Source organism: Xiphophorus maculatus, chromosome 23 (genome assembly GCF_002775205.1).
Source record: "Xiphophorus maculatus strain JP 163 A chromosome 23, X_maculatus-5.0-male, whole genome shotgun sequence".
Classification (NCBI taxonomy): domain Eukaryota; kingdom Metazoa; phylum Chordata; class Actinopteri; order Cyprinodontiformes; family Poeciliidae; genus Xiphophorus; species Xiphophorus maculatus.
In genome coordinates, this window is record NC_036465.1 from 28,859,441 (window position 1) to 29,003,619 (window position 144,179).

The 144,179-nt window shown below is 40.0% G+C and overlaps 4 protein-coding genes and 1 long non-coding RNA gene across 6 annotated transcripts; 3 read left to right on the forward strand and 2 right to left on the reverse strand.

Moving 5' to 3' along the window:
- The first annotated feature begins 57,032 nt into the window (after positions 1 to 57,032).
- Positions 57,033 to 61,289, forward strand: slitrk2 (SLIT and NTRK like family member 2). Its single transcript, XM_005814864.3, has one exon. It carries the CDS (start codon positions 57,815 to 57,817, stop codon positions 60,491 to 60,493), a length of 2,679 nt encoding a protein of 892 aa, XP_005814921.1. The 5' UTR covers positions 57,033 to 57,814; the 3' UTR covers positions 60,494 to 61,289.
- A 37,993-nt stretch (positions 61,290 to 99,282) lies between these two features.
- On the forward strand, positions 99,283 to 100,403 carry LOC111607130. The gene is made up of 3 exons (XR_002752313.1): positions 99,283 to 99,558; positions 100,114 to 100,243; positions 100,316 to 100,403. It is a non-coding gene; the product is annotated as an uncharacterized LOC111607130 (long non-coding RNA).
- A 1,808-nt stretch (positions 100,404 to 102,211) lies between these two features.
- LOC111607057 (O-acetyl-ADP-ribose deacetylase 1-like) lies at positions 102,212 to 103,882 on the forward strand. Its single transcript, XM_023328891.1, has 4 exons — positions 102,212 to 102,624; positions 102,758 to 102,816; positions 102,905 to 103,017; positions 103,124 to 103,882. The coding sequence occupies exons 1-4, from the start codon at positions 102,432 to 102,434 to the stop codon at positions 103,260 to 103,262; spliced, it is 504 nt and encodes a 167-aa protein (XP_023184659.1). The 5' UTR covers positions 102,212 to 102,431; the 3' UTR covers positions 103,263 to 103,882.
- Positions 103,883 to 105,082: 1,200 nt separating this feature from the next.
- LOC111606891 lies at positions 105,083 to 108,609 on the reverse strand. 2 transcript variants are annotated; one of them, XM_023328296.1, is made up of 9 exons: positions 108,400 to 108,609; positions 108,217 to 108,270; positions 107,916 to 107,966; positions 107,683 to 107,727; positions 107,567 to 107,595; positions 106,710 to 106,721; positions 106,200 to 106,610; positions 105,864 to 106,070; positions 105,083 to 105,448 (listed from the first exon to the last, which is right to left on the reverse strand). In XM_023328296.1, exons 1-9 carry the CDS (start codon positions 108,485 to 108,487, stop codon positions 105,182 to 105,184), a joined length of 1,164 nt encoding a protein of 387 aa, XP_023184064.1. In that variant the 5' UTR covers positions 108,488 to 108,609; the 3' UTR covers positions 105,083 to 105,181. The 2 variants fall into 2 exon arrangements, with proteins under 2 accessions (XP_023184064.1, XP_023184063.1); XM_023328295.1 differs by having other exon boundaries at positions 106,710 to 106,724; positions 108,400 to 108,608.
- A 7,843-nt stretch (positions 108,610 to 116,452) lies between these two features.
- Positions 116,453 to 118,629, reverse strand: LOC102223076 (tripartite motif-containing protein 16-like). Its single transcript, XM_023328222.1, has one exon. It carries the CDS (start codon positions 118,599 to 118,601, stop codon positions 116,937 to 116,939), a length of 1,665 nt encoding a protein of 554 aa, XP_023183990.1. The 5' UTR covers positions 118,602 to 118,629; the 3' UTR covers positions 116,453 to 116,936.
- Positions 118,630 to 144,179: the final 25,550 nt, after the last annotated feature.

A 144,179-nucleotide genomic window follows, 5' to 3' on the forward strand; every position in this document is an offset into this window, starting at 1 on the left:
CTGAAATATTGACACAGATCACACTACGATTCTCTGTTATTTAATGCATTACAGTAACAATGGATGAGTCTTTTTTAAAGAGATAACAGATTGTCATTGGATAACGCCTCACACTGGGGTTATGTCGACTGAGCAGCTTGAACACTGAACACTCAACAGTTTGCTAAACTGGTGTTTTGATCAACAGGACAAGAAGACTTTTGACAAATTTGCAATAAATATGCAGAAAGGAGCTGAAAGCTGCAGACAGCTGAGAGTCAGATTTAAATAACGGACTGTGAGTGTTCTCTACATCTCTGTCTTTGGCCGAAAATGTTACAGTCCCCTAGTTTGGCAGGACAGAGTAAGAATAGAGTACATTGGCTTTTAGAGACTTCTGTCTAAATGGATCCTTCAAGTTTTCTGAAGTTGAATTCTCTTAAGGCCAGTCAATATTTTAGCTGCAGTAATCAACTTCCTTCATGTCGATGCTTTTTAAAACAGTGATTAGTTGAGGAAGGTATCGATAGAGCCAGAAGTGGATTCCATCATCCCAAAATGACTCATGTCTCAATAATCTTTAGCCTCAGGTGAATCACATCAGACTCCATAAAATCCGTGCCGGGTTGAAAACGGCTGCCTCTAGCTGTCATTGGACAGGGTCAAGGTTCACCCTGGACAGGTCCATCACAGTTACAAGCCACAGAGTCAACCATGCAATGGAATGTCAACATGCATGTTTTAAAGTGGCAATATTACATGAAATCTAATTTTTTTATTTTTTATTTTTATAGGCTCTTCTATTTTCTCTCATCGATAAGACCGATCCTCCAGAAGTAAAGGTGTATTAACAAAGACAGTCATGATACTTAACTGACCTTGTGTATGATTGGGCATTCCCATCCCCATGGTAACTGTATTAAACACGCACATGTTTGCTCTGGAGACATTCATGCACGTTCCAGGATGCGGCCCACAGCTTTCTGCTTACGCTAATTACACTGTCTTGGGGGGAATTAATAAGTATTGTCACCATGTTCAGTGTCTCCCGAGCCAAAAACTGGCAACAGCGGTTATTGACAAATATACAGAGGAGGTGGGAGTGTACTCAGAAGGCTCTTTCTCCATAGTCTGTGATTGTGTTGGCTGGCCGCCACCCTCGCTGAGCCTGAGTCACTGTTGGCAAACTGGCTGCTCACCCTGACAGCCTCGTTGAGCTGGCTTCCAACCAAGCGGTATTAATCTCCCCTTCCCTCGCTTGTGACTGCGTTTTCAGTTTCCACAGGGTGCGACCCGACGTACTAAGCAATGCCTTAGAGGTCTTTGACCCTACCGCAGTTACCAGGCAGCTAACGTCAGGCAGGGGTCATCAGAGCAGCTCCAAGATACTTACTTATACAGACGTGGAGGAAAAACAGTTGTGATAACTGGTAGGAAAGGGGCTAAGTAAGATGTTTTTAGGAAAACTTCACAGGTTAACTTCTAGAGTATGAATCATCCAATGCAGGCCCAGGGGCTCCTGGTGACAGTTGACCTCTGGCTACAAGCTAGCTAAAAGGGAAGTGTTTGTTTAGGAGGTAAATCTAAAAACATGAGGTTGGTCATAATCAAAGTAACCCTACAGAAACAGAGCTAGCTTCTGTCCAGTCCTGGGTTACTATCCTACAAAACATGCAACGTCTATCACCAGACCTGTCACCTTCCTAAAAGAGTGTCCAAAGTCATTTTTTTGCAACAACAACAAAAAAATCACCCCTTTTTTATTACCAAAAGGTAATTTAGGCTAAAAAAAATCCCTCTTGGCATAAAATGACTCAGAGTGATATTTTTAGGAAAGTGACGAAAAGGGAGGACGGCCAAGACAGGAGGAGTTTCTCCCATTTCTGCCTTGCATATTTATAGAGTCATATTCTACAACATTGACCCCCTTAAAGTTTACAGCGAAAGTCCAATCAGTAAACTCTAAGCTGTCCTCTATGAAGTCAAAGGCAGGATCAATGCTGTTAGCAGAGATGTTATTTTTATGGTCTATGATGGGTTTAAACCTTCACTCCAAACTTGGCAGAGCATAAGAATACAAACGTAAAAGACTTTTTACCACTTACAGAACTATTAGTCAGATGATTTTATGTGCTAGTTTTCCTGGAGCTTTTTTTAGATAAGCTAAAATGTTCTTATCTGCGTGAGAGGTGTTGATGACTAATGATTTCCAGCTAAACAGGAGCAGCACAGTGCCGGTTGATTCAACAGCCTAAAGTGAAAACGTAGAGCACACTGAATCAATAAGGTAATGAGATCACAGTAATTGACCTTTTATCGATGCTTGAGAACATTTTCTCTCACCTGGAATACTGATGAGCTCCGTCACGAGTCAACGCTAACTTACCGAGACCGTGCGGTAATGCTACGTAGCTTTCTAAGTAAATGGTCTATTTTCAACAATTCAAGGATTTTGGTGGGCATGTAGAAGGATTACTTCGCAAGAACAAGCAGTCGTAGAAGAGTGTAAGAGTGTTAAATTCAAAGCCAGGTTAAAACTGATGCTTACGGGGACCCAACCTGTTAAAATAAAATAAAAAAACAACCTGCTCCTTGTTCTACACTTTGCTTCGTTCAAATGGTCTGAACCCTCGGCTACTGAGAAACGATTGCCAGGCCATTATAGATTAGTGTAATTTAATGCTCACTGTTTAACTAAATAGTATGATATATAAAAATATAAAAAAGAAATATATATACAGTACAGACCAAAAGTTTGGACACACTTTCTCATTGAATTCAATGAGAAAGTGTGTCCAAACTTTTGGTCTGTACTGTATATATATATAAAGATTATTCTTCATGTCTTTTTGAAGACATTCAGATAAAATCTTTGACCGCTTTATTCTCTCCACCTTCCAGGATTGGTTGGAATCTCCTTTGTGCCTTCAGAAATGCTGCACGTGTTCACGGCCCAGATTCAGAAGAGTGAACAAGCATCCTTTGAAATACGTACATTAGTCGTACATAACAGCATCACAGACTTTGTTGCATTTAGTTAGCTCGTCAATGGAGGCAGTATTGCGTTCTGTCCCTTCCTAAAGGAGATCTGGAGACGGTGGACGTTATTGGAGCGTGTTGAACTGATTGGCACATTCCTGAGACCAATTTGAGCGTTTGTGATGTGATGACAGGACGGATTATCCTGCTGGCAGCAGCCATCAGGAGACTGGAACAGTACATTAGATGCTTTTTTTACCCAGAACGGAGAAAAACGGGCCGTTTTCTTCTGTTTATGTGGCTCAAAATAAATAAAAGCGATCAAAACTTTAAAAGGAAGAGCAGGTCAAAAAAAGTCAGTGAGAAACGCAGAATGCAGATAGACTGAGTAAATGAGAGGAAATGAAAATCCCTCAGAACTCCTGCTTCCTGTCACATTAACTGCATTTTAATATATTGATCATATATTTGCATAAATTTACATTTTGAAATGAAATTTGCTGAAAGGAAACTCACCAATTTTGTAAAAACATGTTTTTTGATAAGTTTTGATGATGGATTTTTTGGGTCATAATAAAGTTGGTTTATTTTGCAAAACTGCAATAGAAACACTTTTCCCATTATATAAGTCACATGATCAACAACCGGACGTTGCCACTGACGCAAACCACGAAGCAGGAAGTAGTTGGTCGATGACGTGGTTTTTAATGACGTCATGTGGACAAACACATTCACGTGATTTTAATTGGATTTTTTGTTTAACAGAAACACCACAATTGAGAAATAGTTTTGGTTTTTTTTTTTGGTTTACATAAGCAGAATATGAAAGTTTTGAGCACATTTGTAATGAAAACACAGCTACTGTGTCTCATACAAACTCCAACAGGAGTTTCCACACTTTCCAGCCAACAAGTGAAGTAATCACAAAGTCAAGTTGCTGAATATCTTATTACTACAATATAATAAGAGATTTTATTATGTTACTGATACTTACAGCAAGTTGGTTTCAACCATTTTTTAAATTAAAGTATTTATCAGTTTCCCCATGGCGCTGTCTGGAGAACCTTTTGTGTTGTGTCACACGAATCAAATATTTATTGAGGAATACAATCGAATGTTTTTACTGCTTGCATAAAATGCACGTAGAATACATTCATATAATAAAAGCTGAATTATTTGCATCTAGCATTTGGTCATGTTTTAGATTTGACACAGGATTTTATATTTGTGTTGATGTATTTTTCTTTCTCTGTCTCATCCACTTCTCTCCAGAATGTTTCAGTGCCAGTATCCCACCTCTAGAGACCACAGAGGGGCCAGGAGCTTCAGATCGATGACTCTCTCAGGCGGAAGGTACAGACACCTACTGGGCCAGCATAACTCTCCTTCTTTGCTGACAATTCTTTCTTTTGTGTGTTTGTCTCCCTAAACCTGTTAAACTCTCTACATCTGTTCCAACAGATTTTCATCTTACCCACATAAAGTTGTCTCAACGTTCTCCCTTCCATTTAAACCCTGCTTTCAGTGATCATGTCAATATTGTAGGAAATGTCCTCCAAACAGTAAATCAATGTTGCTTTCATGTTTACATCCATTTTTTTTTTTTAGCAACTTCACCAGTGGCTGTGGTGAAGTGGAACACTAATGAAGAGATTTCAGATGGAAAGAGCTCATGTTGCATGATGATATCAATTTCATTGGATTCCCACTGATTCAGGTGAATGTATTCCCTGCCTACTCTTTACCTTCAGAGATAGCAGTTGCTAAGTTAGCAGTGACACAGCAGGTTGGCAATAATCCATGTTACATTTAGAGGAATTTTAGTCGATGAGTGAACGTTTGGTTCCCACTCACAGATTTACTTTAAATTTCACTTGGGGAACAATTGCTGACTGTTGACCTTTGACTTTCACACTAGCAGAACTAGCTAGAGGTTTTATATATCTGAGGATGTCTTCAGCGAATTTCGTCTGTAGGTGATGATACAACAAAGGATTCTTCATAAACACAAAGAAAATTACGTTCAGCAACTTTAACAACTCTTTGAGGAAATTTGTGTTCGACAATATTTGTTTTCTCCATGTGGTTAATAAAGTATTTTTGAATTAAACTAAAGCGAACTGAGTTGACTTGATGGTTTTGTGCTCAGTACTACAGTAGACAATGCTACAAGCTGTCTGGTAAGTAATTAATGCAGTTAAATTTAGGCTAAGTCTACACAAAGGAACCTCTCCATCATAGACAGACAGGTACAAACTGTACATGAATCCTTGAAAGGTTCACTTAAAAAAAATCAAAAAAGATTTCATCAAAATCAACTGAGTCCAAACAGGACTTCACAGTTCCTGCTCCAGGGAGTGCCGTGATCTTTTGTGATGTAGAGTTGGACTTAAAGTTTAGTCAGTCGCTTCAAGATTTTTTTCTGATTCTTGTAATTCTGTTCATTCTATTGTATGTATTATTGGGGTTTTAATTATCTTATTTTTCATTGGCTCTTATTTAGTTGCTGTAGTTCCTTGAGCTCAGTGTTTCCTTTGTTTTAATTCAATTGTCACTTAGTGATTTTCCCCAGGTTCGTTCTCCTGTGTTGCTGCTGCTCAGTCAGTTTATTTGACTCACTAGTTCTTTGCTCTGGTAATCAATTCTCCTTTGTATTTATCTCTGTGGTCTTCAGTTAATCCCCTGGTTTCATTCTGTATTTATTATGGTTTCCTTTTATGTTACTGTAATTTCTGGACTTTTGTTACCTTCATGATTTAGCCAACCTCCCGCCTGTGTCAGGTCCAATTACTCCATAATCCAATCAGAATGAAGCCCAGTAATGACAGATGATTGTGCTAGAAACTGGCTCATGCTGTCTATTGATTATTGATCTACAACTAGACATGGCCTCAGCAAACTTCCTTTACTAGCTGCATTTCCGTTACAAATGTGTGCAAATCTTTGTCTGTGTTTTGTAAATGTTGAAAAACTCAATCTTGTGATTGCTGTTCTTGTTAAATAAGAAATTAATTTAAAATCACTCATCAATAGCTTGTACATGATAAGACGTTATAAATCATGACAATGACGGATGAGATATATTCATAATTTAGTGCTTATTAACCAATCAGAGGAGACGTCGGTGTCTTATTCAGGCATCGGCGTGACAAGCCCCGCCTACTTGGGAGCTGCTGTGTATGTATGATTGTAGTCGACAATTTTAACAAAGAGCTCTGGATTCAACACATTGGAATGGCACACAAACAGTCATTCTCTTACCACTTCCTGTCGTCTTCTTTGGCATTTCCTCCAGTAGTATCATCCTGCTGTTGATCATGTGACTCGCTTGATGCAAAAAATGTGTTTCCACTGCAGTTTTACAAAATACATCTATTTTTGAAAAACTACTTTGTCCTAGCGCAAAAAACTTTTCAATCAAAAAATGTGTTGTTTTTTTTTCAAAGTTGTAGCATTTTCATCAATAATTTTCATAATTTCAAGCTTTCTGGTTAATGTGAACGCAGCTAATGATCTTCAGCTTGGACAGTAGAGTCTTTTTATCCTCTAGTCCAAAAGCATGAAGGGATTTCCAGACTGAACCGGTCACATTTGTAAAGGCAGTCTCATGCTGTGCTTGTGGCTCACCCTCCCCATGCTAATCACTCTCTCTCGCTCCACCTGGCCTCTGCTTCCAGTTTATGAAAGGCCAGTGGGTGATCACTTTTCCAGCAGTTCTTCCTTGTTTGTCTTCCACTACCTGATCTCGTTTAAGTCCCCTGATCGTACCTGCCTGGCCTGTAAGCTGTGATGCATCACTACAGCTCATCTTTAAAGGGGACATATCATAAAAAATCCACTTTTTTCCCTTAAGCACATTTGTTTGTGTACTTTGAAGGCCTAGAAGTGCAAAAATGTTACATTTACTCTCTCTGTGCTGTACAGATACCTTTGTATTCTTTATGGGGTCGTATTTTTCAGTCTGTTCATTTTTCTCTGTTCGCTAAAACGTTTTCTTGTCTTTATTGTCGTCACATTTGCTGTGAAGCTGCTAAACAAGGTCATGACTTCTGGTTAATCGGTTTTGTGAATCCACCATTTTTTTCCCCTTGCAGCAATTTTCTAGTCCAAGTTGAGTTATACCGAAGCTGCAAGTAAACAAGTTAAAATGTTTGGTCCTAGCGTTTATTAATCCACAAGATTTCTTAAAACGCCCACCATCCCCTCTTTTTTTATTTTTGTGGGGAATGTACCCACATAAGAGGGAAAAGTCTGTTTATTTTTATTTGTCTGACTGAGGGTCAGTTACGTCTCTCTACTGACCAGGTACACAGCAAAGCACTAAGCTGCTAACAACACTAAAATGTCAGCAAAGCTTATTTTAAACATGAATGTTGAGTATTGATAATCACGTCCTGGACTCCAGGCCGATGGTTTGATAGCGGTAGCATTGAGCCTTCTGCCTCTGTTAGCGTTGTGTGCTAGCTTTTATCAGCCCCCTGGAGGATGTCGCTGTCCTGCATGTATTTGTTATAATTATTTGGCTTTGAGTTTGCTGGGGAACATTTGATCCAAATGCATTCAGTGACGTTCTTTTGCTCCCTTGATGCTGATCATTGTATTGCTGATCAAACTTGACCTGTTTTCGTGACTCCAGCATATAAACCCTTCTTCCCTTCACGGTCCTGTGGGTCAAACAATCCCCAGTCGACAGACAGACTCCTGTCCTCTAGTAACACTCCCACAAGGTCCGACTCTCCAAAGAGGATCTTCAATGCCGGTATTACTTCCTGTTTACACATTCCTTCCTGTCTGTGTTCCCTGCTGCTCACCTATTCGCAGTCTGACCTGAGATTCGGTCCTAAGAAAAAACTGCCTACCATCTTGCTCATTCTAATTATTGTCCATAAAAGTTATTTAACCTATCTTGGGGTTGTGGTCTGTGCTGCCTGAACACCTGGTTAATCACCTCATCAGGAGGCTGGGGAAGCAGAAGGAGCTGCAGGACCTCCGTTCCTCACCGGATGATTAACCTAGATGGTAGTTTTCGAGCCTTAAGCAACGGTAAGCCACCTGTCTGACTGTTTAACTTCCTCACTTTTACCTCAGTTTCATCAACCCTGAATAACTTTCCTCTCTCCCTTCACACGATCTGGAATCCAGACCCACTCCTGAGTGACTTCACCTCTCGTCTCCCTGGCTCTGCATGTGGCTCAGGAAATTACCACACAAGCATATTCATGTGTTAGAAATGAGAATCCATAAGGTTTTTGTTTACCCTCTCCGATCATTCAGACTGAGCTTAATCTGTTTTAAGGGACAACACACACGCAAAAAAAAAACGTCAGAAGGACTTAAGAGATAAGATAAGATACATTTTTATTGTCATTGTCACAAGAACAACGGAATTTAAAAAGTGCCATCAGTCAGTGCATATGCTTAAAAACAAAAAATAACTGTCTCACAATTCACACACAATATAAGAAATAACAAATAACCGGTAAAAAAGACCAAAACCTAATAAATAAGAACAGCCACATTCTCACATACATCATTCATGATGATTAATGGTTGTTTTTGATTGCATTTAGTTTTGTTATTGCTATCGGGTAGAAACTGTCTCTGAGACGGTTGGTTCTGGTTCTGGTTGCTCTGTATCTTCTGCCTGAAGGCAGCAGTGTGAACAGAGAATGTCCGGGGTGAGAAGTGTCCTTTGTGATGTGTTGTGCTTTTCTTAGTCAGCGGTCGCTGTGCAGGTCCTCCAGTGAGGGGAGAGGGCAGCCAATGATTTTTTGGGCTGTATTCACAACCCTTTGGAGAGCTTTCCTTTGAGCCGTAGTGCTGCTGTTATACCAGACGCAGATACAATAGGTCAGTATGCTCTCTATGGAGCACTTGTAGAAGGACACCAGCAGCTTCTCCTTGATGTTGTTCCTCCTGAGAACCCTCAGGAAGTACAGTCTTTGCTGTATTCACCATACTTAACCATAGCTAAAAACTAATCCTTGAAAAATATTGAAAAGGAAACTGAGTTTTGTCAATAAAGTGACCACAAAATGTTTTTTTCATCTTCTTCCGGTTGTAATCTAGCCCATATTCTGTAGCATATCACTGTAGCTTTAGACTACTTTGAAGCCATTTATTGCCACCTATCATCAATATGGTGTATTACAGGCTACAATTTATATTTGCTAAAATAACATGGGTTACACACAGATGTGGCGTTGCTTTGATTCTTTCATCCATATTTGAGAAATCCTTTAATCTCCATGGCAACCATTCAGCTACGCAAATCGTCTGGGTGGACCTAGCTCCGACTTCGAGACGAAGCTCCTCAGAGCTGCAGTGTCCAAGCTTCCGCCTCACAGACCAGCCCTGCCCCACTCACCCACTCAGATCCTTCAGACTAGCCAGCAGCAATTAGCAAACACCTGCTCAGCTTGTTATAGGAGCTTCTGCTCTGTGGAACGCTGGTAAAAATGTTAAAGGGTAGATATAAATCTTAAAGGGTTAATAGAGGAGCCATGTTGTGATGACTTCCTTAAGGCAGAGTTTCAGAAAGAGCAGGCGTTTTTAAAGAGACAGAGACCCAATTTCAAGGCCTTAAATTAGGACGTAAACTCTCTTTTTTGTCATATTTGATATATATGAAATATTAAAAACATCTGAAGGTGTCATAATTACTTGATTTTTGTATAAAATGGCACTATCTTCCTGGAAAACATATGATACTGCCCCCTTAAATGCTTGAATGGAGTTTTCACCCATTGCAAATCAATAGGCTATTGGATTTAAGTAACATTTGAAACCTCGGCACATTTCCACACTTTAAAATCTCATCTGAGTCAGAGCTCAGAGTAAACCCTTCAACTTTTCAGAGAAAAACACAAACAGCTGTGATTTATGACTCAGGAAAGATTTGCAGTGTTGCCACATGAACTTGTTTACCGAAGAATAAGTCTGAAATTCGAGCACAAAATCCTTATCTAGATCTGCATGGGTCAAGCATAGTCAGTACTTGTATTTCCACATGGTGTATATATGAGATCATAGCAGTGTTGTCGCGTTGCCTTATTTGTTTTGACATGAGCGCAGCCTGACACGGCGGAGTGAGGAACAGCCTTGTTAGCCACAAACAGACACATGTTTCTCTAACACGCTTCCACACAAGTGGCTCTGTTACAATGACTTTCCATCATGTAGGCAGCTATGGGCTTTGTTTGGCTGTCAGGAGCTGTTTGTCAGTCTGCCACCTGTCTGTCAACAGGTGTGAAATTACAGCCAACACCTCCCTTTGTCACATCTCTGGATATAATCTACGCTTCGGCGCAGCACTCTCTCTCCAGAACACACAGTCTTTGCTGCTTTTGTCCCTTTCTTCCACACTGTGAAAGCAGATACTTGGTTGCTTTTATGGCCTTGATCGTTTTAACATGTTACATGTTTGGTCCGTTGACCAACAGACAAACGGCACACCATCACTTTAAGATAAGATGGCACACTTTGGTGCAGGAGGCCTGCTGTTTTCTTAGGAAATAGAAAGATTTAGCCAGTGAAATCAATGTACAGAGCACAATGAGAGCAGGCTTCAACAGTTTTTCTTTTTTTTCTTTTTCACATCCTGGTTAGAGATGAGATTTTCTTCAGAGGTGAATCTTCGCTTTCTCAGCTGTTACCACTTGCTGTCATCTCTGAGAAAGGCCAGGAAAGCCAAGTTTCGATTGAGGTTCACACCTAAAATTTTAGACCTTTCAAACTTTATCTGAGTGAAAAAGCTGTAGCAACTTTCGCTGGTAATTGAAAGTTACAGGGTTTTATTCCAGTAAAGGAGTTTTTACTGTGCACAAAGGGTTTAGATCATCCCATTTCTTCTAAGCCTTTTGCTACAAACAAATACAAAAGTACCAGATTTTACAAAGTTTCATTTGATTCATGTTTTTTTAAAAAGCATATAAGACTTCAACATTTGAATAATTGGCAAATGTATAAGTCCGTTAGTCAAATGAAGCAGAATGAAATTGGTATTAAACGTGTTAAAACAAAACCACTTAGGTAAAAACACACATAAGCTTCAGTGGTGGTGCGATGCACTACAATAACTGCTTATAAATCATTTTAGAAATGATGTTTCAAAATATTTGTTAGTATGACCGCATGTAGGAACACAAACTAAATACATGTTTTTCACCTTTAAAAACCTTATTATATTTAATGGAAATTAACAAAAAAGTCAACACAGCCCCACATTTTTTTTAGTTATTGTGAGATTATTGCAAATTTTCAGCAAACATGGTGAAAAACATCTGCTTTAAGTGACTGCTAACACAAACAGTGTTTCTTACTTGTCTTCCTTACTTGATGTCGCAGTCTGTGAACGATCTGGCAAATAACAAAAAGTCTCATTTACCACCATTAACAAGCACAAACATGAAACAATACCTTCCAAGTATTTCTAAAGTAGCACCACAAAATTTCAAATGTATTTATTTGTCAAAAGACAGTTTACATGAATTGACATTGTGTGACTGTAAAATCATACATCCAGTCAGAACGTTGATATAAATAGTGGATCGGACATCATGTGACCAGCTAGTAATTATCAACACTACAATATCTAGAGAACAAGGTCCACTGGTTTCACATTTCAGAGGTCATGAAAAGGTTTTAATTTTAAAAAAAATGGGGAAAATGGGAAGTATGACAGTTATGCTAGCTTGACTTTGAGAACTGTAACATGCATATGTGTTGTGGAATTATGTGTGTTTTGGTACAATTAGCACTAAACACCTGCTCTGCTGATGATCTGTCAGAGATCAGGTGTGTGGTCAGGTCAGGTGTGTGTCATGGCAACAGGCAGGCCTGTTGCCATGACATAAAACTGATACAGCGAATGAGAAAGATCAGAATACAAGGGGTTCTAAATTTTTGTACACCTGTTTTTTAAAGTTATTTTCCCTTTGTTTTGGTGCTGTGATTTGTAAAAGTTCAATAAATGACATAAACTGAACTAATTGCCTCATTCATCCACAGATGAATGAGGCAATTCACAACAATAATCAAATAGGATGGAATATTTCATGAATTATTTAACAAACTGACTCCTACAGAGGCAATTATGTAACATGAAGTATAAAAGAGAAATTTGCTTAGTCCCCCCTTCCTTCTTAACAGAAGTGACAAAAACCAAACTGTTTATAGATTTATATCTACAGCAAATATATATTTTATATGTCCATCATCAGAGCACATTGGTATTGTTGATATGAGTCAATGAACAAGAGTGGCTGCAGGTGATTGGCGCTAGCTATAGCGGTTAATAGGAGCTATTTAATCCAGTAATACATTTTTAATTTATGACTTCATAACTTAATTAATGTTTGAATAAAAACTTTAATTTATTGAGCTTAAAATACTAAAAAAAAAATGTAAATGCCTTTTACCCTGCTCAGGTTACATATTATTCCTTAATATATTGAGTAATAGCAGCTTTGATATGAAATCCCAGTGGGAGCTAACACACACCAACCAATGAAATCCAGACCATCAATCATCAATCTGCTGCACTGTTCTTAGCCATGGTGTAAAGGTTGATGTGACGGAACAGGACTGGTGTTAGTAAAACAGTTTAACAAATTAAAGGTCTAGACTTCAACAAAAGGCAGAATGGGTTTTTATTATATTCTAGGAGTAAATGTTCAGAAAGACAAAAAGCTCTGAATGTGGGTCGGAGCAACTTTTAATGATTTCCTGGAAGCCTTCCCACCGTGGTTTGGCTCAGGTTGAAGAGATCCTTAAATGACCGGCTGATCCCAGAACTGTGCAGCAGAATCTAATTAGCTGCTGATGTTTAAGAAGCGGGAAAATGTCCTCCATGCCCTCTGCAGAGATAATATTCACCATGCAAATATATGACGAAGCCCTCTGCTCTGCGTCTTGTGCTAGTGTTAAATTCTAACCAATTCTAGAACTTATATATATATATATATATATATATATATATATATATATATATATATATATATATATATATATATATATATATATATATATATATATATATATATATACATATACGTATATATATATATATATAGAAACAGCCACATCTTACAAGCACATTTACTTCTTATACAGTATCTTAGGTGACTAGGAGTCAGTGATTACACTAACAGAAAGAAACAAAAGGTTAACAGAATGACATGAACGTTATATGACACGTTATAACATGTCATATATTTTTTTGTTTTGTGAAACAGGTGATTATTAATAGAAAATAAAGAAAGCTAATAAACTGAATAACTGGAATTATTGTATGGGGTCTTAATCATTAAATGGATAAATGTCAAAAATCAAACAGGACAAACTGCTACAGAGCAGAGCAGCATTCTTTCTCTAAATCATTTTCACAGAGTTGAACAGAAGTGAACTTTCTTTTAGGTAACTTCAAAGGTTGGAGGTAATTTCTTTTATAAAAAATGTTTACATTTGTGTAATAATATTTGGCCATAATGATAAGGTTATTAATGACATATTCCAATTTTGTGTTGTGGTGGAAAATTACTACAAGTTAACATCTGCTGATCATGTTATATGAATGATTGTGAACTCTCACCAAAAGAACTATTTGGGTTACATGTAGAAGGTTAGGAGTTGTTTTCTACAGCTGCAGCAGAACCAGACTGTCTCTCCCCTTGTTTTGATTCCTTATCCTTGGTATAAAACTCAAGTGTTGTCTCTGCCTGGCAGAGCTTTTCATCCAGACCTGCTTCATTGTTGATTATCCTACAAGCTTTCTGTATTGTGAACAAAATATAAATAAACCTGATTGAAATATAAATGCCAAATTTAATAATGTTGCAAGTTAAAGTTGAAACATTTAAATTATTAGTCAGCAACCAATTATGAAGATCCTTCCAAAATTTAGATGCATAACTACAAGAAAAGAATAAATGTTTCAAAGTTTCTACCTCAAAAGGTACAATCATTCGCCCCAATATTACATTTTAGTCTTAAGTATTCTTTACATTGATAAATATTATCTAATATTTTAAAATGAATTTTTTTTACTTCTGGGGTTAAAGGAAATTTTAAATAGCTGCATCTAATTTTTTGCATACGCTAAAAAAAAATTATTGAAGTATTTCTTGTTCTAAAGGGGGAAAGTCTTTTGGATGATGACTATTCTTAATATTTATTGTTGCAGTTTGTCTGTAAAAATGTAGTCTTGGATAAACAGTGGGTAAAACTGTGGTACTGAGGCTGGATAAAATAATGAACCTTGTATTGTGTTAATCAAAGCCTGAGGGATAGCTTCGATTACAGCTTGAAATTGTTTTTTAGTGCAGGTAAAATTATATTTATGCTGGAATTTTTCAAAGTTCAAAGTTTTCCCTCTGTCATCCATGAGATGATGAACAGACCAAATGCCTTTTGCCATCCAGTCTTCAAAATAAAAGGATTTTTTTATTTATTAATGAAGCCAGGATTAATACAGCACATGGAGCTTCAAATAAAAGGGGTTCTTTCTTTAAAAAAAAACATGTTTCTATCTGAGTTGCAAAAAAATGAAAAGAATGAGGTTCAATATATGGAAAAATGAATGACCCGTATTTTATCAGTTGAAAGCCTTAGCTTCAGTGAAATGGCGGGCTAACAACTGTTTAGCACTCAACAGAGTAGCATTATGTATCTGTACCATTTAATGGTAGCAGTACAAACAGTTTGTGTACTGAGTGGGTGGGATCAGCAGCAATACAACTGGTCTTCTTTTGCAGACTGAGGTCATAGTATAGACCAGTATGATCTCCTTGGTCTTGCTGGTGTTGAGCACTAGGTTGTTCAGTGAACACCACTGGGACATGTTCTGGATCTCCTCTTTGTACAGGCTCTCATTATTGTTTGTTGTTACACCAACTACAGTGGTATCATCTACAAACTTTAGAACTCTGTTAGAGGAGTGGATGGCTACACAGTCTTGGATGAACAGTGTAAAAAGAACCGGACTGAGCACACAGCCTTGCGGTGTGCCTGTGTTGAGAACCAGGGTGGATGTTGTTCAGCGCCCTTGTTACAGCTACTCTGGCATGATAAGTTTCCAAAATCAAAAGGTGCCAGAGTAGTTTCTAGGAGGAGGTTTTCGAATCTTCCAAAACAAAAAGCACTCGCGGAGAGTTTTCTGGTTGCAACATGTGAGCTTTCTTTACGTACAGAAATAACAGAAACACTCTCCGAGTTGACTTTCAAAAAATGTAAAAAATAAACTTTATTTGGTGGTAGAAAAACTATTTCACTCCTCACTCCTTAACCAAACAATCAGACCCACAACAGCAGCTGCTTCTGCTTGTTAATTACAGCAGGAGGCTGACTGACAAGGAGGAAGGTCTAGCAAAACAAATAAATAAACAAGTTACAATAGATATATCATTCACACAATTTTAGATATGTAACATTAATACATTAGCAAAAATAAATGAATCCAATTCTTAATAGGTTCCAATAGCCCTATTCTCACCATCTGAGTTCTGTTGGTTAGAAAGTCTCTGACTTTAACGTTGAAAGTCGCAGGTCATGGAGTTTCATTATCAGCTTCTCTGGGATGATAGTGCTGAACGTAAGTCAATGAATAGCATCCTAACATAAGTGTCAGAATGCTGCAGATGTGTCAGGGCTGTGTGTAGTGCAATGGAGTCAGCATCCTGTGTGGACTGGTTCCTTCTATGGGCAAACTGGTGCCTGTAAAAGACCAGCAGGAAGGGGATCATTGATGTGTTTTAGGATGATCATTTGAAAGTGCTTCATAATAACTGGGGTTAGTGCAATTGGGTGGTCAGTCACAGAAGATTTTTTTGGTACTGGCACAATGATGGAAAACTTAAGGCAGACAGGGACATGAAAAAGTCTAAAAAGAACCCTGCCAACTGGTCAGCACATGACCTCAAAGACCTTCCTGATACCTTGTCCTGTGGCTTTCTTGAGATGAATCCTCTTCAGACAGAAGACACCTGGTTCCGATGCATAATTAGGGATGATATTGCTCCTCTAGTTGGATGGGAGGATTGTTTTCTCTGTCACTAGTGGCATCAAATCTAGAGAAGAAACTCTTTAATGTATCAGGAAGAGAGGGCTCCTCACTCATCCACTGGCTGGTGCTCTTGTAGTCTGCCATAGTCCTGAGACCTTTCCACATATTCCATGGGTCATTGTTGATGAACTGTTCTTCAATGTGCTGCCTGTACCTAATTTGTGCCAGCTTTATTTCTTTTTTTTTCAGGTCTCTTTGGGCATTAGTGTAGGTTAACTTGTCAGATGACCTGTAGGCAGCACCACAGGTTCTGAGCAGAGACCACACAGTTCTATCCATCCACAGCTTCTGATAGGAAAAACCGTTTTAGTGGGTAGGACAGCATCCATACAGAACTTCACATAAGATAGAACAGCAGATGTATAGCTCTCTAGATTTGAAGTTTCTCAAATCTAGAGACCTCAAATCTGGCATTTGAGCATCTCTCACCAAATATGCTCAAAACAGCCCTGGAGTGACAAGACTTTCTCGGTCCGGACCTGAACAGTTTTAATGACAGGTTTTGATCTTCAGGTCAGTGGTCAGTACGCAGGAATGAGTTCAGCATCCCTGCGTACCACATCACTGATCAGCAGTGATGTGGTCAGATAGTCCCAGACGTGGAACTGATCCAGAATATTTTTGTCTCTTGTTGGAAAATCTGTGAATTTATGGAATTTGGGCAGGACAGTCTTAAGTTCTGCTTGATTAAAATTTCTTCCCACGATCATAATAATCATAGGGTGAGCTTTCATCTGTCTGCTTATCAAGCAGTAGTAGAGCTTGTCCAGAGCTATATTAGTATTTGCTTTAGGTGGAATAGAGACGGCAATGATCAGAATTGAGCAGAACTCTCTTACCAGCTGGAAGGTTCTGCAATTAACCGCCAGCTATTCCAGGTCAGGTGAACAAAAAGCTCCAATGGTTTTAACAGCTGTGCACCAGGACCTATGCACATATAGGGCCAGACCTCCGCCTTTACTCTAAGCTGAGGGTGTAGTTCTGTCTGCCTGGAACAAAGTGCGCTCCTCAAGCTCCACTGCAGCGTCGGGGATGTTGTTTTCCAGCCATGTTTCTGTGACAATCATAACGCAGTTATTTAACCTGCGGGAGGCGATGCATACTGGAGCCTCACCTTGTTTGTTGGCGAGAAACCTAGCATTGGTGATAAAAAGGCTGGGCAGAGCTGGTCCTTGTGGTTTCGCTCGTAACCAAGTGTGAATGCTGTTCCCACTTCTGCCTGCGGTATCTCCTTCGACACTTGGGTCACAGAGGGGTGATTGTAAAAACCTGATCTGATCGTTGTAGCTCTGGGATAAAATCTTTCTTTACTCCGGATGTAATGGGACACGCCTTCCTAAATTATCAAGTTTTATTTCTCTAAGAATATCATCTCAGAATATTTTCCTGAAGGTTTTTTGGACTATCAAGATGGAAAATGTAATGTGTTTTATTTTTTTCAGAAGTGTGTTTTGTCTTCAAAACTTGAACAGATGCATTTGTTTCTTTCTTATTTCTGAACCATGATCTAGAGAGACTTGTAGAGCTTTACATCAGGCTCTGGTTCTTTTGTGAACTCCTGAAAAGTCGTCACTGGGAGCATTCACTGATTCATGTTTGCTCTCTTCATAGATAATTTATCTGACTGTGTTTTGTTGGAATCTCAAACCTTAGAAATGTCTTTGTAACCATTTCCAGACTGAAGCATGATGTTGCCTTTGCTTCTCATCTGTTTTTTTAATTCCTTGTGTCTGGTCATGAAGTGTTGCTTTTTTAAATTCTTTGACCTCGAGAAGTCTTGAGGAGGCAAAAAATAATTTTGATAGCACCTCTTAGCTGTCTGGACTAGTTTAATTAGCACTATCTGTGTTAAAGGGTGAGGTTAGTCCCAGTTCAGGCATTGAACATTTCTCTTAGTGTGTCAATAACAGAGCCTTGAATGATGATGGCATTTTAACACCCAGTTATGTTATGAATCAGAAATAATCCACTTTGTCACTATGATTATTCTCATAATTTTCCTCCATTTTTAACATCAGAGACCATAAACACTTGAATATCTGGGCCAGGACTGTATGTCTTTAAATAAATTTTTTATTATTATTATTATTTAAAAAAAAAAAAAACTAACTTAATGGTAAAATGTTTGGGTTTTTTTGTAAATCTGTCAACAAGTCAGGTGACAAAAGGCTAATTCAGGAAACCTGAACCATTGATCAGATCTTAATGTGGCTCAGGTCCATTTTGTTGGATGTTCTGTGGTTCATTTCATTGTAATTCAGATCTGAACTGTGACAATGTAAAAGTGATTTTCCTACTTATGAAAATAAAAATCCAAAGAATAAGTGAAAGTTATGGTAAATTGAGATAAAGTACATTTTAAAGCAAAGTGATGAGGCTGATGCTTTAGGCTGGACAAAACCTTCTTTATGGTTCTGTTTCTGTCCTAGTCGATCCTTCAGATATGACTTACTTCTTCCTTTTCCTTTACACAGACTCAGCACACAGAAGTGCTAAACTTGATGACATCATGATGATGATGTCATCAAGTTTAGCACACAGAGGTTTGCCATCTGTACTTAGATTCCTGTGAGGAAAAAATTGATTGTCCTGTTGTTAAAATCATTTTGTTTATATTTTAGAGACAAAATTGAAACCAGACCCTAAATAATAACATCTCTGTCTAGAAGCAGAATTTCACTCAAGGTCTAAGATCTGCACTAAGAAGAGACAGGAATTTATTTGAACACTTAAATGTTGTGCCTTAAAATGTGTTAAAATACTTATTAAGTGTTACTGTAACACTTAAAATAACACTATAAACACCAAAGTGATCTCCTGAAGACTAGCGGTGGTTGATTAGCTAAACACCTGCACTTCTGATTATCTGTCAGAAAATGTGTGTAGTTCACCATATTTTGTGTTAATTGGATGGAAATATTCCGAACTGCACAGCTGCACGGTACATGTTGATAAAAGTTAAGCTAGCATAGCTAATCTACTCTCTACTCTCTTCTAGACATTTATAATTAAAGCTTTTTACTGACCTGTGAAGTGATTCCCTTTGGACCTTGTTATCTTGCTGTCAGAGCATTTTCAATCAACATGAAAACTTTGCGTCCCTTTTTCAGACTCTTTGCTTCACTGTGTAATTTTTCCGACCACCGATATTCCTGACTCCATGCAAAGCAACAGTGCATTGAGTCACATGATGTCCAATCCACTACATCACTGAGAGACTCGCCATTTACGTTTTACAAAGGAATTTTAAAAATCACTAACTAACTGTTAATGCTTTGAATACAGCGTGCAGCTGCTGCTGAGTTACTGTCTGTACATGGATGCAGGAACGTAAAGATAAAGAAAGGAGGAGGAAATATTGGTGGGGACTGTCCCCGTCAGGCCAAAGATGGTGGGGACATGTCCACCCCATTCCTTCAGGAAGTTACGCCTATGGCGCTCAGTGATCTAGTGGATTGGACATCACGTGACTTACTGTGCGCGCCGTGGCAGTGCGCCACATGCGCTGCTGCTTTGCATTGAGTCAGGAATATCGGTGGTCGGGGAAATGACACAATCAAGCAAGGAATCTGAGAAGGGGACGCAAAGTTTAGATATTAATTGTCAACACTGTGATAGCAAGATAACAAGGTCCAAAGGGATCACATTTCACAGGTCAGTAAAAAGCGTTAATTAAAACAATATATAAAGAAAGTGGAGAGCAGGGTAGTTATGCTAGCTTAACTTAGCATGTACTCCTGCTGTGCAGTTTGGAGTATTTTGGTTCAATTAACACAAAAATGACCCACATACATTTTCTGACAGATAATCAGAAGTGCAGCTGTTTAAGATGGCTAATCAACTGTTAGAATAATTATGCATTGTTATCATTCTTACATTAGTAATTTTACTAGTTTGTTTTTCATTCATAGGTTTAGTATTCACACCCCAGAGAGGAAGATTCTGTTCAATTGTAGACCTTGAAGCTGCAGCTGTTTCTAATCTAGGGATCCTCCTTAAAGGGCTTGTGTGTGTTAGTTGCTGTGTTCTCTCTTCTTGTTACTTTAGAATAGGCCGCCTTGATTTATTACCTCCACATTCCATTTTTTGTATTAAATGACTTGTTCTAATGCAGAGAGTCAGAAAGCATGGTAGACTCCTTGGACAAGTGGTTTGCTATGTTTTCTCCTTTTGCAAAAGACTTGATTGAACACTAAAACGTTGTTTGTGGTTGTCTTTTTATAAAGGTTTGAAAAATACCTATCATCAACCACCGTTAGTGTTCAGGTGATCACTTCCTAATGATCGCAAATGGAAATTCAGAAACATAAATCTGCAACAGACAGAATGTTCTGTTTGGTGTTTGTATGTCCTTTTTTGTGTGGTAAATGGTTTTGTGTTTTATTTTTTAGTGTTAATTCTTGATGCATTTGAACAAATTCTTTGCTCTGCGCTTCCGGGGCTGTTTATTGGTTGCCATGGCAACGAATCTGCATGCGCCATTAAGCTGACTGACAGAAAAAACAATGTAACCACCTGTTTTCCATATTTTTCCCCTGGACAAATTGCATCATTTGTTCGTAGAACATGGCAATATTCAGAGCAATCATCAAATAGGATGAAATATTTCATAAAACATAAAGAGCCAAAGTTTGTTCAATTTTAAACCATATTAAGTAAAAATAAATTATGGGCCATTATAAAGAGAAATTTGCTTTGTTCTGTCTTGTTTCTAGAACTGACAGAAACCAAACTATAGATTTATTAGCAGAGGGAATATATATTTATATATTACATATCCAAACATCAGTATCTCAGCTTTAAGCCACATTTTATAGAATCCAGTGATATCGATGGTCACTCTATTCACCAACTGCCCCAACCAGACCCATAAAAGGTTTTGTGTCTTTATTATTAGCTATATTAAAGACACATCATATCATAATTTATTTAATAAGACTGTCTGACATTCACATGTAAGTTTTGGCTTTATTCTTAGCACTAGAAAAGAACATTTCTTCCAGTGACTGTGGGTGCATCAGCACCCTAACCCCCTTCCCCTCTCGCTCCTTGCAACACCAAGTTACACCTTTAGCCTAAACACTTCTTTCCCCGAATAGTCAAAAAAATCGGGGCACCCAGAGAAAAGCTTTGCATCCAATTCAATCATCAATCCATCTATCCAATTATCCAGCTAATAATTGTTACCGTTCGTCATCCTGAGCAGTCAAGTAGAGAGAAACAACTCCCTTTTAACAGGAAGACACTCCAGCTTAGAGAGACTGGTCATATTCTATGACCTGTTAAAAATGAAGACAACTAAGAAGACAGAAAATACAGAAACATTAGCCATTGTATGAGGCCATGTAAGGAGTGTGTGCTAAAAAGAAACGCATTAACAATCTGAACTAGATAAGTTCCTATTCTTTGTATCTCTAACAGTCAGTGAGTGAGACACAGAGGTCAAATTAAAAGACACCAATTAATTTAATCACTTTTTTACCCGAAGGTAGGAAAAACCGGAGCACCCGGAGAAAACCTATGTATTCAGTTTGGAGACACTCCATTTAAAGAGTGTCTCCAACAGTTAGTGAGCGAGAGACAAAGGTAAATTTAAAAGAGACCAATTAGCCAAATCACTTCTTTTTTGCTACCATTAGGGATTTTCCTCCTGAATGGTAGAGAAAATCTGGCTCCAACTTGTCTTCACCCAGACGCAAAGTTCTTTGATCATAATCTAATGGTGGGTTCATGTGTGAATGGGTGGAAGAAATTTGTTTTGTTTAGTGTTGGTTTGTGTTTTTATGTTGCTGTCATCTTTAGATCTCTCATTGATGGACATTTTTCTCACCATAAACATTTGGTCTGGGACTTTAACATAATCTCGATCATTCTGGTTGTTTTTGGTCTGAGAACTAAAAGATGGATTTTCTCTCTCCATCTGTCTCCAATCAGCTCTGGGTTCAAAACCTTTTTTCTCAGCCTCAGCCTCTCTCTGTGGCTGTGAGAGCTTCCTACATTTTAGTGATGTCCTGCTTTGCTTTTTTTCCTCTGCTAATATGCCTGAACTTAATTTGTTATTTCTCTCTATGTCTTCCTGCATTGGAGTTTTTGAAACATTTCTCACAAGATTATTCTCTGCCACTGTAACAGAGTTACAAATGTGTTTCTTTGTTAAATTATTATTTCTTATTCATTTTATATTGAGAATTTGTGAATTTTATCTTATTCAGTTATTTTTATTTATTTTGTTGTTTTTGCCTGCGGGGGTCGCCCTTCTGCTCTCCGCCTCGTTTGTGTTTCCTGGGCTTCCGTAGTTTACTCCAGCCCTCATAGCTCCTCTGCCCCCCCTTTTTCCCTCAGAGCGTTGTTCTGCGCTGCTGTGGGTAAGTCAGAGGAAAGTTAGCTGCTGAGATATGTTTGTTTTTCTGTATGGATGTTGTTCATGTTGATGTCTTTACCATATGTTGTTTATTATTGTTTGTTAGTGTGTTATTTTGCAGTTTTGACCGTCATTGTAGGTTTTTTTTTATAAACAGTTTTATTATAATTTCCTTTTTTATTTTGGCGCGAACGACCGGTGCTAGTCCAGCACAGCCCGGTTGAACATTGTTTTTATTTTCACATTTTAGAGCTGGAGTGCAGGGAGAAGGAGTTGAGGAGGTTGTTCATTTGTTTTCCCTTCTTCCCCCAGGTATGTGTTTTTATTTTTAATTTATACTTTTTATCTCTGTTTATTTAACTCTGTCCCACTGTATTGTGTTGTTGTGGCCACCAGGTGGCGTTTTTCTCCTCTTGTTTTTAGTTTACGATTTTTGTGAGAAGATTTCTTTTTTTGTTAACTTTTGTTAAGTCTGAGAGAGAGAAAAAATGTTAGGAGAGCGTTGTTCTGCGCTGCTGTGGAGCTGGAGTGCAGGGAGAAGGAGTTGAGGAGGTTGTTCATTTGTTTTCCCTTCTTCCCCCAGAATAAAAAAATAAATAAAATATCTGGTTGAGACCCACCTGAACGACTTCCGAGACTCATTGATACCATCTGTTACACTGGTGCCGTGACCCGGATGGATCTACAGATCAGCTCGACGCTCTTCGCCGTGGTTGCTGTGCACCTGACCTGATCTGCAGTTCGGGATCCTTTTGTGGTCAGGTCAATAAGAGACTTGGAATTACAACACTTTCTTTTACGATCACTGAGTAAATACAAAAAAAAAAAATAAAATTTTATGGTGTGCTACTTTTTTAAAATCCAATTTAAGTGATTGTTCTGCTTTGGTATTTTTCTTTGATTGGAAACAATACTGTGGTGCCTTTTATGGTTACAGGTAACTGGTGTGTCAGAGATGGATCAGTTTACTACTCCTAAACTACCTAAAGGTCGGGGTGTGTGGTTCAGCCGTACTGCTGACAGTGGAGATGTAGGACATTCGAAACTCACATATGATGCTAGTGCAGAATCAGGGCTAGGTCAGAGCCAAAGTTGTACTGCTATTGATGGGTTCATGAGGGAGAATCCCCCTACTTCCACACCCTGCAGTGATGTTGATGCCCTCCATCACCTTACAGACATGGTTGGCCAGTTAGGTGCACAAATTGGTGAATCAATTGTTTCTAAACTAATGTCAGCTGGTGTTGTAAATATGAACAGTGAACCTCAGCCTTCTTGTGTCACTCAGAACTCACGTGGTGACAGTGACAGACATGACCCATCTCATTTGACAGTCCATGTTAGACCTGATAGGGTACTTCAGACATACAGAGGTGATCACACTGACAAATGTTCAATCCGTGACTGGATTGACTTGACTAGAATGCACCTCAGAAAACAAGACATACCTACCTGTGGTCAAGGAGAGGAGATCATGTGCCACTTAATGGGCAAGGCAAAGGATGTGGTGCAGATTGCATTGCGCAGTGATCCTTCACTTGATGTTACAAAGAATCCTGAACTGATATATGATGTTCTTCTCCATTACTTCAGTGAAACCCCATCATGCCTCCCCCTCGCCGATTTTTATGCTACTCTGCCCAGACACAGGGAGAACCCTGTTGATTATTGGATAAGACTAAACAAGGCAGCAGACTTAGCTCTTGAGGGTCAGCGTAAGCGTGGGAAACAGACGGAAAGCATGAATGATGAAGTGGCTCTCATGTTCGTCAAACACTGCCCTGACCCGGAGTTATCCTGCATTTTGAAGTGCAAACCAGCTCGTGAGTGGACTTCACGTGATGTTCAGTTAAGGATTGATGACTACCAGAGAGAGTTGAGGGCAGCTAGCAGAGCAACTGGTGTTCCACAGCTAAGAAGCCAGGTTGCTGCCATCAGCCCAGAGCTGCCTACCCCGGTGTCACCTGGTCTGGCAGCTTATGAGCCTTGTTACTCTCCTCCTAACTCATTACTTTCACCCTCCTTTCTCCAATCTCAGCATCATTCTTCGTGCCAGTCTCCAGCAGTTTCCTGTCAGGGTGGTCTCCAGGATACTAGAAGCAAAGACTCAGTGCCAGTAGTTACACAACATATTCAGCAATCAGAGGAGAGGCTTCTCACTCGAATGGTCGACATGTTTCAGCAAATGATGGAGAGAATGCAGCAACGCAATACTTTTCATCCTACCCGGGGTGGGAGGTTCCAGCGTGCGCCTCGTGAACAAAGCACCAGAGTGGCAGGTTGCAAAGTCTGTAATGACTCAAGTCACACCACTACTTCGCACTGTATGTCTGAGAGGCTGTGTTTTGTCTGTTTTGCCCCTGGCCACACCAAACTGAACTGCCCCATGAAGAATCCCTCCCAGTCCCAGTCGGAGGGAAACTAAAGGACCTGTATTCGGAGGGAGGCAGTGCAGGTCACACTAACGACTCCCAAACTGATGACATGTCAGATGCTGAGACTGTGTACACTTCAGAGAAGAACTCATGCAGTAGCTCAGGAGCTGTTATTTATCAGAATATTCACAGAGTTAGCAGCAGTAACAGTCTTTTCTACACTTCTGTGAACGTGGGTGGGACATTTAAAATGGGCGGAATGCTGGACAGTGGTTCAATGGCCTGCAGCATCAGTGAAGCAGCTGAAATGAAGCTGAAAGAAGCTGGAGTGTTAACTGACCAAAACATAACTGATGTGGATGTGGTTCTTGTTGGATGTGGCGGACTTCGTGTTAAGCCTAAATGTGCTTTTGATGTGGAGATGGAAGTGTATGGCTGTAAAATGGTGGTGCCAACACTCGTTGTTCCAGGCCAGCATGATGACTTGATACTGGGCACTAATGTCATAAAACACATCCTGCATCAATTCAAGCAGTGTGATTCCTACTGGAAGACGGTGTCCACCCCGTGTCCTTCTGGGGATCCAGAAACTGAACGTTTCCTGTCCATGCTGTCTGGTCTTAATCCATGGAAGGATGGAAATGCTCCTGATAAAATCGGTACTGTAAAGTGTAACTCAGCTACCTGCCTTGAGCCTGGACGAGAGTATCTTGTGTGGGGAAAACTACCCAGAAACACTTCTGTCTCTCCAGGCAGCACCATCATGACAGAGCCCACGTCATCCCGCTCAGCACCCCGAGGTGTTCTGGTTGCAAAGCTTGTGACCACATTGTGGGGAGACAGGTGGGTTCCATTAAAGCTCATCAATATGTCCGAAAGACCTGTGTTATTGAGACGCAACACAAAGCTAGCTGATGTCTACCCCGTTGTGGCGCTGGAAGACATGGATGATGCAGAGTGCTCAGAGGTTCGACTTGCTAGTTCTGGACAATCTATCATGCCACCTACTGCGGATGCCAGTCTGGTCACAGATGCGCTGAGATCAGTCGGGCTCGGTGATGTTGATATCGAGTCTTGTGAAGTTTCTGAGGACTGCAGAACAAGAATGGCTAACCTTGTTTTGCAGTATGAGGGTTTATTTTCCCGCCACCATCTTGATTGTGGAGAAGCAAAGAGGTTTGTGCACCGTATAAACCTCTCCGACACCCGACCTTTCCGGCTTCCATACAGGCGAGTGCCCCCTGGCCAGTATCAGAAACTGCGGCAAGTCCTGAGTGAGATGGAAGAGAAGGAAATTATCAGAAAATCCACAAGCGAGTACGCATCACCTCTAGTTCTCGTGTGGAAGAAAAATGGAGATCTCCGTATCTGCACAGACTTTCGCTGGTTGAACAAGAGAACCCTGAGAGATGCCCATCCCCTTCCCCATCAGGCAGACTGTCTGGCAGCATTGGGGGGAAACAGTCTGTTCAGTACCATGGATTTGACCTCTGGGTTTTATAATATGCCACTTCACGAGGACGACAAGAAGTATTCTGCCTTTACTACTCCTATGGGCTTATATGAATACAATCGTCTGCCACAGGGTCTCTGCAATAGTCCTGGGAGCTTTATGCGCATGATGACCAGCATATTCGGAGACCAGAACTATCTGAGTTTACTGTGCTATTTGGATGATTTGTTGGTGTTTGCGCCTGATGAGGAATCTGCCTTACGGTGCCTGGAGATGGTGTTTGCTAGGTTGCAAAGCCACAATTTGAAACTGGCTCCCAAAAAGTGTTTCTTTTTGAGGAGATCTGTTAAGTTTCTTGGCCACATTGTTGATGAACATGGTGTTTCAACGGACCCAACTAAGGTTGAGATCATCGCCAACATGACTGCGGCCCAACTTATGGAACCAGATGGCGTGACTCCATCTCAGAAGCGGATAAGATCCTTTTTGGGGATGATAAACTACTACCAACATTTCCTTCCCGGGTACTCTGCCATCGCCAAGCCACTGTTTGATCTGTTAAAGGGTGACAGGAGGAAAGGCGGACATCATCAGAATAAACTGCCATCCAGAAAGTTGAAAGCCTCTGACTGGACTATGATACAGGAACAAGCCTTCGAACAATTGAAGTCCTCACTGACGCAAAGCGTTGTGTTGGCTCACCCAGATTTCACTTGTCCTTTTGTGTTATCCACTGATGCATCTCTGGATGGCATAGGCGCTGTTCTGTCTCAGGTTCAGCAGGGTGAGACACGTGCTCGGCCCATTGCTTTTGCCAGCAAGTCTTTGTCCCGGTCACAAAAGAACTACCCAGCTCACAGGTTGGAGTTTCTGGCCTTGAAATGGTCCATCTGTGACAAGTTCAGCCACTGGTTGAAAGGCCATAAATTCACAGTCTGGACTGATAACAATCCATTGACTCATATTCTGACTAAGCCTAAACTGGACTGTTGTGAGCAGCGCTGGGTGGCTAAATTGGCGAGTTACGACTTTGACATCAAGTACATCCCAGGCCCGCAGAATATTGTCGCCGATGCACTGAGTCGTGAGCCATTTGTTCGAGAGACTGTTGGCCGCAGGCTGCTTGCTGAACCCTATGCCAATCTTCTCGCTGAAGTTAGAGATGTGTCAAACTCCTCAATCCAGACCGCCTTTCGATCATCCAGTGGTCAGAAAGAACCCTCCTCAGTGAGTGTTAACGCTCAGTCAACATGCAGCCCACTAAAACTGTTCCCCCAGTCTGTTGCAATGGAGGATGTGTCTGCTGTGTTACACTCACAGGTGGAGTGGGATGCTGGCGCGAGAACCCGTGCCATTGAAATGGTCCATCATCTGCCTCAGCTCATTCCATCTGGTCGAGAAACCTTACCTGCCTACACTGAATGTGAACTCCGTGACAGACAGTTGGAAGACAGAACTCTCTCGTGTTCTATACTATGTTGAGAGACGTAGAAGACCCTCTAGGAGAGAGAGGTTTGCAGAGTCTGTCTCTGTGACAAAGTATCTAAAGTACTGGGATAAACTAACTGTACGAAACGGTGTGCTGTACAGGCTTTCTCGGGACCAGAAAACCAAAGCGAAAAGATTCCAGTACATTGTACCTGACTCGCTCAAGACCGAGGTACTTCATGGAGTTCATGACAGAGCAGGTCATCAAGCTCAGTTCAGGAGCCTCGGCTTGACAAGGCAGAGGTTTTTCTGGCTGACTCTGGACAGAGATGTCAGAGACCATGTTCGACATTGTCAGCGATGCATTGTCAGTAAGACCACTGAGCCTGAGGGCAGGGCTCCATTGGAGTCTATAACATCAACCAGACCGCTTGAGCTTGTCTGTATTGATTTTTGGTCAGCCGAAGACTCCAGAAACAGATCTGTTGATGTCTTGGTGATTACTGATCACTTTACAAAAATGGCTCAGGCATTTCCATGTAGAGACCAGACAGCTAAACAGGTGGCGAGGGTTCTCTGGGACCGATATTTCTGTGTCTTTGGCTTTCCTGAGAGAATTCATAGTGATCAAGGAGCTAATTTTGAAAGTCAGCTAATAAGTGAGCTCCTCAGGGTCTCCGGTGTCAGAAAGACACACACAACACCATATCATCCGATGGGGAATGGAAGTGTGGAGCGGTTCAATCGCACTTTAGGTGGCATGATCCGTGCATTGTCCCCTGAAGAGAAGGCTGACTGGCCACGACGTTTACAGACACTAGCCTTCATGTATAACTGTGCGGTTCATGAGACAACAGGTTACCCCCCCTTTTACCTCATGTTTGGCCGGGTCCCTCGCCTGCCTGTCGATGTCCTCTTTCATGCTGTCCTTGATGACTCTGCTGTGGGGAACTATGACAAGTATGTGGCGTGTCTTACCAACGACCTGAAGGAGGCCATGACGATTGCTCAGGACCATGCTTCAAAAGAACAGAGAAGGCATGCTCGGTTGTACAACCGGAAAGTTAAGGGCACTGACATTGCCGTCGGTGACAGAGTGCTCTTAGCCAACAGAAAAGAGAGGGGTAAGAGGAAGCTTGCTGACCGATGGGAATCAACCATCTACACTGTGACAGATATTAATCCAACGACACATACGTACAAGATCTGTGACACAGTCACTGGACAGAAAAAGGTGGTTCACAGGAACATGCTGATGCTGGCCAGTTTCCTCCCAGTGGATGCCACATGTGAAGTATCTGATTCTGCTTCTGCCTTCTCACTCTCTGCTAATGCATCCTCAGTCCCAGAAGCAGATGACTTTGGAGGAGAGGAGGAAATGTTGCATGAGAGCTACAACAACACCATGCATGAGACAAGTGCTGGCTTTGATTGTGGCAGTGTTGGGGACTTACCTGGTGTTCTGGAAGGGGTGGTGAACCCTTCGCCTGATCCGACGCCTATGGATTCCGAGAGGAGAACCATTGAATGGATAACACAGCTGTCTGAGCCGAATTCATCAGTGGGGGAGGTAGCTGACTTACAGAGTATGACCTCCAGTCCCAAACACTGCTCAGTTTTGCCCGTGAGTTACACGACAGGTCAATCTGTGGGAGGTGACTCTGCTGCCTTGACTGCTGTGAACGTCCCGGTGGATGTAAGGGACCCAGATCCCAGCGTTGGTATTGTGGGCCATACAGATGGTGCTTCTGACATTCTGCATACTGTTGACCAGACCTCAGCTGTGCACTGTGATGACTATACTACACAGACGGAAGTTAGGTCCAGATTTGGTCGCCTAGTCAAACCTGTGAACAGGCTCATACAGACTATGTCCAGGCAGGATGTTGTTCAGAACAAGTTTGATGTTAAAGCTGTTTGCAAATCAATGCTCCAGGCCTTTCCTGATTGATTTCTTCGCCAGCTAAACTATAATCTTCTTGGGTCTGACGTTTTTTTGTTTTGTCTGGACATGATATTTTCGTTTTGTATTGTGTGATGAGCCTTTACTACACTGTGTGTTGGGGTTTTGTGGGGTGTACAAGGCACCCTGTAGGCAGTTGATGGATTGGGGGATAAGCGCTACCCTCATGCCACTTCATCCTTATGGGATACGTTAGTTGTCTGTGTTCTTAATGCTGACCCCAGGTGATCTGTGATTTATGTTATTTCCGATGATGTATACTGTGTGGTTGATGCTCCTGTTTGATAAAATTCAGTGGGGGTGAGTGTAACAGAGTTACAAATGTGTTTCTTTGTTAAATTATTATTTCTTATTCATTTTATATTGAGAATTTGTGAATTTTATCTTATTCAGTTATTTTTATTTATTTTGTTGTTTTTGCCTGCGGGGGTCGCCCTTCTGCTCTCCGCCTCGTTTGTGTTTCCTGGGCTTCCGTAGTTTACTCCAGCCCTCATAGCTCCTCTGCCCCCCCTTTTTCCCTCAGAGCGTTGTTCTGCGCTGCTGTGGGTAAGTCAGAGGAAAGTTAGCTGCTGAGATATGTTTGTTTTTCTGTATGGATGTTGTTCATGTTGATGTCTTTACCATATGTTGTTTATTATTGTTTGTTAGTGTGTTATTTTGCAGTTTTGACCGTCATTGTAGGTTTTTTTTTATAAACAGTTTTATTATAATTTCCTTTTTTATTTTGGCGCGAACGACCGGTGCTAGTCCAGCACAGCCCGGTTGAACATTGTTTTTATTTTCACATTTTAGAGCTGGAGTGCAGGGAGAAGGAGTTGAGGAGGTTGTTCATTTGTTTTCCCTTCTTCCCCCAGGTATGTGTTTTTATTTTTAATTTATACTTTTTATCTCTGTTTATTTAACTCTGTCCCACTGTATTGTGTTGTTGTGGTCACCAGGTGGCGTTTTTCTCCTCTTGTTTTTAGTTTACGATTTTTGTGAGAAGATTTCTTTTTTTGTTAACTTTTGTTAAGTCTGAGAGAGAGAAAAAATGTTAGGAGAGCGTTGTTCTGCGCTGCTGTGGAGCTGGAGTGCAGGGAGAAGGAGTTGAGGAGGTTGTTCATTTGTTTTCCCTTCTTCCCCCAGAATAAAAAAATAAATAAAATATCTGGTTGAGACCCACCTGAACGACTTCCGAGACTCATTGATACCATCTGTTACACCACCATCAACTTCTTTTCCAGAGATTTTATTTTGGCCTCAAGAAATCCGGTCTTTTCTTTTTCTTTCATAATTTCGTTATTCTTTGTGTCAATGTCGTCAATCTTTCTGGATAATTCAAACTCCAGTTTCTTCATTTCATTTTGTTGTTTTTCAACCTTTATTTTGTATGCTGTGAGATGAGACATAACTTTTCTTTTGTCCGCCAACATCTTCTCAGCCTGCAGTTTTGAGTCCTTTTCAAAGTTTTTTAAAGAGCTTTCAAGCTCTTTGGCGTTATTTTTATAGTGTTTAACCTCAGACAGCAGTTGATTCCTGTGGGAAATCAATGTCTCCATCTCTTGTTGTAACTTTGGGATTTGCTGACATTCCAGGTATTTGTTTCTCTTGAGAGACACGTTTAGCTCTTTGGTGATTGAATAATTTTTCTCAGTTAGAAGCCGAATTTGTTCATGAGCTTTTTCCAAATCCTTCTGCAGTGTGTTCTCCTTAATCAGTAATGCAGATCCATCTTTTGACCATTTTAACCAATCCAGAAGCAAAGTAACCAATTCATTTCTAGTCATTTGTTTAATTTGAGTCTTTGTTAATGAATAGGCATCTAATGGCGACATTTTGACTGTCCAACTGATCTATCAGAAAAGCTACGAAAAAATGCAACGATAAATCCAATATGGAAAAACCAACGTCTGTGCTGCTTGAGATCTGCAGGTTTGATTCAGATGCAGAATATTTAAGGCATCTGTCCCTTATGATGTCATAACACTTTGACATCATCAGATTCCATCAGTCGAATAATGTAATGTATGCAATGTTGCTAGGCAACAGCAAAGCCAGCTCACTTTCCAGCCTTTTCAATATATATATATATATATATATATATATATATATATATATATATATATATATATATATATATATATATATATATATATATATAAAACACATAAAAGTGGATTTTTTGTAGTTTGAACTAAAGTTTGAAGTTTTCTTCTTAAATTACTTGCAGTGCATTTTCTTAAATCAATCATTTTAATTCTGTCAATATTTAGTAGTTTTCTACTTCTAAAACATTTTGGCCATTTATTTTTAAGCACAACATTTTTTAGATGGCTCTGTTGGAGAATTCTGATGAGACCATTGTCTTGCTTTTTATTGAAATGAGGTAAAGCGTTACCTCTGTACCTCATTTCAATAAAATGAGGTACAGGTAACAATGATTACTCTGCATAATGATGTAGAGTAATCATTATTACTCCATTATTAAAATGGAGTGTACCTCCACTTTTTTCCTGAATGGAGGTACACTGCAAAAAACAAAAATTTACAAACATTTTTTAATCTTATTTCTAATGCAAATATCTTAGTACACTATAAAAAGACAAAACTATAGGAGTTTGTTTTAAGTCAATAAGTCCTTTATACTGATTTTAAAAAGTACAAGGTTCAGTGGCACAGTGTTTTACTTATAACACACAAACAATGTTTTATTGTAAGTGAAAAACTTTCCCAGTGGAAAATGTAACCACTTCAGATCTGGTTTTTATTTACAGAGCAAAACAGTTTTTAATTTTTACGCCCCTTCAGCATTGAAATAAAGACACAATTTTTTTTAAATATGCAGTTCAAGGAAATCTGAGAGTTTGTACTCTCAGAAATTTAAAAACATTAAAAAATAAAATAAATGAATAGAGAAAGCACAAATAATCTGGATAAAAGGCTTAGTTTGTTCTAATACAACCCCAACTCCTGAAGTCCATTGGGATGGACATTCCACTTATGATTTAATTATAGAAAATATTTTAAAAATAACTTCAAATCCTAGCACTGGAAATACTTACATCAATACTGAGAGCAAATTTATTAGCCAACCATGTGCTTAAAATGATATTTTTGATGGAAAATAGACACTCCTCTAGTTTGCCTTGTCTGATGCACAAAGTTAAGATTTACAGTTTCATTGTCATTCAACTCTTTAGAAGATATGAGCAAAAATATATTTAGAGATGACACTGCTTGTACAAAACGTGTCCAGTAAAAGTTGATGGAGTTGAAAAACGGAGCGCGAGATACAACGGCCTAACTAAATCATCGGCCTCTGGCTCCAACAGCACAGTTCACACACAGACTCACTTCATTAGGAAAACCTGGTCAAAAAGCCTCAAATGTTGGCAGAATAAAATGACTTTATTATATTCTTTTCCAAACTTACTATGAACTAGATCATGAATTAGATAAATCATTTTAAAGGGGCTGAATAATTATGCAATCACATGAGCCATGTTAAATGTTTTTATTTGTCCTTTTTTTCATTGTAGATATCAGTTTTTCATTTTGAGTTATTTTTGGTCATTTTTTATTAAAATTATTATATATGTTGATTATGACTGATTTATAAACACATGAAGGTGAATTTTTTTAGTTTAATAATAATTATGGTAAAACATCTAAGGGTGTGAATACTTTTTATAAACACTGTAAATTCTCAGCGGTTCCACAAAAACCTCAGCAGCTTCTAACATTCACACATGATAAGTGATTGGTATTGGTAAATTTACAATAAATGTACCAAACTATGAGGATGAATGGCTTTCTCAAAAATCAATCCCATCTACTAAACGTAAAAGCAGCAGCTTCTTTTCATTGGTCTTTCTGGGGAGATTTTTCTCTTTTTAATCGACTTCAGAAAAACAAAGGAACCCTGTTGTAGGAGAAAGTAAAAGACAGGAAGAGTGACAAAGATTTAAACAAATGAAGAAAAAAAATTAGAATCCCCACAACACAAAGCAGGAGGGACCCAGTTTCCACTTGAAATCAGTTATTTAGAAGACAGACTAAATCAGAAATGACATTATTGGTCGGTAACAATCTCCTGATTAACCCGGGTGTCTAAGCCGTCCTGCTGTGTTTCTGCTGCTCACTTCATTTACAGTAATGATTTCCCCACAGCCGGCCAAAGAGCCGGTCAGAGCGAGGAATCTAATCTGCTTCCTGTTGAGGGATCTATACCGCCATCCAGTCACCGCCATCACAAGCTGCTGCACCCCGACATAGTGAGCGTGATGCAGGGCCGGCAGGATGGGTGGGCTTTTGGGGGGCGTTGCCCGCCCGCAGAGTGTGCTGTGCCGTCTCCTGGACTGGAAGTTTTCTTTCTTTTACTTTTACCTCAGAGTTGCCACCTTTCTATTATTCCTATCTTGATTTCATACAGTAGGAACTCCTGCACTTCCTGTATCTGTGCCCTCTGTCGGTCAACTTTACAGCAATTAATTTCCTAGCCAACAGCTAATAGCAATTGTCCAATAGGTTGCCATTGGCAACATGAGAAAACTTTGTATTAACTGGCATAAGAAACTAAACCTGACTGCACTATTTTTTTATTTTCTTGAAAAGTGACTTGAGACGACATTTGTTATCTTACACAAAATCTTACCAGGTCATTTTTGTTTCTACTTATTACACTTGAAATAAGACAAAACTAGCTTAAAAGTAACTTTTCAGCAAGACATAAAAGCTTGTTTTAAGTAATTCCTTAATATTGATGAAAAAATACTTTTTCTTTTTTCAGACAAATTAACTTATAACATAGGAAAAATGTCTTGTTATAAGTTTTTAAAAAATCTGCCAATAGAACAAATACTTTTTAAATCAATATTAAGCAATTATTTACTTGAATCAAGCTTCTAAATCTTGCTAAAAAAGTTACTTGTAAGGTAGCTTTGTTTTATTTCAAGTGAGCTAAGATATTTGCACTAGAAACTGGACAAAAAGCACTGGGTGGGTGTTCTGTGGTGGCGCAGGGGCAAAGCACAACCCATGTATTAAGGCCTTAGTCCTCGTGACGGTGGTCACAGGTTCGATTCCCGGCTTGGCAACATTTGCCACATGTCTTCCCTCTCTCATTACCGTTTCCTGTCGAACTACTTTCAAGCCAACAAAACCTTTAAAAAAAAAGCACTGGGTAAGATTTTGTGTTTTTGCAGTGTTGCTGCTATGCAAATGAACTGAACTGCCCTTAACTGAGTCACATTGGTTGTTGGAGGCATTTAGGCGAAGGCACCAGCTGTAACTTAACAGTTGGTGAAATGCCTCTTTTTCTTTTTTAAACGAGTGTCTAAGTGAGCAGCTCAGGACCAGACTCTTTTCTACGTCTAAATATTCAGATTCAAGAATCCTTTGCCTCTCTTCACAGACTCCACAGAAAGCCTTTTGCTTTGTTCGCGCTGCACTTGATGAAGTTTCGGCCTTCTCTAATCACAAGACTTAATGTGTGCTCAAAGCGAGAAAAGGGATTTTATCCAGTTCACTTCACCGAGCCTGTGAAGTAACTTACATCGTCGCTGAAGCATGAAACCATATTTTGCAGTAATCCCCAGAAGGTCACCTGTTAATTTCTTGGCAGTCCAGCCTGTTAGAGGGCCCTGCAGCTGAATGAGGCCATGAATGACTAGTAGGCTGTTGTTTTTGTTCACTATAGAACTTCAGAGCAGAGCAGCTTAAGCATCATGACATCACACTTTCCCCCATTATCTTTTGAAAAGTGCCTATAGTCCCAGTCTGTTGAAGAAACTCTGTCTTGTCATGTGCCTGGTCTCTATTCTAAACTTTTTTTGCTTCTATTCTCTAATTTGTACTCAATATCTGAGTGTAGACATCTAGGTGGTACATATCCTAACAGCGTTTACGGTTCAGTATTAAGGTGGATTTGGGTTCTAGAGCATCTCCCTTATGTATATTGTTGCTTAACTCTTGCAAAAATAATTAAAATGAATAGCAAAACTACTAGCTGATACAATGAATGAACACAATACACTGCCCTGCAGTACAACAGTACCTTGGTAACGAGGACTTTTTTCTGTTTTTCTCCTTCAAATATAGTTAATATGAATGTACACTGAGGTGATTTCTTGGCTTTGTGTGTCTTTTTGCAGGTGCTTCTGCTTATTCCCTCAGATGTTCCTCTTTACTGTCTATGATTTTGGGACTAGTTTTCTATTTATCTTTGTATGTGTACAGTAGTATTTCCTAGTGGTATCTCATGTGCTTCTTCTGAAGACTCTTATGGGTACTAATCTCGGTCTGAGCGTATGTCTGCTCTCTCCAAACACGTATCAAGAACCGTCATCTGGAAACTTCTCAAGAAAGAAACGCTCCGGATCGAGTTTCCTCCACCTTGTCCACTTCAGCTCTGCCATCTTCAGGACCTCTCCTACCTCCCAGCTCCTCTCAGCTCCGTCCTCTCACTTCTTGGATCCAGAGACTCACCTCAAACCTACAGTCTCTTCATGAACTAAGCTCCAGTATTGCCACCTCCGTACCGGAATGCGTCTTACGTCCTCACCGTCAAGACTTTAAGCTAACTCCCACTCCCAAAACCAGTCTACATCGTAATCATCTCACAAACCTGCAGCTGGCTTTCCTCTCTTCCACCACGTGCCTCAACCTGTTTGGACAAAACAGCATTTCTGTATATTATAAATTTTGTAAAATAAACCCATTTTTAACTTGCCTTCTGCTTTCAAGTGTGACTCTGCATGTGGGTCAGGAAACAGCCAACAAAGTGTTAAGGAGGATATAAGAAAGATGAGGATAGGTTGTGGAAGGGAAGAGGTGAAAAAAGATTGAACTGTCTTGTGTTACTTACGGCTAAACAAGTAAAACCGATTGGTTTTGTTTCCAGGAGTTGCTGATGGATGGATAAAACCGGTTTCTTTGCTGTCACTCTGCCAAGTTACCCACTGCTATTGAGGGACATTCAATCCCCCTGTCCTCATGGCCTGCTTAGCTGCAAAGTCTAAGATGAGAGGAAGAAAGTCTGAGGTATTCTTGCTCCATCGTCGTGTTGCACTCGCACTGGACAAGACAATGGAGGCGCTGTGGGAGCTGCGTCCTGAGTGTAAAGCTTAGAAGACTGCAGCAGGAGAACGGGACGCCTGGAGGAAAGAAATGTCGGACAAAACTTGGCTGTGTGTGTGTGTGTGTGTGTGTGAGAGAGAGAGAGAGAGAATGAGTGTGTGAGTAAGTAGAGTAGATTGATGAAACCAAGGGCTCCTGTACATCATTCATGTTGCCCACTGCCTACTGTGGGATATCGCTCTCTCATACCCACACAAATACACAGACCCACTGTGAACCTCAGCACTTTTCTCACCGGCCACTCCCTGCAGACTATACATCACCATGGAGATATACCCCTGCAGCCCCCAGCAAGTTATAGAGCTGACACACGCACACATGCCGGCCACCATTCATCACTCCTGCTGCGGAACAATCCCAGAGACAGTTACAGCTTGACATATTGATGACAGTGATACATACCACACACAGATGTAGCTCGGAAGTCAGAGCTTCTATAGATCAACAAAGTTACCATGACCGCTGAACTCCACAACTAACCAGCTGGAGACCCAGCCTGGTAAAAACCAGCCCCTTGTTCTACGCTTTGCTTCATTCAGACGGTCTGAACCCACGGTTATGGAGAAGCAATTCTTTTCTGCAGTCACTATGGGTGGACTCTGGGTAAAATCAAATTCAGTTGTCTTAAATTTCAACAATCGCTAACATTTGGCCGTTAGCGACTGGGTAAAATTGCTAATGTTTTGTTGTTAATGACTTTAATTGTTCAATACTTCAAAGTGTGTGCCAGCCTGATTGTGGAGGAAGCTGCACTATGAAGTTTAACAAAAAACTGCGTAAGCTGCAAACGACCAGCATGGACTCCGTAGGGAGTAAGACATTCTCCCCAGAATAAAACATCCTAAACATTGTTAAGGAAAAATTCTTCTTTAATCGCTCAATATTTGGAAGAGTGGCCAACACAGACTGAACGTCTTTGTTCACTTCCTCCCTTTAAATGACCAAACTACAACCTTAGGCAGAGCACACTTCCAAAAGAGCACAGAAATCACCACAAGTCGTTGTTCACAACTCTTTCTTCCGTTCGCTGATTGGCCGGGATGAATTGCATCCTGAGAAATTCAGCTTATTGGTAGAATTCCGAGGCGGAGCATAGGAAGGCAATGGTCAGGCTGCTGCAGACGTAAAGTGTGTGTCTTTGTGTGTGAAATGTTTTTCATTATTATTATTATTGTTACTAGGCTGCAGGGTATGCATAGTTACAGTTTGAAAGCTGCCAAAAATGTCTCCCATATTGTTTTGATAATTTAATCCCTTAATGAGACGTTAAGAGAAAGTCCCATTTTCCACTGTTGTTGATTCTGGTCCAGAAGATTTGTTTGCCTGTTTTAACTGGATTGTTTTAGAAGCACTTTGCTGTTTGTGGCTTTGGCTTTATTGAAACACAAGAACATCAAAAACAAGAAAAAAGGAGAACTGTGGAAGAGTTTAATGTTTCTTCTCATTCATTTCAAAAGTCAAACTCATATTATGGAGATCCATTACACACAGAGTAAATATTTCAAGCCTTTGTTCCTTGTAATTCTGGTAATTACGGCTTACAGATAATGAAAACCCAAAATTCAGTGTCTTGGAAAATTAGAATTGGAATAAAATGAACAAAAAAGTGATATTTTAAACCAAAATCTGAGGCATCTGAGGAGTATGTTACTGCATCAGTTATAAATCTCTAAAACAAATGAATATCACTTTCTCATATGAGGAACTAGTAATACTGAACTTACTATAATGATAAATATAATGTACCAGAAGCTTATGTTATAATTCAAGTACAACCCTTTCAGCAATAGCAGCATCAATACAATAACCTGTTTATTTCCTGTTACATCCTGGTACTTCTTGCCAATTTTCACACATTTTTTGACCTGTTGTATGTCCTTTATTCAAATTAACTACCACTACTGTATTTGGGATCTACTTGAAAACAAACAAAAAACACACAAATGAATTATTTTAAAAAGAAAATAAAATTGAAAAATAAATTCAGGAAGGCAGTCTTTGAACCATATGTGTGCCAGCTCTGTTAACCAAGAGCTGCTAAAAAGAAATGTTTTTAATAAATGGGAAATTATTATTCATATTCAGCAGAGCCTGACAGCAGCATTTGTTGCTAATAAGCGTGGGTCATTATTTTAATAAGGGTTAATGAGGATGGTGGGGCCAGAATTAATTCTTTTTTTCATGACAAAGGATCGAGACTGAATGACCTACTGGAGTAGTTTTAACATATTTCCCCAAAACTTCCATTTCCATAAAAAGAATAAATAAATAATATCCCACCAATATAATCTAGTTATGCAGGAATAGCTTAAATTCTGTGCCTTGGCTAACAAGAAATTAATTTCCATTTGCTGCTCTGGATCAATTTTTACCCCCTGGGTAATTAATCCATTTACAACGTATCAACACGTTTCCATCTTGTTCGTGCCTCGTTCCATTTCATACCTGCAAACTCACCATTTCACACCTAATCTAGACCACATCACTTCATGAATGTTGCCTATATTTGATTTTCTATAACATTTGTTTTGACAGATTTTCTTGCAGCAGACAATGAGGACAGAAAATGACTTTGAATTCTTGGTTATCTGTGAATGTACACAAAGGAAATAAAAGGTAAATGGCATCAATTCAAGCAGAAAAAGTTCAGACTCTTTTGTGAAATTGCAAAACGCTGACAAGACATGTTCCGCCATTTGCAGCGAAGCCTGAAAGCTGCATTTGTTCAAAAGAAACATGGGTTCATTATTAGTAGTAAGACATAGAAAGTTTTAAAGCTGCTATGGTTACTCCGGCTGTCCAGTGACGGGAACACTTCCGTTAGCAGAGCTAATTTTTCATGTAGCTACTTAGCGTTTTTTGCTAACTTTGAAAAATATCTATCACACTTAGCTTTGCCTAAATTAAAATTTCCAGATAAATCCTAAAACATTTACTTACTTGCTGTTTTGGCAATTTTTCCCTTTTTTTATGAAAATGGTTCGTGATATCCTTCCAGAATATTCTTGTATAACAACAGTCTCAAAACAAGCACTACTCACATTCTCCACCCATTTTTTCTGTACCCAGAATGCATCACTGTGGAACTAGTGATGCATTTAAAATCCACTAATGTCCTGCATATTTTCTTACAGAAACCCTACAATTAGACAAGCTCAGCTACAGAGTTAGCAAAACTCAACAACTATAGAATGACTTCCTGTTCCAAAGAACGACTTCCTGGAAGTGAAAACCTCACAGGTAAGTGTGTAATTATAAAATTGACACTGTTGAAGTTAGCTCTTTAGCATTAGCTTTTCATGAATACCGTGTTCATTTAGTGTTAGCTGAACTAATGCTTATGCTAAGTGCTTTACTGTTAGCCACTGACACGGCTAGCTAAAACAGTGCCAGTGGTGGGCACTGTTTTAGCTAGCAGTGCCCACCACTGGCACTGCCTCTTCCTGTGTGCAGTCAGCTCTCTAAAAGAAAACTACAACACTTCAACTGGCTTAAGAAAAGAACAAATTCAACTGCCTGACTAGTCTAACTCTCCTATCATGAGTGACGATATTAAAACCGAAGGGAAACTTTCATCTCTAAAGCTGTTTTCAAAGTAAACACATTTGCTAGAAGACTAAACTTAGAAGGTGTTTATTTTAGATGTTTTATAACTTATAACATTCTCATATTGCTGAATGTTCTTTTTATGTTTTAAAAAATATCTGAACCGCTAACTCACATTGTGTCGCCTTTTTTTTTTTCTGTGTGTGTACATTTTGATAGAAACTCCACAATAAATGGAGATATTGTGTTTCTACTCCGGGTTGTCATTCAGTGAGAGTCCCATGCTGGCCCATGCCTTGCTTCACGGCATAAGTAGTTCAGTGAGCCAACGCGTTTGTGTACAAAGGGACAACATATAATCTCAAATGTAAAACTTGTCCTAACACACTTTCACAGGTTCATAAAGTCTGACGTCCCATGGCCCCTCCTCGTCTTTCCTCTCTGCAGTATTTGGATTGAATCTCCTCTTCTCTCCCACACACACACGCACACACACACGCACGCACACACACGCACACGCACACACACACACACACAGACATAAGCACTTTGCTGTCAAGCCCTATTTCACACAGATTGCCATGGGATGGGAGAGTTATTACAGTGAAGCAGCTCAAGAGAGGCTTCACGGTGACTGTGATGAGAGGCCGAAGCAAAGGCTCCCGGTGCTGCAGGTGGTGTTTACCCCTGCAGAGCCGTGTCACTGAAACTCTGTCTTTAAGTCTGTTTGGAATAAAGTGGATGGTTTTTTTTTTTTTTTGTCTCACCATTTTGGAGAAGGGAAGCTTGTGTGCAGTAAAGACTGTGGATAGCTTAGTGCTGACTGCTCATTCCTGTGATGGATCTGGTTGTTTGTTGGTGGGCAGAGCCACAGCATGCAGCCTTTCTCTGTCACACATCTGTGTTCAGAGGCTGCCTTCTTGACTGTTTAACATTTCTGTTTGGTTACAACTAAGATGACTTTATACATTTTGCTAATTTTATTTTATTTTTAAAAAATTATATCACAGTGTTGTAAATCCTTTTGTACCAGCCATATTTTGTCTCTTTTTCCTCGGTTCTGTATGGCAGCTTCATGTTGGACAACTTTAGGCTCTTACCACTCAGATCTATCAGTAACTCTGTCCCTGGTTAAACTCTGGTTTTCAGATATTTTAGAACAAGCTCCACTTTGGTGAATACCGGCTTGTCCAAGTAGCATTGACGGCCATTACATTAGAAAATTTGTTCTGATGAGGTCTGTTTGTCAGACCTCATCAGAGAAAGTACCTTTTTAAAATAACCATTAAATGGGTGTTAATACTTCTCTTTCAGCCCATTATTTTGTATTAGAAATGTTTTTTTTGGTTTTTTTGTTTGTCTGATGTATGACTCTGATTTTAAATGTCATGTTTTCATTAGCTTTAAGTGAAATATCATCACAGTTAATAGACATAAAGGTTTTCAAACATTCATTTGTGTGTAATTCATCTTTACAATGTGTTTCGCTTGGTGATAAAGTTGATTAAAAAAATGGATTTTCAGTCAGTTTATAATTCATTGAAAGGGTCTGTATAGCAATCATCATAAACAAAATAAAAACTATAACTAGAAACCTCATTGGATGAGAAACGTGATTCAGTCATTTGGTCCATTTTTTACTCTGAAGCAGAACTTTTTCACATTTAGAGTTAGATAAATTAACAGAATGCTCACCTGTAAGTCAACTGAGTTAGAAACTCAGTGAGGGGTTTTCAAAATCCATTATGGATCCCTTGTAGATTAAAAATAATGACAGGTACCAACGTATTATTGTCGGTGCAGTAAAGCTGTAACATCTCCATAAAAAAGGCTGGAATCCAAGAGCCAAGTAATAAGAGAACAATGAAATGTGATGAAGGATTTTCCAAAGGAATGCTGCAACCTTCCCATATCTGCCCTTTACAGAATATCAATCAATGAGCTTCAGCTGCAGTAAATGGCCTCACAAGGTGCTAGTAAGACGATGTTAGGAATAACACACATTCTGCCCTGAGCTGGTACTCTGTAATACTGGAGAAGTACATCTTGGACAGAGGCCTCACATAACATCAGGGCTCGGTAGCGTAAAACCTAAGAGCTGACAGCAACAACTTCACAAAGAAGACCGATATAAAAGTGGCAGCCGCCCAACACAGAATCACATTTAGGGAGAGCTGGAGAGCATAGGGGTCTCTAAGACACCATAGTGGCCAAGATGAATAAACACATGGGTCAATACCAGAGCAGAGACCAAACAGGAACTGACAGTGACACCAGAGGTGCCAAGCGTCCGCTGCTGTTTGACAAAACAATCACCAACCAGAAGACGTGAGGCACTGCCTGGATTTCAGCTTAAGGAACCATGTGATTCAGTGACAATAAAATTCCACAACAGGAACATCATGCAGAATTCAATAGGAATTCAACATGAGAATTAGCACTAACACTGTGGTGGATGCCGAATTTGAAGAGAAGCACTCATTTGTCAGCTCTTGATTGTGGATGAGATCAAGTTGAATCCCATGAGAATTTCATAAGACATTAACTTCTGTCTGAGATTATGACCCAAGGTCACCTGGACATACTGCAAGAACAAAGAAATGTTCTTTTACTGACAATGATTTGGATTTTACTCATGTCTTGGGACATGTTTTCTGTTTTACTTAACTATAAACCTTTAAAACTGAGATTTAGTATTTGTTTTCCAAAAGAAAATCTTAGAAATTTTCTGAAATTTTTCACAGCAGAAAAAATCCACCAAAAAGAATAATGCTATAAACACAAGGCAGTATCTGTTTATTTCACTGATAAAGTCAAACTGAATCAGTGCCAACCTATTTCTTCAAAAATAATTTCTTGGAACATTGATTTCCATGTTTGTTCTAGGGTTAATAAGATTAACTATCATTTTTTAAGAATAACAGTTTGTAAATTTTTTTCCTTTTGCATTGTGAATGCAAAAAAACAGGTTAAATGTATTAGGAGTCATTAATCCACCTGATGAAGACATAAAGTTACGATGCAGGAATGTCACTCAGAGTTGATTAGTGCGGATTGTTTCGTAACCGTCTTATTTTTTTATTTCCATCTTTCTGCCGCGATGTATGAAGCAGAGCTGAGTGTACTGTATGTACTAATCTACAGCTGGCTGATTTCCATTAGTCAATGTCAACAGAGAGCATTGAGAAGTGTGGGGGTTGTCATGTAGCCAAGATTTCTGGAATAGAATCAGCATAATTATTCAAAAGACTGAAATGCTGGTTGAGTAGGATCTCTCAATGCATCCATCTTCACTTTATATTTACATGCCATGGAGACTGAATAAGTTGGCAGCATCTTTGAAATGGGCACTTTGAAAAGTTACAAAGTCAAAAACCAACAATTTGGGTTAATTGGCCTGTCATAAGAGACAAAGAATGAGGGTTTAGTCTTCAAAATCATAAATGTCACAATTTCAAAGCAAATATTTATTTAACAAGCTAAATATACATAGTTGACTAAAAACTAAATGTTTAATTTCCAAATAAAATATTTAGCTCCAAACCTAATATTTAGCTAGTTCCTTTTTTTAGCTTCAGACTAAATATTTAGTTAGCATGCAAAATTTTTAGCTTGGCAGCTAAATATGAAGTTTGGAGCAAAATATTTAGTTTAATGCTAAATACATAGTTTGCTAACTAAGTATTACGCTTGGAGCTAAATATTTGGCTTGCTAGGTTAGACATTGTTAACATGTACAGTAGGTTGGAGCTAAATGTTGTTGGGCCAAATATATAGTTTTAGGGGCTCCAATGTAATATTTAGTTAGCAAACTGAACATTTAATTCCAAACCTAATATGTAGTTAGTTAAATTTTTAGCTTCAAACTAAGTATTTAGTTAGCATTCTAAATATATAGCTTGATGGCTAAATATTAAGTTTGGAGCTAGTTATTTAGGTTGCTTGCTAAATATGCTTTTAGCTAAATATTTAGTTTGCTAACTAGCTAGCTAATTAAATGAATGAATAACATGTATGACTTTGACAAATGAACCTGCATTGTTTTTTCTTAAGTCCCAAATGAATGTGGTTAATTTGTGACTGTGTAAATTTATACAGAAAATGTCTCTTTTCCACACTGGTCATAACATTCATCCATTACCTTCCACCTCCACAGGATCCTGTTGTCGGGGAAACCAAGAGGGAAACCCATGTGCCTCTTTTCTTAGTGACACTCTGCAGCTCATTAGGGGGGATCCCAAGGCATTACCTCAGGCCAGAAAGTATTTATAGTTGGTTCAGCAAGTTTTGGATCTCCTCCTATCGAGGATTGCCCGAAAAACCTCCAAGGGACGGAGGCCAGGAGAAATCCTCATCAGAAAACCGAGGCACTTCAACTGCAGAGGAGCAGAGGCTCTAATCCGAGCCTCCCGACGGAACAAAGAGCTCCTGAGCTTAGCTCTGAGGCTGAGTCCAAACTTATTTCCGTTGCTTTTATCTAGACTCTCATTCTTTTGGTCACAATCCATATATCAGGACAAAAGGTAGGGACTGACCTTTGCTTTCTTCCCCTGGACAGAGAGATAATAACATTTGAGAAACTGAGCTGCCAAGTCGGTTTGCTTTGTGAAGAACTCCAACATCGGTTGTTAATTCAATAACATCATCCGGTTTCTAGATCTTATTTGATTTTTCTATACAATTTGGGTCCTTTTTTTCACATGACTATAAAATAAAGTGGCAGTGCTGTTCCTCTGTGTTATACAAGGCTGTATGGGTGAGTAGACCATGGGTTGGCTTGACTTGGCAAAATACTCCATGCTACCAAGGGATGTGAAAAGTATTGCAGCTGTGAGCAAAGTGCAACAAGATTTTCAATGAAATATTCATCTTGTAGAAATAATTAAATTTGACAATTTATGCCATGCAAAAGAAAGAACCGTTGATATTTTCTAAAAATGCTAAATTTCCAGAACGTCTTCAGTGTTTAAAGCACATCAGCATGGTGACTCCTCAACAACGTTGTGGTAAAAGATTAGGATATTTTTCAATCATGCGGAATTTATTAAAGTCGTGATATGATTGTCAATCGGAGGCTGTCTCCTCAAAAATAATAATACTACAGTGTATAGCCTTCTCCTCGTGGCCTGATAGAGACCTAGTGTGTGATCGATAATGCAGCCTTCTTAAAATTCAGGACTTACCCAATAATGTGAGTTGTGAAGTCAATATTTGATGGATGGGGCAGATTTATTTTTCTGCTGGCATTTAACCTGCAGTGTTGGTCTGTAAGTGTGTGCAGAGGAGACTGCAAAGATTTCAGAGTGGCTCCAAAGCATTCAAATAGTGAGAAGGGGAAGCTGGTCATTACTCCAGAGAGAAAGCAAAAGTTCTAATGATCATGTACACTCAAGTGAATTATTAAAACTTGTGTTTGCAGCATTTAGGGGAAGGATTGAAAGCGCAATAAAAGGAACCATAGTGCAGCTGCAACACTTTGGATGATTGTTGCTTAGATATTATAGCATAATCATTGGCATTTACATGATGACAAGCTTAATGCAAAATTTCCTCTGTGCTCTGCTTCCCTGAGTCAGAGACATTAATCTCCAATCTGGAGTCAAAAACGAAGGGGCGCAGCATTCTCATGGCTGTTTCTAGATGACTGCATTTCAGATAAATAGTTTTTTAATACAGTTATACTGTGTCTATAAATCCAAATCAGGTCTTAAGTTCATTATCTGAGTTTGCCGCAGGGTAGCATATGCCATCATCTGCACTGGTTTGTTGATTTCAACAGTGTTTAAAGTTTAGGCCATGTGAAGATATTCGTAAGCTGTGTCCAATATAGATCCAAATGAAATGTTCATGTTTATGTTAAGCTTGTTCTTTGCCTTCCCTTCCAGAAACTTCTCCACCTTGGCCTGAACGCTCCCAACGTCTTCACTAGCAACTTTCCTCATTGGAAAAAGTGTCAAACTTTATTATACTGGGCAGTGGGATCCCTCAGGGTTGTGTGTTCAGTCCACTGCTGCTTACACTCTTAAAACACAGGAATCTGTATTTAAACATAAGAAACTCCTAATCATCAAATTTGCATATGGTACTGGTGGTACCACACTTTGAGCACACTCATGAAAATAAGGGATAAATATTCAGCAAGAAAGTCAAATAGCTGCAAGGCTGAAGCAGAGACAGAAACACAGCAATAAAACATGGGTAAAACAAAGTGAACTTCTGGAAGTTACAATGTGAACACAGAGCTGTCAGGATCAACAACCATGCAATAAAGGAAAAGAATAGGATTAAGATGCCTCAGAGTGCAAACCTCTCTAGACCTTACTTGGGTGAGAGACTCCAAAGGGACTGTAAAACAGGATCAGTAGAGAAATCTCATTTTCTAAGCAGCTCAAGTACAAATAGCTCTAAGTGCCCCATATTGTCCTATGGGGCAATTCTCCCATTGCCCCATAGGACAATGGTGAGGATCTGTTGTACAGCAGGAAAAGTGCTCTGAGGATTCTCAGACTCCTGAGATCTTCTTCACGAAAACTTGAAATGTTGCTATCAGATATAGAATCACTGATCCGCTCAAAACCTTTTGATAAAAGCTGTTAACACTAAAATACTAATTATTAAGCACTTTACCACACTGCACTCACACAATATTCTTTCATATTTGTGAGGTCATGTGATGATATTGGATGAAAAAGCCTGACTCACAGTGTTTATATCCATCCCAAAGTAGTTAACAATGGAATATTTAGCTTTTAGTACATTTAGTGGCAGGCAGTGAGCTCCTGCAAGGTAACCATTCTTTCCCGAACATCCGCAGAGGAAGTCCACATGCCTCGGTGGAGGATTTAGAACACCTGAATTCAATTATTTAAAGGCTGACCCAATACTTTTGTCCACACCTGTTTTCCTGACATCCTTTACAACAAGGTCATGCACCTGTAGCTGGTAAGGTAGTGATGAAGAGTAGATGCTGCTGGCTGACTGATGAAATAGTCATTGAGTGGAGCTGAGTTTGTGGGTCAGGAGACGTTTGGAGTCTAATTCCTGGATTTAAACCCTTCCCCTGTGCGCTTTTCCTGGTGTGAATATAAATCTGCTTGGGCTAATCCAATCATGAGTAAAGACTGGTTCACTAAAGATTTGAAAGTTTTGGGTTTTTTATGATATGTTTAATTATCTGAGTGGATTATTTGTTTATTTTGTGAGTATTTGGTATAGTGCACTCCTCATGTTGTATTTTTTTTGTAAGTTTTTATACACATTTTGATGTAAAATGGAGGTGTTTTTCTTTACTGTCTTTTCTAATTTCACTCTTGGCTTCCCTTACATTTGATGTTGTCAAGAACAAAGCAACTTGATCAAATGGAGACAATTTTACTAAGATTTTTTTTTCTGGTTCAGGAAGCAAAGTGAACATCAGAGCTGTGCCATGTAGGGTTAAGAATGGGAGCACAATGATCTTGAAAACATTCTGGCGTCTTATTCTGTGCTTTCAAGCAATATGTTATTCATATTAATCAAAATATTTGGAACAGGGTGAATCGTCATAACAAGATTAATTTAAGTGCATTAGCATTTGGTTTTGAAAAGCGTGGTTTGGGGAATCAGAGGAACAGTCAATATTTAATTCAATAATACTTTGGGCTTTTTCTTTACATGTACGAATTAATCATTTTCCCTCCAGTCTAGTCATTAGATAGGGGAGTTTTAATTATTTTTCAATTATTTCTTGCATTATTTTCTGCCTTATGTCTTTACAAGAAAGAAATCACTCATGCAGTGAAGCATTTTCTGTAACCGAAAGGTTAAGATATTGTTGACTAAAATGTTGTTGATTCTGGACTAATTGTAAATAGCAGATATATTTTTTTTTTTTTTGGAAAGAACTAAAGGCATCAATGACGTTTAACCCCAAGGACCAAATTTGGTAGCAGAACTGAAACATAGATTAATATAATTGATTAAATTGATTATGTCTTCACAGCATCAGTGCTTCCTTGGCAACAAATAGTATACTGTGGGAAAGCCTGTTTGTTCCTCTTCAAATTGTGTCATATTTGTAAAGGAAATGAATTTGTGGACTGAGTTGAGCTGAGCATATGGGTTGATAAACCTAATGTGATACGGCACACCGCTAACTGAGCTACTGAGATGAAATGAGAAGGAGGCTACTCACTTGTACTAGCTTTGGAGAGGCTGAATGGTGACTTGCATGTCTAGGCTGGTCACTCACTGGATTGCCTTCTTCCTCTGCTAGCCATTAGCACAGATAGAATTAGCTTAGCTTTGAATATGCTTGTGTTAGATATGCTAGTGTTAGCCTTGGATAGGCTGGCAACTAGCATGCCTAGACTGGTCACCCACTTGATTGCCTTCTTCCTCTGCTGGTCATTAGCACTGAGAGGCAAGTGTTAGCATCAAAGTGATGGTGTTATCTTTGGGTAGGCTAGTAATTAGCATAGCTAGGCTGGACTCATTTTGTACTTTCTTCTTTAAAGGAAACTTCATAGAGAAAAATGGTTGGCATGCGATATCTGTATCACATATTAGAGTCACTCATATGTTCTTCTGACATGTGATACTAATATTACTGTAATAATTTTTTTTTTAAAATTTGGAACCAGCCATATGCCAACTTCTTCTCCTTCTAAAACATTATGTTTCTGTCTGGTGTTATTTTGGTATAGGAAGCTGTTAAAATAACACCTTAATTTATCTGTTATATCCAAACTTTTCTTTTCTTAAAGTTTTCTTTAAAGAAGAGAGTATGAGTCATGAGTGACCACCCCAGGCTAGTTGCTAGCCTCGCCGATGCTAATTCCAGCTTATCGAAGGCTGACGCTAGCCTAGCCACGCTAATGGACAGCAGAACAGCAGGCATGCTAGTAGCCAACCTATCCAAGACTAATGCCAACATATCCAAGTCTGGTGCTAGCCTGTCCGCGCTAACGGACAGCAGACCATAAAGGCATGCTAGTCACTAGCCTCTCCAAAGCTAATGCAAGTGAGTAGTCTCTTTCTCATTTGCCAGAACAGGTTGCTCAGTTAACACTGCCAGTGTGTAATTAATCAGATCAGTAGTCAGTTTCAGAATGGATGTAGTCTCTTGTGGCAAGGAAGTAGCTACTGCTGGGTGCACAGTAGTCTCTTGAAATAGCGACATACTTAAGGGAAATTTAGAGAGATTACATAACCTACGGTACCTGAAAGGAACCCAGACATGAACGGGTAGAAGAAGCAAACTCCACACAGCAGGACCTCAGCTGGGACTCGAACACAGAATGTTTTAGAGAAAATAAAACGTGTTTGCCCCAATACTTAGATCAGTGAACACTGTTTATCTAAAATTATACCTACAAACAGAAAATCTGTGACCTTTCACTACGAGATTGTAGATTTATTGCTCCATGACTTTGCAGTAAATACAGCTCTCTGACTTGTTTCTGTGTGCACTCTGCTCCTTAAAGTTCAAGATGGCAGACCGGAGACAAACATGAAGAGATCTAAATGTTTCTGCAAAAAAGCCTCACACTGACCTTTAAAACTGGGTGTTCCAGTGCATTATATCGGAGAACAAAGCAAAATAGAATAATATTTTGTATACATCTTCATGTGCTATATTATATTAAGGGCCGTACAATGCACTTCTATTGACTGAGTCAGTGTGACAGAGATGCTAAAGATCTTATTTTATCTCTACTAAACCATGTCTTGTATTTTCATAGTGTTTTAACCAGGCTGGTTATAATATTACACACCCCAAGTATGTTTTACCACAATATAGAGACAAGAATCTTCAAACCTAAATGAAACTGGCATCTTTTCCCTTCCAGTAGTTCTTCTCCTGGGAACACGTTTTCTGTTCGTCCTCCTCATGAGCTTTCAGAAACATTTTCAATCAGTCGGCAATGAGATGAGTAATCATTGCTTAGTACACTAAGAGGACTATAAAATTCACGGTAAGGAGACGTTCTTTTTCTGCAGGGATACTTTAAAAGATGAATGAAAATGATCCATGCTGGTTTACTGTACTGTGGGGAATTGTTTTTTTTTATTATTTCATCAGACATCCTTTGTTTATATTTTGCTTCTGATGAGTCAAGGCTTTTTGTAGCTTAAGGATGATCAGGTTTTCTAAGAACCCTTTGAAAGGGAAAATAAAGCTAAAATACTGTCACCTTCCTAAATAATGGCTGAAGTCATTTTTTTTTCATCTTTTGGCCCAAAAATAAAATAAAAAAAATACTTAGGCCATTATTTTACAAAGATGACAATTCTCCAAAAACCTCTGACTAATTAATTGGAAGCAAAATACAACAGTCATGTCTAATTTTTTATTTTAAGTGCTTGTGAGATGCACAAAAATAAAAAAAAATTTGGCATGCAGTGTCATCTGTTTTGTTTGTGAATTAATTGACGTCTTAAGCCCTTTTTTTAGAGGTCGGAATTGGGAATGTAAGGCAATTTTTCTCTCTTACTAGTTTGAGAATTTGTAAGGGTCTATTCACACCTGACACATTTGGTCCACTTTAACCAGACTAGAGTTTGTTTTTCCTGTTAGTCTGGACCTTTTCTGCTGGTCTGAACACACTCAATCGAACCCTGGAGTGAACCAAGAAACCAGACTGAGACCCACTTTCTGCGGTGGTCTTGGTCCGTGTCCAAAAGAATTACTTCGGCTTTCCTCTGGTCTTTATCTGATCTCATTGAAGTAAATCTTTTATTCTCTAAAGCTGATAAGTAAGAAGGTAGAAGACTAACACAAGAACATGGACACAAAAGGCCAGTTTAACTTTGAACTTATAATTAATCATCTTCAAAAACCCCAACATACTGTATAATAATGACATGGATTATGTGGCTTATTTGCATCAACATGGCTGGTTGCCATACTGATTTTCACAATGGATTTTCACCTTAGAAAAGAAAACGACAGTAACAATTCAAAGGAGGTCTAGATTTGTAAAATATGCCCAATTTGAGATTAATATTCCTAAAATCAGTAAAAAAGTTACTCTACTCTCTCCTAACAATGTCAAAGAGTCCTGAAGTAATTCTAACAGTGAGCATTGTGTTGTGTTGAAGAATCACACAGAGCAGGGTCTGCTAAAGTGTCTGGGATCTAAATGTAGTTCCACATGGGACCTGAATGAACATTTCATTGTGTCGCCTCAGCACTCAGCCTCATTACAACATATTTGCTGGATGGTCATGTGGGAACCCAGCAGACGATTCGGCTCAGGAAGGCAATTAGTGGCTTTATCAATAGGCGAGCCTGCAGGTGAGGGGGAGTTTGATACAAATACATTTGCACTTAAGCCAGCCTCAAAGTGTGTGTACAACACTTAGATTATTAAACTTTGTGTTAATGAAAATATAAAAAAAGCCAGTCAGTTGGGTTTGCTAATCTGAAAACAATGTCTAAAGCCTAATGGCTAGTGGGCGGCTCAGTGGTCAGTTCCTTCCTTCAGAATACATGAAGTATGTTTTCATTTCAATCTACAAACATAACTTGCACGTCTTGCTATCTTCAGCATAAAAGACAACTAACAGGACTCTACAGCAATTGCCAAATTGTACCGTCTTGTTATGTTTGCATCCTGGGTGCTTTGAAAATCCACATTACTTAGATCATCCACCTCAAGGTTACTCCCTGGTTCAAGCCACTGTGCCAGCGCTTACCTGGAGAACCTACCGTCACTGATTTGAGCCACCCCACATCTAAAGATCAGGGCCCGTATTTTCAAAGGCTCTCGGTCCTCTCAGAGAGCTCTTAGTCTTAGTCCAAGCAGTCCTAGCTTAGTGATTCAGACTGATGCAGAGAGCAACTCTGAGTCAGGATACGACAGAAATCCCCATCTTAGTGAGGTAATACTGATCCTGTTGCTAGGTGTGGTTGACCTTGTTGCTAGGTGCGGTTGACCTTGATGCTAGGTGCGGTTGACCTTGCATATGTGAACGTCACATATGCAAGGTCAACCGCATATGTGGTTACATTCAAATGTGGTTCCTGCTTTTGGAAACCGCTCCAAAAGCACGAAGTGGACTAGAGCACAAGGCATTATGGGTAAATACAACATTAGAGGGGAGAAATATCTCGTGTTTTTTTTTTTACCAAAGACAAAAGAGAAATCATACAACCGCTAAAACCTCATGCCTCTGCATTTTTCTTTACATTTTGTGAAGAAGCAACTTGTGCTCACTGTCTTCTTCAGAGCTTTTCACGTTGTTCTTGATTAAGTGCCACCACTGGTGAGGAGGGGAACAGGATTTTCAAAGTGTTTGAATTCTTTGACACAGTGCAGTGAGAAAGAGAAACGCGGCAGCTGACAATTAAACAAATGTTGCAACTTTAGTCTCCAATCAAACCGAGTCTACCAGACTGTCAGGTATAGAAACACATTTAGTGTTAGATGTCTAACCCAATGAGCTTCATGTTTTAGCACAATGTGAAAACATGTGACCTAACACTCCTTATACTGATACCATTATTATTGGTTCATGAAGCTGAAGGATATTTGTGACTTTGCATTCACTACAGATGAACCTTGCTTTTGATGCTTTAACATTATTATTGATAGTAGATCATGTTCCATCGCAATCAATTGCTGAATTGTCCAAGAAGTTATTGCGATAATTGATGATGTGTTTGCTTTGAGACCATTCAATGATGATGGCATATTAACGCAGGAACACATTCTGAAAGATCAACAAACATTAAATTCTAACAAGCATTTAACACTGGAGCTTTTAAATCTCTTTAAATTAATTTTAAATCTCTAAAATAAATAAACGAAACGAGAAGAACAACAAATAAAATGAATTATGAAGTCTCTGTAAACAAAAATGTCCTTCAAAATAAGAGCTAGTTGAGACCAGAGCACCAGACTGAAGACTTTTATCTTCCAGTTGATGGAAGAAAGAGAAAAAAAAAGGATAAATCATGAAAATGGAAATGATTGGACTTGTATCAATTCATCAAGCAATTCATTAATCTGCTGTTTATTGCGAAATGGCTAGTTAGCAATTTTACCAGTTCCAATACCAACATATAGTTGGTAACTGGAATTTACAATCTATGTATGTATTGATATATCAATATGTGATTTATTCCTTTGTGATGAATGCAGTATTATTTTAACTAAACTGAAATGAATTGTAAATATTTCACATGGAAGCTGCAGCCGGCCTCCTCTGGATGTGCTTTTGAACTTTACAAAGATCCTGTGAAACATGTAATGTGTTCCAGGTGATTAAAAATGAATGAAGCAGGGGGTCCATAAATATTTCAAAAAGTTGTTATTTACTGCATTTTGCATTCGAGCGGCATCCAGAAACTTCTTCCGTTTGAAAAGTTCTGAGCGCCTTCCCGTTCTGGCCTTTACCTCCACTCCCTCGGCGTCTGCGGGCGGGGGCCGCGGTCGATGTGACAGATGCTATGGCAGTAAATACCCGGACGGTCTCTGGCGTGGGAAACCTGCAGGCTTCTCCCCCCACCCCCGGATGGCGCCGCCGACCCATCGATCACCCGCTGAAATCCAGGGGCGCCCATCGCTCTCAATAAAACAATAAACAGAGGAGCCGGGTGTCACTGTCATCACCACACGCAGCTCTCTCCATCATCATTATCCCCTCTAATGTCATTAGGATGACAACGTGAGAGCAGGTGGGCGTCGTTATGACAGCGCTCCTGTAGCCCGTCCGCTAGAAAGATGCTGCAGAGTTTTAGCAGACTCAGGATCTGGCTGGCTGCTGCTGTCAGGAAAAACACTGGGAAAAAAAAGAAAAAATATCCTCCTGACCTTTGCCCTCTAATGTCTACCCTGCTGTCAAAGCCTGCTTAGAGTTCTCATTCAGGAATTGGGAACGCTTCCGTTAACACTCCTGCTTACACTGACTTCTGCCTTCTAAAGGTTGAGCTGAGTTGCACGGTGCAAATCACGGATCAGTCACGCTGCGCTGTTGCGCGCCGTCCTGCAGCGGTAGAACCAGAGCTGCGACCCCGAGGTCAGCTGAGGACAGGCTCACTGTTCTGCTCACTTAGTTTGGAGGAGCAGCAGATGGAAAATGACTTGGACTTCCAAAATGTAGCCCTGGAAAAAAGAAGGATATGTCTTTAATGTCTCACTTTAAACAGACTTTTAGATTTAAGCTCATTTTCCTTCACACACATTTTACAAGTCCACAAACACAGTGACACAGCAGTGAGGCTTTTACTGTGGAAATCTTTAGAAGTTTACTGTGACATCTTTAAAGGGGCAGAATTTTGTAAAATCAAAGTTTTGAGGTCTATTATAATGTTATTCCCTCATCAAAAACATGCCTGGAGATTTGCTTTGATTCTTTCAAGCATGTTTGAGAAATCTTTTAATCTCCATGGCAACCATTCAGCTGTGTAAAACGCCTGGGTGGGACCTAGCTCCGCCTTCAAGGACAAAGCTCCTCCTCTCAGCTGCAGTTTCCAAGCTTTTGCCTTATGAGCAACTCCCCCACTCTGCTCCTTCAGACTAGCCAGCAGCAATCAGCAAACACCTGCTGGACCTGCATGTCTATTGAGCTCATTACTTCTCAGTGCAAAGCTAGTAAAAATGTTGATAAATGGTTGAAACAGAGTTAATAGTTGTGATGACTTCCTGAAGGCGGAGTTTCAGAAAGAGCAGGATTCTTTAAAGAGACAGAGATCCAATTCCAAGGCTAAAAATGACAAAGTCAAATTTCGTATAAGTCATATTTGATATATGTGTTTTGCACAGCCAAATGGTTGCCAGGAGAGTTTAAATGATTTCTCAAAAATGCATGAAAGAATCAGGGCAACACTGCAGGCATGTTTTGATGAGGTGATGACCTCATCAAAACATAATAACATAACATGATGTAAAGATCAAAAAAGTTGATTTTACATAATACTGCCCCTTTAAACGAAGCATTAATGCTGTGGCTTGGTTCCACCCAGAAAGGCTGACCACCTGGTGGAAAGCGGTCGGATAGCAGGTGATTGGATAATTGCATCCAGCTGTGGAGACTGCAGCAGGTTGGCCACGCCCACACAGACCAGGAACCTGAGGCAGGTCTGGAGTCCTACCTCCATGTTCAGGTGATAACATGAACAGAGATCTGGGAGACGTTTTAGAACCAGACCAGCTGTAGAAACAGTTCTCTTCGCAGGCTATCCACATGAACTCACATGGACTCAATCACTGCAATCGTCAAAGCGGACTTCCGCACAAAGGCACATTTTTACGACTGCGTACTCAGAGTCGCACAGTAAACTGCTCCGGGAAACGAGGGCCACATGGAATTGTTTTGTGCGCTGACTCTCAACTCATAATGTTGAGAGTCAGCGCAACCACTCTCAAAGACGTGTAGCACACTGCCATTCTGGATGAAGCACCGATGAATCGGGGCTAGGCGCCCAGCTAGCTCAGATGGCAAACTTTCTAGTATTCATTCATGTTGTGGGAAACGAATGAATTTGTCTCGAGAACTATAATGCTAAACTGTGACGTTTCATGGAGTACGTACAGTATGCCTGAGTATGTCGTAGTCTTTGTGTCTGCTGAGACTAATAATTTGACTGGATTATATTTCAAGGCATCAGAGGAAACGGTACTCAATACATGCATCTTTTTGAGCAGACATTTTGAAAATGTTGCTTACACTCCACAATTATACATTAGATTGTGTTAATCTGTGACATGCAATCCTAATAACCCCAACCCTTAAATATTTTCTGTCACATAATTATGTTATTTTTTCCCTAAATTTTTGACAGTGGATTGAAGGTCAGTACAGAAAAATAAAAAATGCTAAGGTTTTGTAGCATATTTGAGATACCAATAACCCATGGCAGCAGAACATAGTATCAAACATTTCATTCATTCAGCAAAGAGGAAAAATCCTGAATGGTTGACAAGATCAACAAAAACTGACAAAGGTTTAGAGACGTAAAAAAACGTCATAATAGTTTACTATAGGAATTATAATATTCCGTTCCGTCTCACTGCTTCTCATGAAACGCTTGCTGGGTACGTGTGCAGAAACAAAGGAGCATGTATCACAAACAATCTGCCTTTCTTCTTGTTTAATTAGAGCGGCGTTGGATCTGCTCGCCTCTGGCGGAGGCCTTGAGCAGGACAGAAGTGTCTTTTCCCAGCTCGATGTATGACTCTCATTCTTCTGATGATAATGGCATGTCAATAAGCTGACACGAGGCGGGGCTGCGAATGTGAGAGGGAGAGATAACGACTGGAAACAAAAAAACCAGGAGAAACAGAGAGAAATATGAGACACGTCGAGCCTTTTCTGCCGCCTAGTGGTGTCATATGGAAAATAATAATGACAATAAAAGCTGTGTGTATCTGAGCGGCAGAGAGAAGATGTGTTTAACTCTTCATCAGCCAGCTCCGTCACTTTATCCTACTGTTGAAACTTTAAAAGTTTCATTTTCAACCTAAGGAAAATCTTTTTTTCTCCTCATTCAAAATAAAAAAGAAATAAAAACAGTATTTCCGGAAACTTAGGAAGTCCGGAAGAACAGGGCCCCAACCGTCCGCGCGCCGATTCTCAGGGTGACGATTTCTCCCCAGAGTCTACGTACACGTGTGTCGGCGCGTGCGTGTTCCTGTTGACAGTGTCGGTGACGTAAGGGGCCCCTGAGCTCCTCTCTCTCTCTCTCTCTCTCTCTCTCTCTCTCTCTCTCTCTCTCTCTCTCTCTCTCTCTCTCTCTCGCTCGCTCGCTCCTTTTCACGCGCGCGCACACACTCGGACTCTCGCGCCGCGGCAGCAGCAGCAGACACTCGGTGCTCCTCTCAGTGAACGGAGCGGAGGAGGAGAAGGAAGGACTGGCGAGAGGGGGGGCACGCGCTGTAGTTTCTCTGCTTCCTCGCGGTGTCTCCGGTGTTTTTTTCCTCTCCTCTCTCTTTGACTTTTTCTTCACTTGGCTCCGGAGCTCTGGGAAAAGCAGAAGGAGAAACAGCCGCGTAGCTCGCGCGCTTTTGCGCATTCCATTGGAATCTATTTTTTTAAAAAAGTGATTTTTTTTTCCCCCTTCTTCTTTACTTGTTTATGTCTGGACTGAAATGAGGCACCGGGGTTGTGTTGGTGGAGCGGCAGAGTGGGAGGCTCTCCCAGAATGAGATGGAGGAAGGAGGGCTGCAGTGAGCTGCTGAAAATGTGCCAGCTCCACCAGCTATGAAGGATTCTCTTCATTTTTGCCTTTTCCTTCTTTTCACCTCCCAGGTCTGATTCCCCCTTTTCTTTTTTTCTTTTTTTTTTATCCCCCCCTCTCTCCTACATACACTATTTTATTTGGAGTTCTAACTGAAGGTTTGCGCCATCCCAGTGCGTCATGGTCCCCGTTTTGACACCAAATATTGCCGGTGCGCCTTTTCCCCCGTGTGTGTGAACGTGTGTGCGTGTGTCTGTGTGTGTATGAGCGCTCCTGCCTCCTTTTTCCTCCCCTCTCCCGCCTTGTGGGAATCCGCTCCCTCCCCCCATTTTTGCGCCCGATGCTCAGGCTGCGAAGTTCAACACTGGATCCATATTTTTGGCTGTAAACATGCTGAGCGGCGTCCTGTTCCTGAGCGTCCTCACCGTCACCAGCCTGACACCGTCCGAAACGCAAAGCCGCAAAACTTCACCCCTCAAAGACATCTGCAAGACGCGCTGCGACTGCGAGGAGCGGGAGAACGTTCTGAACATCAACTGTGAGAATAAGGGATTTACCACGGTCAGCCAGTTGCAGGCGCCCCCGAATAAAGTCTCGCAGCTCTTTCTGAACGCAAACTTCCTGTCAAGGCTCAGTGCCAATGAGTTTGTCAGTTATGGCAATGTCACCTCTTTACATCTGGGAAATAATGGCTTACAGGAGATTCAAACGGGGGCTTTCAACGGTCTCCGCTTCCTCAAGCGGCTCCACCTGAACAACAACAACCTGGAGGTGATTAAAGAGGACACGTTCGCAGGACTGGAGAGTTTGGAATATTTACAGGCAGACTATAATTATATCAGCACTATAGAGCCTGGCGCTTTCAGCAAGCTGAACAAGCTCAAAGTGTTGATCCTCAACGACAACCTCCTGTTGGCTCTGCCTCCCAACATCTTCCGTTTTGTTCTGCTCACCCATCTGGATTTACGTGGCAATCGGCTGAAGATGCTGCCGTTTGCCGGTGTGCTGGAGCACATCGGCGGCATCATGGAGATCCAGCTGGAGGAGAATCCCTGGAACTGCACCTGCGACCTGATCCCCCTCAAGTCCTGGCTGGACACCATCTCCGTCTTCGTGGGGGACATTGTGTGCGAGACGCCGTTCCGGCTGCACGGGAAGGACATCACTCAGCTCATAAAGCAGGACTTGTGTCCGCGCAGGAATGCTGGGGAACGGGCTCAGTCTGCCTCGGACTCTCATTTCCAAGGGGCCCCACACCCGACCTACCACGCAGGCGTCGTCACTCCCACTCGCTCCCCGAAAGCCTCCCGGCCCCCAAAGATGCGCTACAGGCCCACTCCTCGCCTCTCCAAAGACAAGCATGTCTTTGGACCCATAATGGTGTACCAAACTCGCTCTCCTGTCCCCATGCTGTGTCCCAGCGTGTGTGTTTGCACGTCGCAAAACCCCGACAGCGGCCTGAACATCAACTGTCAAGAACGGAAGCTGCAGAACATCAGTGAACTGAACCCCAAACCCACATACCCCAGGAAGCTCCACCTAACAGGGAATTACCTGCAGATGATCTACAGAACGGATCTGACGGAGTACAGCTCCCTGGAGCTGCTCCATCTGGGGAATAACAGGATTGCAGTGATTCAGGAAGGCGCATTTGAGAACCTGACGAACCTCAGGCGCCTCTACCTTAATGGGAATTACATTGAGTCGCTCTCTCAGTCCCTGTTTGCTGGTTTGCAGTCTCTGCAGTACCTGTATCTGGAATACAACATCATAAAAGAGATTCTACCACAGACATTCAACTCTCTGCACAACCTTCAGCTGCTTTTCCTCAACAACAATCTGCTGAGATCGCTCCCTGACAATGTTTTTGGGGGCACCATGCTGACCCGACTCAACCTGAGGAACAATCATTTCTCCTACCTCCCGGTTCAAGGCGTTCTGGACCAGCTGTCGGCGTTCATCCAGATCGATCTGCAGGAGAACCCCTGGGACTGCACCTGCAACATTGTGGCGTTGAAGAACTGGATGGAGCTGTCCAGTACCAGCGTGGTGGTCAACGAAATCACATGCGATTCGCCCTCGAAGCACGCCGGTCGGCTGCTTCGCTCGCTCCGCAACGAGGCTATTTGCCCTGAGCCCAGCGAGCCCCCTCCGCCTCAGCTGCCCCTTCCTACAAAAGCCCCGACGGTGATTAGTCCCAGCACCGAAGCCACCACCTCTCCGTCTCCCTCTCCTTCCCCTTCGTTCAGCTCGGTGAGCCCAACAGATTCCCACCTCCAGACACCGGAGCTGCACCCCGAGGTGCCCCTCTCGGTCCTGATCCTAGGCCTCCTCGTGGTCTTCATCTTGTCGGTCTGCTTCGGGGCAGGCCTTTTTGTTTTTGTCCTGAAGCGACGCAAAGGGGTGGAGCACGTCCCCACGGGCGCCAACAATCTAGACCTTAACTCTTTCCAAGTGCAATATGGCTCCTACACCCCGGAGCCGACGCACGACAAGAGCTCCGAGAGCCACGTTTACAACTACATCCCCCCGCCTGTGGGCTCCATGTGCCAAAACCCCATTTACATGCAGAAGGACGGCGAACAGGTGGCTTACTATCGAAACCTGAAGGAGCTCAGCTTCAGGCCGCTGGACGCAAAGAAGGAAGACATCTTGACCCGCAGCCCAGGGACCTACACCATCAGCACGGTGGATTTTATGGATAAATCACCAACATGTGGTTTGAGCAGCCCAGAGCCTCCAGAGATGCTCTACCAGAACATCGGGGAGAGGCCCAACAAGGAGCTCCCGACGGCAGCAGGCGCCCCTCCCTTCACCTACAACTTTTGCACGCTGCCTAAAAGACCCTGCATCGTGCCGCCCTACGAGGCGGCGGCGGCCCGGCGCCACCTGACCAACCCAGACAGGTTGAACAAAGCCGTGCTGTACGGCACTCCGAGGAAATACTTCGGGCCGGAGCACTTCTCCAAAAACAATGAGCACCCTTCGCTGCTGCTCCCTGGGAAGCTAAAAACGGAACCAGACTACCTGGAGGTTCTGGAGAAACAGACCGCCATGAGCCAACTGTAAGATAGCGACGGCGTTCTCCTCCAGCACCCATCATACTCACACAGTTACTGTCATTAATAGCCCTCTCTATATATCTACCTTATCTATTGGTGTTCAATCCCAACGTGAAGGACGGGAGGTGAACTGGCGCTCTTCGTCGTCTCTTTTCTCTTTTGCTTTTTTTCTCCTTTTTTTTTCCTTTCAAAATGTATAAAAGGAATATAAGAAGTATATTATTATGCAGTTCTATTTTTCCTTCTGAAAAAGTATAAATTATTTCATTTTATTTCTTAAAAAAAGAGAGAAATATTCCAAAAGACTTGGATAACGGCAGGTATGGAAAGGACAGAACTGTGTACAATTACAGCCTTTTACTTTTGGTGATTTGCTAGAGAGAGAGGTTGAGAGAGAGAGGGGGGGGGGGCATAGCCAAGTCCTTAACGTTTGCAGAAGGACGCTACAGATTGACATTCCTGTACATATGTAGCCTACGCAGACGAATGGTGAGCGTTCAGATGACAAGGAAAAAGCTTTCTCGAAAACCCAACAAGCGGCAAATCTTACTATTATCCAGAAAGTGCCTTTGCACTCATCGATTTTGTCAACAATGCTCTCTGCAAAATGAAAATGTTCCTCTTTTGTTTTTGTTTTTTTTGAAAGTGGTGTATTTTAATGAATCAAACCTTTATGTATAATAGCAGATTTATTTGTCCGTTTAAAACAAAAATGAAAGAGGGGGCAAAAAAAGACTTCCAAAGGAACTGAGGCGGGGTGTGAGAGGAGATCTGATTGGTTCTTGCTGAGTGGGAGGAGGGGGGGGGGGGGGTATTTTTGCTTTGATTATGAAGTGTCTTCGGAAATGTACCGCTGACAGAGAACATTGTATGCTGTAGAGGAGCAATACAGTGCGGCAAGATTGCGCCATTAAATTTTCACTGAAGCACTTTGTCAAGACCCCGAGCTTCCAGGTCTTTTTTTTTTTCCTGAATGTGCACGGTTGGTTGTGGATGTTGCGCTCTGTGTGTGCGTGCGTGTGTGTGTGTGTGTGTGAATGTATGTGTCATTGCTCCTGCTCCTTTCATCTCTAATGAAAGGCGATGTGGTTGTCTTCTAATTGATGCTTTTTCCTCCTTTCATTAAAGGACCAGGCATGGGCTGCTATGATAACCTCACATCTTTTATGGTATTCATAAGGATTATTAGGAATATGAGAATATTTCAAACAGAGAGGCAGCTAATAATCTTATCAGTGCACAAAAAATGAAAACAACCTGATGTTGTTTACAGCAGTTGTAATAATGTTAACGTGTGAAAGAAACATGCTGGTTTTTCAGTAGGTGGTAGCTGGTTTTTCCCAAAGGGAAACTGATTGTTGTCGTATCTAATATCTTCAGTCGTCGTGGGCAGGAAGGATCTTTGGTTTTACTGTAGACATTGTTGCTGTTTGACAACCTGATGACATGTTAACAGCTCAGAGATGATTTCCTGGATGACACCATCAGTTGTCGGCTAGCTCTGCTAATCTACCTCATTTGCTTTTGCTCTTTAGTTTCCACTTATTTCCAGATTTTCCTGAGGTTGAATAGAAAGTGTCGTAGCTGCCTGACAAACAGTGCCAACTGCAGGGACAGGGTGAAGGAAAACCTTTTTTTTCTTTTCTTTAATCACAACTGTTTAAAACCTGATATTTGCAACAAATGCAGCTTCCAGCTGTTCTTGTCCAACTGAACAGCTGGTGAAAAAGATTTTTCCAGGCTCTTTCCCATACCCGTCACATTTCTGGGTATGTTAGGATGCGTTCACACCGGCCCTGTCCGGTCCGGTTTAGACAAACTCCAGTCCGTTTGCTTAGAAAGTCGGGTTCGTTTGTGAAGGTGTGAATGAGTAATCTGACCCACCTACATACCTCGGTCTCGGTTTGGTTGAAGTGAACTCTGGTGCGGTTCCGACGCATATGAGGATGCAAGCGGACCCGAGACTGCTCCAGAAACAGGGAGTGGACTATAGAGCAGGGCATTCTGGGTAAAACAAACGAGCGACACTAGCGCTAGCGAGAGAAATGGTTCGTGGTCTTTTACTCAAGATGAAAGTCAAATCCAACCACTAAAATCTGACACCACCTCAGCTTTGTTTACATTTCATGAAGAAGGAAGTTGCGCTCTGTGTCTTCTTCAGAGGTTTGTTTCTTTCAGTAATTTTGGTGCAGTGCCCCCACAGGCAAGGAGGAAAAACGGCTTTTTCAAAGGGCAAGTTTGGTCCTAAATTGAACCGAGTCTGTCAGACTATCAGGTGTAAAAAAGAAAAACCCTCAGTGTGTCTTAAATGAAAGGAAACTCTGGCCGCTTGTTTATTTTTTGGCATTTTTCTAAAAAGGCTTTAAAAGGCCAAAGGTGATGCAAAACGTTTGGTGGTTTTTGAACCTGCAGCTATTTAAAGCCTTGCCATTACTCAACATCTGTAGCGATCCTAACGCTGAATGTTTCCTTGTCCTTACCTCTCTTCTACAATCTGCCCCTCTGCTTCCCTCAGCCTACACTCGACCAATGTCAGCGCTTTGTTTAACTCAAGTGGCTGTACTGCCAGAACGGCGGCCGATTGGCCCCAGGAGCGGCGTGAACGTGGAGGAATGTGTTTTCTTTCTAAGCTTCAGTGCTGAGGAAGTGTCATTAGCGGAGTGGTAAACATTAGCGCGCTGCACCCTGGTGGATAAGCCGAGTCTGTGAGGTCTGCAGCGGAGGCCGTCAGAGAAACGTCCTCTCCCCACCGGAAGGAGACGCGGATCAGAAAACAGAGTTTCAGGGAGCCGCCTTGACGCTGCAGTGAGGACAGTTGACACGTTAACGGTTTATGAGGACGGCCCTGTTTTCTGTCCTTCAGCTCCGGCTGACATTGGCTTGTTGTTTTCCCTGTGAATGGCCCCAACAGCAGCCAATTTCCTCTCTGACTCTCCAGCTCTCGTATTCCTCCTTCTCCCTCCTTTTTTCTCCGACTTCACATGTTCTTTCTTTTCTCTCTCTATCCACTCATTGTGTTGCTGTCCGTGGTGCTGAATTGACACCGGCAGCACCTTGCAATGTGATGTGGCGGGAGGTTTCACTTTCTTCCCCGTGGAACCATCAAACTGTTGGGCTTTTCTTTGATTATTTCCTCCCCCCCCCCCCTCTCTCTCTTCTTCTTCTCTCTCTCCTTCCTCTCTGCTTCTTAAATATTTTTGCTAGAGATCTTTTCGGGAATAATAGTGGAGCCTGAGCCCGGGGGCTTCGGGAGAGTCGTGTTTATTGCAGCCAAGCTGGTTCCATGCTGCTTTCAGCCTTTTTTTTCCCTCTCCTCCTAATCATTGCTTGATTTGTTTGCTCTGAAGGGCAATTTCAGTAGTTTGAAATTTTGCTTGCTTTTTCTGCAACTTTCAAACAGATTTCACAGCTCCCCAGTGACTGGCAAAAAAAAAAAAAAAGGCAAAAAAATAAAATCCTGGGAGAGTAAACGCATTTTAAATTGCTGAAAGGCTAGAAAGTGGTCCTTGAACTAAAAGTGCGCGGCAGAGGCCAGGATGTGGGATCAGAAATGAGTCTTTTGTGGAGCCATATTGGCTCCATCACACTTCTTTCTAAGCAAAATGGTTCCATTTAAGAAAGTTGTGGATTTGTTTGTGTGTGTGTTCTTTGAATGTATTTTTTTCAATGTTGTTCATTATGAAAGCACCTGGAGGTTTTCTATTTTATCATCACTTTTCATTTATTTGGTTATTTTCACAGACTTTCTCTGCCATGCTGCGAGATGGAGGCTTTTAAAGGGCTAGTTCAGATTGTTTCAGAGTGGGGTTCTGCTGAGAGGTTACGCGCAGCTAGTATCTTGCCGCTTCTTGAAGGCTAAACTTAACCTGAACAAATAAAACTGAATATTGTGCTTCTTTTATGAAGCTCCAAGCTTTTGTATATATAAAGATAATGATAGATGTTAATGAAAATGCAGCAAAATTTAGTTCAAATAAAAAAGACCAGATTGCTTATAATTTAAAAAGAAAAGCAGCAAATATTCTGATCGTTGATCAAATAATATGATTGATACAGTTATAATAACGCTTTCTCAGGAAGACAGACTAACCTGAATTATGACAAGATGCAAGGCGAATGTCTATCTTTGTGTATTTCCAAGAAGTTTAAATTGTTTCTTTTTTTTAATGTGTACCTATTGTCAAAATATTTTTACATGTAATTCAGGAATGTTTTTACATACAGAGTTTTCTCAGGCTTCACCGAATTAAATGCAAGTCTTTTTAAGGCCATTACCAACAGAATTTGAATCATGACAAAAAATACAAAAGAAAATCATAAATCAATAAATCGTATGGGCTGGCAACAGAAGTGAGCCAATGGCTAAAATGTGAGCCAACTGCTGATAAACTTGCACTTACTCAATAGGGAGGTAAAAAAAAAAAAAGCTAGCTACTTTTATCCTTGCTAACTAGCTAGGTCAGAGCTAGTTAACGTTGTGCAAAACTCAAAATTTTCCGTAACAGTAAAGACAAGAAAAAAATGGACACTACAAAGGAGATGATATTAAATAGTCCTGCCACAATTTAAGACCTGCGATTAATGTATTTAAGGCAAATTTATTGTTTTTTAATGACTAAAGATGTTTTAAGGCCTCCATTTTAGGTCCATACATTTCATACTTCAAGGATGTGTGACCCTCTATATTTAGTAAATTAATAAGAAATAAAACTTGATTAGCTGGTTAATTAGTCGCTCTGTTTTCTCAGCTATAGTCAGTCTGAACCGACTTTCAACTTCCTGCTTACCAACTGCAGTTTTAAAGAGTAATAGTTTCCATGACAGCACTATTTTTCTTTTTAACACAGAAATATTTCCAATCAGCTGAATTTGGAAGTTTTCTTCAAGAGATATAAAATCATAATGACATGCTGGAACATCGGACCACAAACATCAGTGTGACCAACATCTGCCTACAGTTTACAGCAGGCTGGTTTCTGTGCATTAATACATCGTTAGATGTTTATTCCTCTGTAACGTTCCCACATTCCCATTAGCCTGGCTTCCATCAGTCAAACAGGGAGCATCCTTTCTCCAAGTTTCGGTTCCTCCCCTGACCCGGTCGCAGAGCCGCGCTCGTTTTCATCCATCAGGCCGGGAACCGGGGACACTTCCATCAGCCGATTCCCAATAGAATCACAATCCCTACGTGATAGATCGTTTCAATAACCTGCGATTACCGGCCAGGAACCGCAGAGTTTTGGGATAATGTTGTTTGCAGCTAAATTGCGTTCTGTGAGCTTTGAGGCTCCAAACACCTGAAACCCCCGCCCAAAAAACTAAAAATACTGCTTTCATGCTGTTTTGCTGTTCCAGCTGCATGAAACAGCTCATTTTCTCCACATCCTGATGCCCCCCCCCCCCCCCCCCCGTTCGCTCCCTCGTTGTTTTGCCCCCTTTCCGCTGTTCCTCTGGGGGCTTGTCCGGTTCGTTGTTTCTCTCCCTCTGCTCCCCAGAAGCCGAATCGAGGCGCTTTCATCCGCGGGTCGGCGTGGAGAGACGCGCTGCTGCGGTAAGCAAAGCTGCGAATGCTGTCATGCGGCCTTCTCGCTTAACAAGCTTCGCCATTTCAGCTGCTGTGTGAATGAAGAGAGAGAGAGAAGTCTGAAGAGCTGTTCATTCCTCCCTCTTTCTCAGAATGGAGTGATTTTCCTTCCTTAGGCACAATAGGTCCTCTGTGTCTTTTTAGTGCCACTGAAGGAAAGGGAGCTCGCGCGCACACACACAAACACGCCCACATGCGCAGACACACAAAGGGGATATAAGGGAGGGTTGGAGTATGTGCAGCCTTGCACACCAATGAGGAAGCTTTTCCCCCTACAGAACACTCTCCTCTCTTATCTTTCAGCCCTGGGACTCTTGTGTATGCGTGTGTGTGTGTGTGTGTGTGTGTGTGTGTGTGTGTGTGTGTGTGTGTGTGTGCGTGCGTCGGGGTGTGTGTGAGTTGTTAAGTGAATGCTCACATTCCTATATTCACAGAGAGGCCGTCAATACCTCTGCAGAGGTGTCATCTTTTTTCCCCCTCCTTGGATGAGATTTAGATGTATAAATAGGTGTGTTGTCAGAAACACACTTCCCCCCCCTCCATCCCCCACATACCCCCTGTCTCCTGCACCCTCCCCTCCACTCCGTCTGAGTGATATGATAGAGGAGCATAAATTGGTATTCCCGTACCGTGGTTCAACGTGTGGATAAGCGATTCAGAGATGACTTTGAAGCATAAGGGCTGTTGCGTTCAGGTGATTTATAACAGGCGTTTCAGGGCCTTTCCCGGATATATACCTGCGCTTTTCTGACTTTTCTGCTTCACCGTAGGCTCTGCCCAAGTGTGGGCGTGTGCATGTGAATGTGAGTCGGCTTCACGCACACGTTTGGTTTTAATCATTTCGCGGCAGACTGCTGCCATCCATTCTCCTCTCCCCTTCGCTTGTGTTTGCCTCACTGTTCCCCTTCGCTCATTCTCCATTATGTCGGCGGCGTCCCGGAGCCGTCACTTCTCACTCTGAGATATGCCTTTTCCTCCGGAGCCGCGGTATGTTTGTGACTCCATCTGGATGCCGTCCTCCAAGCTCCTTGAACTTGGATCTGGATCGGGTGTCGCGTTTCGTTGGGAGCGGCAGGTCTGGTGTTTTTGGAAGCTTTATTTCAAGCTCTCCAGCTGTCTGTCCGAATAATCGCAGCCTAAAAAGTGTTGCTTGCTGGCAAATAAAAGCAGACTGACAGATGGCCACAACGTTACTGTTATTAGTTTTTCTGTTATTTCTAATACACTCTGCGGATTAATTTGGGATCTCTTTTTAGGATTCATAAATGTGTAGTTTTTAGCACATTCTTTGCGCTTACTTTGTGTCACACATTTTATAAAATGTCTTCATTCCTCCCCTGCTGGTGGCTTTGGAGAAAAATCAGGAGCTCTGTCTAACACTTCAGGAACCTCAACGATACACACTGATATACTTAATGTAATGACAAACAGTGTAGCACTATGACTCTTTAATAACTCAGGTTTTAACTCAGGTTTACGCTAACTACAGTTATCTGATCAGCTCAAGCTTACTCCAGTTTTAGCTAACTAGTTTAAGCTAACTTCAGTTTTGCAAAAACAACCCAACTGCAGTGGTTCTAGATATTAGTGAGTATGTCTAGCCTTTTCCTCGTTTCTCATGTAAATGTTCCAAGGCCATCTTTAACAATCTGGAAATTTACTTAGAGGACCTGCAACTGGCTCCAGTTTTGTTGTGCTTGTTCTTTACAAAAATGTACAATGACAATAACGCCTTTACATTTTTACTTCACTTAAAAGAAAACAGTTTATTGAAGACATAAACTGTTAATATGTCATCTGAAAGACACACTAACCTGCAGTTTTTGAAAAGTTTCAACCTGCTGACAGATTTGAGATCATTTCAATTTCCCATTAAAGGAGTATCCCAACCAGGTAACTATGTTACCTTCAGTTGTTATGAAAATGCTGTATATGTCAGTATTATCAGCATTAAAGTTACTTTTAGAGTTAAAAATAATCATCTCCTCCTATTCTGTCTGACACATGCCACGACAACTGCCTGGACACCGTAATACAATGCTGGTCACCATATGTCCCCAGTTACATCCAAATCTGACTATTTGTTCAGCCTGCTTAATTTAACGCCAAACTGTTTTTCTTATTGAAAGGTTCCTTGTAAAGTCCCTGTAATTCTCAGCTTTGTGAGTTTTATTGATTAGACTGAATTAAAAGCATTTGTGGTCTTTAAAGCGCGTGGGTGACGCTGGATTAAATGTACAAACAGGAGAAAGAACTTTATCAAGCCTCCAAAACGAACAGCCGTCCCTGAAGGCTCCCTTGTTTATATTCTGATCAGTATGAAAAATGTAAAAAGTTAGTAGATCCCAGCAGATATGGACAGAATGTTCCTGAATCAGAAAACCCAACTGATTCATATGAGCTGCGTTTCCATTAAAGATGTGAACAAATCTTTGTTGGTATTCTGTTAAAGTCAAACAAACACTTGTTTACAATTGCGGTGATTCTGTTAAATAAGAAATGAAATTAAAATCACACATGAATATGCTTACTCACGTGATAAGTCATTAAAACAGTTAAGTAAGATTATATTCATAATTCAGTCATGGCTGTAGCGCTCATCATCTATCAGCCAATCAGAGGAGACGTTGGTGTCTTATTCAGGTGTTGGAGCGATAAGCCCCGCCTTCTTGGGAGTTGCTACGTATGCTGCGTTTTGGCGAAATTGGCACCGGCAATTTTACAGAGGAGTTATGGATTCAACATGTTGATTGTAACATCCAGTTGTTGATCATGTGACTCGTGATGGGAAAAAAAAGTGTTTCCACTGTAGTTTTGCAAAAATACATCTATTTCTAAACAGCCGCACAACCACCTCATCCTATCGCAAAACCTTTTGATCAAAAATCGTTTCCATCAATCAAATTTCAATTTTACGGTTAATAGAAACACAGCTATAGTGCCAGAGGAATTTTAGGGCATTCTTCAAGTCTCTATTCGTATTTTGTTTCTAGTTTTTCCTGCTCAGTATTCTTTTGTAATGCTGATCATTTTCTTTTCTTCATGTCTTCCTGAGTTCATGGCAGGCTGTCTATCTGCAGAAAAAGCGGCGCTCTGTGCTGATGTGTCCCTGATGTCTCTTACCCCGTTCACTCCAACGTCTCTCTCTCTTTTTTTCCTTCACTGAAGTGACTACATTAATGTGCAGCCCAGTGGTCTGTGAATAGATAAATTTCAAATGACAGAACCTTTTATTAGCACTCAAGTGACACTAAATTAACCCGACCGGCCTTAAGCAGCTTTCCATTCAGCGGCGGGGTCGTGGGGAATCCTGCGACCCTTTCAAAGTGTTTCCATCAGGTATTTGAAACCGGGGCGTCGCGGCGGTGTGATGTGATCAGTCATTTATCCCGCATCGTCCCACAGCCGAGCGCCGTCTGTGGGGAAGAGTTATAGTTTTCTAGGGGAGGCAGCTGTGAATGTCCACAGCGGACACTAACACTCTCTGATGGCCACCACGTTAGCTAAACTGCTCCACGCCGGCGATGATTGTGGAGTTATTCGGCGCGGAGCTGAGCCGTCACGGTTAGCCGAGCGCGGAGGAGTCTGCCAGGCCCACTCCACTCCGGTGGTCACATGTAATCCAAGTGTAATTACCTCGCTCCCCTTCTAATCACCGGGCCTGCTTAAATATTAATGTAGCTATGATTGCTCTTGATTGGATTATTGATTAGGGGTTTTTTACATACAGCCAGCACACAGCTGTGCTAACGGCTGCCGGGTACGTCGTCTCTCCTTTGGTGATTGCTAACGATCTCACGCTTAAGATGTTGCGCCGATCAGTTAAAGCGGCACCATCAGTGCTTTTTTTCCCCCCTTCTTTTTTTGTGGTAATAATTCATCGCGCGATTATCTGTTGTGTCAAATCAGTCGGTTATAGAGACGCAGACACTCTGACGCCGAATAATTACCCAACTGTGCTGCCTGCTTTATCTCTACGGAGTTTTTCTGCTCCTTTCAGCTGGTTCTGCTCTGGAGGCCTCTGTTTTTGATTCAAAGCTCACACTAGATGTACATTTGTAGCTCATACATAGCTCGTAACTTTTACTATTTGTAGTCAGCTAACTGACTACAAATAGTAAAATATCGAGAATTTAAAATGTTTGCATGGCAAAAGACAAAAAAAAAAGAAAAACATGCTCGTTTTTCAGCGTCTGGTGAAATGACGAATACCTAGAAAGTTACAGAAATTTTGTAGCTTTTATATTTTAAATCTTTTTTCCCCATTTCTTAAATATTGTATTTTTTATGTAGGTACATTGTAGTTTACACAGTATATGAGGCATATCAGCATCTTTTGAGCTTAGTTGTAAAACAGGCTACAAATGTGTGAATTTCTTTGACAAAACTTCCAAAAAAACCATTGTCAAAGTGAAAATGTTTAGTCTTGGCTATTAATTTTTATTTGCCTCATTGATGACAGCGCACAACAATCTTACCGGGCCATAATTCAGAAATTCAGGTACTTAATAATGGAGAATTTCTCAAAAGATAAACTCTCTCAAACACTGCTCTTTAAGGAACTCAGCTATATATTGCTTTAGCAACTGAGTTCTTTCAAACAATATAAAGATACATCTCAGAGGTTTTATTTTAAAAATTTGCACTTAAAATGGCCAAAAATTAATAATTAACAATTACATTTGAAAAACAAATTTCAGTTGTAAGATATTTGCTGTTATACAAAATCGTTTGGACAGTTGTCTTATTTCCAATATGGCTGCTACGTGAGGAAAAAGTAGCAAGTATAAAGTATTTATCAGCATTTCTGATCTTATTAAATCACAGGCACAGATAATACTAAAAAAAAGCAGGAGTTATTGAATTGTACCCACATGGGAAGAGCAGAAAGAATCAATACTGACTTTGCTCAGCGTAAATGATTTATGAAGGTAACTGTTTTTGGTAATAGATTTGAATGTTCTCTTGTATTTGTGACCCTTAGCTCTGCTGCAGGGTGTAGATCCGCACTCCTACATGATGTCAGGCGGATATTAGAGTTGTTCTGGCGCCGCTGCTCTGTGTACCTGCTATCATCAGAGAGCGACAGCGTGCATATGACACTGAGTGGAGCGGCTGATTTCCAGAGTGATAGGAAGGTTTATCATGTCTGGTAAAAGGTTTTAAATGTCAGAGGTGCCTGAAGCAGTCAGCCAGATCCTGTTCCTCTGCAGGCTCGGGTCTCCGTTCACCTGTTAGCTAATTGCATTCCAGCAGGAACTAGCCCGCGATACTGAACTAAAGCAAACTGTATTGATTTGATTTTTCTGCATAACACAGTTCAAAGTTCTAGTACATTAGCTGGTAAAATGACTCCCTTTCTGGGAGTTAGTTTTCTTTCTGGTTGGGGTTAGAAGGTTTCGTGAGGAGATAGGCAAAGTAATCCATTATGGTTTAGGTCATTCTTGGTCAGTGAGGCTTTACTCTGATTAAGGTTCCTGTACTTTCCCCTATCAGGATACAGGCTCGGATATCCGAGATGTTGGACCAGAATGTATCCGTTTCATTCCAGTGTAGTGATCCGAAACAGCTGTTGGTTTTGGGGTGTAAGCGGTTGTCTAGCCTGTTGTCTGACTACGTCTGCAGTGTCAGGGCATGTGTTATGGCCACAAACCACCGGAGTGGGTTCCATGTTCACTACATGTATTATGTATTTACCTTGTGTTTCAATGAACTCACATCACTCAAGTCCTTTACATTTAATGCTGTACCATCCATACGAAATTCACTGGCTACTGCCGGGTTGTAAAATTGTTGGCCGATTTTCAAAACACACGGCGATAAAAAAAAAAAAAGTCAGGTAAAACAGGTTTAGTCATACAGTGTGTGGTGTCCAACAACAGGGCAGGACCAGCACACCACAACAACAGTCAGATGAGAAATCTCGCAAAACCTCTCGAGACCAAGCGTGAGTTCAAACAAACATGGCCGACTGGGAAGAAGTCGTGGCTCGTGGTCTTTTACCAAAGACCAAAGGGAAATCCTACAGCCGGTAAAATCTGACGCCACTCTGTTTTTGTTAACATTTTGTGAAGAAGGAAGTGTCTTCTTCAGAGGTCATTTTCTTCAGCTTTTTTTGGTGCAGCGCCACCACAGGCGAGGAGGGAAACAGATTTTTCAAAGGCTTTAGTCAGATACATCCAACCAGGATAATAAAGGTGTTACTCAAAGACCTTTAACTGGCTGCACTGCTCCTTTTTAGCTTGATTTCACTTGAACAGAAACTACAGAAATGGGTGAAAATACACAAGAACAGATGTTTAAATGTAACTTTTATGATTTTATTTTTTTTTACATATTTGTTAAAACTGCCGCTGTGACAGTATAGTATGAGACACCTAATCTGTGCAAAATACTTGAGCTCCTCTACCTTCTCCCACTGCAAACTGTAGAAATACACCACTCAGTCAGAAACAACCAGATAGAACCTGAAGGAGGGTCTTAGCGCTGTCAATCAAGCTGGTGTTCGCTACTTGCAGCCTCTGCCTTTTCTCTCTGCGAGGAAATAGAAGAATGCTCAAGCTAGCGATGATAGAGGGTAAACAGTTGGATATCCTTGCAACTGTTTTACCTTAACTATACAGCGATTTGGGGCGTGCTGTGGTGGCGCATGGGGTTAGCACGCCCCACGTTTGGAGGCCTTAGTCCTCGACGCGGACGTCGCGGGTTCGACTCCCGGTCCCGATGACCTTTACCGCATGTCTTCCCCCCTCTCCTCACCGTCCTTCCTGTCTGCCTACTGTCGAAAAAATACGAGCCACTAGCGCCGCAAAAACTCTTCGGAGAAAAAAAATGGAAAAAAAACAAAACAAAAAGAAACTATACAGCGATTTGCTTTAGTCTGTAACATAAATAAAATAAAAAAAAATAATGATAGAGTGTAAATACTTTTGTGGCAAATGTGCCGGATTTTTTTAAATATACCAACAGAGCCAGGCTAGGATCCGTCATATTCTACCGATTTTTGTCACCTACAGCTCTATTCGGATCGAATGTTCTTTAGCATATACAGGCTAACGCTAACAACCAGACTGAGTTTCTGTTTTACAGTCAGAACTGGAGCATTACATGACGTATCGGATGTTTCCTTTAACCAGACGGGGGCGCTAAGCTGCGGTTGGGTTAGGCGTTCTCTGTCTCCCATCTCCAGTTTGTGAGGAGGTCAAAGGAGCTCTGGCAGCAAAAATTCCTGCTGCAAGAGGAAGTAGAGAGGAGAGGAGAATCAATTACACTGAGCAAGAACTGAGGGCGGAGGGAGAGAGAATAGATTGGTTAAGATGTAGACAAGCTGCGAAAACACAGACCCAGCAGGATGGTGGAGACCAGTACTGAGGAGGAGGAGGAAGAGAAAAGGCATGAAGGAGGATCAATAGTCGGAGCTCAATAGGCCGATCGGACTCGGTTTTGCTGAGCAGGAATTCTCTTCACGTCTCCATCCTGAATGAGTGCTGCGCTGTGTGTGTGGGTTAAAGTTTCTTCCCCTGTTGTTGCTGACAGTTTCTCCTCTTCAGAGCTCCCACCTCCCGGGCCGGCTCAGTCATGAGAAACGACGTTAGCGTAGCGGCCATGCTAATCCTCGGATCACAGCAGAACCGCTGAGTGGAACCGTGTTTACACAGAAAGCTAAATGTTTGATTAGAAGCGATTATGATCTGCAATTGACCTTCTCTGTTTTGTTTTTGTGTCTTGATTGAAATGAAGCATGGTCCATTAATGGTGTGAGTAAACGGTCGTAGCCGTTAGCCTCGGTGGCTCGGATCGCTCTACGCCCTGCCGGGTCGGCCTCTTCCCATTACAGTCAACAGGTGTCGGTCTGTGTGTGAGCTGGGTATCAAAATAATGAAGCTTTAACAGAAATAGTCAGAGGTTTCCCCTCTGGCATTGAGATTAAAAGGAAAACAGGACGTTCTTTAAGCCCCTTATCGTTTAGGGTGGATATTCCCTGGTGTAATTCATTAAATTATTATAAACTACTCACCCACCAGTGAGCTAAATGTCTTTGGGGGGAGGAAGGGGATGCTCAGCATCTCTGGGCCCAGAGGTGATCACTGATTATCCTGTTAGTGAACCAGTGAGACTGTTTGGAACGGACAACATCACACATGGAGACTGTGCAGATACCATGGTAGGTAGAACTATCATCTGATTCCCTTAATGTGGTTGATGATGTATTGTTTGAGTTGTTTTTGTCTGGGATCAGTATAATAAGTAATTCTTACATTTACTTTACAAAACTTCTTCTAAAAAAATGGAAAACCAGCAAAGCCCTGTTAAGTCTAAGTCCACATGTAACTGTCTGCATATCTGGGAAACCTAATAGATTTTTATGTGATTTGGCCTCCACCCACTATTAAACTTTGCTTAATATCACTAAAAACGATTCATAATAAAAACTCCCAGCGAAGTGGAGATTTGCAAATTCTTCTTATTTGTGAATCAGGGTTATAATAGTTTTGTTTTTTTCATTATAGATTAGTTTAATTTAGTTGTGACTTTTGTCTAATTCAGTTAGTTTTTACAGTGTGTTTGCTAGTTTTTAATAGGTTAGTTAGTTAAATATTGTTCAGTTTTAGTAGTTTTTAATTACTTTTCTGTGTCTGAGCCTGTTGATGAGTAGCAAGGGCAAGTTTGTTTTCAGAGACTTTATTTTATTTGTTTTCGGTTCGTTTATTCAGTTGGATATTTAAAATGTCTTTCAGTTCCAGAGGTACATGTTCCAGAAATTACTTTAATGATCTTTGAGACGGTATGGAGGCATTATTATGCCATTTTTGTGCTATCAGTTAACAACGGTCTCAAGACGACATTATCGCAAACATTTCTGGAGACATAAAATGTAACCAAACTATCCAAAGTGTTTCCAGGTGCAGGGATGGAGGACTCAGATGCAAGACGCGCCACTACAGCCGCGTTTCCATTGACCATATAATTGCACAATTTGACATTTCGAAAATAAGTTTGCTTATCGGAAACCTGCCAATTTTGAAAAAACCTCTGGTTTGTTGAAAAACAGGTTTGGCGCTAGGATGGGTTGTGTTTTGAACATATCGAAAATGTTTTTTATTTATTTTTATTAAGCTCCAACAGAAACACTTTTTTTGCATCACACGTGTCACATGATCAACAACCGGATGTTTCCGCTAGAGCGAGCCACAAAGAAGAATTCAACAGGAAGTAGTTGGAGGATGAAACGTTTCTTAATGACTCATCGCCTCAACAAACTTACTCACGTGTGATTTTAATTGCGTTTCTTATTCAGTGGAAACACAGCAACTGGAATATTGGAATTTTTCAACATCAGTGGAATATTGATAGAGTTTTGCACACATTTGTAATGTGAAGCAGCTGGTGAGACACGACTAGAGAACATCGTGGTGGCGGAGTCTGATTATAAGAAACTAAAGCCCTGTGTCGTTTCAGAGAACTTGACAAGTTCTCTGAAACGACACAGGGCTTTAGTTCACAAAATAAAACAGGACGTTGAAAAAGAAAACTGAACCAATGCACAAAACTTAACCTGCAGGTAATGCACAAGGTCGACCCTACGCTATGACACTGTAAGAAAAGAATTCTGTAAAAGAACAAAAAATGTCGTGGAAGAAAATTACCAGTTTCCGTTAATTGTACCAACATTTCCATCAAACGAAATGGATTTTCCCTGAGATTTAGGAGTTTATCGTGTTCAATCTATTCACATTTTTGTTAATTCAAGACTGAAATTTTTCATGCTTTTACGGTACATCTCACAAACAGTGATTGATTTTTATTTAAATGGGACGGTGCATATTAACGAACGTACAATGTTGTCATAAATATACACGATTTAGCAAAATGCTTTTTTTCCCATCCGGAGTCCCATAAAACAAACAACAGGAAATAATTCACACAAGTTTATCCATAAAAATAAGAAATACAGCAAAAGTAGAGAAAAACTCTACATACTCTGGAAAACCTATTTTAAGAGGCACTGATATGAAGTAGAAAATACAGGAGAAACTCCTGGTAAAAGTCTTAACGAAAAGTTACTTCACATTTCCACAGTGCAGTTCACCCCTCAACCCCTCTTTATTTTTTACAGTGTATAACTGATGAGTTTATTTTTTGTTTAAAATAACATCTGAAATAATTCATTTGACAAAATGAAATCAAAAATACAGCAGACTGTATAAATGTAGGTTCAACTATTGCATAGAGATTGTAATCTTCTCTCAAAATGTTTTTTTTTATTATTGAGAGGTTCAATTAATGAAATGCATTTTTATTTTATTATTTTCAAATTTCAGTTTTTGAGACGCGTCCTTTGCTTGCAATCATACTGGATCAAATTTCTCTCCGTGTCTCACTGTTTTCCCCTCCTAAGGTAACAAAGCAGCTCTTGTTCTGCTGTTAGCTGCTGTCAGACAGAGTCATTAACATACTTAATTGATTACTTAGAGGAAAACAGCCTTTTCTTGCTTTTACACTAATTTCCATTTCTTTCTTCATCCTTGGACCTTCTTCTCTTTTTCATCCTTTCAGCTGAGCTTTCAGAATATCCAAAAGGTCACAGAGTGGAAGAGATGAGATAGTGATGCAGCGTCTTCTACACCTAATTAATAAGCTATGATGGCCTCAACATGAAAGGAAACATCTTTTATTCCTTTTGGCCAGACATGCTGTGCTATTTATAACTGGGGTCTTTTAATTTGATGTGGAAGCAGTGAGCTTTAATGCACAAAAGTGAACCTGATAAAAATGAGAAAAAAAAAAATATTTTCATTAGCATTCTAAAGGACAGTTGGCCCAGGTGAGTTTTAATGTACTAGAGGTAAATGGACGACTCGTAATATGAGACCAACATTTACAGAATCATCTTGTTGACACACACTTCTAATAGTGGAACAAATGTTCTCCTTTAGCGCTTTAGCTAACTTTGAAAAATGTTAGGTCCCCTCAATTAATTCTTCCAGGCAAAAACTAAAGCGCTAATTTACTTGTCTGTTCTTTCTGCTTTCAGTTGAATAAAGTTTAACATCTGTGCTGAAGTTTTGGTTATGGATTATTAAGAATTCTTCAAGTATTTTGACGTTTACATTCATGCTCTTCTTTTGAAGTGAGTGAAGGTTGTGTATGCAGCAGTTCTGTTTCCTCTCCTTCTCTGTTTTTCTTCCCAATAATTTACTTCAAACAGGAACCATACAAGAACAAATTAAAGCACGGACATTAGAGAACAAGACAAAAACATGAATACAATATCAAGGCTTTAATCTCATTATACATGTGAGAAACAATACATTCTAATTCTAAAGAGTATAATAAAATATGTAAGTTATAGTGGCAACACTGAATTGGTACTTGACGGTTGTATACTTTCAACTAGTGCTAATTTAAACTTAGCAATAGCTAAAGCACTAACTTCAATTGGAACAGAAGTTAGTGCTTTAGCACTAGCTTCCACTAAATACTGTGGAAGTATTTAGTGGTGTGTTGGTGTAGCGATTTAACATGAGCTTCTGCTAAATACTATGTTGGTGTAGCACTTAGTATTAGCAGAGCTAATGTTTATTATTAGTGCTTGAGGATTAGAGGAACTAAAGTTTTAGTTAGCAGTGCCCACTGCTGTACAGCTAACTAGCCCAGGCGTGGTTTTAGACAGCCTTCTGGCCCCAAATGCAAGATACTCTTAGGAGACAAAGATAAAATATTCAAAAGGCTTATTTTAGCAAAGAATGTGCAAATGGGGGCGCTCTTGATCCAAGTGGGCTCTTGGACTTGAGAACCAATCCTCTGTGTGTGGGCGTTTGTGTGTGTGTGTGTAGGGGTGTTTGTCATGAGTCCCTGTGTTGCCCTTTGATGAACTGGTGACCTGTCCAGGGTGTTCCCCACCTCTGGAGAGAGACGCTTCAGCTTCTCCACAAACCCTGCAGGAATAAAGGGTTACAGACAACAAATGGATGATTTTGGCTTTGAGTCAACAGAAGTCTGTGAATCCACCAATGATATTTGGAGCACTAAGTGATTCTAAACTTACCCATTTGTGTAGCAGTGAACAGGCTGTGATCACAAGCAAGCCAATCTAAACAGATTCAATCTAAATATCACACTTGTTAATTAAGGCAGGAGGAGTGTGTAAAAACACTTATCAATGATTAGCGGTGATAAGCAGTCTGAGCATGGCGCAGCATGATTACCTCCCTATGCTGAGTTCCTATTGCTTATATAGCTGAGTGAGGATACAACAGCATCTGTAAAGAGCCCTGATTTCTCCATACAAGGAGAGACTGCAGTCTAATGAGGATGATTCAAGACCCTGGTTTCCTCCCAAGGAGGGGTCCATGAGCAAGAGCATGGTATATAGGAGCGACTGAAGTCTTACATGACCTCATATCATCAGACCTTAGCTCTGATATGGGCTAACAGTGAAGAGAAAATAGTAGAAAAAGAAGAAAGAGTAAAAAGTGGTCTGAAGACAATGAGAAATGGGAGGAAAGGTTGGCAAAAAGAGACAGAGAGCCGCTGGACAACGACCTCAAGACCCTACAAGGATAAGCAGGTGTCGACCTTGGTAGGATAGATTTTAAATGGTCTTTTCTTTAGTTTTTCTTGTGTATCTAACATACAAGTTGAATTTCTTTAATATTGACTATCCAGACATTAAAATAGTTTCTCGCACAGCCATCAGTTTTGCTTCATTTTATCAGCCTTGTTCCTCGCTTCATTTGCATCCGCTGCGCTGTGGAACGGCTACATTACAAAGGGTCCGTGTGACTGAATACATCTCCTCAGATGGTTTTCATGCAGACCTCCAGTTTGTTTTTGTCCCATTTACACACAGATTGGGAGGCTTTCTCTGGCTCTGAAAACAATTCCATCGCCCATAGAGCGCACTGTTGGGGAAAGGAGCCTGTGAAAGGGGAGAGAGTTTGTTGACGACAAGAAGAAGCAAGGGAGATGTCTCTCAGTCCGTCTTTGCCACACACATCACAACTGAACTCCATTTACAGTGCATCAAAGCATCTCTCCATCTCATTTCCCCCTAATAACCTTCCATCTTTCAGAGCTTTTCATTTAGTCTCAAGTACTCCAAATGATTCCACAGAAATTAAGCGCGTGCTGCCAAAGGAGAAGGAGGGAAGATGAGATTACCAGCGCAAACTTTTTTACAATTTTCATTTTCCTCCGCGTGCCTCTCTGCTGAACTCTATTCGGATTCCATCACGGAATCTCGCCGTTTAATTTCCTTCTTAATTAGCCGCCTTTCATTCAGAGGGAGCGTGCCGTCTGCTGCCCGGTCCCGCTGCTGCAGCCTGTTGACATGGCACGGCTCAGCGTGAGAGTGTGTGAGTAGCTGTGGGTGGTCAGTCACTTGTGTTACCAGGAGACTAAATCAATAGGCGGTTAGCCGATAAGGCCGGGTGTATAAGTTCATTGCGTGCTCCAAAAAAGGGAAAGACTTAAGGCTCTGGAAAAACGCTCGTGGCAAGACTCATGTTTATTCCTGGGCTTTTACATATTCTACCAATAGCTTAAGTGAATACACACACACACACACACACGCCAACACACACACAGAGGCAGGTTGGGTACAGTTTGGTGATTCTGAACTTTGGCAAAGATCCCCAAGAGGCTTCGACTGGTCACACTGTTTATCATTTGCATTAATGAGGGCAGGTTCATGACTGTGTGTGAGTGTGTCTGGCTGTTTGGCTAAATGAGTGCACCTGCGTGCGCTTCTGTTCCCGTACGTGTGTCTGACTGCGGTGAACAGCGAGGATCTTTGTGTCAGCGCCCGTCTCTGTTCTCCTTGCGTGCACGTGTGTGTGTTTGTGGGTGTGTGAACTGCTCAAGTGTGTGACATTTAATGCTTTTGACAAGTAACCGGTACAGGCTGAACCTGTGGGAATATCACAAGTCAATATTTCAATACAACACCCACAATGCCCTGCAGCGAGAGGCAGGAAGTGCACACAGGAGGGTTAATAAGCCTGGGATTTTGTCAGAGCGTTGCACGATGCGGTAGATAACAAGGTGTGTGTCTGTGTGCCGTGTTGTGTCTGGTTTTCTGCATGCATGCCCTTCATTTCTTAGTTGTGCTGTAGCCTCGCCGCACACTAACCGTGCAACTGTTTCCACATAAAACGGCAGGTCAAGCGAGGTGTTAGCAGTGATGTTTATGAGGCCTCTTTTCTCTCAGGGTCACTGCAAGTTTCAAGGTCTGCACTTTCTCTCTCTTGCGAGAACAAAATGACATCATTCTGTTCTTGAGTCCCAAGTCTGGGAGTTCTTGCAGTTTTCATCGACACATCATCTGGGCAGAACTTTATCCTCATGTGGTGTCCAACAAGTATTGGTGTGAGTGTGGTCACTGATCTGATGTTTGGATGCCTCGGAATGTGAGAAACTCCTAGGAGTACTGCACTTCAAAAACTTTGTTCAGTTTCTTATGGAATGTCCTGACCAGAACAAACTTTGTTCTTGTTCTTTTCACTCTTGAGTATAAGAACACGATTTTCTGTTTCAGTAGGAAATGTCTTAGACCATTGGTGACCAAATCCAGTCCTCAAGAGTTACCATCCTCCAACCTTTACATATATTCCCTTCTCCAACACACCTGAATCAAATGATTGTCTCCTTACAATCAATCAATCAATCAATCAATCAATCAATCAATCAATCAATCAATCAATCAATCAATCAATCAAAGTCTATTTGTATAGCATATTTCAGCAAGAAGGCTTCAAAGTGCTTTACACTATAAAACACAAAAAATACCAGTTCTCTATAGAGTTGAATGACCAGCTGATGAGAGAATTCGACTGTTTAATTCGGGGTAATTGAGAAGAAATATTTTATATTTTAAGAAATATCGGCAAGTTGCATCATTCTTGAGGACTGGACTTAGTCCAGTGGTTGAATAGCAGACTTGCATCATGGATGTTCAGCTGACAAATCTGAAGCAACTGCCTGATAGTATCATATCAATTTGATCTTGAATCTCTGATCTAACATCTTGTTGAATCTATGTCATTAAGAACTGAAGCAGTTCTCAGTTAAAGGATGATCCAACAGAGTACTAGCAAGGTGTACCTCTATATTTTCATTTTAAAAAAAAACTACTCTTGTGCTCCAAGCCCACAGTGGGGTCTGAACCTGAACTTTGGGAGAAGCTGATATGAAATCCTCATGAAAATTATTTTTCATCTGGGATTTCATGTTACTTAGTCTTATCTGAAAATATATTTTCCTCCTTTTACATAGAGTGAAAACGTTGGGCTGGTTGCAGTGAGCTCCAACATGTTCTAACGGTTTAGAGAATAGAAGTGGAACTGACAAGCCACATGAAGTGTGGTATTAGTTTTGGACCCATGAACCATGTAAATATGCAATTGGAGCTCAAATGCTAACTCCCTCCATACAACCCACCGGAGGCACTTTCACTAGTAAGATGCGCTTTGAACTTAGCCCGGCTTTTTGAGGCGCAAACATGCAGTAAGCAACATTTGAAGGTCTAAAGCAGCTCGCGTCGTCGTCTGCTTGTTTCATTTTCCACCTTCAGACGTGACCTAAACAGATTATGGAACAACATTAATCACACAGGTTTGCAGGCTTCTCCCTGGGGCTACTCTCCTGAACTGAACCCCAGATGGCTATAACAACAAATCACTTTGTTTTTGCTCTGGACTTTCTAGATAATGCAGCAGAAGGTGAGCGGTAAGGTTAGCCAGAGGGGAAAACCAGCCGGCGCAAGGCTCTCACAATTACAGCAAAGACGTACGTGCGTGTCCGTAACCGAGCGGCGCATTTCATCCCCTGGCTTCAGGCGTCACGTCACAGGCTCATGCACTATTGGATGCTGTGGACTACAGCTGTGGAAGGCTGTGTAATGTGATGCGATTGAAGAAGACAGGAAGGTCAGTAAGAAGGGGCTGTTAAAGGAGGAAAAAGAGAATGTCTGCTTGTAGAGGTCATTTCTGGGACCTTGGCCAGATGCAGTGAGAGATGTTTCTGGTGGGCAGCGGTGTGCCAGCCTCACGGCATTTCTTTACGTATTCAGTGACCAAGCACAAGTTATAGCGTGGCTTAATCTTGTCACATGCCCCGCAGCTGGAGCATCTACCACTGACATCAGTTAATTATCTCAAACCAAAGACTCGTTTCTGAGCTGTTGCTCTTATATAAGGCCACTGCTCTTTAAATTGAAACTGTCCACAGAGACACTCATTCAGGGTCAGTTCATACGGAAGCAGTCATGGTCGATGCATGAAAACGAATTATGACGGCGTAGCCAAAATAAATGCTTTTTGATGTTCATATTTAAAAACTATATAATTTTAACATATGATAAACCAAAACATTCTGAAGTAGATAAAAAAAAGGGCAACTGAAAATGGTTTTTCATGAGGTGAAAGAAAATCATAAAATGTACTTGTTGTAAACTACAACAACAACAACAAAAAAAGTTCTTTTGTTTAAACACAATTAAACAAAATACTGTTTAATTATTTTGTACTGAAAAAACTACTCGGGTGTTTTTGGCATTTGGAGAGGAAGACATCAACAGGCAACAAGAGGAAAAAACGAGGAGCTGATCTCAAGTGACGATGGACTCATGTAATACAGGTATGTGCTGTACATAATTACCAGAATAGAAATTCATATTAATGCTCTAAATCAACAAATTGTTTGATTTCCAAAACATTTCCACTTGATTCTCATCTCCCTTCAGTGCTCCATGTGGTTTTCCTCCTGTTAAGCTTGATTTCCCCTGTAGAACTTCAACCGAGCCAATAATGTAACAGAACAAAGATGTTTCTGTACATGACTCCCTGATGGCAGGTTTCTGTGCTGTTGTAGAATTGTAGTCTGCCTGTAGTTGTAGTTGTAGTTTGGCAGTAGGAAAGGAAGTGAACAAAGCCATTCAGTCCATGTTTGTCACACTTCCAGATGTTGAGCAATTAAAGTTGCTGCAAGAGGAATATTTGACATTTCGGTACAAAGATATCTTTCGGCTTGGCACTTCCCTCTTAAAAATGGGGGCTGGTTCTTTATGGCACAGAGAATTTCTGGTTAGCTTCATAGCATAGCTTCCTTCACAGGTTAGCTGACACATTACACACATCACAGCCAAACATTGGCGCAAAATCCATTCGTTTAAATCTTCAACAGATTCCACGCCTCAGGGAAGCAATAATTTTTCAATAGCCGAGGGTCCAGACCCTTGTACGAAGCAAAGCATAGTAGTAATCTATTTTCACCATTAAACATTGAAAACGCAGACAATTATGAACTTTGACAAAAGATGATTTGACAGTATTTTCTTTTGACCTTAAATCACAAAATTTTGGCAAACATACCCACGAAGACTCAACAAATGACATTTATTATTCTACTATTTCAGTTCTTTGAATACATTTCAGGTAATTAACTTCTAACGCACCTCTTTTAAAGGTTATTTTCCTGTTGGAAATGTAATCACTTAATTTCAATTAGTTAAAAACAACAAGTTAAACAGACACCCAGTGGAATTATAAAGAACGCATAATTTCCTGGTTTAATGATTATACTGAGGCATACGTCTCAGTATAATCGTTGTAACTGTTAACCAACTAACAGCAACGACACCAAAACTAAACTCTACCAAATAAATGCAAAGCAAATGAGGAACATTCTGTGTAACTGTATAACATCAGTGAGACAAACCGACGCTGCAGTGGCGCTCCAGTCGAGCAGGGACCTACCCACTGCTGTCTGTCCCGTAAGTATCCGATTAGCCCTGCCACTTCTGTCCCATGTGAGGGACTGTTCTCACTAGCAGGGCACATTGTAAATAATAGCAGAGCTGCCTTAAGCTCTGAAAATGTGAATAGGCTAGTTTGTCTCAGCAACTGACTGGAAGAGAAGGAGAAGAAATAAGCTTGGAGGGACGGTGAGTCCAGTGGGTTTGCCAGGTTTTGTCTAGAATGTTCAAACAGTTTTAGCTCAATGTGCAAAATAACTAGTGCTAGCTAGCAGCTAGCATAGCGTGGAGTTTCAAGGAGAAACTTGTCATATGTCAATTTATGTATCTAGTTCATTTTCCTGTGGGAAATTAACCAGAAAGCATGTATACATATATATATATATATATATATATATATATATATATATATATATATATATATATATATATATATATATATATGTATATATATATATATATATATATATATATATATATATGTATATATATATATATATATATATATATATATATACATGTATATATATATATATATATATATATATATATATATATATATATATATATATATATATATATATATATATATACTGTATATATATATACTGTATATATATACACAGTATATAGCACCTTTTTTGTAAACACAAAATACATTAAATGAGAGGATTGGGATTACAAAAATATATACTTTTATTTACCCTTCAGGGCTTAGAGAAAAAAAATCTCTTGCTGTGTATTGGATGAAAAGGAAAGACAAAACTTACAAAATGAAACATCAAAAAATATTTTTTTCAAAGACAAAAATATACATTTTTCTCTCCTTTGGTGTCTTCTGTAGAAATGAAAGAAAATTTGTTCTTTATAATGAGAAAATTTAATGGAATAGCACAATCGGTTACATTTTGTACATCAAATTTTTTCTATGTTTCCCCTTCAAGAAAAAACATGTTCCACACGCAGCAGGAATATCTCTTAAGATTATTTTAAGAACCATCCAAATAACTAGGACGTCCTTAAGATTGTCCTAAGGAGAAAAAAACGCAACAAAAATTATTATAAAGTTCTTGTCATGTAAAAAAAAACAAAAAAAAAAAACAAAACCTTATTTTTAATTTTCTGTTCCAGTCTCCCTATCCTTATTACATTCCCTCCACCCATATGTGCTGCTGTTCTAGTAAACAGCTTATAGAAGCGTTTCTGAAGTATGGGAAAGAAATCTCTGTGCTCCATTTATGAGTCACGAGATCTCACACCAAAGCAAGATCCACGTTGGTAGATCAACACTTGTTAGGAAGTGTTTATTTAATCAGCAAAAGTGCCAAAGTGTCCTGGGCTCAGCAACTAATCTTGTTTTCACTCATCTTTTCTCAGTTGCGCTGCAGTTGTCTTCTGCATTCTCTCCATGCTCTCATTTCCTTCCACCTCAACAGAAGAGTCTGCTCTCCTAATTTGTAGCTGTTTTGTCCCCCCATGTTCCTTGTGTGCACCTCAGCTGGCTGTGTGTGGGTGGCTCAACTTTCTGCTGTCTCTCACCACTGCTGGACCGTCCATGTCTTCCCTGATGGATTTAGGGAGAGATCAAGACAGAAAGTTTGATTGTTTAAGGAGTCTGTTTTGTCCTGGGACCAGCTGAAACCGTGTCCCCAAGGTGTAGAACATTGTTCTTGTTCACCAGCCCACACAGAGGAATGGTGCAAAGGTGAAGGCTGGGGTATATGGAAATCATTTCTGGACGGTTACCCTATTTCTGTCTCCTGGACATGGTATAGTCAACAACTTTTTTTCTATTAGAAGCCTAAGATCAGTCAGTTTAACACATGAGTCAAAAGGATTGGTAAGTATGAATTTGTAAATAGGGTTCTTACAGGTTGGGTAGATGGTAACTGCTGGGCATCTTCATAATCTACCGTAATAAGTACTTGAAAAGCTGCAAGTACACAGTGAGAGCCCTGCTAGTTTGCTGTAAGGATACAATAATATGTTGGCTTTAACTCTGTAACCACCCATACCACATGTTGATATCATAACCAAATCTTTGCATAATTCCTCACTGTGTTTGGATAAACGTTCTGAATTAATGTCGCCTGCAGCCAAAAAATGCGGACTAGTTGAAGCGAAATATCAACAGTGTTGTCCGAGTGAATTCCTGCATAAAACACGACCACAAACTCCTGACCAATCGCACAACACTCCTCAAAGAGAATGTAATGGTGTACTGTGGCTATGCTGTAGCCAACTACGTATTAACATTGTGCTCAGGATTCATTTTACAAACCTTCCACACAACGACGCTCATGTCAAGCTCCGTCTTCCTGGGAATTCAGTAAAATCCAAACTGAGTCAAATTTTTTTGCCGTAACAAAGACGGCTCTCTTTAATTTTTGTAGTTTTCTCTTTGTTGTGGTGCTTTCAGTGCACACGTACGTTCCAGTTCCAGTCCAGGCTGCTCGGCGACATCAGAACATTCCGCGTCGTTACCATGGCAATGTAAAGAAATTAGCATGATAGCTAAATTTCATTCTTTGTTCTAAGTCAAGTCAAAACAAAACACCCGAACACATAGTTCTATTTAAAAAAAGAAGAAAAAAAAAACTAACAAAAAATGTAGCATTACCTACAAAAGAACATGCATAGCGCTTTATGTTGTCCTGTGATGGACTGACCACCCATCCTGGTTCCTCTGACCCAGTGACCTTTAGGAGAACAACCTGGTACCGGCAATGGATGGAGGAATAGATTCAAAGGCAACAAAGAGTTTTCCAGAAAATTCCAGACAGGCAGTCAGAGAAATTCACACCAACATTATCAAACGATTGCTGTAAAAGTCAATGGGAGCCTATAAATCAGTGTTTAACCTCCTCTTTATTCAACTTGGCAGGACTTTAAATGGCACGCCTCGTGTGCCTCCTTAAATGCCAGGCCGGAACGAACATCTTAAAATAAAAAGATTTTTTTAAAAAGTCTTCCAATTGGAGATGGAAAGCAATCTACACTCGGATCACGTTCTGTAGCTGAGAATCTCATCACACGGCCCCGTCTGCCTCAGACTCAGCGGCCCGCTCCAATAGTTCTAGCTTATTATTGGAGGAACTTCAGCGGTGTCACACAAGATGTGATGACTATCTTAGCAGCCTTTTTTCTTTTTTCTTTTTTAAACCTTGTTTGTATTTGTGCACACACTCGGCAGCCGTTTGATGCATGCTAAGTTGTTCGGATCGCCCTCCACATCCATGCAGATCAGAATTCCTGGACTTCGCCTGCCGCGGTTATTGCCTGGTTAGCAGCAAAAACAAGCCACTGCAGGGTACAGCTGGCAGCCAACGTGTGTACGGCAGCCTTAGAGACATGATTTATGGCAAATATTACCAGGGCCCTGAGAGGAGAAGAAGAAGGAGGAGGAAGATGAAGGAGGAGAAGATGAAAGCCAGTGAATACCAGGGGTGAGAACGGAGGACGAGTCGAAGGTGACACCAGGTTCTGGGAGAGATAGGGTGAGGGATGACGGCCTCTGCAATCTCACACATGACCAAGATCAGTGTAGCGCCTGGTCTGTGTGTGTTGGAGTGTGTGTTGTGTGATTAAATCTTTAAGCGCACACAATGTCAAACATAGTCTGGTGTGTGTGTGTGTGAATGTGTGTATTTTCAGGGGGTTTGTGAGCAAACGGGATACGACAAGCGACTGGGGAAGGTTAAGCGGAACGGCTGGCTGCCCCACCCGGCGGGCGCCGCCTCTCAGCCGCCACGCATTGATCTTAATACTGAGAGCGATGGCGGAGAGCAGGGAGAGGTCAGCAGGATGAAAGACGGCATGAACACTGCGGAGAAATGGAGGGGAACGGCGGGGGACATTAGCGACGCGTGGGAAGAGGCAGCAGCAGTTCAGGATGGATTAACATAGAAGGGGGCGTGTCAGGGTGACTTCTGGAATGATCCGCGCTCCGTCAGCCAGCCACAGCTCCTCCGCTTCTGTTTTCACGTCATGTCCCGCAGTAGCAGTACTGCGAGTTAACATTGATATGCTTGTTTTCAGCGTCGTCATGCATGAGGTTGGAAATTTGTGATCCGTTTTAAAATTATTTACAGTATTTGCATAAACTTTATTAACATTTGCTCTGCCTTGCAAGTGGAAAATTTAATCTCATTTGCTTTTTTTTAATCTTTTTCTATCTTAATAACTGCAAATGCCATCATGAAGTCATGTACAGTGGACCCCTGGTATTTGATGTGTTTAGAGACCACAGCTGCGGTCAAATGACTGAAATCTACGAATGTTTGAGACCTCCTCTATAAACACTTATATCTGCATATGTCAGAAGTCCAAACACCAAATATATTACTATCATAGTGGAAACATTTGCCCTCCCATAGAAGCTAACATTTATGGTATTCCTTATCTCAACTTTTGGGTGTACAACCAATCAACATCAAAGAACAATGCCTGGACCTCTCCGGATTGGCAGTTTTTCAAATGTCAATGTCAAGTAGCATTGCACCTACAGTATCTGTATTTGTATTGTGTTTAAGCCTGCCAAGCTCTGTTTCTTTCCATTTTTTTTCCAAAATTGTGTTTAAATGAGCAGATTTTACGTGAATAACTTAGGGTTTTGCTCAAGGAAAAAATTACAATAAGGTGGGGATCCACTGTATTTTATATATACTTGTATAGAAATGATCCTACAGTAGTACTTTGAACACAGTGGTAGATGTGTTCTTTGCATATTCGAAATGAATTGTGGTAAAATACAAAATTTTCACTATGTTTTTTTCCCCCCATACAAGCTTGTGAGGAATGTTGTTCGTTGTAAAGAAACCAACCAAATTCTAATTTTCAACTGAACAAATTTATTCTCAGCTATAAAAACAGAGTTTGGTTTCAAAACACTTGTTATCTGTGGCCAAGTAAATAAATGAAATGAAAGCTGATTTGGATGCAGCAGTGTGGGCTTTTCAGTACAAGTCTACGGATAGACGTGGTTCTACTCGCTATAAAAGCTCAGTGATAAAAAGATGAATACTTTGTGTTCACTTCATAATTTCCACTGTAAGAAAATTGAGTCAATAATAATGTTATTCTGATTAAAAATGAACAGTTTCTATCTGTATTTCAACCGGCCAAAGTTGCATCATTCTGAAACTGGAGCTGGGGGCTGCAAAACAAATCTGTCCAAGTACCACAAATGGGCCGCGCAAAATCCTTAAAATTTAAATAAAATACATTTTTAATAAAAATTTTAATAAAAGAAATAAATTTTAAGGAAGAACAGTACCGATGATCAGGTGATCATCGATACTGTAAAATTATCATATTTGCATCTAGATATCAGTGAACTTATGGTTGGTGCATCAGAAGTTGGATTTTAACAGGGAGATGAATCGTACGGCTGCCTGTCAGCAAAAAGTGTTCAGCTGACCCAGTTTGCGCCGAGCGACTGAGAAGCTGTTTAAGTTACAATAACCGGAATGAATCAGTCTGGAGTGCGCCAGCTGAACACGACTCTTCAGAACAAATTAAACCATCACCGGCACCAGAAGTTCTCAGAGAAACGTCACATAGGGACGTAGAGTGGCTGTCAAAGAAAATGTCAAGGATTTAATTCGGCAGAATTAAGTGTTGTGAATATGTAACATGATTACGGTACACTGGTAATCACCATCTTCAAAGAGAGGTGGTGAGAATGGAGGCGGTTGGGGTTTTTTTTAGTGAGTGTTGGAAACAATAATGTGCAGTTTGGTTTGTAAGGCTGACATGGGCTACATTTGGACGTGTGGAAGAAAGTGAGTCACAGGAAATGCACTTCTGATAATTACTGGGGAGTCATCCAGAAAGCAGGAAAAAAAAAATCTCACGTTTTTTTTGGATGTTACTTCTACAGGGTAGTAATTTGAGTTTATTTAGGGTGCAGCTATGTTCAAAATAATAGCTTTTATTTGTCCAAAATGCATTTGGAAATCTGCACCGTTCATACAAATTCATAACCTGTATAATTATTTACCAGATTTGTTCTCACTTCATAAAAAAGTGAGAGGAAGGGAAGGCTTTGAAACATGAGAGAAGACTTCTCCAAAAGCTGGAAATGAACTACAGCGCAGGGCATTCTGGGTAAATACAACCAAAACAAACAGGTGTGTCTAGCGTTAGCAGGAGAAATTTCTCGTGATCCTTTTGCTACTTGGCATGTAGCAAAATACAGATAAGTCACAAAAACAAAAGAGAAATCCTACAACTGCTAAAATCTGATGCCCCTCCATTTTTGTTTACGTTTAATGAAGAAGTGTCTTCTTCAGAGGTTCTTGTGCGGCTTCCTTTAGTGGCTCTTGGTGTAGCGCCCCCATAGACAAGAAGGTCAACAGCTTTTTCAAATAGTTTTGTCTCAGTGTAGTGTCAAAGTGAACCAATCCAGCTGGAAATGTAACATGTCTTCCAGGCTATTGGGTGAGAAAACACTGTAACAAAAATAGGAGCTTTTTACAAATTCAGACATGTTGTGTATAATCTGGAAATTTCTGTAAGAACATTTCCTGTTCAGCATAATGTCAGGGTTCTCTATATTTAGTGAATTAAACCTGATCTATGATACTGTGACGAGGTTCTTTATGGTTTAGTCAAAAAAGAATGACTGTTCCAAGTTGGAGATCATTTTAGAAGATTTATTCGGTTCTCACAAAGGTGGCAGGTGCAGATCACACACAAAGGACATCCAGAGCAGGCTAGAAATCAAAAATCATTAGTACCTTTGCTTGCAATAGTTCATCATCACCAGCGTGACTTCTTCTCAGTCTAACCACCGACTGACTCCTGTGGAGCAGAGCCCTGCTTTTAAAGCCACAGGCTCCGCCCACAGACAATCCAAACTAGCAAAATACTAATCATCTCTAACTCAAATCAGAAGTTTGATTCTGATTTGCATCAAACTTCAAATCAGCCTAAAGTTTATACAGTATACCAAATAATACAAAAAAAAATAAATAAATAAACTTGTAAACAAAAATACAATATTCAATTTAATATACAACACCCAATGCGCTCTGCTGACGTCACCTCCTCATGTGACTCCCTCCCGGCACGTCACAATCCGGAAACACACTACTTGAAAACAAAAACCAGGAAAACGTCCAGTGCTAAAAAAAAAGGTTACAGTAAATGTTTAACCGGAGCAGGAACACCGCGTGTGCACCCACGATGAACCGCCCCAGTCCAACCTGCAACAAAAGTAAATTAGTGATGATGTATGTGTTTGTCGGCGTGTGTGCGCAGTTATGCGGGCATGCTAACACGGACTCTAACGCCCAGCTCGTGACGGCTCCTCCGTCACACCACCCCTCTCCTCTCCAAGGTTGGCAAAATTTGGCAACCTAGAAAGAAAGTCTGCCACTTTATTAAGTCTGCCACTCCTATGACAGATGGTAAATTTGTACGGTTGCAAGGACAAATACCACCTAGTCAGACGATGGTTACTGTCCTTCATGGTGTTGATCCAGGTCAGGGCACGATGGTCTGTCTCCAAATCAAAGTCTCTGCCCATCAAATAATACTTGAGACTTTCCAGAGCCCATTTAATGGCCAGGCCTTCTTTTTCTACTACAGAATACCTCACCTCACGAGGTAACAGCTTACGGCTCAGGTAGAGTATGGGTTGCTCCTCCCCAGGATCTCCTTGAGCCAGGACAGCTCCTAAGCCAACTGTGGATGCATCCACTTGAACCAGAAATTTCTTACTGAAATCAGGACTTCGGAGGACAGGAGATGAACATAGATGATCTTTCAAAGTGTTAAAAGAAGCTTCACACTCCTTAGTCCACACCACAGGATTCTTTTGGTCTTTAGCTGTCAAACTTGTGAGTGGAGAAGCAAGTGTGGCAAAATGAGGCACAAACCTTCGATACCAACCAGCTAGTCCCAGGAACGACCGCACTTCCTTTTTGGTTCGAGGACGAGGGCACTTTTGGATCGCTTCAACTTTGTCCATCTGTGGTCGCACCTCTCCTCTCCCCAGCTGGTAACCCAGGTATCTGGTCTCCTGTTGTGCCCAAACACACTTTGATATGTTAAGTGTCAGTCCTGCACCTCCAATCTTTTCCAACACTCTTGCTAGATGTGAGACATGCTCCTCCCAGCTATTGCTGTAAATGATTACATCATCAAGATAAGCAGCGCTGTAGTCTTCACTTCCTCGCAAGACTTTGTCCATTAGCCGCTGGAAGGTGGCTGGAGCACCATGCAGGCCAAATGGCATTACAGTAAATTGGAAAAGACCAGAAGGGGTACGAAATGCTGTGTACGGTCTGCTTGAAGGCTCCAATGGAACCTGCCAGTACCCTTTACACAGGTCCAGAGTGGTAATGAACTTGGCTTTTCCAATCCTTTCCAGCAGCTCATCCACCCTGGGCATGGGATAGGCATCAAACTCTGAAACTGCATTAAGCTTTCTGAAATCAATGCAAATCCGCAGTGAGCCATCTTTCTTACACACAATGACTACTGGACTGCACCATTCAGAGTTTGAAGGTTCAATAATACCTGACGTTAGCATGGTCTCGACTTCATCTCGCAGCTGCCCCACCAACTGCTGTGGAACTCTATATGGGCGTTGACGAATTGGCTGCTTCTCTTTCAGTCGAATTGCATGCTCAATCAAGGAGGTCCGGCCTGGATTAGGAGAAAAGAGAGGAGACAGTTTCTGGAAGATCTGCTGAAGTTGTGAGGCTTGGTGTGAGGTCAAGTGGCTGAGATTGGGGGTTGACTGTTCAGCCATCACTTCAACACCAGGAACCTCTTCTTCCTCTTCCACTGGCCTCAACAGGCATGATGTTTCTGGAGCTGGACATGATAGTTCTTTCCACTCCTTTAGCAAGTTCACATGATAAGCCTGTGTAGCTTTCTTTTTGTCAGGATGGTAGACTTCATAGGTGGTGGGTCCTAGCTGTCGGCTGATGGTATAGGGCCCTTGCCACTTTGCCAAAAGCTTGCTGGTGGATGAAGGCAGGAGAAGCAGCACCTTCTGTCCAGGACTTAAGACCCTTTGCCGTGCCTGCTGGTCATACCACCTTTTTTGCTTCTGCTGAGCCTGCAGCAGGTTCTTTTCAGCTTCTTCCTGGTACTCAGCAAGCCGACCTCTCATCTGCAGCACATACTGGACCACACCTTTGGCATTGGATGAGGTCTCTGATGCATCCCAGCTTTTTCTCAGCAGGTCTAATGGTCCCTGAACATCCCACCCATACAGGAGTTCGAATGGGGAGAATCCAGTTGATGCTTGCGGCACCTCACGATAGGCAAAGAGAAGGAATGGTAACCAGCGGTCCCAATCTCTGCCAGTGTCATCCACAAACTTCTGCAGCATCCTCTTCAATGTCTGGTTGAACCTTTCGACCAGTCCATCAGTTTGCGGATGGTAAGGCGTCGTCCTGATGGCTGAGATCCCAAGCTGTTTATGAAAGAGTTTTAGGAGGTTAGAGGTGAAATTAGTTCCCTGGTCTGTCAAAATCTGATCTGGGATTCCAACTCTTGAAAATAGCTGGACCAGAACTCGAACTATTGCAGGGGCAGTAATGGTATGCAGTGGAAAAGCCTCTGGAAATCTGGTGGCATAGTCACATACTACCAGGATGTACTGATGACCACGCCCACTCTTCACTAGGGGTCCAACAATGTCCATTGCAACCTTACGAAAAGGAGTGGAGACGACTGGTAGTGGCTGGAGGAGCGCCCGATCTGATTTCTGAGCAGGACGAGTCTTCTGGCATGTGGGACAAGAAGCACACAATGCATTAATGTCATTGTACATTGACGGCCAAAAAAAACGTGAGCTGACACGCATAAATGTTTTGTGACGCCCCAAGTGCCCTGCCCATGGAATGGTGTGTGCCAAATGCATGACAAGTGCCCTACAGCAAGTTGGAACTACCAACCGCTGTTTTTCATTACAAGCATACAATACACCATCTTTTAACACAAAAGTTTCTCTTCCTCTCCACTTAGCATCAGTTTTTTCCTCCACTCGATCAAACAAAGGTTGTAAAGACACATCCTGTTTCTGTAAAGTAGCAATATTTTCAGGTATTTTCCACATGTCATCTACCGTTAAATCTGTTAACACATTCCCACTCAGCATTAACTTTTTCTCAAATTTTTTTCTGTTTTCTGGATTTTCTAGACCTCTTTGGAATTTCAAACAAACTCTCATCAAAGTCAGGTAAGGACTCAACTTGTTCTTTGGCCTGAGAACGAGTAATCACAGGTCCGGAAACATTGCTAACTTTACTCCCCTTGGTTCGTACCTCTTCCAAAAGATGAAACATCACAGGTAGATCAGTACCCAAAATTATATCAAAAGGTAGGTTTTCCACCACACCGACAGTTAGCAAATATGGTTGATCATCAATAATGACAGTCACTTCTGCTTTTGGATAAACATGACAATCTCCATGCACACACAAGATCTCAGTTTTTTTTTCATAGTTCATACATCCAACAGGTACAAGACTCTTTTTTATAAGTGATGTGGAACTACCACTGTCTATTAATGCAGTCACATGCTGTCCATTCACAGTCACAGTTTTATGAGTTCTAGTTTCAAAGTTTTTGACTCCAGCTTGATTTTCAACTCTAGGAGCATAGCAGGAACCAGTAAACTTAGTCTTCTTTATTGGGCACACAGAAGCCTTGTGGCCCAGCTGCTGGCAATAATAGCAAATCAATGTCTTACCATTAGATGGTGGATTCAGAGAACTGGTGATACCTTTAACCTCCTGTCTTGGGTCTCTGGGATACCGTTGATGTCCAGCTGGTTGAACAGGTCGCGGTCCAGGGTTGGAGAACCGTGCTGCTCCTCCTCGCCGTGCGTTCATGTACTGTAGAGCCAACTTTGCAGCAGTCAGACCATCCTCAGGTTCATGTTCCTTCACCCAGGTCCTTACATCAGAGGGCAGAATGCTCAGCAGTTGTTCCTGGATGATGAGCTCCCCGATGTCCTCCTTGGAATGCTGGTCCGGACGGATCCATCGTCGGTAGAGACCTCTAAGGCGGTGGTAGGTTTCAGTAGGAGTTTCACCAGCAGGTATACTTGTTGCTCTGAACTTCTGTCTGTATGTCTCAGGTGAGATGTCAAACTTTGTTAACAAAGCAGTTTTCAAGTCCTTGTAGCAGTGAGCACAGTCCTCATCCATGGCAGCATAGGCCTCCAGCGCTTTCCCAGAAAGGAGTGGAATGAGACGGCACGCCCATTCACACTCTGGCCACCTCCAGGTCTTGGCAATGCGCTCAAACCGCAGCAGATAGTTTTCAAGATCTTCTCCTAATTGATAAGGGGGAATTTTTGGATCAGTGGTGTAACTTACTGACTGAGGTTGATAGCTTTGATCACCGTCGTCATCATCATCATCGTCACTTTGCTCTGCACCAACTCCTAACTGAAGGTGAGGACGTGGTACTTGCTGTGGTTGCTGCAGGGACATCCTAAGATGTCGCAGTTCCTTCAGCAGCCCTTTCTCTCGCTTTTGCTGACCTGCCATAAAGCCCTTCATCAAAGTGAGAAACTCACTGCCAGATGCACTTGATCCACTGGGGCCAGGCTTTGGTTCACCTTCCTCATCTGATCCATCCGTCGTTGGCATGCTTTCCCATGCTTTGTCAGTCACCTGTTCTTCCATCTTTGATTGTGATCGAAGACCAGATCTTTGCTTCACCAAACGAGATCCTCTTCTCCGGCTCGCCATAATCCCACTCCTGACACCATGTGTGACGAGGTTCTTTATGGTTTAGTCAAAAAAGAATGACTGTTCCAAGTTGGAGATCATTTTAGAAGATTTATTCGGTTCTCACAAAGGTGGCAGGTGCAGATCACACACAAAGGACATCCAGAGCAGGCTAGAAATCAAAAATCATTAGTACCTTTGCTTGCAATAGTTCATCATCACCAGCGTGACTTCTTCTCAGTCTAACCACCGACTGACTCCTGTGGAGCAGAGCCCTGCTTTTAAAGCCACAGGCTCCGCCCACAGACAATCCAAACTAGCAAAATACTAATCATCTCTAACTCAAATCAGAAGTTTGATTCTGATTTGAATCAAACTTCAAATCAGCCTAAAGTTTATACAGTATACCAAATAATACAAAAAAAAATAAATAAATAAACTTGTAAACAAAAATACAATATTCAATTTAATATAAGAGAGACTCTATAGGCACCCTTCTGTCAAAATTTAATCGGAGTTTGATGGATGAGTAATTAAAGACCCTAATTAATTGATTGCTATTAATCCCCCCCCCCCCACCCCCCCACCCCCCACCCCCTCCCACCCCCACCCCCACCCCCCACCCACCCATCCCCCACTCCATCTGTTACGCCATCTGTTATTCCCGCTATGTGTTTTAAAAATAGTACAAGTATGAAAAAACATTGAGTTTTAAGAATAATATAATTAAAGTATGAAAAAACAGTAAGTGTTAGATAATCTAGAATAATATACAATATAGTATATTTAAATAGATTTGGGGTGTTGTAGTTACCTCCGGTTTTTCTCACTAAGCCATTTGGTGTTTGTGCGTGTGTGTCCGGCTCTCTCGTGCTGGGGGATTCTCTTGACCTGAGGGTCATCACAGATGGCCTGCAAGGAAACTCTATATCTCCGGAAAACAGATTTTCAAACCGTCATCGATTATCAGCTCGGAATCTGCGCGGGAAAAGGGTTCCTGCCAGCTGTCCGGCTCTCTCGTGCTGACTATGAGTTTGTGACATAATACCGGACAGGCCTCACCTGTCATCTGTGTGAGGCGTTGTTGTAGTTACCTCTGGTTTTAAACAGAAGTGTGAGGTGGGTTAAAAGCCCCTCAGGATGATGACCTCTGATCACCATACTGGTTGACTATCAGCTATCAGCTCTCAGGATCTGCAGCACTCCATCTGTGTGCCAGTGGCACATGTGACCACTTGTGAGCAAATGAAAAACACAGTACAATTAGAGCACAAAAAATAATAAGTGATCATCAGTATCAAGATTAATACATAGATTGTCACCTTTCCTAGATAAGTTTAGATTTATCCATGCCATCTGTGTATGTGTGTATGCGTGCGAGGTGTGTGTCGGCGTGTGGGGGTGTGTGCGTCCAGGCGCAATAATAAACACATACCTCTAAAGAAAACCTACAGTTTAACTGTTTTACTATATTATTTAGGGTAGCACGACTAGTCGGTGCTGACTATGAGTTTGTGATTTCCTTCATCGCTTAAATTTTAAACTCTTATAGATTTTCTTTTTCTGTAACACTTGCTAGTGTGAAACATTTCAGTAAATGTTCCTCATTTGTACACGTACTTCTGAAGAATATGTGACAGACAGTAAACAGGCCTACTCAAATTTAACTTATATCTTTCCGCAGTTAAAGAATTTGTCCAGACTTTTCCAGAATTTGGTCCAGCATCATTGTGAATGATTTTGTTCAATCTTTTTCTTGCTGTTGAATCAGCGCTGATCTTCCCACTGCTTCATGTTTTCTCCAAAATAGTAAATCTTGGTTTAAATACATTTAAACTCTTTTTTTCTGTAACAGTTGCTAGTGTAATACATGTCAGGAAATGTTCCTCATCTGTAAATGTATTTATGAACAATATCTGACAGGGACTAAACAGGCCACGGTCAGGTGGCTCTTATGTATCTTTCAGCTTTCCCTCCACCCATTATCTTACACACTTTAGTGTGTTCACTAACGAAATATAGTACACCTCTAATTTTTTTAATTTTTCATTATTAAAACTTTTAAATGATCAACGTGAACCATCAGTCTGTATTAAAATAATTAATATAATTCATATTATTTATTTAGATTTGATGTTTTAATGTGTGCCCTTGGATTTCGATTGATTTATTGAATGTGTAAATATTTATCATATAGTATTTATTCTTTTGGTGTTTGTTGCACAAATTTAAATATATGCCGGCTATCAACCAACAATTAAATCAGTGAATTTGTGTTTTTTTCTTAAATACTCCGTCTCACCGAGACTTACTTACATCTTCTGACAACTAGCCCCACTTATAATAACATTGACTAAGTTTGCTATTGGTACACTTTACCTAAAATTAAAAATTAAACATACTCACTACACAACCATGCTCCAAGAGTTGCTCATAACATGGTGAATTGTTTTGTTACCTTAAAAATGATCTGCAGCTTTTGTTCCTTGATGCTGTCTGTTCTCTAACAGACAGTTCAACACCTCTTGTAATTGATAAGCTTATAAATGATCAATGCGAAGCATCAGTATGCGCTAAAGAAGATCATATCAGTCAGATTAAGTAAAATATCATTATACTCAAAGCAATCAAAATTATATTTCTCTGAAAGGTCTTTTTTTCAGGGAGTTTAGACTGTATGAAAGGAATCAGTGATATATACTATGAAATATTTTATCTGCTGCATCCCGATAATAAAACTTCAATTGTGAATTGAATGATTACGTTGCATCTAGATACAAAAGAATCAACCGATAATTAGTAATCATACCGACTAACAAGATCTGAACAAACAAGAAACTTGACAACCTCAAGGGATTTCTCACATTGGAGAATAAACCGTCTGACTTTCTTTAGCCACTAAATTTAACCTTACCAAAGTTTTGCCTTGGAGCAAACAGGTACTGAGTTTGAAGCGGATCAGACGCCTTCAGCCATCTGCTAAAGCTAGACTCCGGCCTTCCTCACTGTAAAATAAAACATTAGACTTAAACAAAAAGTTCAAGCGAACATCACTTAATTATCATCGACTTGTTGTATGTACTCATCTTAAACAAGTGGCAGGAACATTTGGATATAAGAAAAAAAGCTTTATAAGTTAATCTATTTAAGTTGAGTCCATGTAACAACTAAAATCAGATAAAAAGTGAGCTATTTGAAAGTAGTGAGGATTTTGGGTGGTAAAAGTTGAACATTTTAACATGTCCAGACACCATTTCTGCTCAAGCAAACCAAAAGGTTTTAAACAGAACAACCATGTCAAATGATGAGACCGTGAATCTTTAATCTATGTAGCAAATATATTGCTGCTGCTGCTGTAAGCAGAAAATAAAAGAAGTTTTACGGAGAATAATATTCTGGATGAGTTTAAGAATATTGTTTGCCAAAATCACACGGTGTAACTACACTTGTTTTTTATATGTTGCAGTAATTGAATCTTTTTGAGGCAATTGGTTGCATAAATTAAAGTAAATACGGTCTATTTTCCTGCTCCACATACTTAGTTAGCAATGTGCCAGTTAGCTTCCCAGTCTGAACTTCTGGGCAATGTCTTGATTCAGTCAAATTGTCTATCCTGTATCTCCTGAACTCTGATATTTTGCTCGCTGGTCTTCAGCGTGCTTTGAATGCAGTATCGGGTTTCTCTTACTTTAACCCGCCCAACTTGCACCTGATTGGCATGTTAGCCTTTTGATTCCCTCCCAGCGAGGCGGTGCTTCACAAAGCAAACTGTTTGTCAAACTGTTGATCTGCCTGATGGCTGTTTTAGAAGATATGGTGACTGAGTTTTAGAGAGTACTAGCCGGCTCATGCAGCTTGTTTTTACTAGATGGCTGTCCTAAAAGTACATATCTTTAAAATATGAATAAATACGTACAATTCCATAATTATTCGATCCAACGGTTATAGAAGTTTTGTAATAATGCAATTCAGGTATTTTATATTTTCTGGACTAAAGGAGGATTTCAGTTCAACACCTGTGGTTTCTTAATGTAAGTGTTTCTGCTACTGGACAAGAAACAGGGTTAAAAGAGGATTTAGAAAGCAAAATACAAAGATGATAGTTGTTTTTACCGAGAGCAAGGCTGTGACTAGTTATCAGGATGGAATGAGACCTGTAATGAGACCTGTAAAATATTTTTGGACACAGCCATCCGCAGGAGCAAGATGAAGCAAGAACATCGCAACATCGGATGTATTTTTTCATCCTTCTATCCGTGATTTAAAACAATTTTTAATTTTGTGTCATCTTAAAGATGGAAAGAGTCAATTATTTTTTCACCCATGGAAAAGTGTAAAGTGTTTATTATGAGTAGGATTAACCAAGCTGAAGGAAAACGAAGAAAAAGGATAAATAAATATTCATCGATACAGAACCGAATCAGCAAATATGAACTTATGAAACTATTGAAACCTTGAAGAATTTTACATTGTGTAAGATATTTAAGAAAATAATATTGAATCTGCGTTCATGAATTTCTTTATTTGGTAAAATACGTTTACCTTTTGTTTTGTTGAACACCAGACATCTCATCTCTTTTCCACAGTTTTTTCCCACTTAGTTCCACTACTGCTGTGGATTTTATAGTCAATGTTTAAAGCCAACAGAGTCTGAAGCGATGGAGGAAATTTACGTCAATATGGAACCTGTTGGAAAAACTGCATCTAATCACACAGGTAAGAACAAAGTTACAGAGAAATCTAGCATGTATTGAATTCAATTTTGCTAAAGTTGAGGTTTTTGTTAAGGTTGGAGCAGCTCCAAAGAGAGGCTCTGCCTCCGTGCGGCTGTCTGTTTGGGAATCCTGAATGTTTTACTTTTGGCTGAACTCATCGCCCTCAGCGTACACAGTGAGTCTTGTTTTAGTCATCTTAAAGATGTAAAAAGAGTAAATTTTATGTTTCTGTTATATTAAAAAAAAAGTCATTGTTCCCCTTCTAAAATCAAACTGATCAAATAGCAAAGGTTTAAAACAGAATAAAGCTTGGTGACTCAAAGTTTTGCAGAGAGGTGAAACATTACACATGAGTTTGATTCATTTTCAACAATGGTTGCATTTGCAGCCATTTAGGTTAGCAGGTCTTTAATATCTTTTCTTTTTTCAAACTATTTACCCAACGATTCATTGTTCAGTGTTACCTCAGTTTAAATTCTACAGGCATAACCAAAATCATGAAACTATTTTATAAGTCTTAAGTGAAAACACGGTCTTGCCACTTCTTTTTGCAAACATGGTTGTTAATTTTTTTTTTTTTCAGCTCATGACATGACAGCAGATTTTTCTGACATCAGCAACATTCTGACCGAGCAGAACAGCAGCAGCAAGTTTCCCTCCATGATCGCTAACTTCACTGAAACGGCTCCACGAGCTGAAGACACTTTAAGGTTGGTCAAAAACTTTAAAAAATTTGGATCTCGTTAAAAATTGAATTCTACTCTGAATTCTAGAGTATAACTAATAACTTTCCTTTTTGGTCTAAATGAATATAATGTAAATGAACAACTTTTATTTTAATTTATTAAGCGCTCTATCATTTGCGTGTGCTGAAAAACAACGATGTAAAACAAACTAAACTTTGATTTTTTTCTCCTTAAAGGGAAATTGTGTCCTACAGAACGAACAAACATCAGTTGTTCCTGTTCATCCAAGGGCTGCGGAAGAAGAGAAGAGCAGATCCACTAGTGATGGACGATTAGGATCTGTGTTCACTGTGATATTATTCACCAACAATAATGTAGCTTACGGTGTTACATAAAACCCTAAAGATAAAATGTACACTTCCAACTGCTGTGACCTGCATCTAATAACACAACAATTTTACCGGTTGTACTCTGTGTTTTTCTTTCTTGTTAAAATTCTGACGTGATAAACAAACGTTTTTTTTGTTTGTTTGTTTTTTTTTTTTTTGTATTTTTGCGGAGAATCGGTTGTTGTGTTCTGATTGTGTATTAATGTGACTTTTACTACGAAACTTTATGGAGTTCCAGTTGTGTCCGGTAATATCGGATTAAGTTATATCTTGGTAAAATTATATTTCCAATTATTTACTATCATTTGTAATAAAGTGATGCCAACACCACGGATTCAACAGTGAGGAGTTTGTTCTAGTCATCTTAAAGATGGAAAGAGTCAATGTTGTGCTGATTCTGAGAAGCTGAATGAGTAACTGAATGACTTTTTATTCATGTCAGAGTTCAATCAGCGAGATTATTCATTTTGTGGTGATCCTAGTCTAAGAAAGAAAGAAACAAAGAAAGAAAGCAGCAAATGTACATGTTGGTTCCCCTGAAAATATGGATAAATTCAGTCATTGTAGGGTTAAAGTAATTTGAAGAGGGAGAAGCGTATAAACAAGTCAATGACGAGTCAGTGACATGATGCATTCTGCATTTTTTAACTCGGTTAACTTAACGTTTTGTTTTTTTTACTGACTTTAATACATTTAAATCGCTACGTTGTTTGATAAGTAGAATGGAAATGACTTTTTTTGGAAACGGTCTTGTAAATTAGCGTTTTATAAATCAACTGAATTGAATTAAGAAATTTGACCATCGGATTGGACTGAAGAGAAATGATGAGCAATGTTTTATGGGTTTTATAAAGCAAAGATTGGTATTTTTGTAACATCAAAAGTTCATTTTTCAGGCAAACAGAAAATCCAGCTTTTTGTAGTTTACTGGGACTAACAACCCCCGGACAAATTTGGAAAAAAATTCAGCTAAAGTGGGTGGTGCTTTAAGGCATAAACAGACACAGCCTAGTGTGGGGCCATATGTAGAGGGGATAAGCAGGGCTGTAGTAAGCGCCGTTACCGATTTGGTACTTTGTGGTTATAGTTTTCTCCAAGTTGCGCTTAAGAAAGTATGAACATGGGCAAAACTGAGAAACTCTATCAATCAACCAACTGGATATTAAAGTATGTCACCGGAGATTTGTTCTCCTGTCCACGCGATGAATCCTTGGCCCACTGCATCAGTGAAGACTGTCGCATGGGAGCAGGCATAGCGGTGATGTTCAAGAAGAAGTTTGGTCGAGTCTCAGAGTTAAAGAAGCAGAGTGAGTCAGACTAGTTACTAAAATCTTTGTTTTGGAAAAAATGTTTTATGTTTTTGCAGTTCATTCAAATGTCTGATTTCAACAGCAAGTGCTAAATCATATCCTGTTTTGTATTTTTTTTATGTCCTAATAGAGAAGCTGCCGGGGCAGTGTGCTGTCCTGACACATGATCAACGTTTCATCTACTATCTGGTAAACATACCACAATTATACTGCATAGGACCAAAACCTGTTTCATTATTTAATCTGGTAACTGTATCTTTCCTATTATGTGTCTCAGATCACAAAGACAAAAGCCAGCCAGAAACCCACGTATGTCAACCTAAGACAGAGTCTGGAAGACATGAAATCTCACTGCTTAGAAAATGGTGTCAATAGGATATCAGTACCCCGGTTTGTAGGAACTACTGTGAATAAATGACTATAATAAATACCCTTAAATCTTCTTCTTTATTGGGAATAATTAATCAATTTGCTTGTCTCGTATCTCCTCCCTCAGAATTGGCTGTGGCCTGGACCAGCTGCAGTGGTCAAAGGTGTCAAAGATCCTGGAACAGATCTTTAAAGAGACAAATATCTCCATCGCAGTATACAGCCTGCCCTGTGTTGGGTCAAAGCTTCAAATGCATGCCGTGTAGCACATTTTCATTGTGGGTTTTTTAGCTTTAAATCCTTTATAATCTCTTAAAATTTTGGATGAAATCAACACTCCTTAAACAGTTTTAAGGAAACAATAAATAAGGAAACAATAAAAACCAACCCATAAGATGTTTAGATACAAGACTTTTAACATCCCACTGATGTAAAAAATGATGTTTCCTGCCATTAAAGATACGAAACTTATTCCAAACACTGATGTTGCACTCTGTGAATATCATATTACATGATGCTACTACTAAATCATGCTACATAAAGTGATCCAACAAAGCCCCTGAGGCAGGTAAAATACAATAGTTATGCCTAAAATTTGTTTTTTTGTTTTTCTAAATCTATATAGTTGTTGAAAACGTAGCTTTTCCTGTGAATCTGTAAATCTAAATTGTGAAAGAGTTTGCTTCTCTAGCTTTATTTTTCTGACCCAAATTCAGGAGCAAGATTGTTGTCACAAGTTTTTTTTGTCATGAGTTTTTAGTGATTCTGATGCTTGACTTTTTTAGTATTTGTAACCTGTGAATGATGTTGTACAGAATATTAAGACTTATATCTTTGAAAATTGCTTTGTAAATAAAATTTAAGATCATAGTTTTTGACAACCTTTACCTGTTAAATCACCAGGCAACGGTATGTAGGAAAATGCCATTTGAAATTTTTATAAATTTCTTAGTTTTGCCTCAAAATGAACTTTTGATGTTACAAAAATACCAATCTTTGCTTTATAAAACCCATAAAACATTGCTCATCATTTCTCTTCAGTCCAATCCGATGGTCAAATTTCTTAATTCAATTCAGTTGATTTATAAAACGCTAATTTACAAGACCGTTTACAAAAAAAGTCATTTCCATTCTACTTATCAAACAACGTAGCGATTTAAATGTATTAAAGTCAGTAAAAAAAACAAAACGTTAAGTTAACCGAGTTAAAAAATGCAGAATGCATCATGTCATTGACTCGTCATTGACTTGTTTATACGCTTCTCCCTCTTCAAATTACTTTAACCCTACAATGACTGAATTTATCCGTATTTTCAGGGGAACCAACATGTACATTTGCTGCTTTCTTTCTTTGTTTCTTTCTTTCTTAGACTAGGATCACCACAAAATGAATAATCTCGCTGATTGAACTCTGGAATGAATGAAATCTGCTTAAAGCTGCGGCACGTAACTTAAAAAAAAAAAAGAAAATATTTTAGATATGTATTAAAACTTTCACTGTCCTAACAAAAGACAGATAATCTCTGAAAAAAATAATAAATCTCCTCCTGTGTTCTGCAGAACAAATAACCAATCAGAGCCAGCATTAATCAGCACTCACGAAAGATTGTTTATTTTGATGCAGCCTGCGTTTGACTTTGAATGAATGCATCCTTTATTACTTGTCATTATTTGATATAGGCAGATTTATTTGACTAATAATTTATGGAACTGAGAGCCTTACTGTTAAATATTATTTTACTGACTGGAGGTTTTTTCAGTTGCCCTTTTGATTGAATAGCTGCTGTATTGTGCCTGCATGAATTTAGCATTTTTTTATGCCTAAGTTAGGTAAATTTATTGCCGGATAATTTCTTAATTTTGTCAGATGGTAGCATTTACATCTAAAACAAAAAATTAACAGTCAATCCAGGTGATCGGTAAAGATTGGTCTCATTGGTGATCGGTATCGGAATCGGCAGCAGAAAACTTGATCGGAGCATCCCTAACGGTAAGTTGTTTCTCCACCAATAGCTCATTTAGGATTTTAACTTAAAAGACTCATTCTGTCGCGGCCTTCTTTGTTCCAAAAACCAAAATTTCCAGGTTGTGGGTGGTAACAGGTGGTTTATTTGCTTGCACTTCTGACTCAATTGTTTTATCATAAATGGCCACAGCACGTTCAGCTTTAAAAGCTCTGGTTCTGTTAAGTTTTGGTGGCTCTTGCAGCTTTAAGAGTCTGGATTTTGTTTTGTTTTATTTCTCCTTTGGCTGAAAACGGGATTTTCTTCACAAGTCTGTCCTTGAAGTCGTCATCCAGACTGACACCAAAAACCTTAGCCAGGAGAGAAGAATGGATGAAGAAGGATCTGGACTTGTCGTTGATCAGCACGTCCAGCTCAGACTGCTCCTTTCCCGCTTCTATGATCCCTACAATCTGCATGGTGACACTCTGGACAGCAGCAGCTTTCATCTGGACACAAACAGGGAAACAGGATCATAATGAATTAATACACATGTAACCAAACACTTGAATTATCTGAATAAAATTAGTTGACATGTTTAGATTCCCGAATGATCTTTATAATGTTCTGTAACATGCAAAGCATCGTTTTTATTCAGTTCCAATGAATCCGTGTGAGATTTTCCCCCCTCATAATGTTGTTATTCTCATGTAACAAAAGGGCAGTCGCTTCAGGCACCCATCTACCCAGGTCTTATGTTGTTTAAAGTATATTCATTCATTCATTAGTCGTTCATCTTGAATGTGGAAAAAGTAAATAAAGATGCATAATTTTAATTCCGCTTCACATTTATACGTTCTCTGTCACACAGAGACGCAACGTTCTGCACTCTGGATTTCCTGCAGTCTGAATAATAACCGGTACCTTATGAATTCTGGTGAAGTCGGTGGAGCTCAGAGACACCATTTTATTGTAAAGGTTTGTCCGCAGGTTGGTCACTCTGACCACATCTCCCACTGACATTCCTCTCAGCTGTTCTTTGCACCACAGCTTGATCCATATGGAACCGGTTTCATCTTCAAGTTGGAACTCGTGTGCATTTGCTTTGGTACCAAGTTTCTGGCATTTAATCTGAGGACCAAAAAAAAAGTGATTATAAACCAATCCTTGAAACGATCGAATGTTTTCAGTGCGGCATAATAAAACACAGAGAGCCACAAATCTCTTGCTGTGAATCTGCTATCAGCAGTAATCACTTACCTCAATCACAGTTCCTTTAACACTCGCTGCTGTTTTCTCCTTAAAGGATTGGGTCTTCTCGATGGGAAACAATGGACTCTGCAGCTCCAGAGTCTTGGGAACTTTAATGCCGTTGGTCTTTGAGATTCTGCTCTGGTTGGTCACCTTCATCACCATCTCACCATACACTACATCCACTTCCACATTAATGAAAAGGTAAAGTCGTCCCTTTTCAACTTCATTAAATAGTTCTTCTCCATATACCATGACTTTAATGCAGTCGGTCTCGTCAGCGACTGCCAGATGGAAGAACTTCTTCTCCTGCTTCTTTTTGGTTTCATACGTACACAGAGCACATTTCTGCATAACCTTTCCACCTACAGGTTTTCCATTGGTGTCTCCACTTTCCTTCAGCAGCTTGATGCTCTGTCTCTGGAAACAGGTTCAGAGAAATGATAGAAAGTCACAAAGCAAATTCCAACACGGGAACAAAATGGAATATTTCTAATAAAACCTAAGTGTCCAACTCACCCAATCAGGAACCTTCTGAAAAAAGAACAGACAATTATTGGTTAGACATATTTTCTACTTGGCTTTCATTTTCTGCAGTAAATTTATATCTAAAATATAGATGCAATGTCACTTTACAAAGTCATACAGTGCTCTGGAGCACAGTACATCAAATGCCCTCCGTAGCTCAAAAAAAACATACATTTTCACCAGGTGATGGAGAACAGAGCTGCATGGATGCTTTTTATTTTTGCTTTGGCAATGTCCCTGCGACGTTGCCTAAGAAAATTGCAGTTTGCATAGGTCAGTTTAGGAAGGATTCCTCTGAAACCTACCAGCAGAACATGTCAGGATTTATGTAAAGACTGGGACTAAAAGGAGGTTCTGCTCCCACTGTTCATCTCTAATCCGCAGATGATGGCCATGTAAGAACATAATGATGTCGAGTGTTTTGTTTAGGTGTTTGGCACGAACATGATTTGTCAATTAGCAAAAGCTAACGCTGAATGCTAGCCTATGGTAGTCCTGTAACTCAGGTTACGTTACAATATCTACACGTTTACTGTCAGAGCTGGAAGTGACAGTCTGCATTGAGAAGTCTACAAGTTGTGAAAACATGTCTGACACTCGGATATTGTCTGAATTTTTTTATTTTATTTTTTACATGCCATGCAAACCTCCTATTACAGAACCCCTTTGGTAAATTATATACATTTTTATACAACTCAAGCTGACAAACTCACCAAGTTCATCTTACATTTTCTTGGGAAAATCAGTTTAGTCATATGATTGTAACTAGTCAACAAGCTCTATAAAAAGTCATTGCAGAGCAAAGACTAGTTGGCGCAACCTCTACTGTTGGTTACTGTGATAGTTACCTTCTCAGACTGAGAACTTCCTGGATCGTCTGTAGAAGAAGAAGAAGAGTCAGGGAGTTTCTGAATAATCAGACTTTGACTTGATTCTGTCTGTGAAGTTGATTCATTAAACTCACCAGCTCGAGTTTCATCACCTGAAGAATCTGAATCAGATTCAAACCCTGTTAAACATGAAGAGCAGCGGATCATCAACAGGTCAGATTAATGATATCAGGAGAGACCTCATAAAACAATACAACCGTGTTGAGTGATTCTGATAGTGTGTAGAAGTTATTTACTCATTATCACAAGTCTATTTACATAACATGTCAGAAAAACCCAGTTTGAAGACACGGGAGTAAAAACTCACCAGTTTTAACATCATCATCATCATCATCACTCTCAGTCTTCTTCTTTAACTCTGTTAAACACAGAGAGGCGGATCAACATGAGTTAATCCGGTTCTGATCCGTAAGCCGACCCAGAACTGAGATGAATCTAGCTGCAGGTTTTTCACCAGCAGCAAAGCACATTTTGAGAAATGAATCACAGTGATTAAACTTCACTTTCTACCCAGCAGCGGGGGGTCTAAGATCAACAGGAAATGTTCATTGTTCTTAAAGGAGCAATTTTAAACCCATTTAAAGGGACAGTTCAGGTTTTTCACCAACCGGATGGAGACTCCTGCTGCTCCTCTGACTCAGGTCCAGGTTTCCTCCTCTTTCCTGTAAAACAGTTTAGACAGTCAAAGCTCTGCAGGAAAAAAAAGAAGCTGCTCAAACCTTAACAAAAACCTCAACCTTAGCAAAATTGAATTCATTACATGCTAGATTTCTCTGTAACTTTGTTCTTACCTGTGTGATTAGATGCGGTTTGTCCATCAGGTTCCATATTGACGTAAATTTCCTCCATCGCTTTAGACTCTGTGCTGGCTTTAAACATTGACTATAAAATCCACAGCAGTAGTGGAACTAAGTGGGAAAAAAACTGTGGAAAAGAGATGAGCTGGGTAGTACTGTCTAAACTCAGTCACCATATCTTCTAAAACAGCCATGAGGCAGATCAACAGTTTGACAAACAGTTTGCTTTGTGAAGCACCGCCTCGCTGGGAGGGAATCAAAAGGCTAACATGCCAATCAGGTGCAAGTTGGGCGGGTTAAAGTAAGAGAAACCCGATACTGCATTCAGAGCACGATGAAGACCAGCGAGCAAAATATCAGAGTTCAGGAGATACAGGATAGACAATTTGACTGAATCAAGACATTGCCCAGAAGTTCAGACTGGGAAGCTAACTGGCACATTGTTAGCTAAGTATGTGGAGCAGGAAAATAGACCGTATTTACTTTAATTTATACAAACCAATTGCCTCAAAAGATTCAATTACTGCTACATATAAAAGACAGTGTAGTTACACCGTGTGATTTTGGCAAACAATATTCTTAAACTCATCCAAAATATTATTCTCCGTAAAACTTATTTTATTTTCTGCCTACAGCAGCAGCAGCAATATATTTGCTACATAGATTAAAGATTCACGGTCTCATTATTTGACAGGGTTGTTCTGTTCAAAACCTTTTGGTTTGCTTGAGCAGAAATGGTGTCTGGACATGTTAAAATGTTCAACTTTTACCACCCAAAATCCTCACTACTTTCAAATAGTTCACTTTTTATTTTATTTTACTTGTTGCATGGACTCAACTTAAATAGATTAACTTATAAAGCTTTTTTTTTATATCCGAATGTTCCTGCCACTTGTTTAAGATGAGTACAAACAACAAGTCGACGATAATTAAGTGATGTTCGCTTGAACTTTTTGTTTAAGTCTAATGTTTTATTTTACAGTGAGGAAGGCCGGAGTCTAGCTTTAGCAAATGGCTGAAGGCGTCTGATCCGCTTCAAACTCAGTACCTGTTTACTCCAAGGCAAAACTTTGGTAAGGTTAAATTTAGTGGCTAAAGAAAGTCAGACGGTTTATTCTCCAATGTGAGAAAATCCCTTGAGGTAGTCAAGTTTCTTGTTTGATCAGATCTTGTTAGTCAGTATGATTACTAATTAACGGTTGATTCTTTTGTATCTAGATGCAACGTAATCATTCAATTCACAATTGAAGTTTTATTATCGGGATGCAGCAGATAAAATATTTCATAGTATATTTCACTGATTCCTTTCATACAGTCTAAGTTCCCTGAGAAAAAAATAGACCTTTCAGAGAAATATAATTTTGAGTATAATGATATTTTACTTAATCTGACTGATATGATCTTCTTTAGCGCATACTGATGCTTCACATTGATCATTTATAAGCTTATCGATCACAAGAGGTGTTGAACTGTCTGTTAGTGAACAGACAGCATCAAGGAACAAAAGCTGCAGATCATTTTTAAGGTAACAAAACAATTCACCATGTTATGAGCAACTCTTGGAGCATGGTTGTGTAGTGAGTATGTTTAATTTTTAATTTTAGGTAAAGTGTACCAATAGCAAACTTAGTCAATGTTATTATAAGTGGGGCTAGTTGTCAGAAGATGTAAGTAAGTCTCGGTGAGAGGGAGTATTTAAGAAAAAAAACACAAATTCACTGATTGAATTTTTGGCTGATAGCCGGCATATATTTGAATTTGTGCAACAAACCCCAAAAGAAAAAAACTATATGATAAATATTTACACATTCAATAAATCAATCGAAATCCAAGGGAACCTCACCGTGGCCTGTTTAGTCCCTGTCAGATATTGTTCAGAAGTACGAGTACAGATGAGGAACATTTCCTGACATGTATTACACTAGCAACTGTTACAGAAAAAAAAAATCTATAAGAGTTTAAATGTATTTAAACCAAGATTTACTATTTTGGAGAAAACATGAAGCAGTAGGAAGATCAGCGCTGATTCAACAGCAAGAAAAAGATTGAACAAAATCATTCACAATGATGCCGGACCAAATTCTGGAAAAGTCTGGACAAATTCTTTAACTGCGGAAAGATATAAGTTAAATTTGAGTAGGCCTGTTTACTGTCTGTCACATATTCTTCAGAAGTACGTGTACAAATGAGGAACATTTACTGAAATGTTTCACACTAGCAAGTGTTACAGAAAAAGAAAATCTATAAGAGTTTAAAATTTAAGCGATGAAGGAAATCACAAACTCATAGTCAGCACCGACTAGTCGTGCTACCCTAAATAATATAGTAAAACAGTTAAACTGTAGGTTTTCTTTAGAGGTATGTGTTTATTATTGCGCCTGGACGCACACACCCCCACACGCCGACACACACCTCGCACGCATACACACATACACAGATGGCATGGATAAATCTAAACTTATCTAGGAAAGGTGAAAATCTATGTATTAATCTTGATACTGATGATCACTTATTGTTTTTTGTGCTCTAATTGTACTGTGTTTTTCATTTGCTCACAAGTGGTCACATGTGCCACTGGCACACAGATGGAGTGCTGCAGATCCTGAGAGCTGATAGCTGATAGTCAACCAGTATGGTGATCAGAGGTCATCATCCTGAGGGGCTTTTAACCCACCTCACACTTCTGTTTAAAACCAGAGGTAACTACAACAACGCCTCACACAGATGGTAAGATCCCCTCTCGGGCGTAGAATCTGGGCGCTGATAGCTGATAATCAATAAGCATGGTAACTAGAGAACGAATCTGTGATGTTTTAAATTGTACCTACCGGATCTATATCCTGACTGGATATTAGTTGTCCGGAGACAGAGTATCACGCTTGCCACGTGTGGTGACCAGAGGTCATGAGAACCATCCTGAGGGGCTTTTAACCCACCTCACACAGATGGTAGGACCGTATCTCCCGCTTCACATATCAGGAAGATATTCTGTTTAAAACCAAAGGTAACTACAACACCCCAAATCTATTTAAATATACTATAATGTTATATTATTCTAGATTATCTAACACTTATTGTTTTTTCATACTTTAATTGTATTATTCTTAAAACTCAATGTTTTTTCATACTTGTACTATTTTTAAAACACATAGCGGGAATAACAGATGGCGTAACAGACGGAGTGGGGGATGGGTGGGAGGGGGGGGGGGTGGGGGGTGGGGGGGGGGGGGATTAATAGCAATCAATTAATTAGGGTCTTTAATTACTCATCCATCAAACTCTGATTAAATTTTGACAGAAGGGTGCCTATAGAGTCTCTCTAATATACAACACCCAATGCGCTCTGCTGACGTCACCTCCTCATGTGACTCCCTCCCGGCACGTCACAATCCGGAAACACACTACTTGAAAACAAAAACCAGGAAAACGTCCAGTGCTAAAAAAAAAGGTTACAGTAAATGTTTAACCGGAGCAGGAACACCGCGTGTGCACCCACGATGAACCGCCCCAGTCCAACCTGCAACAAAAGTAAATTAGTGATGATGTATGTGTTTGTCGGCGTGTGTGCGCAGTTATGCGGGCATGCTAACACGGACTCTAACGCCCAGCTCGTGACGGCTCCTCCGTCACAGATACTTAATGTTTTCTTGTTGTATGAGAAAATGTAGCTACCTCATAATTCATGCTTTTCAGTCTACTGTGGAATTACTTCAGTGTTTGGGGTTTGCCTGTCAAAATACCTGTGACTCCCCAAAGAGAACATCAGTGCTTTCATCAGTTACTAAAATGTTGCTCAACTTTTTCCTTCAGCTCCCTGTGCGTTCTGTGGTGAATTGTAGTTTCCCAGATTTTTGAAAGAAGGGAACATCTGTTGTGAAACTCGGCTCTTCCTCCCATGCTGAGCGTGTCTCACCACAACAAGCAATAAAAATGAAACAAAACAACATTTTCCGAACCTCTATAGTTACTTTGTATGTAGCAAAATACATATAAGACCCAAATTATCCATACTCCAGCAATAATAATAAATTAATCTACACATTTCTCAACAATTTTATCAACATTCTTTGAGAGATGCTTCATTTCTTAACACGATCAATTCTCTTGACTGAAAGGAATTAAAGTAAAAGCTAAATTTTCAGTTTATGAACAATTTTTGGTTTAATTGCATTTTCTCCCAAACAGGTGAATCATAACACTGTCGGACTGCCAGTATTATGAACTCTAGATTGTGAGAAATAGATTTTTTTAATACAGTCAGATATTAAACATCTCAAAGAAGACCCAGCTTCCAGACACATTGGCAACGGCCAATTAAAGGTGTTCGTTCTCGAACAGCTTTCTTCAGTTCCCACAGCAGTAAATCAGTGGAGCTGCTGTCTGGACTCTTTATGGACCTTCAGAACACCTTGATATCTTTAGTAATTTTTCAGTTATCTTTACTGCTGTCCTTGGACTGATTGTTCCCTCAGTGCAGATGCTTTTCCATGGCAGTACTCCCAGATGTCTGGCTAAGTGATTTGCTAACTGTTCTGTTGTAAAGTGAACACTGTAACTTTAAAGAAGCAGTGCTATGTAAAATTGACCTTGTTGAGCTCTACACGATGTTATAATGGTATTTCCTCGACAAAAACAAACCTGGAGTGTTGCCTTGATTCTTTCATGCATGTTTTGAGAAATCTTTTAATCTCCCAGGGCAACCATTCAGCTGTGCAAAACACCTGGGTGGACCTAGATCCACCTGCGAAATTTCCAAGCTAACAAACTTAGGCCTCACAAAGCAGCACTAACCCCACCACTTCCCCACTCAGCTCCTCCAGACTAGCCAGCAGCAATTAGCAAACATCTGGTGGAGCTGCATATCAGCTGAGCTCATTATAGGAGCTACTTCTCAGTGAAACATTGGTAAAACTTTAAGAGGTTCATAGATGTTGCAATGACTTCCTGAAGTTGTTTCAGAAAAAGCAGGAGTTTTTACAGAAACAGATTAATTAGTGTATGCTGTAGTGTCGAGTGCTTATGAAGGTTATATTTGACCAATATTAGACTATAGCTTTTCCTCCACTATTAAAACACAAGGCAAATACAAAACAGAGTAGAGGTATTACTAGGTGTAAATGTCCGTCATTTAGAGAGGTGAGAAAAGTGGAGCTTCAGGATCTGAAATCCCAAATCACCTCGAGTCTAAACAACAGGATGTAGCTGCATCTCCATTGACCAAATAATGTCGCAACTTGACATTTTGAAAATAGATGATCTTAATAAAAACAATCCAATTTCAAAAAATAAAAAAAAACCTCTTGTTAGTCCATGGAAAGTTTTGGCTATAGCATGAGATGGGGTTTTTGGCCATTGACATTGGTTTGTCTCAAAACTTTTTTTCACTTCAAACCTGTCGCTTAATCAACAACTGGCACAAACCACAAAGAAGAGAAACACAGGAAGTAGTTGGAGGATCTTGGTGACATGACTTATTGTTGTGAACAAACTTATTCCCGTATGATTTTAATTGAGCTTCTAATTTAATAGAAACACCTTAATTGTGAAATTGTGTTTGTATTGGCAAAGTTTTGCACACATATGTAGCGTTGTGTTAGACATGAGGCAGAAACTGAGTGGAGACATTTTGACTGCTTTGGTTGTAAAAGATACCAGTTAGAGACTTGATTTGTCCTTCTGGAACTCAAAATAAAACCAAACACACGATTCAAAGAGATGTTGAGGTCTTCCTTCCTTTCTCCCGGATCGGTGGAGCAGTGGTTGGATGAAGGTTCTCTGTTGTCCCCGGAACAACAGGCTCCTCCGGCACCAGCCCAGGGCCCGGCCGACTCCGTCCTACAGACACAAAGAGACAACTTCAGGGAAAACACTGCCATACGAGACCGACCCGAAGTAATAAAAAATGAATTTCAACAACATCTGATGAAAAATTAAAATGATATGCTCTTTTAGAGAAGCAGTCAAAGACATGCATTCAGTGGAAGTAAACCAGGCTTTTTAACTGTCGAAGTAGCGGCATGAATTATAGAAGAAGATACATTTCTTCTGCTTTTACTTTAAGCAACTGCTACGCGTAGATGAACGGCTGAAGTTTTATGTACTGATATATTTAAGTGGAATATTGCCATGTTGATTTCAATTTTCTGTATTTCTTGCAGAAGGAAATGTTTCTGTAGCATATTGGTACAGTGAAGTGACTTGCTGTTCTTTGTTCCTGGGTTTGCAAAGTATTCAGTAAAACTGGGCGAAGCTGAGCTAAATTTGGTCACTGAGGCACTGAACCACTCTCTTGAAAACACAGAAAACACGAGGTGCCCACTGAACACCTGGGAACAGGAAGTTCAGATGTCCAAGCCAAAAGCAGCAATCAACAAACACCTGCTGAGCTCATTATAGGAGCCACTTCTGAGTGAAGCATTGATCAAATGAAAAGTTTCTCGAGGGTTGATAGAGGAGCCATGTTGTGATGACTTCCTGGAGGCGGAGTTTCAGAAAGAATGGGAGTTTTTAAAGAGACAAAGGCCTAATTTCAATGCATTCATTTACAAAGTCAAAAAAATTTTAAGCTATGTTTTATACAGTATTTTTATTAACAACTGGAGATAACATTAATTACTTTGTTGTGCCTGAAAATACATAACGCTGACCCTATAAATGGTTTTCCAAATGTAAATGTTAGATTGTATTTTGTGCAGGTAGAACACCAAACACTTTTACGGACTTTATACAGAAATCAAGCACTTTAAAAACCTTGAAGACACCTTTAAAAAATACAAGCAGTGGTAATTTGTTTGAAGGATTTCAAGAAGTTGTATAAACTGGTACAAACTCAGTACAAAAAAAAGAAACATTAAAGAAGAAAGAGTGTTGGAGGAAAGAAGAGGAACAGAAAGGCTGCTTTCTCCGGTGATCAGAGCTAGAAATAACTCCGTCTCTGTTTCTCTGCAGAATAAGAAAACCAACTTTTTATTTTGCTCCTGGAAGTCTGAGGAGGGAGGGAAACATCTTGTCGATGTCCTGAGGGCACAGACCAGCAGGTGATTCTCAGATGCTGTGGGTTCGCTCAGCATGTGTTATTAAAAGCATTTCAACATTTCCACCAGGACTTACCGCCGTGCACAGAAACGAGCCGCCGCCGCCTCCCTCCTGGATGTGAACCTGCATATCTCATCTGTTGATGACAAAGAGAGAGACAGCCCGGTCCTTACAGGATTGGTGCAGAGCTAATTTGAAGCTCATGTGGAAGAGCACAATATGTGTGGATGACTGAAGCGAAAGGGCACCGTCTGGTCTCATCGTGGAACCTGTTGTGTTCCTCAGCAGAAGCCTTCTGGAATCAAAGGTCATCGGTCTGTCAGTGGGAGTGACTTCATGTGGTGATTTATTTCTCACTGTACAGTAAACAGGATGCACTGCTGGTGGCTGTGTTCTCCATCAGTTGTTGGGGTCAGAGAGCAAAGGTCTCTGCCTGTTACCACTGTACAGAGAATCACGATTAATCATTTAACTCCTCACATCAAACACCAGTGTCTGGTGTATTTATTCATTTTTTTTTACACTCAATAAGTTTTAACCCAGCAGAATGAGGCCATTGGCTTGAAAAGCGTTACTTTAACATGTATTAATATAAATCTAAATAAAAGTTTTATGAGCATTAGAACCAAGCTGGCAGAACATTTATTTGTTTCTTGATATTATTTTACCTTAAAGTGACGTTACGACGATGAGCTTTACAACAGTCTAGGTCAGAATCAAGACTGTTCTGACCTTTTGGGTTTGTGCCATCAAATGAATAGAAGCTGAAAATATTATGTAGAGAGACTTAAGACACAAATCTTCATTCCATCACATTTTAATCATGAAGAACACGTTTACATGTCAGCAGACTAAACAAAACCTGGTAAATCAAGCATCCAAGATTAGTACATAAAAATTGATTCATATACAGGCACATGTTCAATTTGAAAATATTGCTCCCAGTTGGAGCAATAATATATTTTATATATTCTCCCACAAGGAGAATATATAAAATGGAAAATAGAAAGAAGTTATTTCTCATTTTCAAATAAGTCTAAAAGAAAAGGTAAACTAAAGTAAAGCTTAAAAAAAATCTTTGGATGAATTTTCAGACAACAAATAGAGAAATTCAATAAATTCCCAGAATTTGATTTTTTTAATTACCAATTTCATGTCTGATTTTCTGATTTATGATCATAGCTTACATCAGTTTTTCTGAACATTAGTTCCAGCAGCATTTTTCTTCTAACAAATAATTAGTTGAGATTAATAAAGACTTCCTAAGCAGTGATAGTCTCCATGGCTGGACAGAAACAGGTAGGGGCATCACCCAGACAAACTGCAACATCAACAAAAGAACAAACCAGATGACAAAGTATCACCATAGAGACAACTGATCTCTGATCAGTGAACAAATGACCCTATAGTGAAGTCAAAGGCAAGCTGCAATGATGCAGACCAGATGGACTGAAACTAAAACACATTTTAACCACTGGACTTGAATTCACTTCTGTCTATGTCAGCTTAATGAACTCAGCTGAGTTTCCATCATTATAAAACCCAAGTCCAGCATGTAGCGGCTGGGTGAATGTGGTCTGGACTCTGTGGAGGAGAGTCATGGTTTTAGAGACGCTGTAGAAAGACAGAATACCTGCTGTGTGATCCAGGTACACTCCTAGTCTGGAGGAAACTGGACCTGAGATGTGGATTTCATCATAATAGTGATACAATATATAACTGTATGTGCCACAATATAAAGACCAAGATTTGTCACTGTATCGAAAATCACTTTCATCTCCTGATTTGCTGATATTCTTGTATGAAACTGCTACTTCAACCTCTCCTTCCCACTCCACCTCCCAGTAACAACGTCCAGTCAGACTTTCTTTACTCAGAACTTGATCCCAATGTTTGAATCTGTCTGAATGATCAAGATAAAACTGCATTTTCTTCATTTTTGTTGCTGTTCTGTTTCTCTCAGATAAAAGCAGATAACTGCATGCTGTGTTTGGATCCAGAGTGATTTTTCTAGAATATTTTAAAAAGTCAGTTTTGGTCTTTGGTTTTGGTTCTGACAGTAGAACATCCACCTCAGTGACCGTCAGTGAGACGTTTGTCCATGAGTTTCCCAGGACTTCCTGTAGTTTCTCTCTGAGCTCTGACACAGCTGTTGTCACGTCCTCAAAGTGTCTCAGAGGACGGACATTGATGCTGGATGAGCATGTAGACCTACTGAGTTCTGGCAGTGAGGGGTAGTTGAGGAGAAACTGGTTGTGATCCTCTGTGTGTGAGAGCTGCTCCAGCTCAGCGTCTTTCCTCTTCAGCTCAGTGATCTCCTGCTCCAGCTTCTCCTGAAGATCTTTGACTCGACTCACTTCAGTTTCCTGCTGGGATCTGATCTGCTGCTTCACCTCAGAGCTTCTTGTCTGGAGGAGACGGATCAGCTCAGTAAAGATCTTCTCACTGTCCTCCACTGTTTTATCAGCAGAGACATTGATGGCCTTCACCTCTTGTTGAAGCAGCTTCACATCTTTCTCTCTGTCCTGGATTCTCTGCTGGATTTGTTGTCGACTCTCCTGGAGCTTCTTCTGCTTCTCATCTCTTTCTGCTGCAGCTGGGACTGTTTCATGGCCTTTATGTTCATCCATAGTGCAGAGATAACAGATACACTGCTGATCAGTACGACAGAAGATCTTCATCACCTCATCATGACGAGAGCAGATGTTCTGCTGAAGTTTAGCAGAAGCTTCAACCAGTTTATGTTTTTTAAAAGCAGAAGACTCATAGTGAGGTTGGAGATGATTCTCACAGTAAGAAACCAGACAAACCAGACAGGACTTTGTAGCTTTCATCTTCTGCCCAGTGCAGACATCACAGGCCACATCTCCAGGTCCAGCATAGCAGTGGTCAGCTGGAGCAGCTCTGGCTCTGCTTTTCTTCAGGTCCTCCATTAACTCTGCTAACAAGGTGTGTTTCTTCAAGACAGGCCTCTGTCTGAAGGTCTCTCTACATTGAGGGCAGCTGTAGGTTCCTTTCTTTTCCTCTCCATCCCAGAAGTCTGTAATACAGTTCATACAGTAGCTGTGTCCACAAGTTGTAGTCACTGGATCCTTCAATAGATCCAAACAGATGGAACAAGAGAATCTTTCTCGGTCCTTCTGAACTCCTGTCTGCGCCATTTCTCCTCTCAGTGAGAATGAGTCTGTGAGTTTCACTTCCTCATAAATGAAACTGAACTCTGCTCTAAATGTGACGTGTTGCTGCAGGGAGGGAGGCCTGAGATCTGTTAGACCAACCACTGATCTGAAGGGAGGGAACAAAGAAATGTGTTGACAAAGAGCAGCAGCAGTAGGAGGAGTTAGTAGACAGGTGAGTTCAGGAAGAGCTTTGACATGTGTGTGTGTGTGTGTTTGTACTCATTTAGCTATTTTTGTGAGGACTTTTTCTTGGCAAATAACCAACATCATGTTCACATTTGTAGTTGTGAAGACATTTTGTGATGCCCACTCAATGTAAAAACAATTTTTGGGTAATGTGTTAGATTTAGGACTAAGATGTGATTTGAGTATATATGTGAGGTGGTTTTGTTTAGGGAAATGGTCAGAGATAAGCTATAGAAACTGAATATAAGTCTACAGAAGTACAGTGAGACAGGTAGGTGTGTGTGTGTGTGTGTTTTCTGTTTTTACAATGCAATAAATTGACAATAACAGAGTAATACTGGATTAGATAAGGATGCCCCTCTAAACAGCACTTTTATCCAGGTTGGCTGTAATAAAATCAAAATTAAATTGGACACTTTTGATTTTATCAAAAAAAAAAAAAACATAAAAAAAATCTATCTCATTTAAGATTCAATCAAAACCAGTGAAACTGTTTTCTACTCAGAGAATTCCAATCCAACTGGGAGCATTTAGTTCACAGAAAATGGAACCGTTCTCCTTCCAGTGTGAACCGCTAATTTTTTTATGAAATTTTCTGAATGTTTCTGCAAACAGTAAAGATTAATGGTTGGGATACAGAGCCATGAAGTGTTTTTAATTCCCACCAAAACTGTAATTTGTGTTATGAAGAAAATTCTCAAAGTAGTGATGCTCTCTAAAACATTTATTTCAGGATATGTGTTCAGATCCAATCAATAACTATGATTGCAACCATGGCTGAAAAATGCTAAGTATATGGTTTAGCAGTTATTTTTTATCAGGTTTAATTAGACAGTAGCTCTGATGCACCACACTTTAATACAACATTAGAAATATAAGCTGATTTATCTTTTTTCTGTCCAGGGAGGCAGATGTTAATAGGGCCAAGTTTTGGTAACAGAAATATTCATATTTTTAGACCTGAAATCCAAATTTATCTGGACCCAAACAGCAGTTCTTCTGGAATTCCTTAAACTGACACATAGACTGAATATACCTCAGTTCCCATAAAATCTTCAGGGGATGTTTTGACTTTCTGAAGGTCTTGAACAAAGACTTCTCTGTGTTCTGATCCTGGGACTGTTTAGCACAGTAAATATACTCTATAAACACCTAAAAGCATTTACCCCACCAACAAAGTCAGACTTAAACAGTCCCTGTGGATGGAATAAGAGAAAACCTCTAAGGACAGTGAAGACTTTTCTTTGACGAAGGAAACATCACATTGTGTCTCCCAACCAACCCCTTAAATAAATCCCATTTAGGTAAATACCCTCAATTCTTCTTTTTCTGTTTTTAAGCTGCAGGCATGTGTTAAATCAGCATAACAGACTGACTGGACAAAAGCTCATTCACAGTCAAACAAACCAACAAACGCATGAAATTGATTGAGGTAGAAGAGGCCTTCATTACTGATGAATAGAAACAGGCTCTATTCACGTCCTCAACTATATACTGCAAAGACGAAACATCTTCAAAAGTGCAATGATCTGATGTGTAACCATAATTAATAAAAAGATGTACACAATGTGGACTCTAGAAGAATTTCTTCTTTTAAATGGTGCCATTAATTTTTCTCATTTTTTTATGTTTAAGAATAACAAAAGGTTTCATATGTTTCCCTTTTTTCTCTCCTTTCAGTGTTATGGAGGATATTAATCCTCCATAACACTGAAAGGACTTAAAGCTATCATTAATTTAACAACAGATATTTTAACTGAATGATTTTTGCTTGATTTGTTGAAAGAGTTGTGTGGAGCTCTGAGTTTGTATTCAAAACTGCACCCAGTGCAGTAACATGTTCTGGAAACTGGTTCCCATTGCAGACTGGATTCCACCAGATTGCAGGGAAGATATTTCACATAGAAAAAAACCCATAAATATTGATTTGTTTTGGCTATAAAGACACCCTGGATTTTACATCAAGGCTTGTATTCCGCCAGTATTACCCATTAGTAGTTTATCTACAAATATAGATGGGTTAAAGGCTTCGGAAGAAAGTTATTTGGACTCCCTGCAGTCATGGCAGTGGAATGGTCCAAGTGAGACGTGAGAAATGTTTGGATAAGTGTTTGAGCATTGCTTCTGGACAGGAGCTTTTTCCTGAAAGACTTTATGGAGCTTTATGGAGCTGTTTAAAATACCATAATATGACACCAAGGTTGCATACATAAGAAGACAGTAAAATTGTGAATCTCGTTGAAATGGTTGGATTTTAAAGTGAGCTCCACAACTCTTGACTGAGGTAGATTTGATTTAATCTATAAAACTTCCTATGAAATTTCTTTGTGTTTATTTCAAATGCAATAAACTCAGAGATGAGACAGAAAGGAAAAAAGAAAGGTAGAAAGGTGGAGGAAAGATCTGAGGGGAAATGAGAGGAGGAGAGGAGAGAAAGAAGCAGAGAGAACACAAGTCAACGACACTCAGGTCTGCCTATAAACCTGCAGAAAGAGAAAAAACAAAACGGAGAAATCACAACAACAAACAAAAGGGACATGCATATAACAGCTGTAACATCATTGGAAAACTGCATGAAAATACACGATGCATTTAGTGCAATATTTAAACCTGTATATATTTATCATGTATCACATCTAGATTGATGTTTATCTATGTTTATGTTTATCTAGTGGAGCATCATGGTGAAAGTAAATCTGTTGGGTTTCATCTTTACACTCAGACAACAATTCTGAGTTACACACTGACAAACAGGACAAGTTTTAAAAAAAGTTTATAATACAAAGTGAATCAGCCAATCACATTGGAGCATCACACTTCACTATAATCTTCTAGTAAACATGTATTGAAGGACCCAGTCCAAAGTGTTTTATCATTTCTTCAAGTCGAGTCTAAAGTCATTAAATTTGTGACTCTTTCTTTTTCCTTGAAGGTCAATAGACTTGTATGTTTAATAGTTAAAAACCTCTTTCTCACATATGTTTAAATTTTATCGAAAACTAGTGAAACTTCTAATAGTGGCTTGAGATAGTTCAAATTATGCTGACCTTGTTTGTTTTGTCTTCAGGTTTACATGTTTTTATAGAAAATAACTCCAAACTGCAAATATGTGCAGAGCTCCAGTGTTTCTGCCGCATCGCCATAAATATTTAAGGCCTTGCTTCCTGTAAACAAGCACGCAAACCCCCAATCAAAGGTGAGGATGTGCTGATTTTAGGTTCACAGCTTGTTTTTTTTGCTTATAGGAATTGCCCAGCTCTTGCAAAGTTTCTAAGAGCGTAAATCCTGCTCAGTCCAATGCATTTGTTACGGCTAGCTTAATTTGTAGTAAAATACAGTTTTACATACAGAAACATATTTATGTTTCTCCTTAAGCTTTATTTAACTAGAAGCGTCCCTTTAGGTTGCTGTAGTTCCAGACAGGAAGTGATGTTTAAGTGGAATGTGAGGTTAAAATGAGCAACAGTTGTTTTAATGGCCACTATATTAAGAACCATTTTGTATTTATTGATTATATTATATTTTATTCATCATTACCAGATACAGTCTGGTCTCAGAATGATGGGACATGTTGACAGTTCAAGTGAAACTTGCCCGTTGCAGCATCTGTCGTATGTTGACTAAGTTCATGAGTTAACTTCCTATTTGAAAGTTAACTCATGATAAGGAATCCTGTTCGATTCCTTATTGTTTGTAACAATAAGGAATCGACATTTTGAAGTGTTTATTCTGAATTTAAAAGCACCTGCAACTCTAATTGAGATCAAACAGTTTGAAACACGACTAGAATCGAGAGTTAATAACATCTTTACGGGCTCCAACAAGTCTAACCACACAATCATATCAAATCGTTAAACAGACATAAAGTCATTTCTTGCAATTGTATTTATTTACTGTATCACCAACTAACGACATTTCTTATACAAAACAAGCTTTTTCCCCCCATAAGCTTCAAAGGTGCCAGAAAATATGTCTGCATCTCTGCATAACCAATTACTTTTTAATGATCTATGCAAACAACAACTAAAAACATAAATGAATTTGGAAAGTAAAACAGCTTTATCTTTAGATAGAACTGGGTCAAGAGTTCTTTACCAATCAGAGGAGAAAAGTAACTTTCCATGATACATTCCCAAAGCCAATTTCATCAGGAAACCAATTAGTTTTTAACACCTAAACCTTCTTAAAATAATTTCAGTGCTGGATCAGACGTTAGTTGAAGGCAGCAGGATGGGAGAAATGTGCTGGATGTGAAACAGGAACTGTAAAAATCCCTTTATAGTTACGAAAAACAATCTGAATGTGATCAAGCAAAACCAACTGTGAAAAAAGAAAATAAGACATGGCATTGATTTAATGTCACAGGTTGTTGCCAACCTACTGTAAAATGACAGTACTGTAAATTTAAATCACTTTTTACACTAACAGGTAAAAAACAGCAGGTGTTTTCAGAGAGCGACCAAAGTCCTGCTCTTACTGCTGAGAATGGACAAAAACATCATCAAGCACAAAATAATTTAAAATGCATTTCTGGGTTTGAAAAGTTGAACATTTGATAAACCTCAGAAATGTCTGTTTCAAAAGAGTCAAGTTGAAAATTTTAGACTTCTGAAACAAATTTTCATATAGTTTATGCTTCAGATTTTTTTTAATGTGTGAAAAATTTTGAAAATTGTGTCATTTTTGAGCTACTTGTGAGATCATCAGAGATTTTCTAGAAAGAAACAAGGAAATTTCTGAGTTTCAAATCTCTAAAATGTTCAAATTCCAAGTTTATTTCTCAAAAATCTCTGCATTTAACCTTTTTTTTGTCTGGCAAATTTTTGACTTTTAAAACTCAGAAATTAAAAAAAAAAATTTCTTGCAAATTTTCAACTTATCAAAGTCAGAAATTTCTGAGTTTTTTCCTAGCAAATTTTCTTTGACTTACACACTCAGAAATTTCTGTGCTGTTTTCCCAAAAATTAATCTCAAAATTATTGAGGTTTGAGGCCCACATATACTTTGTTTTATCTACAGTGTCCCTAGATCTCTGTAGTAGAGTACAGATCTGAACCAGTGGACAGCACCGGGTTTCTTCTGCCCGTCCCATCTGATCCCACCGTGGCGCAGTAGTCGGCCCTGAAAGAGAACTGATCCAACACGCTGATGGATTGATGAAACTCCCCTCATACTATCTGAATCCCCCCGCATGACGTGGCTGTACCGGTCCTCCTGAGCCGGTATCAGGTAGAGAATGGAGACGTTTCTGTTAGCGTATCCTCAGAGCTGCTTTGCATCGCAGTCCTAACTGTCAAAACACGCCTCGTTTCCGGGGCTTTCTGAAAATCGGCCGGTCGCTCCCGAGGGAGCCTGCTTCCACAAATCTCTGAATTAATAACCACACCCTGAGCACAATGTGTCCATTTCCCCCCCATCACTATTCTTTCGGTGTGCAATTTATGGCTCTGAAAGAGAAGGCGCTGCCCCAGAGGAGAGGAAATGGAGGCAGGGATTTGATAATCTTGCCTCTGGTGCCGCTCGTGTGGGAGGCAGCCTGCTTGATTATGCCTGAGATGCACCTGCTCTTAACCTCATTTCCCTCAACATCTGTTGGAGGGGTTTAAGTTAACTACATAATCATGTGTGATTATGGCCCCCTTTCCACCTGGCGCCTCTAAAGAGAAAAAGATATAGTTCACGTGTGAATGATGTCGGCTTCTGAAACAAGGATTCCTACAGTCGCTGCAGACAACCCTTTGAGAGCCTGAATCTTCTCGATGGTTTTAAATAAAGGTCCGTGTTGTTGCAGACGGAGTTCTCATGCGTCAGTTTGTAAGCAAGATACAAGTGGGTACTTCAAGACTGCATCTGGTTGGTCCTTTGATCAGGGTCACCAGATCTGACTGACAGTTTCCAGGCCAAAAACAAAATAAAACCTCCCCAAGTCCAAATAAAACACATCTTGGGCCCCATCCGTCATCCACTGCATTCACAGACTTGTGAGAATTCACAACATTTTTAAGGACTTGACTCTCTGAACTCAATCTGACTTGAGTTTTTTGTGGCGCTACGTCGTTTTAAATCATCAAGTTGCCCTTCGATTTCTGTTTTCTCATACTACTACATAGTGACACTTGATTATCCAATGATTAATCATTGATGATGTCACTTTTGACCAATTCCAGACATTTCAACATAAATTAATTAATAAGATAACAAAGCATTTTATAAGGTTTTGTGCTTTTCTGCCACACAATGACAGCAATTTCTTTCTTCTGAAACCTTAAAAACACCAAATGTTGTGAAAAGCCTCAACTGACCAATCAGCAGCTGCGATTTGTCCTAAAACAGAGGAACTGAACCCGCTTCCCTCCGACAACGTTGTCGGAGTTTATCGTTACAAATCTGCAGGCCTCACAGAGATTTGGTGAAATGAAAAATAGCTAATCATTGTCAGTGTCACGTGTAATTCTGAGACGCTGTGCCAGCATTTAGCATTCAAAGGGCTGAATAAAGCTCACTGCATTTCCAAAACATAAACAGAGTCTGGAAAATGTGAAAGATAACTGCTAGCATCACTTACTGGCCTGGGGGAGTAAAGACAGCAGCTTGGGATGTTTTTTGTGTTTCATTATGGATGAAAATATTTCTGGAAACAGTCCAGTGTGGCCCAGTAGGAGTCTTTATGATTGACAACTTGTTTTTCGTGTTGTAGAAAAAAACAAACAAAAAAAAAAACACATTTGGTGTGGGCAGGGCCTAAGTTTAAATCACAGAGTTAAAACAATGAGGAAGTGTCGCGGTGAAGTATTAGCTAGCAAGACCAGAACTGAAAGCTAATAGTGTCTACATTGTGTGTGGATGAGGAAGTGGCTGAAGGGAGGCTCATGTGAAAGTTTTTACATATTCATTGTTGTGTTTGGAAAAAAAGGGAAATATTCATCAAGATGAAAGCAAAAAGACCCCGATGTGAAATGGTAACGACAGAATAGATCTACAAGATATCACACAGCTTGATGAACAATAAGCACATTTACCAAAGCAATACTGAAACAGTCCATTTTAAACAGGAATGAATATTTAAATACAGTTCATTAGAAAACGACGGTAGACCTGAGGATTGAGAGACTTGAATGCCCTGAGACCTGTGTGGAAATCAAAGAGTGAGTCATAAAAGGCTCCTCTGATTATTTTTCCCCCCTTTGTAGCTCTGCCAAACTGCTATGAATTAATTATTACTAGAACCAGAATCCATGACTGAAAATCCACTTTTAATTGCAGCCAGAGGCAAAATTAGCTTTTTGATTGGTTTGGTTTTACAAATATATGCTCATCTGACAAAAAACCAGTTGAGTCACCGCTAAAGTTAAATAATGCTGCATTACTGTATTCTATACTGGACTATTTAAGAAACACATTTAAACTACAGTAAGTTTGAATTTCTTTTTCTTTCTCCAAAGAGTTTTTGCGGCGCTAGTGGCTTGTATTTTTTCAACAGTAGGCAGACAGGAAGGAGGAAAACATGCGGTAAAGGTCGTCGGGACCGGGAGTCGAACCCGCGACATACGCGTCGAGGACTAGGGCTTCCAAGCGTGGGGCGTGCTAACCCCCTGCGCCACCACAGCACGCCCCAAGTTTGAATTTCAATATAATATCTGAATAGATTATCAGTTGTACTCTGGATATTCTAAGTTCAAGGATTTTGTGTGATGATACACATGGTACAGCAGGAGGAAATAAATAATAACACAGAACAAACTAAACGTGTTGTTTATAGCACTGTAGCACAGCTAATCACTGCAGGACAATAAAGTAATTTTAAGTCCTAACTAATATCTTCTAGGGTCTGAACATTCGGATTGTTGTAAACTGCAGGTAAGACATTACTACTGACGACTCCCAAATGTAATCCCACTTTAACACATGAAAATTAATCGATGAAGCAGATTAAGCGTCTTTATTCTTCTCATGCTCCTGCTTATGTGTTATTTAATTTCCTACATTAAGGCCATTTTAAATGTCTTTATTCAGCCCCATTAATCATTCTACCCAGTCAGGGTGCAGATGATAAAATTCTACATTATTTAAAGGGAAAGGCATTTACCCTTTAAGGAATATCAGTCTTCTTCCGTTCTGAAAAGTGTGTGACATTTCTAACACCATGAATCTGTTAACGACTTTTAGTCATTTGGGCATTTGCACATTAATGTAAGACACCTAACAGCTTCTGCCAGACGTGACTACACATTCAGAGTTGTTTAAAAAAGGTCTTGAAGGAAAAATAGCCTTAAAGAAAAGTTCTCTATTTTTCCCAAGCTGCTGAGCTGATGGATTTTCAGACTCACACTGAGGTTAACCCCTGAGTAATCCCCTATGGAAACCTATCTGGGGGTCTAACATCACTGCACTCTGTTTTTGCATCAGATTTATCTTTTAATGTTTTTCAGGGGGGGATTTTCTTCCCTGCTGGTGTTTTTCTACGGTGACTTAACACTGAACAACATGTAGTTAAATATTTTTAAACTAGATTCTGGTTTATTGCTTACTGCTGTGTGTGTTATGCAACCACTGGAAAAAATATATATATATTCATGACTTTATAATGTTCATCTAGATTTAATTTTTTTTAGTTATGCATTGCTGTGCATAATTCAAATAAAAAATACTTTATTGATCCCACAGGGGAATTAAATGATGACATTCTCAACAACAGACTTAAAGAAAATAAGGCATTTACATAAAAGTTCCAAACACGCGGCTTTTATTTTGACACTCCACTTCCGCTTATTGGCCAATGAATTTGCATGTTAGCTAAACATTTAGCTCTGAAATAGAAAAAGTTATTAAAGTATTTAGCTAGCCACATGTTTATAGCTCAGAACTAACTCTTATAGTTATTTAGTTAGCTCAGAGCTAAACATAGCTTGGAGCTAAATGGGTGGACAAGTAAATATTTCTGTAGCTAAATATTTAGCTAGCTTAGAGCTAAATAGTTAGTTTAGAGCTACATAGTTAACTGGCTAGCTAAGCTTTTAGCCTTTAGCTAAATATTTAAATTGGAACTACATACATTTGGTGAACTAGCTATTTAGCTTACTCATTAAATTACCTAGTTTGAAAACTAAGTAATTTAGTAAGTAATTAATTTAGTAGTTTTCAAGTAATTTAAACTTGAAAACAGTTTCAAGTTTCCGACTTGAAACTGTGAGATTCAAGATGGACAAAATATGACTCTGAGAAACGAATCCCCATTTGTTCTCTTGCGGTTAATATTTGACTGTGTAACTCTGTAGTTTGAAGTTTGTGGTTGTAACGTCGCCAAAAAGATTTGTTTGTGAACGTGTTTGCAAGACACTCTCCACACAGACGGTTACCAACTGACATATTCAGGACATTTTGGGAAACATCTTTTGTCTCTGAGCCACAGTGGAACCATCAGAGGGCAAATGACTGCGGCTAACGCTGCGCTAACAGCCTTAGCCTTCTCTCAGCCCTCTCCTCGGGGGACATTTGTGAGCCAGCTCTTCTGAACACAACATGAGTCACATAGTGCGAGGCCTCCCAGAGCAGCCGTCGTTTTGTGTTTCCGCCACAATGGAAGGCAACCGGTTGACAAACCCATGGAGCAGACCTGCTGTTAACTGTTTAACAATTACGTCTGTGTGTCATTCGCTGGCACACGACAGGAAGTTGACAGGTGCGCTGTCTGTTTGACAGTAATACATTACATTACCTCAAACTCTGCAGGACTTTGCTCTACGTCGAGGTGGCAGTTTTACTAATCGAACCTCCTTTATTTGTTCTCATAAACATGAGCCTTAATAAAAAAAACGGGAGCCATGTGTTGAAAAGAAAAGCCTCGGAAACAAAGCAATGAATTGATAATGTTGCCCTGAGCCGTGTTTCTGTAGCACCATATGTGCTCTAACAGCCTGTGGGATGAGACATAGGGGCTCTGAAGCCTAAAATAGGGTAGCGCTGGCCTGACAGTACGAGCCAGGAACCGGAGGGGAGAGGAGAGAGGAGATGACAGAGAAAAATGGGAACCCTGCTCAGATTTACTCCAGCGGCTCGAATCGGATATGTTTGCATGTAATGTCAGCGTACAGGTGCCTCTGTTTACAAGATGTGCTTAGCCGCCCCGTCACAGGCAGGGAGTGCAGTGAGAACACAAACTGGAGTTTTAGGCTTCAGTGGAACAACACAACCGAGTTAAACTTCTCTAGCTGAGACTCGATTGCTTCCAAACGTATCCAGATGTACATGTTTGAATCTGTTTTTGTGCATAACTGGTACATAACTCGCACTTTATAACACTTTTAGCTTCACATGTGTGGTACATCTGTTCCTACATAAAAGAAAAAAATACCTTGGAGTACTTTAGTTCTACTTTTTCTCTGTGGAAATACTTTGACAACCCAGTATTTTCAGTACTATGCACATGGTGGACTTCACTGTTGGAATTGTTGAAAACACAGCAAAAAAGAAAGACCTTCTTCTTATTAAAACAAAACTGAACTAGTCAACCGATGGACATGAAAGATACTTTGTGTTCTTAAAAATGGACACGTTACTTTTAAAGAGGCAGTATTATGTGTTTTCCATGCAAATAGTTTCCATTTTATAGCACAATTAAGTAAATATGTTACCTTCAGTTATTAAAAATAAGGTTATGTATATCCAATGTTCAAATGTGAAAGAAATTTGAGTAGGTAATTTCATGCATTGAAATTGGGCCTCTGTCTCTTTAAGAAGCTCCTGCTCTTTCCGAAACTCCGCCTTGAGGAAGTCATGACAACATGGCTCCTGTATTAACCCTTTAACAGCGTTTTTACCAGCGACTCACTGAGAAGTAGCTCAGGTAATGACCTCGGCAGATGTTTTTATTGATGAAATAAAAAGTCCAAAAAGTTGATGTTACATGATTCTGCGTCTTTAAAACACGGTGCTGGCAGCATTATGCTGACACGGTAGATGACCTTTTTTTTCTTATCAGAAAATATTAAAATCTGGATCAAAACTATCACTTTATGGGAGAAAGTTTTATAATTTGATGAAATGAAACTATTTCAATACTCAATAGTATTTTTTTGTTCCAACAACAGGATTCGGAACGAGACCATTCTCACAGTGAAACACAGTGGTGGCAGCATCAGGCTGTGGTTACTTTCCTCACATATTTTTATTTTTTTCATCACCGGTGGAACTTATGAAGAGCTCCAAGTGTCACTCAGTTTTGAAATATGTTGACTTTCACCAGAAAGCAGAGGTTGAACAGGGATTTCAATGTTGGTATATTTAAGAGTGTGCATACTTGGAACAAAGGAGATATTTTATTAAAAATTCTATTCTTCTCAGAGGTACATGCTAAATTACATTTTGAAACAGATTAAGAAGTCTGTTAACATTTCGTTCCTCAATTTGGTTTGTTTGCTGAAAGCAAACACTGAATAATGAAAAATACTAATAATTTTCTGACTCAACCTAGAGAGAAAATCATCAGTGGATTCAATAATGAAAATATTCATAATTCATAATTTACAGTCACAGAAACATCAATTACAGCCAGGATGTTTGTCTTTCACTAGTTCATTTGTGCATAAAGAAAGACGAAGTGCTTCACAGGACAACACTTTTTGTCTAATGGTTTTTTTAGTACTTTTGCTTTTCTGTAACCGCTGGCAAAATACATATGGATTCATATTTAAACAGTGATCATTAGTGAAACAGAATATAGTTATGTGTACAAATCCACAGGGTAAAGGGACAAGGTAGCAAAGGACTAAATGTAACGATTCGTTCTGTAAGATTTTAAATCATTTTTATCAACAAGGAAAGTTGATACAGTTTTACAATCTGTAATTAATAATTTTACAAGCAAAAAAATGCATTAGCATGAATGAAATTGATTATTATCATAGCTGGTGAGTTTTTTTCCTACACAGTGAAATGTGTCTAAACTTCTTGCGCAGGCAGAAAATAACTTGAGATTCACACTTAGACTCAATTTCCGACTCATTTTGTATTTTGACTTGGCAACAAAGCTTCTCAATGCAGATTCAGGACTTTGTTTGTTGCCCTGCGCAAGGACAAATTCGTGAAGCTTTCCTCATTTAAATAAATAAATAAATCTCAGTTGCCTCGACACTCTTTATTACGCATTATATAATGAAAGAGCGCGTTTCATGGGATGAGTAGGTGTTAATTAAAACCAGAAGTTTAAATACAGAGAAAAGACTCATATACATTTTCGTTTCCCTGTCTGAAGTTAAATGAGACGAAACGTTTTTGTTTTAGGTCTATTAGAGTTATTTACATTTTTTCTATTTGCTAAATGCCAGAGATCTTAGCATGAACGTTTTTGAGGAGTTAATTTTTGTAACTTTCTTATCTCTAATTGAAACCCTTGGAAGGAAACAAGTCATCCAGTTCAGCAGCAATTCCACCAAATATTAATATAATCCACTAAGCATTTATAAAAATCATTACCATAATTTATCAAGCGTTTCCTGAGGACACTGAAGATTTATCATTACACTACTTTAGATTAAATCTATCCAATGTTTCTGATCTGGCAACTATTTTACCTTTATATTGCAGTTGCCCTTTTATACTGACTTCACTTCTTTCTTTCTTTTTTCTCTCCTGCATGAAGGAATCCTGACGACTTCGTCAAACTGCCCTCTGAAACAGACCTGAAGGTGAAACACTAAAAAGAGGTAAATTAGGCCAAGGAACTATAAGGAATCGACTCTTCCAATCATTGAACATTTAGCTGCTGGGTTCCACTCTTTGAACGACTCACTGTTCATGCACAGCTGGTAAATGAATGCCAGGCTCTGTTGGAATCCAAATAAAGGTTTACATCAAGCCTTTGCTGAAATTTACACTACATTTGCTTGTTATTTGCCAGTGGAACCAGAACAGAACAGACCAGCACACGGCCTGAGGGATAAAGATAGGTGAGAAACGATTGGCTCTCTGTCTCCATCATCTGCTGTTGCAATATAAAACACATCAGATGTTTTGGAATGATTCTGTCTGAATCGATGGCTGACTTACCTCCTCGCTGCAGTCAGGGCTTCAGATTTCTGCTGTTGGTCTGGTTGTTTGACTCGGGCGCGTTGAACTCCAGCCATGCAGGACGGCAGTGCAGACTGAAGGGTTTAATTTGTCTGTTGATGTACAATAACTGCTGGTGCTCATGTTTTGGACTGGAGAATGTATTACTATTATTATTTTTTTCTCTTTGTCGTCTCATCAACTTATTCCATTGTGTTGTCATTTTTGTACAGTTTTAAACCTGATTTTAAAAGTGCTTTATAGATCAATTTGATATTGATGCTCTTCAGAACAACAGGAAAAAGGATCAATAAAACTGTAAAAGGCCAAAAAACAACAAAAGCAGCATCACAACACAAGAATACGAAGCTACAAAACAACATCAAGTCATAACAGAACTAAAAAAATGACAATGTAACAAAAGTCCCATCAGAAGTTACACTAAAGCAAAATTTATATTGAAATGAAAGGCATGTATGTCAGAACAGAAGCTATTATTAACTTCTGTTTTAGCATAAGATGTGTTGTGGCTTCTGGTTGTTGTATTTTTTTGACCCTTCTGGTCCACCGTGTTTTACAAAAGAAGAAAACCGAAAGCCGCAGTCAGACCATGAACCCAGAAACGCTTGTTTCCCTCCAACTTGACTCTGGTAGACATGCTTCTGTATGTGCGGAGTCTGGAGCCGCAGCTATTTATAGGACATAATCAGAAGCAACCAACTGTTGCGTTGATTTGTATTCAGTTCAACATCTGACAAAACAGCAGCAGCAGCAGCAGCATAGATTTGTTTGGTTCTGCCTCTCCGTGTGTGTCATCTGGCTTCATGAAGACGCTCTGGGCTCAGTGTAACGTGACTTCAGCTTTAGGTTGAACCGATCTCGCGTCCCGCTGCTTGAAACTCCTCCGCAGATTTCTCAATGATACAGCTGAAGATGTTTGAACGTTGCCGTGGCGCTGATTCCTAATCAGCACATTCAAACTCTCAGCCTCCTTCAGCGTAAACATTTGAAACTCGCACAAATTCCCTGGTTCCTACAAAACCTGGACATGGATTTCAGAGTTTTCCAGGTCTGGATGAGTGTACAAAAAGAAGAGTACATAACAAATGTAGGTATATGAAACAGCTTTTTCCCCTCCTTTCCACTCACTCCATCGCCCTAATTCCTTGTTCCTGTTATTCTTTTCATTCCTCTTTGTGTCCATTTCTTGTGTATCTCTGCCCTTTTGTCATTTTGTCCTACATCCATTCTTTCTTTTCTCCCTTCCTTCCCTTCTTTACTCATTTCTAACACTTCTTCTTCTGTGTTTCTTTAAATTCTTATGAAGGGACGCAGAGGAGCATATCATCTTTAATGTTGCTGCATGCCTGATGCAGAGCAACAACCAGTGAGTTGTTGACCTGATGGATTGATAGCTGGAAGGTTTAACCAGCGGAACTAGAAACATGGATATTGATCGGCTGGATCAATATCCAAACATAAAAAATGTCTTTTGTGAAACTTTTGACTGTAATATTCTTTAATGTCATGTCCTAAAAATATGGGGAAAAAATGATTAAAGTGAGACTAAAACAGGCAGTAAACCTTTGACTAGCTAGCTTCCACCATTCAGAGGACTTTTTTATTTTCTACATGTTGATTTGACATTAAGCACATCTAAATATATGCTCTAGACCAGCCCTAATGGAACGTAAAGGAGCAGGAATACCAAGGTTTCTAACATGTACAATTTCCCATCATGCATTTTGTGTGGTTAAAACTCCTCACAATAAGATGGCAGAAAAAACTGAATCAAGATTGGACTTTTCTCTAACTGCATCAGCTCTAACTCGCACTTTTTCCTCGACTGCCAGAATATTTCCATATTTTTCTGTTTGTTAATATTCAGAAAGTCTGAACTCCTCACTCGTTTTAAGGCACTGCTGACTAAAAAACTATGTTTTGGTGATCTACAGATAGCATGTCGATGCTAACCTTGTAAAGTTGGCATTGAATTCAAACTCCAATTTTTACACACTCTCATTTCTAAACGGTCATTTAAAATCCTTTGCTGCTAAGTTTGACTCTTTTTTTTTTTAGCATTTGCATCTAAAGGTAGAAAATGATATATTGTCGTCACTGACAATGCCACGTCTTAAATCACAAAAGGTAAAAAAACAACAACTTATGATTCATATGACAGACTAAGAATCACTTCCATCCGGGTTGATAACAGGAAGTGTGCTGAACCATTTGAATTCAAGCTGAGTACGTTCCGCCCGCAGCGCAGTCTCTCAGCGCCAATCTCTGCATCTGAATAAATCATAAAACAGGAACACATCTGGCTCCTTAGCGAGAGCGCCGCCGACACAGCCAATCAGAGAGGACGGTGACAATAGTATGGGATAAAAGGTGGAGATAAAAAAAAGAGAATGAAAAAGGGATGTCAGAGCAGCAGGGTGAGAGAAAAGGCAGTAAGAGGAGTGGGAGGAAATAAGCGGCGGTGAAGTTGAGCTTTTCAATATTGCTCACAGACCGAGATGAACTCGTTTGTTGTTTAAATGGGGGAAATAAACACTCTATTTTGAAACTATCTGACATAAAAAAATTGATCTGAAACTCAAAAAAATACAACAACAAACACAAAAAAACCTCAATAAAAACCCTTTTGTTTTAATATTAGTGAAGCCTTGGCCTTACTAAAAGTAAAAACATTCAGCCGGATGTTCAGGAACTACGTCTAACATGAACACGTGGTTTCTGATATCAGGCTTCAGAACTGAACGGTTATTAATAACCTTTAACTGTGATAAAACATTGATGCAGTCAAACGAGGCCAAACAGCCTCATAGAATCATTTCCATGACTAAATAAAGAAAATCTAATAATAAATATTCTCCAAAGTAAATGAGGCTAATAAAAGACACAGCCAAAGCTTTGGATCGTTTGGAGAAATTTTCAGCTTGTACAGGTGAAACCAGAAGTTTACGTACACCAAATGAAAAGGCACTTACGCATTTTTTTTTCACTGATTAACAAATATTATTTCTGTTAGCTAATATTGAGATAAAGGGAAAACTCCTGATAGCATGTTGAGGATGACAAACACCTCCCCATGACTCTCCAGACGCCTGGGATTCTTGACAAAGTTTAGCCAAGTTAATTCTGGTTAGGATTAGAGGATATAGGATGAAAAACAGGATGAGCATTAGCTCACAAACTGTAAGTCCCATGTGTATCAAACTTGTTGGGAGGTTCCCTACATTCCCACCAGGCTTGGCTGGTGTGAATAATTTCATTGTCTTATCACAAATGAATATGAAGAACAAACACCTCAGTACTTGTGAATTCATCCCTGATGCCTAAAGATGATTATAGTCATGTTTTATACTGATGGAAAGTCTGAGTCTTTGAGAAACAATGGCGGATTCAGAATCTTCAGTTTGAAATGTATGATCCATGTGGAAAATTATAAACTCAAGGTTCCTCAAAGACAAATGCAATGTACAGTAAGAACCATCAGGTGACTCAAGAATCACGACTTTTCTGGCGTCTGAAATTTGTTACAATAGTAGGGTTTAGATTAGAATTTTTCCTAAGAGGCTGCACCACATCATGTTGGAATGCAACTGGGACACATCCCCACTGAAGAGATGTATTGATCAGGACAGGGAGGACTAGTGGAGTTACTAACGGTACCAATTTCATTATTGAAGAATTTCAATAAATTCTCACACGTTTCGGACAGGTTCGGATGGAGGGTTGACAGCATTATTCAGAACTTTGGTAGATGAGCTGGGATGGGTGTGTTTTGGACCTTTAGTCAAGAACAATTTGAAAAGGAAACAATATATTTTTTTTAGCTGCCATTGACTACCATTGATTGAAAAAAAATTGGTCACTTGAAAAGGCTCCGAAAGTCATCAATGGACCAAATCTGCTGTGTAGCTTCCATTAGTGCTTCTCCAAATGTCCACCAAGTTTGGTTTCTTTAGCTCACTTCCTTTGTATAGTTGCCATAGACTCCTATTCATTTCCCAAAAACATATATTGAACAAAGCTCTCCATAGGTGGGTGGCATTATAACCAGAGTAAGTTCAATACACTCATCTCCTTGTGCCAAATTGATAGACTCCCAACATCTCCATATCTCGAGACTTGAGTATTTTACATGGTAACAATTAGAAACTTTTTTTTAAAGTGTGTTTGGGTGTGCTGAGTTGCTTTGAACTAGTCATTGATTTCCAGGTCACTGTAAAAAAAAGAGAAAAACAGTCAGCCCCCACCCAAACCAATCTCACCAATCTGCTGTTATTATTAATGCCCTCCTATAGCCATAACAAAGTACGCTGGTTCCAGAAATATGAGGCTGTCTGTGTGTTGCAAACACAAGTCCCCCCACACACCCCATCTCCTCAGCTCCATAAATCACTGAAACTTTCCATGTACTGCACAGTTTCTCCACATTCTCCATTCATCAAGGAGATCATAGGAGGACCAACATTCCTCTTATGGGCATCATATTATGAGTTGTTCTACTTAGCTCCAGCTATCCCGAGCATGAGTATTTGACTCATGTTAAATTGTCCAGACTGCAGGAGATCAGCATGACTAACAATATAATAGTCAGCAAACATTTGGTGGAAGCAAAGAAAAAAAAAAAAGAGACAAGACTGCAACCAGACTGAGATGGAAGCAGCTAATTCAGAGGCCGCGATCTATTTATATCTCAGCTAAATAAAGAGGAGGTCTGCTCCTCACTGGGAATGCTCCAAAAACCTTTCATTGAAAACTGTAACGCACAAATGCTCTCATTTTGCAGAAGGCTCCATGGAGCCTTTAAGCTAATTTAGGGCTCAGCTAAGAGGGCGAGAGAACAAAACTGAGTAATGTGACCTCAAACTGGCATTTCTGCCCAGTCAGATTAATGCGCCAGCACATTCGAGTCGCAGGGAATCGGTCTGCTATTAATGATGAAAACGGACCTGAGATTAAGGTCGGGGTCAAAGGGCCGGCGAAATAAATCGGCGACGTTTCTTCTAATTAGGCAGATGAAAGGCCGAGTCCAAAGCAACACAAAATACTTCAACTTTATTGTATAATATAAACCTGGTCAGACGTTTACATACAGCCCTCATCATCATCAAAAATATATGAATAATTATTTTCCAGGGTGGAATAATAATACAGCACCATTGACTTCTAACAAAGATTTGAGGAAAAATTCAGATTTTTGTTGCTAAATATTCACATATATACTTGCACTGTAACTGATATTTGAATAAATGTCTCTTATCAGGTCACATAGTTTTTTCTTTAACATCAACACAGTTCTCACGCTGCCCATTTGTCCATTATTTGTTTTGGCAGAATGAATCCATTTCCTTTAAAATGGACGACTTCCATCTTCAGAGCAGGGTCAGCCGGTGCTGAGGCGTACATAACAGAGGTCACCCGCTTTCCACACAGCCAATAGTTACAGACCTCCAAATGTCCTGGTGACCTTCAGGTCAGTCTAAGGATAGAGGGCAGAAAAGTGAGCGAATGAAACGCAAAGTGTTGAATTTACGATGTAAAGCCACTGGACTGTAGAACAGTGGAGAGACGTTCTCTGAACAATCAATCAATCAGTCAATCAATCAATCAATCAATCATGTTTATTTGAATAGCACACTTACTCGTTAAAACAAAAAAAAAAAAACAATATAAACACATAATAACAACAGTGAAAACCAAGATGCTCTAAAAAGTGTTTTTGACTGTAGTTCATTTTATGGACTTATTTACATTAATCTCACTTAATTCAGTTGGTTTAGTGATGACTACTTACTTTTGGTGTTCAATTAATTTAAAAGTTGCTAACTTAACTTAAAGGAACTTTTTACTGTGACTTTACTTGAAACAATTCAGTTCGTATCCTACGTGTGATGTCATGACGCAAGCTTCAACAGGGACAGATCTTGTATCAACCAGTGTGTTGTGGTGGAGCAGGGCTTAAGAACAACTCACATAAGGAAACCTCAGTCCTTGATGAGGCCGTTGGGAAGTTTGAGTCCAGTCTGATGACCTTTGCTACAAGTCTTCTCTCTCTGTCTTTACCCACTTTCCTGTCTAACTGCTCCCAAATAAAAGTTGCCTGGACCAAAAAGAAGAAATAATTTATTAGTTTTCTTCCATATTTGTAGTAAACTGATTTGAGTAAGATTGACTTAAACTTGTCATTTTAAACACACAATGAATTCAGTAAAAAAAAAAAAAAAAAGTAATGAATTGAGTTAGATGATCATAACATGTTGAGTCGGATAAGCTTAATTGAATTACTTGTTACCAATTGAAGTAATTAAGTTGGTTCAACAGATTTCTTTCTACAGTGCAACAGACATTATATTTTATCAGGCGCTTTTGTTGTTAAAATCATCAAAGCAGAAGGCAGAGGAGCTCTCTTATCTATCTTACTTTATGCTGTCACAACATGATCATTTTAGCAAATGTGTGAAAAGCATAAACTTTTTTTAGAAAAGTTAAATACTGCAGCTTTCAGATTCACCGACACTGTTTGCTGCAGAATCATGCAACTGTTAAAAAAATGTGACTGAAATGCATCATTAAAATAAACGATCACCACGGCCAGGATGGGCTTCTCTGGTGTGTGTTGCTAGCTTGCTGCTGTTAGCTGCTAACAGGAAGCTCAGCCTCAGTCTGGAGTGACGGCTTCACTTCAAACAGACGCTCTCACAGCGTCACCTGTATGTTACAAATCTAATTTTTCTAGCTTGCTGGGGAGATTAGTCTTGCTCCGCATCACAAATGTGGAGTTAGCATGAAAGAAGCCTTCCGCTTAAATAAATTATGTGTAAAATTGTGCTCTGTAAAATGTGGCGGGTGGGGAGGAAATGCAATTTCTGTACACCTGCTTGGATGGTAATCTCAGTTTTCTGTCTGGAAAGTCTCACGATTTTCCATGACAGGTTTGTTTTTCTTTCTTTCTTTTAATTAGTTCCTATATTTAGATTTTCAGCAAACAATTTTTTTTTCTTTCCATCTGCAGTTTGGGGCTCCAGTGGGTACACACACACACAAGCTTTCCAATACATGGATAATTAAATGAATGAGAACACGGAGAGCGATTTCAGCCGCCCCGCTAAATGACTGGAGTCACGCAGCAGTTTATTGCTTCTTGTATTCTTCTCCGCCCGCTTGGAGGTTCATAGACAAACAAGTGATTATTATTCAAAACCGCGACTGGCCGTCCTACCTCATTAACGGCGGCCCGACAGATGAAAGACCCGAAAGAGTCAGGAGATTATGTGTTAGTGCTTCAAACAAATTTTCACCCACGTTTCGATGAATAGCTGCTAAAAGGCAATGCACAGATTAATAGCAGAACGCTGATGCGAAAAACTCTTTAAACCACATCAATCCGTCTGTCCATTAGCTGTAAAAGCCTTCAGCGGAGGGCGGCAGGGGGCTGTGGCCCGGCTTAGAGAAAGGTAACGCACGGGTCAGAGGTGAATCATGAGGCGGTAAACACATGAGTAACATGTGTTTACAGATAGAAAACAGCCGTTATGGATGCAGACCGGTGACATCGGATCAGGGATAACATTATTCCTAATGGAGGAAAGCTGTGGAGGTCGGCTGTGGTACCTGGATGTCAGCAGCAGATCCTTCACATCCTGGACGTTAGCAAGTGTGTCCTCCGTTAGGCCGGCCGCTCGTTGTCTTCGTTCTCCCTTCAGTGCTCCGTCTGGACGAATACTGAATCCTCGTCCAGCAAATCTGGCTCATCTTCATCTTTGTCCACAGCCAGATCTTGTGGAAGATGACCAATAACCAGAAAGGAAAAAAAAAAAAGTTTAAACCATCACTGTTGCTACAATCTTAGCAGCGTTACCCTCAGGATCAATGTTAATATCATGCAGATAAGGCCTGTTACAGAATCTTGCTGGACGATAAATCGTCCCAGAAGGTTTTGCGATAAGCGATGATATTGTTGTTTTGAAGAAATATAATGGTAATGGCATAATAATGCAAGAATACATTCTCAAAGATCAATAAAGTTTAAATTCAAATGAACTGGAACTGGAAGTCATTCTAAATATCCAAAACAAAACAAGAAAAACAACAAATAAAATGAATTATGGAGGCTCAATAAACAACATTTTCTTAGTTGAGACCAAAGCTCCAGACAGAAGACTTTAGTCATCCAGTTATTGGTAGAGAGAAAAGATAACGATGAATCAGGGAAATTATTGAGCTTGTTTTCATTCATCATGATCATTATCATAATTGATTTATTGCCTATTGTGACAGGCCTCCATCCAGAGAAAACATAAAAACTCCCCGCTGACCTTAGCTTACTCCATTGCTGGGTTTTGTTGAGGCAAAGCAAGCTGACCACAACAAACTGATACGACAAAACACAGCTTTAATGTTTCTGTCTGACCTGGTTACATGTTCAAATGTTGGAGTTCAGTAGCACTTCTCTGGTCCGTCCTCTTGCATTGTGGGTAAAGTGTATTGGGAGCATAAGAATCACACCAACCCTACTGCCTAGAAGTGGTGAAGGAGAGATCTCCACTCTAAGCAGCATAAAGTTTGTGTGATTGTTGTGAACATAAGAGAAAAAAAAAAGAAACATGACTTAACTGCCATTTGTCTGCTGTTTTGGCAGTTGAGAGCATTGCATTATGGGTTGTTTTACGCTCAGTGTTGCTAAGCATATCAGTCATTTTTACAGAGTGAGTCTTTCAGGTTCTGTCAGCAGCCATTTAACTTAGGAGACAAGAGTTTCTTAAGGCTCCTGGAACATGTTTTGTTACAATGGAGGAAATAAATTCTGAAAAAAAAGACCAGGGTGCTTCTGACGTCTTTACTACAGGAGAGTAGCGATGAAAATGTCAAGAGCCGAGAGTTATTGCCGTCACACATGATGAACACGAAAACACAGCCTGACAAATGATTTCACACTTCAACATTAAAGGAGAGATTTTTGCAGGATCAAAATGTTTCTCTGTTAGGTTTTCAGATGGCCCTGAATTATTCGATTCTCAGGAATCATTTCTAACTGTGTCAAAATGTGGGGGGGAAATGACATATTTGGTGCTGGAACACGTTGCTACGGTTAAATCTAACTCATAACCCACTCTTCACTTACTGGTGTTCAGGAGTACCTCTTTAGTTTTCATACTCCAGCTCATTCTATGACTAGTGATGGCTTCTAGATATTACATTTCTTAATAAATTTGGGCTTTTAATTACACCTTTCAGTAACGCAAAATCCAGAATTGGGTCCACAGGTTTGTCTTGCCGACTTTCTTTAATCCACACCAAATCACTGCAACATATACAAGTTCCAGTCTATTACTGTCATTGTTTGGTTAAGTTTCCTTCAACAAAGAAACTAAACACTTCAGCTTGATTTCATTTATTTTTATTGGTTCTTTTACCAGAACACGCCCAAAGTTTCACCCTCACAGAAAAGGAAATTGTTTGGGAACCTCAAGACCAATCCAGGAACTACCAATCCTGTCCATCAAGATATTTAGGGACTTTGGTCTGAAATAGAAAAAATCTACAGTAAATGTTTCCACCCTCACAAAACAACAGTTGAAGTGTCTCACTAAAAACCAGCTATTCTTAATAACTCCAACCTTATTCTTTAAAGATGTAGAGTCAAGTTCAAGAAATCATGTAGGATCACCAAAATAAAAAAAGAAGACCAAGACATACATTTTTGAATCAGATTCTTGCATTAAAGTGAATATTTCAAAGGCATATTCTCAATCAATTTTAGGTTGCTTCCAACCTGAGGGAATCTGAGGGATTATTAGAGGAAGAAACAAATTCCAGATTAATCCCAACATCAAATGAAACTCTCTTATTCCCTTGTGAGCATTTTCCAACATTTCACTCTTGTTTTTATGTCTTATTTTCATAGGACAGCTGAAAAAAATCCTGGGTTTGTTTTCTCTTGGGACAGCAGTCCAACTTTGGGTTAAATTGGTTTTGACAGAGGAGCTATATGCCCTGTGCTGTAGCTTAGCAACCATCTGCTGCACACATGAATGCCCACCTAAAGCCATGTCCACACACAGGCAAGCACACGACACACACACACACAGAGCAAGAGGATCTACCTTAGTCTTCACACACTATTCGGGGACGGCCTGATCTGTGAAAACCGAGAATTATGAGTGTCATGCGATGATGTTGAGGGGGGGAAAAAAAGATTGAAGTATTTGTGTTTCATGTCAGGATGTGGAAGTGAAATATCGACGCTGCTCTCCTCTCTCATTACTGCACAGACCCAGGATGGCAGCTCCCACATCCACAATCTTACAGCTTCACTTTAGCAAATCTTTATGAAATGTGTACAATTTATTCCGTGACTTATCCGCGGTCCATAACTTTTATTTATTTTTTTACTTTTTACTTTGCTGATTGTGTGGCGTAAAATTGTGAAACTTATTCCACTGATGAATAGCTGAAGTTATTTATAGCTTGAAGATTTGTTGTTTGCACACTAATAGTTAACAGCAGCAGACACAAAGAGAGTTGAGTTCATATCTTACATTCCTTACAGTGTGAAGCAAATAAACAAAGTTACTCCTTGTGCTGTTAAAACAGATAGTGGATACTAAGAAGATGAAACTATTCAAATCTAGAAACCACAGCACAAAAGTAACATTTTAAAAGTACTTTTTTATTGTTTGCCTCTGAAATTTGAATAACAATATCTGCAAAAGCCCTTTAGATATTTCAGACTAACACAGCGGTCATGCAGGCTTCCTGTTATTCTCACTGTATTATTTTATTCTGTATGTCACATTGGGACAAGGGAAATGCCACAGTTATGAAAAACAAAAAAATCAGAGCTGGAATGTAAATATCATTCTATGATGTGTGAAAAATACCGCAGCCCTGAGTGGATGTGGCCAGTGACATATCCAGTAGGAATAAAAATGCAGATAGTTGTGCCCCTCTCCTTTTAAAGAGTTGGTATTCCTGTAAATACATTGTTGATTCCTTTACTGGTGGCTGTATTCTAACCAGAAATCAAATCGGAGCCTGGCTCTGACCTAATGTAGACGAGGAATCAAAAAGAGTTGTAGATTTCCCAAAAGAAGTTGTTGTCTTTGTCTCATCTTGTTGACAAAAGTTTTCCCTATCAGAAGAGGAAGTACAGGAGCCGCAGCTTTCTACAGGCCTGACGACGCGGCTAGCTGCTGGACATGGCGCTAACCGTCTCTTTGTTCCTCCAACCGCCATCACACCGCATCGCTTCGTATGAACGGTAACTGATTTAGCTCGGCTTTCTTTTCAACGCCTTCCTTCATTTTTCTTTCGTCAATAATTTCTCCAAAAAGCCTAAAAAAGGTCTGCATTGTTCCTTAAAATAGGCTAAATTGTGTCCGTTATCTTTAATGCCGCTAATGCTAGAGGTAGTCACCGTGCTACGATGTTTAAAACAAAGTTTTTTTCTATTCATGTTACTGATGGCGGTCACCGCTGGCGCTCATAAACTAATAAACTATTGATATTAGCATTTACAATCCTGGATTGCTAAAGTAGCACCACAGCGCTACTTTAGCAATCTAAAGTTTCTTTACATGTGTTTTGAGCTGCCATTTTATGAGTCTTGAAACGTTTTAAACCACAACTTTTGAAGTTTCCCCCAACACTCCATCCTATCTACAATGATGGGTCAGCGTTACTACAGGTATTCAATCAAAACATCATTTATTTCTAATTTAAAACGTTCCTGCTGTCAGGGATTTAAAACAAGAAATGTGCCATCCTCTGAGTCAGGTCAAAGTTGTTCTGTTGACATTCTTTGTCGTCTCCCAAAAAACAGATCACAGCTTGGCAGTAAGCGTTCGCAGTATCCATTTGAAATTGCGGAGAAAGCTTGCTGCATGGAACCGTGTCCCCTGGGGAACCGGTGGCGTTCTCGCACTCTGCGCTCGCCATACCCAGGTGAGGAACAAGAAAATAAAGAGCTTCTTTTGACAGACACAACAAACAAGCTTCACTGTTGCAATTCTACCCAAAAGCAGAGACTACGATGAAATGTCACGACTTGTTCGAACGGGATCCTCAGTGCTTCGTCAACAACAGCAGAGGCAGCGGGAGGCGAACAGTTTCCTTCCCGTCTTCACGGAACTTTAGGTCACACTAAAACTACAGACTCTCACCGGCCACTTTATTAGGCACACTTCTTTGGAATAAAGGTTACTTTTATTTTTTTTTTATTTTTACAAAATTCAAAACCACTTCAACAAGTATTCAACCCCTTGGAGGACTTAGGATTGTCATTGCTTTTAAAAATAAATTTTGATCAACAAAATT

What these genes read in the sequence shown, in the direction of transcription:
- slitrk2 (XM_005814864.3), top strand. Translation starts at nt 57,815, where the DNA reads ATGCTGAGCGGCGTCCTGTTCCTGAGCGTCCTCACCGTCACCAGCCTG.
- LOC111607057 (XM_023328891.1), top strand. Translation starts at nt 102,432, where the DNA reads ATGAACATGGGCAAAACTGAGAAACTCTATCAATCAACCAACTGGATA. An exon ending in CTCAGAGTTAAAGAAGCAGA is followed by an intron (nt 102,625 to 102,757) that starts GTGAGTCAGACT and finishes ATGTCCTAATAG; the next exon opens with AGAAGCTGCCGGGGCAGTGT. An exon ending in AATAGGATATCAGTACCCCG is followed by an intron (nt 103,018 to 103,123) that starts GTTTGTAGGAAC and finishes CTCCTCCCTCAG; the next exon opens with AATTGGCTGTGGCCTGGACC.
- LOC111606891 (XM_023328295.1), bottom strand. Translation starts at nt 108,487, where the DNA reads ATGTTTAAAGCCAGCACAGAGTCTAAAGCGATGGAGGAAATTTACGTC. An exon ending in GCAGCAGGAGTCTCCATCCG is followed by an intron (nt 107,967 to 108,216) that starts GTTGGTGAAAAA and finishes TGTGTTTAACAG; the next exon opens with AGTTAAAGAAGAAGACTGAG. An exon ending in TGATGATGATGTTAAAACTG is followed by an intron (nt 107,728 to 107,915) that starts GTGAGTTTTTAC and finishes CATGTTTAACAG; the next exon opens with GGTTTGAATCTGATTCAGAT.
- LOC102223076 (XM_023328222.1), bottom strand. Translation starts at nt 118,601, where the DNA reads ATGGCGCAGACAGGAGTTCAGAAGGACCGAGAAAGATTCTCTTGTTCC.